The following is a 144179-nucleotide window of genomic DNA, read 5'->3' as shown; positions in this document are numbered from 1 at the left end:
CTTATCTTTTGCTATATATGTTGCATTATTTAAAAGTCCTTGACATATTTACTGCTTTCAGAGAACTAATTCAAAAACAAAATTGCTTTTAACATGCTTTGATTTTTTTTTTTAAGTTCAATTATTTATAGACTAATTTTCAGTTTGCTGTCTCCTGGATGGCAATGTGAAAAGTTCACAAATCTGGCTATATGACACTTCCCTCCTCATACGCTGGGGTATTGACATTTCTTGGTGGACTGACAGTAAATCATAACTCCCTAGGCTGCTTGTTAACTTTTAGAAGTTGATATAGTAACTTATAAGTTTGGTCTCTCTTGGTTGGCAATGAATTCTGTTTATGGATACAACAGTATATAAAGAAAGTACTCAAGACTGTAATAAATATTGCCTCTAAGATTAAAGTTATCCATGGCAAATGTGAACCATAATCACCACAGTGTTGCTATTTTCTTTCCATGTGGCATCCACATGACACTTCAGAGGCTTTAGGGATCAGTGTATATTTCACACCAGATGAATTGTATTTTCATTTCAGGCAATGTCATGATCAGACTTTTGGACAGCCATCTTATGATCTTAAAGTCATGGATCACAGCTGTTAGGATCTTACTAGATTGTGGTAAAGAAAAAACACTGAATTTCTTTGAAGGAGATGACATTTTGCCTGGAGAAAGATAATACAGTAAAGGAAGCTATCAACAATAAATGGACCCAGAATACACTTTTGAAACAAAATCTAATGGAAGAAGAAAGTAAACCTGCAGTAAACAATATAGGGTACTGGGTGCTCTTTCTTATTTATTTAGTGTTTTTTTTTTTCCTTACTTAACACAATTGAAAGCTTTTGGTAAAAACCTAGCGGGATTAAGCCATCTGTTACTTTATCTACTGTTGCTACACAGCAATACCAATATCTTTGAACCATTAGAAATCACAAGCATAATTCACTTATTCTTGCATTTGTTTGTGAATACTTGTATGTGGACAGCTGACTTAATAGCTATAATCTAAAACAGACATTTATCAGTTTTGTATTATTTCATTTGTTGCCTCCATGAAAATACTGTTGTGGTCAAGCAAAAAGTCACCACGGGGGGTGTACTATGAGATTAGTGTTACATATCTTAGTCAAACACTGGTTGGTTGTGTGTACAACGTACAACCCAGAGTAGATTGAATTTGATTAGAGAATGGCTGCTTAGTTTGAAATTTCTCCCCCGTCCCCCCAGATTTAATTGAACAAGCAGTGTGGGGGGAAAGGAGGAGGAGAGGAAGTTAAAGAGGGAAGTGGGTGCAGAAGGGAGAGAAATTATACAGTTTGGTTTTTCATAGTGGAAACATTCTTATGGGACCTAATACAATACAAAGTGAAACCAATGGAAAGTTTTTCCATTGACTTGAATAGGCTTTGTAGCAGGTCCAAAGGAAGGATGAGATAAAAAATAAGGAAAATAATCATCCTTACCGTATAATTTTGACTTTACTGTTTAATTAGTTGATTAGCTTTTTTTTAAGTATTCTAGGTTCCCTGGGCTTAAGCTTCTGTTTTTCCCCTCTTTCATCTCCCTATAATCCCTGCTATTCTTTCAGCTACAATTGTGACCTAACAGCCTCTTTTTGTTCAGTCCTTTCCAGTGGGGGGGGACCCTAAAGTTGGAATGGTAACAATTCCCAAATTAATAACAGAAAGGTGAATTGAAAGTGGCCAGGAAGATCGGGTCACAGGGTAGGAGTAACAAGGGCAGATTCAGGCCTGCTCTAAATACAGTTTTTGTAGTAGTATTACAAGTTCAAGTAGTGATGTGATTACCATTTTTTTTTAACCAAAATAGTTATACCAGTATGACCCTTATTGTGGACACAATTATATTGGCATCAAAGTGCTTACACTGGTAAAACACTTGGGGTGAATGAAGCAAGTAATGCATATGGATATTTACTGATTATTGGCCCCAATCTTATAAGCATGACCAAATGTAATACTTAATGTCATGTGTAATTTCATTTACTTCATTTGTAAGCATTACATTTACAGTATCAGGATCTAAAATGTTATCCTTCCAGTTATAGCTATCCAGTGAATACCGATTACCCATAACCACTTTGAGTCTTGGTTACACTGCAGAATTGTTGCATATTAACTGTTAACCGTAACTCAGGGGTCGGCAACCTTCGGCACGCAGCCCATCAGGGTAATCCACTGGTGGGCTGTGAGACATTTTGTTTAAGTTGACTGTCCGCAGGCACTGTCCCCCGCAGCTTCCAGTGGTCACGGTTCACCGTTCCCGGCCAATGTGAGCTGTGGAAACCAGCAGCCAGCCCGTGCTGCTTCCCACAGCTCACATTGGCCAGGAATGCCTGCAGAGAGTCACTGTAAACAAAATGTCTCGTGGCCAGCCAGTGGATTACCCTGATGGGCCGTGTGCTGAATGTTGCCGATCCCTGCCCTAAATCAAGAAGTGCATACAAACAATCCTCTGGAATCTATTTTGGCTGCCCAAAAGTCTCCCAATTGAGATTTTAAAGTGTTGGTTATGAGCTGTAAACCCTTAAGTGGTTTGGGACCTACCTACCTGAGATTCTGCCTCTCTTCCTATACCATCCTGCCATAGTTCTGGTCAGCAGGGGCAGCAGGATGGACCTCCCTTCATTATAAAAGAGAGGAGCAGCTGGTGGGGCATTCTGAGGATTCTGATATGATAGAACTTCTCCTGCCCCAAGTCTGAAATGTCCAGAAGGTCACCAAATTTGGGTTAACCTGCAAAACACATGGGTTTGATAGGGTGTACAAACACCACACCTGTGATAAAGGGATTAAAGAGCTGCTGTGGGCAAGGCTGGCCCGATCACTACAGCCCCATCAATCATGTCAGGGGTGGAACAAGGATTTAAAAAGCAGGATATTCCAGTAATGTACTAGACTGCTTTGAGAGAGACCAGGCAGCAGCTCCAAGAGAGACTCTTGGAAGGCTTCAGAGAAACTGTCCTGAATAAGGTCATACTGACCCTACAAGGAGAAAATAGACACCAGCATACTGGCTGGGCAGGATTTATTCAGTAAGCCCCAAGACAAACAGCCAAACAGTCGGTACCACTATTCTCAACCCCTCCCGGGATTAGGGAATCTGAGAACTATATTGAAAGGACTAAGGGAGTGGGAGCTAGAGTCCCATCCCTCCATATACGGTCAAGTTATTCAGCTCTGAGATTCCTGTTTATACAGATGGGGGTGTTCTACAGTTTTGCAGTGCCCAAGGAGCAAGAGACACCCACCAGTAATCCAAAAATTGTAACAAATGGTGGTGAACGTGGGCAAGAGATCACCCCTGAAGTTAGGGGAGGTGGTTGTTGTTTTTTTAAAGCTACTTACACCCACGGGCAGCATAAGCAAGATGATCTTGGACAGGCTTCTAAAATGTCTGACAGTCAACAGCAGCAAGCAGTGCAACAGCAGCAGCAACCGCAACAACAACAACCTACACAGCAGCAGCACCAGGTGATGCAGCAATAATCACAGCTGCCCAGGGAAATAACAGGAAGCAGCAGGAACAAATAGTCCAACAAACATCTTTTTTCCAAGCTGGTGAGGATGGCTTGACAAATCCCACAATGAAAGCCCCATCCATACTGGTAAATTGGGTGAAAATGGGCCTGGCTGATGACACTGAGTCATTGCTCAGACTATGTAAGTGAGTGACTGAGCCAGCCCCATGATTGCAGGAACATTGGGCCATCCTGCTGACCTTTTTCTTCAGTGGACCAGCCCAGGCAGTGGACCGAGAACTGGATGAGACAGCTGCACAGAACTACCTGAAAGTCAAGATGGCTCTCCTTGACTATTTAAATGTTACCAAGGAAACCCACAGCCAGCACTTCCAAAAGGAAGGATATCTCCCCTCCCCCCACCCAGTAGCATGACCCAGAGTGCTAGCTTCAGAGATCATTGCTGTAGCTGGTTAAAGCCAGCAGTCAAGGATACAAATAGCTGAACTTGTGGTTGTGGAACAGTTATGCACATCCTGCATGCTGGGGGAAGTGCCTGGGTGTTAAATAATTGCTCAGAGATGGTAGCCGAGGTGGCCCACCTCATGGAAAATTATATGATGATAGCACTGGCAAGCAGTATACCATGAAACAGAGGGCCTGACTGAGCAGAGACTGGGACTGGGAGATTGATCACCTTGGCATGCACCCCTAGAAAGGGTCTGGGGGGTGGCAAGGAACACAAGCAAAGGAGTTGGGTCATGGTCTGGAGTTCCTGGGAAACTCTGGTAATTTAGAGGGGCTCTATCATGCAGACCCAGAGGCCTCTCAGGCACAATGGAACCATGTACTTCCAAAGGACTTCTTCAGCAAGAATTATAAACCCCTAAAACGGAGTCTGGTTCCTCTGTAGCCCCAAAGGTATGCTTTTCATGTGGATAGCCAGGATACTTCCATTCAGACTGCCCCTATGTGGAATGTAATTACGGGCAAGTATGCACAGCTCAAGCTCAGAAGAAGGGGAGGGCCAAACAAATGGTGCCTATATGTGTCAATGGCCTAGTACTTCAGATGTGGGCATACTTGCTACAGGAGTAATTAGTGAGACAAGGTGAGGCTGGAAAGATAGCCATGCCCCAATATATACATGTAGATGTGAAGCCCTACCCAACATGAAATATTCAGCTAACAGTGTCTGTGTGTGGGAGCATACAGCCAATCTTCTCACCTGGTTAGCACCTGACTTGGCATACCCAATTATACTCGGAAAGAGATTGGCAATATTGCCAAGGAACCCTAGCCAACTGGGAGAGAGAGTCCTTAAAGATGGTCACCCCCTGTTGGCAGTTGGAAACAAAGACTGGTCAAGGTGAATTGTTTGAGGTAGGCAAACAACCTGACTGAGGGGAAGGACCCTTAGGTCTTGGGAACCCACTACCCACCTTCCTAGGTCTTGATGGCTGATTAATCCAGCACCGACATCCTCACCTGGAACACTGACTTTGTACGGGAACAGTTGGTGGATCCCAGGCTTAACCAGGTCTTTGATCAGCTTGCCTCATGAACGGCAAACTGCTGGAATCCCAACTACTCAACAGTGGCCTGGTTTTGAACTCCAGAGCAAGTGGGTCTACTGCATTGAGAGAGACAAATAGATGTGCAAAGTCAGGCCCAAATTTCTGGTCTCTACAATATATAGGAAAGAGGTGATGAGATTAGTCCATGAAACACTGTGCACAGGATACTTGGGGAGGAAGTAAATAATCAACTGAGCCATGACCATTTTTATTGGCCTAGCCCTCATAAAGGTTTGAGCTTCTACTGGGGATCTTGCTCAATGTCAGTTGAAGGTCCCAGGGTGATCCCCAAGGCATCCCTCATCTCCCCCCCCCCTTGTGGATGTGCCCTTTGAAAGGACAAGAATAGATTTGGTGGAGCCCCTTGAAAAGAGTGTGCTGGCTTTCATCAGCACATCTTGGTCATTCTAGATTATGAAACTTGGTACCCTGAGACTATTCTGGTATGGTCAACAAATGCAGCTACCCTAGCAACCAAGCTTGTGAAACTGTCTGTCTTCTTACACAGAACTCCTTACAGAAATCCTGACAGATCAAGGCTCTACTTTCATATCCAGTTGATGAAGAAACTCTGCAACCTATTAAATTGGAAGATGTTATGAACATCGGTCTACCATCCACAAGTGGATGGCCTCGTAAATTGGTTTAATAAAATTTTAATAGAAATGTTAGAAAAGTTGTGATTGTAGACTTGAAGCATTGGGATAAACTACTCTTACCTCTACTAGGTGCCATTCAGGAACTCCCCCAGTCTTCCATTAGCATTTCACCTTTCAAGCTTCAATATGGGAAGCAACTCCTTGGCAGCCGAGGCCTGTTGTAAGAGTCCTGGAAAAATGGGGCCCAACGTGATCCTATGTCCTCTAGTTACAGAGATGATTTACAGAAGTGGGGCATTTGCCAGAGAAAACCTCCTGTAGTCCCAACACAAACAAGAAAGTTCCTATAACCATGGAGCTCACTCATGTGAACTTAAGACAGATGATCAGGTACTATTACTGCTACCCTGCTCAGAGTCTAAACTGTTAGCATTCTGGCAAAGGCCCTTTGAAGTGGTTAGAAAAATGGGGCCCGTTTAATTCTGAAATCTAGCACCCAGGCAAAAAAGTAAAGAAACCACATTTCTCATGTAAATCTTCTGAAGATTAGGGAGGGGCTTTTCATTAATCCCTCCCTGTCAAGGCTTGGCCATGCATGGCTTATGCACACCAGTCAGTTACAAAGGTGCAGCTGGGAGATAAGTAACGGAGTCAGGAGCGAGGCAGATCAAGATACCAGGAAGTCAGGGTCAGGTACTGGGTTACAGACAGCAGGAAGTAGCAGAGTCAGGGACAAATTGGGGTCAGAAGCCAGAGTCTAAAGTCCACAGAAAGGCAAGGTGTGGAGCAGAAGCATGCAGTCAGTTTGCAGCATTGCTCAGATAACTCCCTGTGATGGTTTTCTGGTTTATATAGCATCATGAACCAATCAATGGGCAGTGGTGGGCAAGGGCACCACTCAGGTAGAGAATAATTCCTGCAGTTTCTAGCTTCACAGGGTCCGCCAGTGAAAACATGTCCTAAGCTTCCCATGGCAAGGTGAAAGCATCAGTTGCCTAGAACCCCCCTGATTCCAAATTCAAATCCCACAGGATCTTACACTCTTTCCTTTCCCCTGCCTCCCAGAACCTGAATTGGGACTTGAGGCCATGTTGGGAAAACCTGGAGGTTGTAAAGATGTGTGGGAGAACTATACAACCTGATCCACAACAACTCATGGACTTGTTCCCTGTAGCATTCTCATCTGCTTCAGGAAAGATGCACTTGCTCTTCTATCATATTGAAATGGCCGCAGCACAGAATGTGAGGGAAAACCCTCATCCCCTCCCCTGGAAAATGTGGGACTTTGTCTATTAAGAATGTCAAGCGATGTTAGATCTGGGAGTGGTAGAGGTAGCTCAGTGAATGGAGGAGCCCTATTGTCCTGGTCCAGAAGCTGAATGAGACAATGTGTTTCTGTATTGATTTCTGCAAAGTCAACACTGTATCTAAATTCAGTGCCTACCCCATGCCAAGGATGGATGAATTACTAGAATAGTTAGGGGTGGCTGAGTATATATTTACCATCTACTTTACCAAAGGATACTGGTTGATCTCCCTTCCCCAGACTGCAGAGAGAAAATAGCTTTTTCACTCACTCCAGGTTGTACCAATTCTGTACCATGCAATTTGAGCAGCTGTGACCTTCCAGAGACTGGTGGATAAAATTGTGTGACCTCTCCTGGGCATTATGCTGCAGCCTATCTGGATGACATTGTCATCTATAACCAGAGTTTGGTATGTCACCCGAAGCAGGTAGAGGTGGTACTTCAATTGCTCACAAACGCAGAGTTGATGGCCAATCCAGCAAAATTGGGAATTGTGAAGCTACATATTGGGGGAGGGATAGCTCAGTGGTTTGAGCATTGGCCTGCTAAACCCAGGGTTGTGAGTTCAATCCTTGAGGGGGCATTTAGGGATCTGGGGCAAAAACTGGGGATTGGTCCTGCTTTGAGCAGGGGGTTGGACTAGATGACCTCCTGAGGTCCATTTCAATGCTGATACTCTATGATTGTACCTAGGATACACAGTAGGTGGCCAGTTGTGACTTAGTGGACAAAGTCCACACTTTGACTAGCTACCCTACACCTTCAATAAGAAAAACAAGTGTGATGATTCCTGGGATTAACAAGGTACTATGGATATTTTATACCAAGGTTCACCACTATTGCTGTCCCCTTAGCAAACCTCAAAAGATACCTGTCATAGATGGACACCTGTGACAAAGCCTTTAAGACACTCAGAGTATCTATGGAGATAATTCGTCCTTTTTAACCCCAATTTGTGAAGAGTTCCTTTTATAGACTGATGCCTCAAAGGCGGGTCACAGGGTTGTGCTGTCGCAAAAGCTCAAGAGGGAAAAGCATCCAATACTTTATATCAGTAGGAAGCTACTGCTTAGAGAAAGGACACTCAGTCATCGAAAAAGAGGGGTTAGCTGTGATATGGGCTGTGGACTCCCACACCCAACTCTAACACTTGAATGCAATGAAGGAGACCAATGCTGGAATAATGCATTGGTACCTGTCACTACAACCCTATAGGTTCCAAGTCCACCACCAAACCAGAAAAGCTCATACAGATGCTGACTTTTTTGGCCATGATGTGGTAACCCCCCAGGAAACAGATACCACTACTGCAATCCTGAGGGGAACAGTGTGAAATGGGGTGCATAAAGCACACACCAGTGACAAAGGGGTTAAAGATCTGCTGTGGCCCCTCCAGTCCTATCAGTTGTGTCACGGGTGGAACAAGGGTTTAAAAAGCATGACATTTCTCTCAATTGCTGGGCAGCTTCGGGAGAAATCAGACAGCAGCTCTATAGCTCCCAAGAGAAATTCTTGGAATGCATCAGGGAAACTGCCCTCCAGAATGTCATATTGGTCCTACAAAGAAATAGTAGACTCCAGCATACTCAGTGGGCAGGATAGGATTTGCAAGCCCCAAAGTGAGCAGCCAAGAAGTGGTGCCATTATTCTCAACCCCTGCCGAGTTAGGGAATCAGGGAACTGCACTAAAAGGACTAGGGGAATGGGATCCAGAGCCCCATCCCCTTCAAATGCAGCCAAGCTATTCAGCTGTGACACTCCATATTAGTGCAGATGGGGGTTCCCCACAGGTTGTGCAGCACTCAGGCAGCAGGAGGTGCCTGTCAGTAACCAATAGGGACATAGGGATTTTGGAGAGGGGTGAGGGAATGATGCGTCCCTAAATCATGAAAGAGTAGAAAGGAGTGTCTTGCTGCCTGAGTTCCTACAGGCTACAGGCTGGGGACCGACTGGCTAAGCAGCAGTTCTGAAGAAAAGGACCTGGGGATTACAGTGGATGAGAAGCTGGAGATGAGTCAGCAGTGTGCCCTTGTTGTCAAGCAGGCTAACAGCATATTAGGCTGCATTAGTAGGAGCATTGCCAGCAAATCAAGGGAAGTGATTATTCCCCTCTATTCAGCACTGGTGAGGGCACATCTGGAGTATTGCATCCAGTTTTGGGGGCCCCCACTACAGAAAGGATGTGGACAAATTGGAGAGAGTCCAGCGGAGGACAATGAAAATGATCAGGGGGCTGGGGCATATAACTTACGAGGAGAGGCTGAGGGAACTGGGATTATTTAGTCTGCAGAAGAGAAGAGTGAGGGGGGATTTGATAGCAGCCTTCAACTACCTGAAAGGGGGTTCCAAAGAGGATGGAGCTAGGCTGTTCTCAGTGGTGGCAGATGACAGAACGAGGAGCAATGGTCTCAAGTTGCAGTGGGGGAGGTATAGGCTGGATATTAGGAAACACTATTTCACTAGGAGGGTCGTGAAGCACTGGAATGGATTATCTAGGGAGGTGGTGGAATCTCTATCCTTAGAGGTTTTTAAGGACCAGCTTGACAAAGCCCTGGCTGGGATGATTTAGTTGGTGTTGGTCCTGCTTTGAGCAAGGGGTTGGACTAGATGACCTCCTGAGGTCTCTTCCAACCCTAATCTTCTGTGATTCTATTGAAATGATCACTTAATGCTGTTGGGATATTATTTTACTGTGTTAATGATTCTAAGGCACCTACAACCTGGAGTAGGCATTTTTTTAATTTTAAATCCAAATTGAATTAATTAATTGTATTCTTGTTGTTTGTTGTAATAGCCCCATTACTTGAAGAACTTCTGTGAACTTGTCTGAGTCAACAGTGTGCCCTTGTTGCCAAGAAGGCCAATGGCATTTTGGGATGTATAAGTAGGGGCATAGCCAGCAGATCGAGGGATGTGATCGTTCTCCTCTAGTCGACATTGGTGAGGCCTCATCTGGAGTACTGTGTCCAGTTTTGGGCCCCGCACTACAAGAAGGATGTGGATAAATTGGAGAGAGTCCAGCGAAGGGCAACAAAAATGATTAGGGGTCTGGAACACATGACTTATGAGGAGAGGCTGAGGGAACTGGGATTGTTTAGTCTGCAGAAGAGAAGAATGAGGGGGGATTTGATAGCTGCTTTCAACTACCTGAGAGGTGGTTCCAAAGAGGATGGTTCTAGGCTATTCTCAGTGGTAGAAGAGGACAGGACAAGGAGTAATGGTCTCAAGTTGCAGTGGGGGATAGGTTGGATATTAGGAAAAACTTTTTCACTAGGAGGGTGGTGAAACACTGGAATGCGTTACCTAGGGAGGTGGTAGAATCTCCTTCCTTAGAAGTTTTTAAGGTCAGGCTTGACAAAGCCCTGGCTGGGATGATTTAATTGGAGATTGGTCCTGCTTTGAGCAGGGGTTGGACTAGATGACCTCCTGAGGTCCCTTCCAACCCTGATATTCTATGATTCTATGATTTTCTTGTGAAGGAGAAGAAGACTGCTGCTCAGTTACAGCAACAGCAGTGACAGAGTTATATTTGCTTGTAATTTAAAAAAGAGATCTCTTATAATGGTAAGAACAGCAAAATAGCTATACTAATGAGTTGACATTCATCACAAGTTTGCTGCATCTGCCATGGTAGTTGGCAGTCCACTTAAAACAAATCCCAGGTGGCTGGCAGTGCTAGACTCACAAGACAGTTAGTCATGGATATTAAATCATCATGAGAGCTAAAGTACCATATAAATCTGTGGGTCATGATCTGCCATTGTACAGGTGCATGTTGTAGCACCATATATCAGTGGAGTATCATACAGTTACACTTGGTGGTATATTTAGACCTTAAACATTTTTTGCCCATCTTCCTAAACAAACGGATTTATGTTGCTTTTTTAATGACTGTTTTCTGAAAATGAAATGATGTGAGATTCAATCAGCAATTGAAAAAAAAAACAGTTTGGACTTCTTTTGACATTTGTAGGTCACATGTTTACATTAGACCTGTGCATAATTTCAAGTTTTGTTTTGCTTTTTCAGGTTTGCAAGGAGGAAGCAATTAAAAAGGAGAGATAAAATATGCTGTGAAAGTCATTTAGCTAATTCATTCTTCTGCCCCCTCTTATATAAATAAATCAGGCTATTTAAAGAGTATACACAGCATTTTTGCATAAGGCACAATAACATGAACAGATGATAAATGTTCCACTGGTACAAGCCTCAGATGTTATGAGGTATGAAGTTGTTTACAGCAATTGAATATATGTAGTAACGGGCCATTCCCAGGCCACCTGGAAATACTTTAGGGCTGATCATGACCCTTGCTATGTGATTACTCAGTGATGTAAGGAAGTAGAAGATACCACCTTGCAACCCTCCTGGAGCAGCATAGGGAAGAGAGCAGCCACCTTCAGGCCACTAGTCCCATTCCCACACATGTGGGTGGGGGAAGTGGGAAGACTGGTGACTCCTTTCCTCCGACTCAGTGTGTCAGCAGCTGAGCTGGGATAGTGGAGAGACAGAAAGGGTGCACAGCTTGCTTCACCCATGGAGTAAGTAGAAAGCAGGACTAGGGATCAAACCGTGGCTCCCAAATTGTGATGTGTTCTCCCTCAGTCAGTTTCTCTAAGCATCACAGAAAGCAATGGAATGGACCAGAAATGTTGAGATTTCAGGCCCCCCTTTTTGCCCTGGGTCTGTACAAAAAAAGAGGTAGAGTTTTATAGAAGTAGACTGCTGCCCATTTGTGCCAAATTGTGACAGGTCCTAATATAGATGGGCAGGAGTAGAAGGAGTGGGGAGTACGCAAGGAGCCTTCCCTCTCAAGCATGCTACACTGCTTAGGTAAGGATTATACTCCAAGAGGCACAGTCCCTTCCTAAGGTGCCAATGGGACCGTGTAAGTCTTATACCTATATAGACCACTGGCAAATGACAATTTGGCCCTAAGTGCTCTACAAGGCCCAACCCTGGCTTCCTATACCACCTGCAACATCTACCAACAAGCCTGTGGCTCAAGGATCAGACTCCTCAGTCATCAAAGGACCCATAAAAAATAAACACCTGCAAAAGAGATCATCCTTGACCTCAAGGGATTACCAATGAAATGACACAATTTGGCCCTAAGTGCTCTACAGCAGGGTTTTCAAACTTTTTTTCTGGTGACTCAGTTAAAGAAAATTATTGATGCCCATCACCCAAAGGAGCTGGGGATGAGGCGTTTGGAGTGTGGGAAGGGCTCAGGGTTGGGGTGCGGGGTTGAGGGCTGCGGGGTGGGGCTGGGAATGAGCGGTTCAGACTATAGGACCCTGGGCTGGGTCAGGGGTGTGGAGTGTGGGAGGGGGTAAGGGCTCTGGGCTGGGAGTGCAGGCTCTGGGGTGGGGCCAGGGGTGAGGGTTTTGGGGTTCAGGAGGGGGCTTTGGGTTGGGGGGGCTCAGGGCTGGGGAAGGGGGTTGGTGTCAGGACTCAGGGCTGGAGGTACCCGGCCAATGGGAATGCGGTGCCGGTGCTCAGGGCGGGTGCAGCGTGTGGAGCCTAATGCCGCCCCTCACACCACCCTCCCCACCAGGAGTTGGACCTGTTGCTAGCCGCTTCCAGGGCACAGCATAGTGTCAGAACAGGTAGGGACTAGTCTGCCTTAGCCAGGCAGCAATGCTAACAGGACTTCTAATGGCCTGGTTAGTGGTGCTGGCCAGAGCCACCATGACCCAGTGCCTTACATTACGAGACCCAGTATCGCGACCCACAATTTGAAAACCACTGCTCTACAGATTAGAACAAGGATCTTGAAATAGTCTGCCTATTCTACAACTGCTCTGTGTAGACCACAGCTAACTATTGTGATATGGTTTTGTTGGTCTGCCTTAATCAGCAGTGAGATGCGGCATCTTGAAATGGAACAGCTAAAGTTGCCAGGTAGTGTTAATGGTCAGCCCAAAATAGAGTGCACTGCTCTAATGTGCATTGAAAGTGTTCTGTTTGGAGGTGACAAAAGCATGGATCACTGTGTGTGGGTCTGCATCCAAAATGAAAGGGGCAAGTATCCTGGCCGGATGACAATGGAAAAAGCATTTGGCCACCACTGTTGCAAAACCATGAGTAGCAATCTCCAGTAAGACTAAAACTGTATACCACCTTAATGATGAAGGAACCTTCTATAGCAGATGATGAGGTCACGATGTCAGTCATTTTCTCAAAATATTTCCCTCTGCCAATATCCCTTTTGTCTTACCCAGATTTGAGCTATATCAAGCTATTTCTCACCCAGACCATATTTCTATCAGGTATTAGTACAGAAAAAAATTGAACTTTCCATGTTTCATTAATAGAAGGTTTGGTATCATTGATGGCATTGCAGTTAGCAGTGTCATACCTCAGTGGCAACTGATATATGTTAAATCAGAGGGACAAAACAGAGACCTGCAGGATTGTGAGGGACAGCAGCTACCCTCAAACCCTCTGAGATCTGTTTTGTCAGAAAGAAGCCATCTTAACCCAACTCTATCCACATTTCTAAGGAACTATATGCAAATTAGGATTACCTCATGACTTACGGTGTTAAAAACTGCTGATGGTGCAAGTCATATTTACACAGATGCTTGATGTTCATCGTGTCCAAATACTGCCATCAGTATGCTGAATCCAGACTGCAAGAGACCTAAGAAGAAGAAACTAAAGAGAAGTCAGAATATGTAATATTTAATAAAGATAATTTTTCCCATATAGATTACAATTACTTTAAAGATATACTTATCTATCTGTTAGGGAAGATTGAAAATAATTGTCATCAAAACTATTTTTCCATGGAACACTGAGTTTTAATTTTATGAGTTTATTTTTTAGTAAAAAGTGTCCACTTTACACTTATACACACACACACACACACACACTATCAAAATACTTAGGCTGAAACCTTTTAATTCTGTGTCTAAATATTTTAGGTTTTTGCCAAAATATTTGTTTTTTCGCTGAAATATTTGTATTTAGTGATGAAAACTTTTATTTTTGCAGAAAACTCAAAGCTCAAAAATGTAATCAATTAGATTATTGTCCATTTATCATTGTGTTATTAAGTGTTATGGTCAAATCAGATGCTATTTCATATGTAATCAATGTCTGATAAGTAGATCACAAAACTGGGTGACTGGGCAACAAAATGGCAGATGAAATTTAATGTTGATAAATGCAAAGTAATGCACATTGGAAAACATAATCCTAACTATACATATATAATGATTGGATCTAAATTAGCTGTTACCACTCAAGAAAGAGATCTTGGAGTCATTGTGGATAGTTCTCTGAAATCATGCACTCAATGTGCAGTGGCCGTCAAAAAAGAGAACAAAATATTGGGAATCATCAAGAAAGGGATAGATAATAAGACAGAAAATATTATATTGCCTCAATATAAATCCATGGTACGCCTACAACTTGAATACTGTGTGCAGATGTGGTCGCCCCATCTCAAAAAAAGATATATTGGAATTGGAAAAGATTCAAAAAAGGGCAACAAAAATGATTAAGGGTATAGAACAGCATCCGTTTGAGGAGAGGTTAATAAGACTGTGATTTTTTAGCTTGGAAAAGAGGCGACTAAGGGGGGATATGATAGAGGTCTATAAAATCATGAGTGGTATAGAGAAAGTAAATAAGGAAGTGTTATTTACTCCTTTTCATAAAACAAGAACATTTCACCAAATGAAATTAATAGGTAGCAGGTTTAAAACAAACACAAGAAAATATTTTTTCACGCAATGCACTGTCAACCTCTGGAACTCCTTGCCAGAAGGTTTTGTGAAGGTCAATACTATAACGGCATTCAAAAGGGAGCTAGATAGATTCATGGAAGATAGGTCCATCAATGGCTATTAGCCAGGATGGGCAGGAATGGTGTCCCTAGACTCTGTTGCCAGAAGCTCGGATTGGGTGACAGGGCACCGATCACTTGATGATAACCTGTCTGTTCATTCCCTTTGTGGCACCTGCCATTGGCCACTGTCAGAAGACAGGATACTGGGCTTGATGGACCTTTGGTCTGACCCAGTATGGCCATTCTTATGTTCTCATGATTTAAGTGGTAGGATTTTAGAAGTATAAGATTCACAAGTATGGAGTGCTGAGTGAGTAGGTACATAAGTGAAGCATAGCTGGAATGCAAGGCCTACAGGTTGAGACCTGTAAGATTTTAGCTTAGCCAAAATAGGCTGTAGGCTTAAGAAGGCAGGACATGAGTGAGTGACCTAGCAATAACTCTACACCAGTAAGGTTAACTCTACACACAGTAAGATGTGTCAATAGGTGATGTTATGGAAGAGGAGTTTACTTACTAGCTGGAGGTTCTTTGTGTGGTCCCTATCTGTATTCCACATGTGTATGCTCATGCATGCCAAGCTCCTGAGTCTGGAAGTTTTTTCAAGCAGTGTCCATTGACCCAGATATACGCAGTATCTTCCCTCATACTCCCAACTGAGAGTATAAGGGGAGGTGTGAGTCAACACCTCTCCATTCAATAGGGGCCAAAGCAGCGGAGAAGGAAGGCAGGTAGTGGAATACATCTCAAGGAACCTCCAGTTACAGGAAATAACCTCCTCCTCTTCTTCGAGTTCTGGTCCCTATGTGTAGTCTACATGCAGGTGACTTGCAAGCAGTGATCATTGAGGAGGTGGGTGTGAGGAAGCTGGTAGCAGAGCTGCTTGTAATACAGCCATTCCTACTGCTGCATCCGCAGCTGCCACTTGAGTCAGGGCTTAGTGTGCTGTAAATATGTGGACAGATTACCAATCTGTGGCTTTGCAAATGTCCTGCAATGAGATGTCTCATATGGGTGCCATGATGGCTGCTTGTGCTTGCATGGAGTGAGCTATAACACCACCAGGAGAAGGAGGTTTTCTATTTTATAGCATTCTAGTATGCATCCCAAAACCCACTCTGAAATTCTCTGTGAAGTTATGGATTGTCTCCTTGACTTGTCTGCTATGGCTACAAAGACTCTAAGCCATTTCTTAATGGGTTTGGGTCTCTGCAGGTATAACACCAGGGTATTTTTGATATTGAGGGAGTGCACTTTCTTGTACACAGGAGAAGCATAAAGTTTTGGAAAAAATACAAGTAAGTGAATTGATTGATTGATGTGGAATTCAGACACAATCTTGGGGAGAAATTTTGGGTGTAGCCAGAGGGAGACTTTCTCTTTATGGAATAGGGTCTAAGGCAGGTGTGCCATCAAGGCCATGAGTTCACTGACCCCTCTAGCCAAATTGATGGCCCCTAAGAACATCACTTTATGGACAGGTGGGTCATGGCACACATTGCCATGGGCTCAAAGGGTGGGCCTGTGAGTGTTGACCAGATGAAGTTAAGGTCCCACTGGGGCATAGGTTTCATGACCAGTGGGAAGTTCCTAATCAAGCCTGTCCTAAAGCATAGTACAGTCAGGTGTATGAAGATAGATCACTTCACCACTGGAGGAAGAAAGGTTCTAACTGCAGCTAGGAGAACATGAACCCACGTGCGGAATACACACACGGACCAGCACTCAAAGAAGAAAAATACACTGCAATAGACTGCAGTGTATTGTCCAAGATCACAAAAAACTGACTGTAGCATCACGGAATGTCCTGCTCTGACCTCAGGTTACTATGGATATGTTGTCCAAGGATGCTAATGAGAATAAGGGGAACTAAGAAACAACCTATGAAAAACTGGGCACCCCAATATTCATGGGGTGTGGAAGTATAGATAAGGAAAAGAGGGTTGAAACAGCATATTCATAAGGTGTTAAACGTGGACAGAACAACAATTTTAAAAAGGTTTCCTGGTTGGGTAAAAGTGGGAAGACCCCAACGGAAACCTCAGCAGGGACTATTCTCTCTCGATGATTGCTTGTTTGAGAAATCCATTAGACCCTAGAATACCCTTGAGGTATGACTAGAGTCATTGCATGGGCTTTTGTAGGATTTGTATATGGATGAGTAATTGTAACTTTACTTATTGCTTTAATAAAACTTGTAGTACAGAGAAGACTTTGTACTTGTGATTGTTTCTGTGATCAATGTCCTTGGTCTTCACATGTTCCTGGAGACTCCAAATTTGAGAAATGCACCAGAAGGTGATTTTTCACTCTCAGCTTGAAACTGTAGCAACAGGAACTGAACCCTTGGTAGTTTAATACAAAATTGCTAAATTCAATTTAAATTTAAAAAAGGCTACAAAATTCCCATTGAAAATTTAGTTGAAAATGAATTTTTACAGAAACAAAACATTTCAGACCAGTTCTGCTATCTGTATATTGGAGGTACAGCACAGAATCTGACCCAAAATATACAGAATTTCAGCATGCTTAATACCTATTTGACAAATAATATTGTCCTTGTCCAACTAACCTGAAGTTAATTCTAATATAACATATATTATATAATGTATATCATATATACCAAATGAGTTCTAGAAAGACTCTGCCAAAAAACCCTGTTGATTTAACACAGTATTTGAGATGATTTAAGTATTGAAAATTTGCTGGGGCACACCCCTCATCATTCCTTCATAGGAGAAGGTTGAAAAAATGAGATACTTTTGTACCTGTTTACACCCAATGCTTGTTGCATTGCTGATGGCTGATTCTCAAAGAAAAAAAATTCTGCTCATCCTCAGAAAAATTACTTTTGCAAAGGCCACTGATAACTGCTTATTGTAGTGCTGATCGAGGAGAAAGAAGGCCTGGTGGACTAGTAAGAGCTGCAGAAACTATAGTAAAGTGTTTTTATAACACAGTACAGTACAACACATCTCCATTGATATCCAATCAAATTCAATATAATAAGTGGCAGGAATAGAGAAACTAGTATTTTGCCAGCCACACAGGGCTAAAGTTGATATTTGAGAACACTAGCAAGTCTCTCATGGTGTGTGTAATAACATATTTTATAATCTCATACGGGCCTCTGTAAGACTCTATATTGAGAAAGCATTTTGTCAACCATACTAAACAGGATGTTGCCGTTATAGAAGACACAGAAGAACGTGCAATTTTTGTCATGTTACCAATATGTGGCAATCAAATAAAATTAAACAATATGGATCTGGCACAAAAATTTTTGGATGCATGTGATTCACACAAAACAAGGAGTATTCTTGATTTGATCTTAAGGTGCACCTAATGGATACCAGACTGAGCTTCTTTTAAAAGATTAAATACAACTAACTGACAAGAGTGCAGTTCCTTATTATTGTCTCAGTATGCTTCATTGTACTAGTGTAGGCAGGATGGCATTATGAACAAATTCACAGTGGGGTAGTAGTCCTATTCCCTAATAGCTGACTTGAGTATTTGTACCAGAGTTAGAGCTTTCAAAATTTTCACATCAAAAGGAATGAATGGAAAAAATGACATTAAAAAGACAATGGCAAAATATATTTGATCTGTACTTTCACTGATATCCTGCCAGTTAAGTTGATCCACAAAAATGGCTTCAGGATATGCAGTGTTTTGTTCTCTAATTATGATTATGAAGATGATTTTGGAAATCATCTTCATAATCATAATCATAAAAATTATGAAGATGATTTTGGAAATAGCTTTGTCAATCCTGAATTGAGAAGTATCAGAGAGAGTTACATTGGTGATCATTTCAGATTTGAGGGAGGGAAATATTTAGTGACCAGTACCACATAGTAATTGCATCTGCTGACAATCCATTTTTGTGATATCTGGGCCCTACTAAATAAAGTTGATATGTGCTCTGTGGAGCAGAGGTCATGCCTTCCTCTGTGTTTGGAGAGTGATGCCTGTAAGGACACTTAGGGTGCTACTACCTTCTAATTAAATCAGTTAATTACTGCTGACAGTGAGACACCTGCAAATGGCAAATACCAATATATTTGGAGGGTTGCTTATTGAACATCATTCCTAAATCTGAATAACTTGAAAAGCTGTTTCTTCATTTTTTCAACATCATGTTTAATTGTATATCATATTTTAATATATCTGTAGCCTTTTAGGATATCATGGATGTCACAATGCTGCACACCATGACTGTTCAGAAGTTCATGGTAGCAGATCCCAGATTTTCTTGCTCCAGTAGTGTAAATTCCTAACATTTCTGCTAAGGAGAATCTCTATTAGCTATTAGCTGTAAAGTACCTCTGACACGTACATGAACTGTTCTGATCCTAACCAGCAGAAGACAGCAATACATTAGACACGCTAGCTAGTTCGTGGTATAATACTGCAGCAGCACTGAAAACCTCTGGGGGAAAATGATTGCTTTAACTTTGGAAAATTTCCTTTGGATGCCTTCCTTTCTTAGTGATAATAACTGATTTCACCCGCTTTGTCAAAGAGGTGTTCTTAAACTGATAAATTTAATACCACTTTCATTTGGAAAGGAATATGCAGTTAAACTTTTAATGGAGTGTGATGCAACAAGCAAATGCATCTTGTAGTAATTACACACTTTCATTTGGGTCTGTAACAGATGCATCTAAACAATCAAACTGCAAACCTTATAACATTATTTTTACATTAAACAGTAAAAGATTCAACTATAATATGTTAATTTGTTTGTACATTTGTTTTCTTTGGTGCTTGTTTCAGACTAGTCAAAATGCATCATCCTGAAGTTCTGAAGTAGCCAAATAATGTTCTGTTTCCTTGCACTTATATGTGAAGGGTCCTTTATAGATTCAACAAAGTATGTTAAGACTAGAGGTGGACCTTAATCAGAACCCTATATCTGAACACCCTGAAGCTTGTGGTACTTCAATTCCAGATCCAAATCTATGATTGGCTCCTTTCAAACATGGGTCTGAATTTCTACCAATCTGAAAAAAATGTAAATCTGTATCGGTACTTTGCTGCTCAGACCTTTCACTTATTACGATGATCAGGTTTGCTAAATATCCAGTAATATTTAAGGTAGTGTATGTGTGTTACAAAACAGCTCATAAGAAAGGGGAGTGGGTGGTGGTGTAAACTGTTAGTGTGCTTGGTTTCCCAGAATATGGAAACTTCTGGTTGATGGGAAGTACAGTTGATAACCTGGCTAACTTGGCTGGCTAGCTCATCATACTTTTCAGGCTTCACAGTGTGGTATTTGGTAGGTGACTGCTTTTCATTCTAACTGTAGAAAATGTGAATCATGAAGACAGGTTGAGTAGTGATTACATCAGTATACTCAATGTATTTAATTTAATAAAAACTTCATGTTTGTTTTCACTACCTTCTCCCCAAGAAAAACAAATTTATTTTGCTTATGCTTCGTCTGGTAGCAGGTATTCTGGTCCACAAGCCCACAGGTCTCCTAATTTTATTGTTTGAAAATATGGCACTTCTAAGAGTGCAATGACTCTCACCTCAAACTCTCCCAGTATTGCATCCCAGTGTCAGCTTTGGTATGAGTGTTAATAGATTCATCATATAAACATGTAAAAGATATATGTATACATATCACTATAATTAGGCATACATACATATTTCTCAGCAGTCAAAATTCATAATATAAAAAATAAATTGCAGTGATGCTATAATGATCTACACCAGCTGAGAATTGACCTTGAGAAACATAGGGCCTGAATTTCAGGTCCTGACCTGCATGTATGAACATAAAAAATTACACATATACATACCCTCAAGACAATGGATTTTTGTAGACACAGGAAACATCTAATCTACCTGGATTTCAGGAAGGCATGTGATACAATTCCACATGGAAAAGTATTAGTTAAATTGGAGAAAATGGGGTTTAATATGAGAATTGAAAGATGGATCAGAAACTGGTTAAAGAGGACACTATAATGGGTCATACTGAAAGGTGAACTGTCAGGCTAGAGGGAGGTTACTAGTGGAGAACCTCAGGGATTGATCTTAAAACCTATCTTATTAAACATTTTTATCAATGACCTTGGCACAATAATTGGGAGTATGTTAATAAAATTTGCAGATGACACTAAGTTGGGGGGTATTGACAATATGGAGGCGGACAGGAATATCTTACAAGAAGATCTGGATAAACTTGAAAACTGGAGTAATAGAAATGGAATTAAATTTAATAATGCAAAGTGCAAGGCCATGCATTTAGGGACTAACAATATTTTTTTTTATATAAGCGGGGAACTTATCAGTTGAAAGAGCCACAGGAGGAGGAAGACCTAGGTCTATCGGTTGATCACAGCCTGACTATGATCTATCAATATGATATGGCTGTGAAAAAGGCTAATGCAGTCCGAGGATGCATCAGGAAAAATATTTCCAGCAGAGATAGGGAAGTATTACTATGATTATACAAGGCACCCATAAGACCTCATCTGGAATACTGTGTGCAGTTCTGCTATCCCATGTTTAAGAAAGTTGAATTCAAACTGGAACAGGTGAAGAGAAGGGCAACTAGGATGATCAGAGAAATGGAAAACCTACTATGAAGGAAAAATCTCATAGGCCTAAACTAATAGGCCTAAAAACTTTGGTCAAGCTAACTGTGTATATGAAGCATAAGAAGAGAGTGAGGAAAATTCTATTAAGGGGCAATTGCAACAGCACAGCTTAAGAAATGTAACCATAACCGCTAGAAGTTAGAAAAAACCGTTAACCACAAAGGAAACATCTGTCAATAACAGGTAAAGCTTGTTTTGCTAAACTCCAAGTAAGGCAAAGCTACTGTTGAAGCTTGCACTAAATGCCAAATAAGGAAAATGCTAAATAAGGAAAATGCTGTTGAAGGAAGTGGGTTTGACAAATTGTGGTTTTCAGCAATATAAGCTCCTGTATTTCTGTTTATGCCAGAGCAGCTCCAGCTGATTCTCCCTGTATGCACATGCTTGAATAAAGGAGCCTCAGGTTTGTTCTGATCCAAACACAACACGTGGTTAATTTTCCACCACACTACCTTAAGAGAGGATATTCAAAGAGCTTGATTTATTTGTCCTAACCAAAAGTAGGGTGAGGGGAGACATGTTTGTTTTCTATAAATACATCAGATGGATAAATACCAGGGAGGAGGAGGAGTTATTTAAGTTAAATGCTAATATTGACACAAAAACAAATTGACATAAGCTGTCAATCAGTACGTTTAAACTTGAAATTACAGGAGTGAAGTTCTGGAACAGCCTACCAAGGGTAGTAGTGGGAGCAAAAAACCTCACTGGATTCCAGACTGAGCTTGATAAGTTTATGGAAGGGATGGTTTGATGAGACTGCCTACAATGGCATGTGGCAATCTGCAACAGCTAGCAGCAAATATCTCCAAAAGCCGGTTATGGGACACTAGATGAGGAGGGCTCTGAGCTATTACAGAGCATTCCTTTCCAGGTTTTTGGCTGGTGGGTCTTGTCCTCATGCTCAGGGTCTAACTGATCACCAATGTTCCCTCTAGTTTTTGGCAGGCTGTGTGCACATTAATTTCTTCTGTGCAAATTTTTGAAGCAGAGTTCAAATTTGTGCACCATGAGGCAAATGCACCCAAGCAAGTAAAATGCTTATACATTTAAAAAGTTTTAATTTGCAATTTGTGTCAATTTATATGGGTTTTCAGACTGAGACATCATAAGTAAAAGAAGAAAAACAAAAGTTTGTGTTTTACATTTAAAATTTTCCTAAAAAATATCAATAAATGATTATCAGCCAAGAATAAGATATGTAATTACAAATGCATTTTAATTTCCTTATTGGTCAAAATGTCAAAGACTGCTAAACTAAACTTACTGTTTTTCCCTGCAAACTTTTTCATTTGCCCATTCAATATAAACTTTGTCCAGATCTATCAATCCTCCATCCAGCGGGTACTCTTAATATACATCATCATGTCCAAATTATCTACTTGTAAATGATTCCGTAGTTTGTTTTTTAGAGTGTTCATTAAGCTAAAGCCATGCTCACAGTCTGCACTTGATGCAAGGAATGTTCCTTCAATATCCATCAACTTTGCAAGATCCTGAAACTGTTTGTTCTGGTGAGGAAATGTCACCACATCCGGGAAACTTAAAACCAATTGGCTTTTGATTCTTTCGGCTACTGCAAACTTGAAGTCATTGTACTGACTGACTATAACAATCTCTTCAGCAAGAAGGTCTTTGTATTTTGAACATAGGGATTTGACCTGATGAATTCCAAAATTGAAGTCACACTTAACTATTGCTGCACAATCAAAAGCGGACCACTCCTGGACTTCATCCTCTGGAAACCTGTCTGCCAAATGTGCACACAAGATGTTTATGAAAGTTATTATGAAACTGGGATCAATTTCATTATTTTCTTGAGACCTCATATCTAAGAGAGCCTTAACTTTGTCACTCCATAAGACTGAATCTCCAAGGTACTGTCTTCTGATCTTGTTCAGTTTACCTCGCGCAAGGTGAAATGCTTCAAGAGGTGTAAGGCCCCGTTTCTGGAGCAGCGTGAATCGTGAAGCCAGCTCAGACAAAATATCATTCAAAACTTCTAATATTATTTGGTACTCCATGGTATTCAGCTTTTTGTGGCAGTATTTAGAAACTGGATCAGTATCTTTGTCTTGCTCAAAATATTCCAGAAGAGGATTATAGTTGTGAATAATTGCTCGAAGTGCAAAGTGCCTAGATAACCAGCGTGCTTCACTGAGTGGCCTGAAAGCCACTGACTCGCATTCAGAAGCATCCATTATTTCCTGAACATAGCATTTTCTCCTGGATGACCAACAGAACACCATGTAGATAGTTCTCATTAAGGTTTCAATGTCTCTTACCAGCTTGACCTCTTTCCATGCATCGGAAATCCCCAAGTCTTCCCAGTGTGCAATGCAATGTTTCTGGACTAAGCGTGGAATATCACATTTCAGCGGAGCAGCCACATCATTGAGTTTGTCCAACATCATGGAAGCACCATCAGATGTGAACATCACCATTTTCATTAGATCAAGTTGGTGTTTTTTATAAAACTCTTTGATTTCAGACCCTATTGAAGCAGCATCACATTCTTGCAATCGTAATAGTCCACCAAACGAAGTTTTATAGTCTACAGAATTTATGGATCTATATTTAAAGTAGAGTATCAAGTATCTGTTAATGGATATACCAGTGCTTTCATCAACAGCTAGAGTATGAAACATTGCCAATGCTATTTCATGCATGAGGTTATTTTGGACAATGCAGTTGATAATTTCAAGAAATTCAAAAGCATAATATTTACTTCTCCAGCTTGCTGGTATGCGCACATACTTTTCCATATGGTCATTAATATCCTGAACAGAAAGCACTGAGTTGTTCATTTTAATAGCCAACAACACGTTGTCAATAAGTACCTTGATTTCTTCTGAGTTTGAGCTCTTGTGTTCAAGATTAATTTGCCTCCTCTGTTTGTCAGCTGGACTTTCAAGAATCATGCTAAGCAATCCGCTCCGTAAGGAAGGGTTTTTATTTCTAAGTCTTGTTACACCAGCTATATGAGACTTATTTGACAGATGACACTTTAAGAAATCCAACTTCCATACTTGGTTCCATATTCTTCCTGTTGAAAATTATCCCAGAGCTCTGCCATCTTGACAATATACAAAAACCACTCCCTTGTCCTCATCATATGTGAATATTTCACAAAGTTTAACAGGCATTACACTATGTGACTTCAGTGTAACCGTCTCTATAGTCTCATCCAGCCATCCATATTTAAATGAAGTCGCTGTTCTTTTATGCTTTAGACCTCTACACAGTGACATTTTGGGATTGATTTTTTACCAGATTGATTTATTTAAATTAATACTTTTATTATATGGCTACTATTTCAATGTGCTTAACAGCATGACTCGACAAAAGGGCAAATGGGAGCTCAGTCAGATAAGGATATCGGAAGTTTGTACATAGCTCCGATCACGTCCATGTATCTGCGGCAAAAAAACATGGGAAAATGGTAAAACATCACGAGTCAGTGTATGAAGTCCAATGCCTTTGAAAGATTTTAGTCACGAAAACAACACTTAACTTTGTTCATTTCTGGGAAATCTTTGCAGTTCCTTAGCAACTACGGCCAGGCATTTTGACTTATTCGCACATACGTGAGTTTGTACACAGCCAAATGAACAGACTACAAGGAGATGTGTGGGACCCCTACTCCCGACTGTCCCAACATGATCAACGTTCCACTAGGTTTAAACTAGTGTAAATGGTGGATTCCCTGTAACTGGGAAATGGTGGATTCCATGTTCAAAATGCTGGAGGAGAGGGGTATGATTCATTGCCCTCCTTTCCCTTCCCCCCCCCCTGCCAGCTAGTAGAATCTGGCTGTGTTGAAAGATGGTGGGCGAACAATGTCAAAAGTTGCCTGTAAATAGGGTGACCAGTTCACAAGAGTGAAATATCAGGACACGTTGGGTGAGGAGCAGGGGGGCGGGGAAGGGGGGAGGAGAGCCACACAGCTCCCCTGGCCTGCATCCCCTGAACCCACTATGCCCAGAGCCCCCCCCAAACTCCCCACATTTGACACAAATGCACAGTGCTGTGCAAAACCACCACCCCTGCACAGTGCCCCCCCGTCCACAGCCCCACCACAGCTGCCCAGGACCCCACACAGAACCCCCACACTCACTAGTTTCCCAAAACACACACATTTCTCCTCCCTCCCTCCCTCCTTCCCTCCCAGTGCCCTTCCCCAGAGCCCCACCACCACAACTAAACTATGCCCCACACAGACCCCCACTGCTCCGTGCCCTGACACACACACATCTCCCCCACTGCCCAGCACCCCCCAACAGGCCCCCACTGCCTAGCACCCCAAAACACACAAACCTCCCCCACTGCCCAGTGCCCTCCACACCCTCACTGCCCAGCACCCCCCCACACACACACCTCCCAGACACTCACTCCACCACACCCTGCCCATTTCCCTGGCCGCACTCACCAGCCTTGCTGGGAGGTCTCTGGCTCCTAGGGTCAGAGCGGTGAGGGGGGTCTCCACTCTCCATGTGCTGTGCCCGCCACAAGCATGAGCTCTGTGGCTCCCATTGGCCAGGAAAAGTGCCAATGGGAGCTGCCGGAACCATGGAGTGGGGCTTGCAGGTGCCGGTAGCATGCAGAGATCCTAAGAGCCAGCAGGTACCTCTGGCTCTTAGGGTCGGATCTGGTCAGGTCAGGTCAGGTCGGGGGGCACCTGAAAGCCCAGCTCTGCAGCTCTGATTGGGCAGGAGGGAGCCACCTGCACTGCAGGCTCCTGTTGGCGGGTGGGCGCGCCACCGGGAGCTTCCCCAGGAATTGCTGGCACGCCAGCCCCGGAACTTTGGCGGTGATGATGAGCTGGCGTCCAGACCGATGTGTGGTGAGGATGCAAGACAAATGTGCACGCGGTGTTTCCCCGCGTGCGCAGGGTTTAGAATCAGTGTACACGCACACAGCTTAGGGAACAGTGCTGATCACCATATTTGGGGTTTGGGAAGGAATTTTCCCTCAGGTCAGATTGGGAGAGATGCTGTGAGTTTTTTGCCTTCCTCTGCAGCATGAGGCACGGGTCACTTGCAGGTTTAAACTAGTGTAAATGGTGGATTCCCTGTAACTTGCAGTCTTTAAATCATGATTTGAGGAATTCAGTAATTCATCCAGAGATTATGGGTCTGTAAAAGGAGTATGTCAGTGTGCTGGTGACGTTCTATTTCCTGCAAATGTACAGGAGGTCAGACTAGATGATCATGATGGTCCCTTCTGGCCTTAAAGTCTATGACTCTGAGCCAACACTTGCAATTTCAAATACTTACAGGCAATGTTGAATAAGTCTAACACCTGCATGAGCATTTTAATAGTATTGTCTCTTTTCCCAACACCAGTGTTCTATTATCAACCAAGTGTCGCTCCTCTGACAATTGATAGCAGAACTTGATAGTCTTGCAGGTCAGCTTCCTGCGGCAGGAGAAATCAGTCACTACCTGAACACAGGCAATCATCTCTTTCAGAAATGTCAACCCACAAACCAATGTACAGTTCCTATGATGTAACTTTGGATCAAGAACTGAGTCTAGCAGAAAACAAACTTTGTAAATTAAAACAGCTTCTTCTATGTAGAACTTTGCAAACAAAGAAACAATTATTCAGGCATTTCTTCAAAGACTAAAAATTTACTCATATGGAGTTGTTCCTAATTTACTCCACATGTGCTCATTCCTTATTCTGGAATAAGAATGTACACTCAAGGAGTCACTCAGAATAGATATTGCACTTTAAAGTAATTTAATCAGTTACTTTATCAGTAAAGTAAAATAACTTAATCGGGAAAAAAAAACTTTCAGGAATAGACAAACCATAAGAAAAAGAACTTGGAAGACTGTGTAACAGGGCCACCTGGTGATATCGACCATAACAATAGTGTAACTTTGATGTATGTGTAAGTGTTAAAATTTATACTGACAGAACCCATTTCTCCCATTGAGTCTGACAGGTAAAAATTCTAATCCTAGTGGGCACATGCTTGTTAGTGTATTCATAGTACATATGCTTCTGATACCATTTTTCAAGAGTGCATGCACACATTTACACCTGCAATGTGTGTGCCTGTATACATACAGGCACAAACAGTAGCCACTAGACAATAGTAATGATGAAATAGATGGTAGGCTAAAAATTAAACTCAGAATATCTATTCATCTATGATGAAGTTGATCTTATTACTTTATCCTCTATACCAGTTGCTGTCTCTGAGGTAATTAACATATAGTCTCAGGGTCCTCCCATAGATCATCTGGCCAATTAGACTGGCTTTATGTTTTTTCTCTTATTTTAAAATGAAATTCATTCTCCTCCTCAAGGCCTGAATCTTGTCTCTCACCATCATAAAACATTAATAAAATAAAATTATCTTCTCTGCTTATTGAAGGGTATATTATCTGCTTGATTCATGTGCATTATTCCCATTAATGCTAATAGGAGTTATGTGTCCATCTGGGGAAGAGAATATGCCCTTAATCCCTTAAATTAAAAATAAGAGTGTCTGCCAAAGTAAGAAAAGCATTACTTTTTGTGAATGATTCCCTTTTGAATAAAGGATGATAAAAAGGAAATTATAGTGTTTATTCCTGTCTATCATTTTTATTTTAAAAGACAAGAGAAGTCATACAAATTCTGTCAAGTATGTGGGTAGCCAAAGAACTCATAGGGATACATATATGTCTTCTTTTATAGGGTTGCCAGGCTTCCGGTTTTCAACCGGAATGCCCAGTTGAAAAGGAATCCTAGTGGCTCCAGTCAGCAAAGCTGACCAGGCCGCTAAAAGTCTGGTTGGCCTCAGCGCCAGAGGGCAGGGCAGGGCAGACAGGCTCTGTGACAAGCTCTGTGCGGCTCCTGGGAAGTGGCTGGCATGTCCCTCTGGCTCCTAGGTGGAGGGGCAGCCAGGGCGGCTCCGTGCATTGCCCCCACCAGCAGACACCACCCCGAATGCCAGCTCCACAGCTCCCATGGGCTGGAAACCACAGCCAATGGGATCTGTGGGAGCAATACCTGCAGGTGGGGGCAGTGCCAGAGCCCCCCTGGCCACCCCTCCACCTAGGAGCTGGAGGAACATGCTGGCCACTTCCCAGGAGCTGCCTGAGGTCAGCGCCATCTGGAGCCTACACCTCAAACCCCTTCTCACACCCCAACCCCAGCCCCAGCTTGGACCCTCTCCCACACCCAAACTCCCTGACAGAGCCCTCACCCTGCACCTCCTCCTGAACCCCAACTACTGCCCCAGCCCTGCGCCCACTCCTGACTCCAAACCCCTCAGCTCCAGCCCCACCCATGAGCCCCCAGCCTCCTGCCCAAGCCCATAACCCCCTTTCACACTCCGAACCTGTCAATTCTGTCCTCACCCCAGACCCTGCACCCAGAGCCCGTACCCCCATCCCAACCACCTGCCCCAGCCCAGAGCCCCCTCCCACACTCCGAACCCCTTGGCCCCAACCTGGAGCCCCCTCCTATACCCCTCATCCCTGGCCCCTCCCCAGAGTCCACACCCCAGCCCGAGCTCTCACCCCTGCCCCAGCCCAGTGACAATGAATGAGTGAGCACGATGCGGGGGGTGGATGAGTGAGTTGGGGAGTCGGGCCTCAGGGCAGGGGCGAGGCAAGGGTGTTTGGTTTTCTGCAATTAGAATGTTGGCAACTCTATTCTTTTGATGCATGAATTGGAATTCAGCATTCACTGAAATACATGCAGGGATAATTAATTTGAGCAGGATAGGGCCCAGATGATTGACACTCTAGAAATTTTTGTAAAAGAAAGCTGGAAGAGGGGTTGACTTTAAAGATTAAAAGCACATTTTAGGGACTGCTGAGGACACAAAAAGAGCTTCTACTGTCAACTGAATAAACACCACAGTACTAGTGCAACAAATGACACTTTCGTATGTATATTCTGTTACACTCATCTTTTTTCTGGGATCTTGTGTGTTACTTGCTTACATACTGTTATTATGACAGACTGAATGGTTGTTCTGAAAATTTATATAGAGAAACTGAAAAATATTTGGAAAATTCTACTATCTAATGGTACTCATTCTTCAAAACTAGTCAAAAGCTAAAATCAAAATAGTTTTGAATTATGAGTGAAATTGTTAGCAAAACTCTTAGCATCTTTCATTATTTAATATAATCCAGGTTCTATACAAACATGTGGTAAATGCAATTCCTTCCCCAAAATCTCATATTCTAAATGACAAGATATAACAGGTGGCTCAGACAAACAAGCAGGTGAAGTGAGGAATGGGGTAGATGGAGTAACAAAAACTAATGGGAATTATCAATTCCCTTTTCTTGAAGAAAAATCTAAGAGTACAGCAATAGTTACTACTTTTGTATGCTATTGTACAAAGTGCTACCCATTCAACTCATGGCAATGGAGACACAATTAACAGTAACATTTTAATTGGTTTTTAGTGGCTTCAATTCTCCTCTGAAAGATGATGCTTGATATAGCTCAAAGAGGGCTTCTGGAAAATTAACTTCTTCAGTAAATGGTGGTAGTCAACTAGCTTGGAGTACCACACAGAAAAAGCAGATTTTAAACTATTTATTTCACTCTACTTGCCTAATGACCAGAGCTCCAAATAGGAGTCTCTAGTTCAAATCCTTATTGGTTCTTGGAATTAGAGTGTTAAACAAGATACCAAACCAGGATCTTGCTAGGTGGCAAGGATCCCATGGCTTGGTATCAGCAGAGAGAAAAGAATTAGTATGAAACATGGAAAAGTATAGACTCTTCAGAGTGGTATAGAAATGTATATGTTCAAATGTGACCTACAGAACTTGAGTTATTCCTAAGGAAAAGTCATGGGAGATGTAGGGCTGATGTATACAACTAGGGAGCAGTCAGAGATGGATGAAGCCCTCCACTTCTCAGAATCTCTTCAGTGAAAGTGTGAAAATGGGGTCAGGAAGAGTACATAGAATTCTTTAGCTTCTGGAGCAGGAATCGACAACATTTGGGATGCGGCCTGCCAGGGTAAGCCTCCTGGCGGGCCGGGCCAGTTTGTTTACCTGCCACATCCGCAGGTTCGGCCGATCGCAGCTCCCACTGGCCACGGCTCGCTGTTCTAGGCCAATGGGGGCTGCAGGAAGCGGCGGCCAGCACATCCCTCAGCCCGTGCCGCTTCCAGCAGCCCCCATTTGCCTGGAGGTGTGAACTGCGGCCACTGGGAGCTGCGATTGACCGAACCTGTGGACGTGGCAGGTAAACAAACCGGCTCGGTCCACCAGGGGGTTACCCTGGCAGGCTGTGTGCCAAAGGTTGCCAATACCTGGCCTAGATTCTCAAAGGTTTTTAGGTGCTTAACTCTCTTTGAAATCAATGGGAATTAGGCACCTGAATACTTTTGTGGATCAAGGTCCTAGAGATAATTTCTTGCAATCACCAATAATCATATAGTATTTATAGCTCAAATGACACTTAAGTATACTCTAATGTAAGTAGAGCTGAATATTTGGTTCAATGGCAATTCTAAATTGTAAAAAAAAAAAAGGTGTGATACAAACAAACAAACAAACAAACAAACAAACAGGCTTCTTTTGGTGAATCAAAAAAGCCAATAAACATTAAATTTTAGGTCCAATAAAATCTTTTGTTTCTGGACATTTACAACTTAAAATAAAATAAAACAAAAGCAAAGGAATCAAGGGATATATTCACAAAACAAGTGAAGGAGTAGGTTGTGGTGCTGCCGTACCTCCTTATACACGACAGCTAGGACACTCATCTGGGATGTGAGAGACCAAAGTTCAAATCACCAAATCTGGAACATGATTTGAACCCAAATCACCCATTTCCCAAGTGCATGCCCTAATCACCAGGCTATTGTGTATTCTCAATTTTTCCATTTGAAGCTGTTCCACTTTGTAAAACTAATTAAATAATCTCTGAACCAGAGTGTGAAAGTGAGTGAGAATGACTCTATAGTTTGGTGATTTGGACCCTCATCTGGGATGTGGAAGACCCAAATTCAAGTACATGCATTAATAATTATTTAATTAGTTTAAATAATATGAGCAGAAGATTTACTAGGTTTTTTTTTGCTTTTTTTAAAAAATAAATCCTTCTGAAGTCATTTTCTCATCTGTAAAACCAAATTAAAATTATCAGAAGCAAGAAAGAAATCATATATGAACAACAGCAGCTGCTAAATGCTCAGCACTTTTGAAAACCTGGTCAATTTTGCAAGGCAGTAAAAGTTTTCTATTCTCTTAAATGTAACATATCATATTTCAAATTCCAGAAAACAACTTGACCCTTACAGAATCCCACACACAAGTATTTACTGAAACCAAACTTGACAATAAAAGATGGAAGTGCTTATGGACAGATTTAGACCTTAATGCAGCTCCTCTTGAAGTCAGGGAGAGCCTTCCTACTGGTTCCACTAAGAGAAAGATGAGGCTTCCACTATGACTTATCCAATGAGTCACAATTAAGCACAACCATTCAAATTTTGACTATTTACAATAAACTGCAATCAATCCTTGAATTAAAAAAAAAAAAACCAAAATAAACCAAACCAAAACAAAAACATTGTGGGGACAATTAGACTACTTTAAATTACTGAAGAAAACATGATCTTAGATATTCTTCAAGAAGAAAAAAATACTAAATTCATTGGGCCAGATGCTTTGCTGCTGTGAATCAGTGTAACTCCACAGAAGCAAATGGGTGCACATTTAGTAGTGACTGGTATTTTGTACCACCTATATTTAGAAAAAATATATATATAATTGGGAACAGCTGATGTATTATTCAGTGGTTCATATTTCTCAGTGTCTGTCTCTCTCTCTCTGAGAATTTTAAAAAATCTCCAAATGCAGGGAAAATACTAGAGCTGGTTAGTAATTTTCCATCAGAATAATTTTCTGATCAAAAAACAAACAAAAATGTCTTTTCATAAAATCGAAAATTTCCACTGGAAAATTTCTATTTTCCACCAGGAAAACCAGCTCCCTGGCTGCCATTCCTGAAGGTTCTTGTCAATTTAATTTTCTCCCTGCAGAAGAGCTTAGACAAGAGCCTTTCCGCCAGGCTAGGAGGAAGGCTGAGCACCCTGGCTCTCTTCCTGCCCCACAGCTTGTCTGGTGTATGCATTTCCATGTGCACAAGTAAAATACACAAACATACGTCCTCTCTGAGGCCTCCTGGATGAATGGCATTCAGTCAAAAAGCAGCTTTCTAGAGTCTGATGTATGTATACTATGCATCTACTAAAATCAGGGGATACTTTTGAGGGGAAATCAAAAGGTGGGTGTTTTGTTTTGTTTTTCCATAGAAAAAACTTTGCCATAGAAGTTATTTAATGAGCCGTGGGCAGGAGCTTATTGAAACTGCAACCTCTTTAGGTCCTGATCCAGAAGAGTATGTAAATAGTTACACTGTTTAACTGGATCAGTGCCTTAATGAGAGAGATGACAATGGTTGCAGATGACAGAAAAGGAGCAATGGTCTCAAGGTGCAGTGGGGGAGGTCTAGATTGGATATTAGGAAACACTATTTCACTAGGAGGGTGGTGAAACACTGGGATGGGCTACCTAGGGAAGTGGTAGAATCTCCATCCTTAGAGGTTTTTAAGGACCAATTTGACAAAGCCTTGGCTGGGATGATTTAGTGGGTGTTGGTCCTGCCTTGAGCAGGGGGGTGGACTAGATGACCTCCTGAGGCCTCTTCCAACCCTAATCTTCTATGATCATATGATTCTTCTATGCAAGAGGTTGTTAAACTTAGTTTTCCCCTTGTGATGCAAAATGGCAGTTTTGTCCATCTCTAATTCAAACGGAACCAACTATATTTGCAATGTAGAAGGCATGTCTCTTTTAAACCTGTTTTTTTTCTTATAGAATTGTAAATGGTTGACCATAACTAACACTGTCTGGAATCTTCTATATCTGGCTTCCTTAAAAAGGACAGATGTTTCTCCTCCCAAAAGATTTTTGGACAGCTGTTTAATACCTGAATCAAATACCTGACAGAAACAGGGAAACATAGAAGGATATATATATATATATATATATATATATATATATATATATATATATATATATATATATATATATATATCCTATCACTGCTTTTACATTTCATCAGGCTCCCTTACTACACTAACAATTTTTCTGGAAATGTAAAAGAGGAAACTGAAGTTGATGAGTCATTAAAAGCCGTAGGTGACAATCTTAGTATTATACAATTTTCTAGGATGCAGTGAATTGCAATTACCATGGCTACTAATCAAATCTACTTTTTGCTACTCTCACATGTCTATCTAGTCCCCTTTATCTATAGTTATGATGGATTTGTGTTGCCAAACCTGTCCTAAAACATTTAGGATTAAAGTATTAAAGTTTTTAGCAGACATATATAGGCTCAACAGAAAGATTTTGATTTATTATAAAGAATTCTATCAGTTGACAGATGATTGTCACTTAAATGAAATCCTGCTTAATCAGTTTTAGGGGGACTGTCAATAAGTGAAATAAATGATTTATTTCCTGCAGAAATTTTGAAGCACACAACATGGATTTCTACTTCTAAAGTTTCTCTATTGTATCCTGTAACCGTAGTTGGTAACTAGGAAAACACACTGACAGTATGCAATAGTGTGAGTCAACTTGTTAAATAAACCCATCTCCAGGTGAAAAAGATGATTTGTAAATATATTTTCCCATTTTCTAAGCTTTTGCAAGACAGTAAAAGTTTCCTATTATGAAACCAAAAAGTGGGTTTTGTTATCCAAATTTTAAGTTATGGTGACTTACTTTTTTTAAAAAAAATTCTGAGCAAATCATACCACATTGAGTTAAAAGAGATGCACCAGTTACTTTGGGTTTCCATGGAAACTAATGCAGTACTTAGAAAAAATACAGTGCACATTATTTTCTTCATAAAAAAGCCTCTGTTTTGTGCTTAATTGGCTCAACTGCATTGCCCTCTGAAAATGAGCTGGAGAGTTTCTAGCCTCAGGAAATATTCAGGATTAAAACTCTCTGAAACTTCAATCCCAGCACAAATATTCTGAAATTTATTTGGAACTTTTTCATTCTATTGAGCTGCTTCTCACACAAGAAGAATAACCAAGTGAATGACTTAGTCCTGAATCTCCAGAAGAGGAAAGATATATGTTAAAATGGAGCAGAGTTAATAAGGCAGGGAGGGATAGCTCAGTGGTTTGAGCATTGACCTGCTAATAATCCCAGGGTTGTAAATTCAATCCTTGAGGGGGCCATTTGGGATTTGGGGCAAAAATTGAGGATTGGTCCTGCTTTGAGCAGGGGGTTGGACTGGATGACCTCCGGAGGTCCCTTCCAACCCTGGTATTCCAATGAAAGAGAAATGTTTTCAATGAATACAGAATACCTGTTCTGAAAAAGGAATAGTATTTAGGCAGAGAACCTCTGCATCAGTGGAGCTATATCAATTTATAGCAGTTGAGAATCTAGCCCACATCTGGAAATTCCCCTGTGAATTTACTTCCATTAACAAATCCTAAAAGTAATGTTTATATGTTAATTAAATATAAAAATGTGGTTCAAAGTTAATTAGTAAATAAAATTACCTATTAAGGGCCTGAGATCGAAAGCTTATTGAAATGAATGGGTGACTTCCAAATGATTTCAGTAGGCTTTGGATCCGGCCCTAAGGGCTTGTCTTCACTATGGGCTAAATCGGTGCTGCTGCGATCCATGCAGAGGGCATTGATTTAGCGGGTCTGGTGAAGACAGGATAAGTAGATGGGAGAGGGCTCTCCTGTTGACTTCAGTACTCCACCTGAAGGAGAGATAGGAGCTATGTCAACGGGAGATGCTCTCCCGTCGACACAGCACAGTGTAGACACTGCTGTAAGCCAATGTAAGTTACGTCGACTTAAGTTTCATAACTTACATAACTTAACTTACATCGACGTACAGGGTTAGTGTGGACAAGGCCTAAATAGCAGTATTTCACATCTCACATACTGTGAGAGTTTAACAGGCAATGGGCTGCTGAGGCGGAATGTATGTATATTCTGTTACACTCATCTTTTCCCTGCACTTCAATTTACCTCTCTGCTGATGCACAGGCCACAGTTTTGTCTTTCCAGGACTTTTCAAAAAAAACAAAAAATAAAAACAAAAAACAATTCACAGAGTGAAATCTCTGAGCTATGTTATGCAAAAACCTAAATGTAGGTGTTAATCAGCTATCAGTCAGCCTCAAAGAAAGAGAACCATACAATTTCTGAGTGAATAAATGTTTAATACTTCCACACACATGTGCAGACAGATTTGGACTATTTCTGAATAATCAAAACTACTAGGCAGTAAATCTATTGGTGTTCTTTATGCCAATTTCTCAATGTATTGTTGTTACATATATTTTAGTGCATAGTTGCAACACAGCATATGCACTTTTACACATTAGTACACACATAGGCTACATCTATACTGTGAGCTGGCGTGTGAGTCCCCTGCTTGTCTACACTTGTGCTAGCACAGCAGCGTAGCTGGAGGCAAGGCTGAGCTGTGCCAAGTGCAAACCTGCCTGAAACTGATAGATACACACTTGGCACAGTCAGCCATGCCTCTGCTTCCACTCTCCGTGCTACTGCAGCGACACTGCTATTTATATTTGCACTTGCTCAAAGAGAGTTAGCGTTAGTATGTGTACACAAGCAGAGAATCACACTGCTAGCTCATAGTGTAGACATACCACAGACACATTTCCCTCTGATCTTCTCACAGAGATGATTTTTCAGTCATGGTGCACGTGTGTCACCTGGATTTTCCACAGCCTTAGGACAGTGGCGGCCAGAGATGCCCACTTTCTAATGTGCGGGGGGGTGTTCGACCCTGCTCCCACTCCACCCTTTCCCCAAGCTCCCGCCCTGCCCCCCAAACCTCTACCCCATCCTGCTTCTGCCTGCCCCACCCACGCCTCTTCCTGCCCCTGCTCCACCTCAACCCACCCTCATTCCTGCCCCTCCCCTCCAGCTCGTCTGCATACTGTGGAACAGCTGATTGCTGCTGGCGGGAAGTGCCGGGGGGGGAGGGGAGGGGTCTGATTGGCAGGAGCTACCAATGTGTGCTCAGCAACCACCGTTTTTTTCCATAGGTGCTCCAATAGTCAGCACCTATGGTGACAGCCTCTCAGTTCCCCTTGAAACACTCCAGAATCAACTCAGCAAGCAACAGTCCAAAGATCCTTACAGCCAGCAGCAATAACAGTTCCTGATCCAACAGTCAACTGTCTCCTATGTTTTTACTAAGAGTGGGAATCTGCATCCTGTATACAAAGTGGTATAGTTATTGGGATGCAGCCTTCACAGAAGACACATTTCTTGGTCCTGTGTCAACCAGACACTGAGTCAACTGAGCTGTCATCTATCTCCCATACTTATAACCTTTATCCTCTGAACTTCAATTGGCTCAGCTCTTTGATGATGAATATGTGGTATCTGCAAGACCGCCTGTCCTGAGTGGAACTTTGTACAGCTTCAGAAAGAGCTACTGACCTCGTGTAGGACACCACACCCTTCTTCTAGATGTCTCCAGGCCCTTCTAAATTGCCCTGCCCTGCATATGTGTCCAAAGACACAGAGGATTCATCTACATTCCATGTCTCTCCCCACAACTGCTTCTCTCTTTTTTTGGAGTAAAAACCAAACAAACAAATAAACAAGCTGCAGTATAAGTATATGGGTTACAAGCACATGCACAGTCTTACTCTTCTACGAAAATTAATAAACTGTAATGCTGTACCGGTAGTTCTTGTGATATGAGTGCTGTACCATTGTAGTAGGAGTATGTCATCTGTGAAACGTGTGAGAGAACTGTAAATGCCACAACAGCTCAGATTCATTCCTGGTGTAATTCTCCTTTCGGCAGAGCAACACAAAGCATCATTTGACTCAACACGTGAGCCAAATTTTTGCTTCCACTTCCTTTTCAGTATGCAAGCTCAGCTTTGTGAAGATACCATTGTAAGCGGTGAAATCAAAATACGTAGATGGATAGAAAAATTTTTTTTTTCTTTTTCGTCTTTACATAAAGCAAGGGAAGGAAGAATTTGCAAGTTTTGCTTTAAAAGAAAAATTTTCTATTTAATTTCATAACTTTTCTTAACCATTTTCTTGATGCATTATTTAATTCACTTACTGTGAACCAAATTGTATTGTACTCCACAATCAGTCATGTATCTTTAACTTTGTGTGTATGTGAACAATTAATAACGTGGTGGCAGTGGGGGTGTTATTTATTTATCTATTTCTTTGTTTGTTTATTTACTTATTTATTTTTGCAAGTAAAGGACAGCAAGGCAGATGGAAAATAGTTAGAAATATTTTTTAAAAAAATCCTGAAAAAAAAAGATTGATTACAATATGAATATTTGATTACAATATGAATAAATGAATACTTAGAAGTATCTTACCTTAGGGGTTCTCAAACCTTTTTCTTTCTGAGGCCCGCGAAACATGCTATAAAAATTCCACAGCCCACCTATGCCACAACAACTGTTTTTCTACGTATCCAGTACAGTAAAAGCCTTAGGGGGTAGCAAGCAGGGCAATTGCTCAGGGCCCCACATCACAGGGGGCCCCGCAAAGTTAGGTTGCTTGGGTTTCAGCTTTCAGCCCTGGGTGGCAGGGCTCAGGCATTGGCTTTTTGCCCTGGGCCCCAGCGGGTCAAACACCAGCCCTGCTCTCTGGTTTATTTTGGCAGACCCCCCCTAAAATCTGCTCGCAATCTTCCAGGGTGCCTGGATCCCTGGTTGAGAACCGCTGCCTTAAATAAAATACCAGTAACAGCAGTCACACTATTAATAATCCTTTAAAAGTAATTTTAGGGATTTGATTAATATGTGTGGGTTGGGGGGAGAATGATCCTGCAGATTCAGTTATAATTTGTGAACGTAAATAAACATATTCCTAAAAATCACAGAGGTGAAAATTAGCTGACTACCTATTTTATTTGCTATATGAACCAAAATACTGCAGCTGATGTACCACTTACATAAACATAAGGGGCCAGGTTTTCTAAAGAGCTCAGCTCTTTCCACTTTGACACCTACATGAAATGGGTAGACTTCCAAAGTGTTCTGCACCTTTCAACCCTCGTTGTTGTCAGTGTAAACTCCTGAAAGCTGAGCATTTTTTAAAAGGTTTCCATTCCACCTAAGTGGCTGAACGCCATAGAAAATCAAGCCATGGATATTGATGCCTAGCTGAGAGTTGTTTAATCCTGAACTGTTTAGAAAATCAAGTGAAAAAGTTATAGAATAAAAAATTATATTATTTATACATCAAGAAATAATTCAGCATTATTTCCCCCCATTTTCCTTTTAAATTATGGGATCCAGTGAGAGTTATGAGAACCTTGCATCTCTCTCTCTCTCTCTCTCTCTCTTCTATATGAACCAATTCCTGTATAAACAGGGCTGATATCAGTGCCTTACTGTTTTATGCACATAGTGCTCAATGGTACCAGTCTCAAGAAAATCATTCCTCCCCTCAGCCACAGAGTCCAATGTACTTTCACCTGCCATTCTGTTTTCCTAGTGGAGTGGGTATCTGCCAGAATTGATTAGCAGGACACAGTCTGAACATGAACTAATCAGAGGACAATTCAGTGATGGATAGGGGGAGAAGATGCTTTCAGTAGAGATTGCCTATGCTTTATCGGGCATGTTCTTCTTGAAACTCCCTTCCCAGGACCTGACTCTGGAGTTGAAGACGAACCTTAGATAACGGAAGTGACCAATGACTATCAGGGAGCACTCCTAAACTGCATCCTTAAGGAAAGACATTTTCACAGAGAGCAGTAAATTACTATGGAATGATACTTGAGCTCAAGGATCTACCATTTATGTAAAAGTCTTGTAGAAGTTATTAGGGATGAGACCTAAAGATAATTAATGGGGTGCTACAGTAATTTCTATTTTTCTTGTTTGCGGGAAAACTGGGGAATATATTATCAAGAACACTAAGGTCCATATTTTCCCAGATAATGACAAGCCTATAAAAATACTGGTGTCTTTAAAAAGATAAATTTATCAGATTCAGTATGACTGTGCTGTATCCAGCAAAAGTGACAACTGTATGTGAAGGTCTGTACATTCTATTTTATTAATCTGGTAATGCCAGTAGATTCTGACACTACTGGCGTAAAGAATGAACAAGACATGGAAGGATAATATGTTTTATGGGAGTGAACTTTTGTGTAATTCTGTCATTCCTGAATTTTATGGAAAAACCTTAATAGGTGGCTTAGTATAGTTTATTCTCCTTAGTCAATAAATCAAACTAAGATTGATTCCAACATCATATCTTCCCATTCATTTTAATTTCAAATAATCTTTGTCACAATTTGTGGCTTAATCTGTGACTTTACTATGTATTGCTTTTGCTTTGTGTTTGCTTTAGCATTATTAGTAATTAACATAATTACTCAGTTTCCATCAATTACAAAGCTTTTTTATCTTCTTTTTTTGAAATATTCTCTTTCTACCTTCAAGAGGTTTATAGAGACTGTGAGTAAAGTGATTATTAAACTGTGATTTGGGATGAATAAAGATACACAGATAAAATTAAAAAATGACTTCAAACTTTATGTTTTTTTTGCAGGAATGAGAACTCCTAAAACATTTCAGTAAAATCTATGACTTCTGCTTTGGTTAATTCTATAATCTATTTACCCTTTATCACCAGCGGTGCAGTTATGGTTTGTGGGTAAAACATATTTCTAAAAACACAGAACTGAAAATTAGCTGATTACCTATTTCATTTGCTACATCCTGTATGTGTATATGTAGAGATACTGCAGCCAATATGCTACTTATTTGAGGGCCTAGATTTAGGTAAGCCCTATTTGTGTGCTTAAATTTGTTTCATGGCCAGTTCTGATCTAGAGACGTACAAAAACAACACTAAGGTGTCTGGCAAAATAAAGTGGTTTTAATACAGGGATTAATATTTTCAAATGAGGAAAAATCTCCTAAAGAAGTAGAAAAGAATAAATATAATTCTCGAACATGATCAAGCAATTCTTACTTGTGTGTCCATTCCTTACTCATATCCAGAATCAAATTGAAGTCCATGGGACTCACTATGTAATAGAGTAAGGAGTAGGCCCTAATTAGAAATAGATGTTTAGACAGAGAACTCCAGTATTAAATGAAAAGAACTCCAGAAAGAAAACATATTTTTCTTCCATATATGACCAGTTATGGCAGTGCTACTGAGAACTCCATAGCCAAGGTTGACTTCCATTTTAAAATGTGAATTTGACATCTTTGTTATTTATGAAAAAATACAGCATATCCTCCCCAAATTTTCCATGCCCACTCTTTGAATATGGAATGAATTGTCTGAAATATTATAAGTAAATCTGATAATATGAGTTAAAATTAATTAATAACTGGATTCTTGACAAAATTTAGCATCTGTGTCAGTCTTTTCTTTATCCTTAATTATCTTAACAGTGGAATAGTACAGACTTTAAATTTCTATATATCTAATATAAATTGAGGCCTCATGGAAGAAGAAACTAGGTAATATTTAAGTTATTAATGATTATATATATAATTATTACAACTATATAAGCTAAAGATAGGCTGAATTAAACAGCACTGGTAACTATTAAACAATTACCAGTATGATATCAGAAGTAACTCAATCACTGTCATGACTCCACAGGTAATTTGTATGCAATAATTCTATTGGCTGTAGTGACTTAGTGATATGAAGGAGACTGGATATGTGTCAAAATATTCTTACTGCTAAATCACTTAGCCCAACTGTTATTGCTCTTTAACTATTCCATTAGCCACATTCAAGCTTGGACATCAGTGCTTGAAAGGCTGCTCACAGCACTGCTGCCTTGTCTCCAGCACTTACAGAATCACTGCTATGGGAATCAAAACAGGAGTGTAGGAGAAGCCCTTAAACTGCACAGACTTAGGACTCAGGGCTTGTCTACACTACCCATCGGATCAGCGGGCAGCGATCGATCCAGTGGGGGTCAATTTATCGTGTTTATTATAGATGCGATAAATCAACCGCTGAACACTCTCCTGTCTACTCCGGTATTGCACCAGAACGACAAGTGCAAGTGGAGTCAACGCGAGAGTGTCAGCTGTTGACTTACCACAGTGAAGACATCACAGTAAGCAGATCTAAGTACGTCGACTTCAGCTACATTACTCACGTAGTTGAAGTGTTGTATCTTAGATCGACCCCACGCGGTAGTGTAGACAAGCTCTCAGAGACTTAGCTCTCTACACCACCCACTTCTCTCATGTAGCATTGGTCTTATGACATGGTCTTTTAAACCAAAAAGTCAGCTGCCAATTAAGGGCCAGATTCACCAATACACTTAGGCTGCTTTGAACTGTTCTGACAACACAAATCAGCTAAAAGTTGAGCTTAAATGGCCAACACAGTCTTTCTTTGCATGCTGTGGTGTACCAGTGAATCTGCCCCTAAAAGGTTTCAGAGTAGCAGCCATGTTAGTCTGTATTCGCAAAAAGAAAAGGAGTACTAGTGGCACCTTAGGGACTAAGACTCAAATAAATTGGTTAGTCTCTAAGGTGCCACTAGTACTCCTTTTCTTTTTGACCCTAAAAGGTGTTTTTAATTTTTTTTTTACATTTAATAAAAGATTTAAGGTTTATAACAGATCACTGGAAATATCACATGATAACAGTTTCTTTGGGTTTCTTGTTTAGTGAACATGTATGCAACTTTAAGTATTTAAAAAAAAAACTAAAACTAAAACACGCAACTACAATGGCCTTCCCAGGCAAGAAATCCCAAAATATTAAAATGGAGTTAAGGTTGAGAGTATGTGTTAGTAACTTAAGGGTAAAAAAACAATAGAGAGATTTTGTAATTCTCCCTAAACACAGCATTGCAAACCCAGAAAGTTATTGTTATGATTAAGGCTAAGATATTATCTTGCATATTTTTAGTAAAAGTCAGGGATAGGTCATGGGAAATAAAGAAAAATTCATAGAAGCTCTTGACCTATCCATGACTTTTATTAAAAATATTTGTTACAAAATGGGGAGCTGCAGGCTCCCCACACCACCCAGGGGTGCCTGGATTGGAGCTGCAGGGTCTCCACAACACCAGGGGCTCTAAGCTCGGGGCACTCCCACCACCTGCGGTGGCTCTGTCTCAGACCTCCAGGGCACCCCCGCCAGCCACAGTGCTCCGTGGTCCCAGGTATAACAAAGTGGCCTTTGGAGGGACACTACTGAGAGTATCAATTCAGGACAAATTGCTTAGAGCAGGGCAGTCACAGCCGAAGGCTGGGGGTCTTTCACTACTGAGGCACAACAAACCAGCCAAACAGAGAGTACTTCAGTTTTACCCCACTGGCTAACCAGAAGTCATACAAGCAATTCCCTCAGACACTCCAGTTTCCCAGTATGACCACCAGCACCACTTCTTATGGGGATGAATGGTTGTGAAAACCAATACCCCTGTAAAAGAAAAAAGGTTCTCCAGATCCTAAAGGAGCAAGCCCCAGACCCAGGTCAATAAATAAGTTAGATCTTACCCACCAATTACGCTGTTACCAATCCTTTACAATCTAAAATCTAAAGGTTTATTTATAAAAGGAAAGAAATATAGATGAGAGTTAAAACTGGGTAAATGGACTTAATTACATACAGTAATGGCACAGTTCTTGGTTCAGGCTTGTAGCAGTGATGAAATAAACTGGTGGCTTAAGTTAAATCTCTGGAGTACATCCACAGCTTGGATGGGTCATTCAGTCCATTGTTCAGAGCTTCAGTTTGTAGCAAAGTTCCTCCACAGGTAAGAAGCGGGATTGAAGACAAAATTGAGGTGTTTCCAGGGCCTTTTATAATCTCTTGCCATGTGGCCTGTGCTTCCTTTGTCTCAAACACAAGCGGCCCAGCACATGGCTTGGAAGCCTTGGAGTTCTCTCCATGGGCATGTCCCTGCATGCCTTGCTGAGTCATAAGGAGTATCTGCCTTTTCTCAGTGGGTTAATTGTATAGCTGATGGTCCTTAATGGGCCATTAAGCAGGCCAGGCAGTGCTGATGCCAAACTGTTTGGGGTGTCACCCAGAAGCATAGCACAAGTTTGAAATATAGACATAGATACATACATATCTTTAACTCATAATAAAAGGTGATACAAACATATAAAAAAGATTATCATATCTGGAAAATTATAACATCTTTACAGATATACTACATGGCATATCTGGCTAATTACTTTATGGGCGTTACCCCAGGAGCCAACCTTTGAAACAGATATAGAGCCAATACTTATAACTTTAAATACAAAAATGATACATGCATACAGATAGCATAATTATAACCAGCAAATCATAACCTTTTCATAGACTCCTTACTTGACCTCCTTTGTAAAATATTTGGTGCAACTATAGGACCTCAGTTGCAACAATGATCTATATGGTCACAGTTCATGTTAATAACATCACATCAGGCACCCCCGCCAGCTTCAGCAGCTCCATGCTCCGGGGCACCCCTGACAGCCACGGAGGCTGGGAGCTCCCAGGAGCCCTGCTGTCCATGGAAACAGGGATATGTGCAGCGGGCCCACTACCTACAGCGGCAGGGAGCTCCTGGGGCCCTGTTCCCCATGGTGGCGGGAAGCTGCAGACTGGCCCCGTGGTGGCCAGGAACTACGGACTGTCCCTACTGCCTGCGGAGGCTGGGACCTGCGGAGTGACCCCACTACCTGCAGCAGCTGGAAACTGCAGAGTGGCCCTGCTTCCCACAGCAGCCTGGAGCTAGGGCCCCACAGTTTTCTGCCGTCAGGGGTGGAAGGGACCATACAGCTCCCAGCTGCCAGGGGCTCAAGTCATGGAGGTGTCTGGAAGTCACAAATTCCATGACCTCCGTGACAAAGTCGTAACCCTAGTTACGATTACACTTGAAAAAATGCAGACGTGTTAAGGAATGAGAAAGAACAGCTAAGGCACCTAAACAGCCATAACTCTGCCCTGTAGTGACATCATGAAGAGGGGGGAAAAAACTATGTAAAAATATGATTTTTTTTAATAATCAATGTAATCTGATCTGGGAACATAATCTCTAACATGCATTATAGCTTTGCACAACTGGACATGTGTATTTATGGAATATTTCTTTTCTTAAAGCCATGAGCTGTTGACCACTAATAGAATAAAGATACCAGACTTAATGATCTGAACTGATAATGGAAATCCTACAGTCCTAAATTTTTCAGAAAAAAAAAGTATAAACTATGCAAAGATTATCTAAACTTTAGAACGTTTTCCAGTATAGAATTTTAAGGACATTTGTATCAATAAATATTCACCATGCAAATCATGGACAGTCTATGATCTTTATTTTGCTTAGCTTTCCATTTATAATTCACACCCTGAGAGCTTGCTTTTTCCTTAGATGTATATTTTCAATTATCCATTGCTAAATAGTATCCAAACAGTTACAGAAATTGTTCAAGAGTGCAATCTTGCAAATTATTATTGCAGCAAGAATTCAGAAGTGATGTCAAAGTGCCCTTAATTTTCCTTAACAAACTCAGCCTTCTAGTGTCTGTAGTGCAAAAGCATAAAATGAAAGGGAATTTCCTATAGAATTTTAAAGCAATTAAAACATCATGGCTATCTATCTCTCAGTTAAGAGATTGCCTTTTGATCTTTCACAGAAATACCAATTCTTTCCTTTACCGTTATTTGGGTAAAGTGTCCCCATATAATTATCAGCAGAAATAACTACTTGCATGAATCTAAGCATATATAAATAACCCTAAAAGTAGAATTTGTCCTTCTTCTTCAAGAATAAAAGAAAAATAAAACCAACAAAACCAACATTGCTCTTTTGTCACAGAAAAAAAAAAAGAATTTGGAAGATTCCTTCCATCCATGTTAAAAAAAAATATTTTTACTCACTGTTGACTATGTCTTTCTGACAACAAGGCCATTCTCCCACATTCCTTTTCACTTTTTGCATAAGAATTTCTCAATTTTTAACATCGTGCTCTTATCCTGTCCTGTTTACTCTTTCTGGACATGGAACTCTTATTGTCTTCAATGGGAGTTTCCTGAGGGAATGGACTGACAAATATTCATTGTCCGGCTATACAAAAAGAAGGACAGGAGACACTTCATATAGATTTAATTAGGCCACAACTTTATTATTAGATATCTGGGACTACCCGGCAGATAAAAGCGTACAGTGCAGGCAAATACATGTTAATTCAAATAAGTACCCAGGGCTTCCACCAGATCCCCTTCATTTTCCATTCGGATCACCCAGTCATCCTATGGCTGGGACATTATCATCCATCTCTCTCATAAGAGGGTTAAGATGAGCTATAAGAAAGGTGAGTTGTCTCCCTGCCATAACAATCATAAGAGCCCTCCTCCCATTCTCTTCCTTTAACCAGGACCTCCTTTTAAAGTCCTTTATGAGGCAATTTCTTAATGCTTTCACTATAGAGTACCTGCACTGGACATCTAAATATTCATTTGTGTTCAACAAATAATTTATTCCCCAGCATGTTCACAACCCTTTCATGTTTGCTTTCTGTGAGGATTAGAACCCTCAACCTTTATTAGTGCCAAAAGGGAATGGTAGTGCAAATACTTAAATATTTGCTGAATGCAAAACTTGAATTGTAGATTCATTTATAAAATTCCTAATTGCAGTAAAGTGGTTTGTTAAATAGGTTATCTAGTCACAGAATAGAAATACTACCACATGATTTATAGGTTTACCCAACAGAAAACAAAGTGTGAGTATTACAATCAGATATACAATTCAAAATTTGTGCTCAGTTCATACAATTCCCTGACTTGATGATCTATAAAACTACTGAACACAATGAAAACTGTGCATTGTATATTTAGATATAGTATTTGCACTTCAAGTTCATTGTTTAATAAATAATTCAGTCAGGGAACAACACTACATAACTTATGTAATTAAACCAGCTGGAGTAAATTTTGCATTGCAATATTGAATATTTACTATTCTCAAATGATCTGCAAAGCAAGGATAACTTTGGACAACACGTACAATCAATAACTTGACAATCAATAATTGGTGGGCAATTCTCAAAAAGAAATTACTTGCTGTGAATTACTTGTACATCAGAGCTGCTCATCACCCTTTACCTAAGAGTTTTGAGCTCTGAAAACATCTGCTAACCACTGAAGGAGCAATCTACTCTTTGCTTCAAATGTTATATTGTAATGGTTCCAAATAACAGTTCATATATATGGGGTAGTAATCTTATTCCTTCTACTATTTTTGGTTTAATTTAATTTAATTTATTTATTTATTTCCATTTTATTAGAGCTGGGGACCTTTGGGCCACAAGGTGACACACATGGTTTCTAAGTGGAAATCTAATCCATGGACTGACAGTGAGATTTTTCTTGAATGGCCTAGTGAATCACAATTCCAGCTAAGTGGAAAGGATTTAGGGGTCTACTCTGCTGTTCTTGCAGGAACAAGGACACTCTTGAGCTCCTTCATTTTGTGTATTGGTACATAAATTGAATTAATATGTTTAGTCTATTGATGTTTCTCTTGACACTAGTCCTAACCTAATTGATGGAATATGCTGTTTTGCTCCTTATGGATTCTTTTTCCTTTGCGAGGACATATGACTAAGAAATTATAAACCAGTTGGAACTGATATATGGATGAAAGAGAAAGTAAAATATGAATCATGAAATGAAAATATGAGGCAGACACAACCAAACATCTCTTAGCATTGCTTGTGTTTAACTAGCTAGAGATATTACACAGTTAATGACTCAGTCTGTCATTTTTATTTGTAACTTTATGACTCTTTTAATATCAAAGTTTATATTTTGAATGCCAAAGCAGTTCAAACCCATGACTGAATAGAACTCCATTTGCATTGCACACAAATTGTTATTCTGTCAAAGTATTGGCATGGAGATTGATGGGAAATTATTTGTGATTACTTAAAACTGATCATGAAATGGGAAACGACTGCCTAGGAAGGAGTACTGCAGAAAGGGATCTAGGGGTCATAGTGGACCACAAGCTAAATATGAGTCACCAGTGTAACACTGTTGCAAAAAAAGCAAACATCATTCTGGGGTGTATTAGCAGCAGTGTTGTAAGCAAGGCACAAGAAGTAATTCTTCCGCTCTACTCCACGCTGATTAGGCCTCAACTGGAGTATTGTGTCCACTTCTGGGTGCCACATTTCCGGAAAGATGTGGACAAATGAGAGAAAGTCCAGAGAAGAGCAACAAAAATTATAAGCTCTAGAAAACATGACCTGTGAGGGAAGATTGAAAACATTGGGTTTGTTTAGTCTGGAAAAGAGAAGACTGAGAGGGGACATGATAAGAGTTTTCAAGTATATGAAAGGTTGTTACAAGGAGGAGGGAGAAAAATTGTTCTTCTTAACCTCTGAGGATGGGGCAAGAAGCAACAGGCTTAAATTGCAGCAAGGGAGGTTTAGTTTGGACATTAGGAAAAACGTTGTCACTTTCAGAGTGGATAAGCACTGGAATAAATTGCCTAGGGAGGTTGTGGAATCTCCATCACTGGAGATTTTTAAGAGCAGGTTAGACAAACACATGTTATGGATGGTCTCTAGGTAATACTTAGTCCTGCCGTGAGTGCAGGGGACTGGACTAGATGACCTCTCGAGGTCCCTTCCAGTCCTTTGATTCCATGATTCTATGAAATACTTCTCACTAATCTCACTTAAAAAAAACATTAAACATGTCAGAATGAAGAATATGAATCCATGCTAACCATTCTTAACCACTTGACTGTCACTTTTGCAAACACTATAGATGATCTGCAAAATGGCAAGAATTTTATTGTGTTTGATGGTATACAGAACTTTCTGAAAAAGTACAAGACTTTTAAAAAAATAGGGTTTTAAAGTCACATTTGATTTTTATACGAGTAATATCAAATACAAAATATAATGTCTTTTTATAAAAGGGCAACATGCTTTAATGTACAGTCGAAGAGGGAGCAGAGAAAAGAAGAGCTAGAAATCCCATTGGCTAAACCCTTACACCAGATAGTTCTTATATGGATGTAAAATCAGGATTCAGTTCTCTTTTGTAATACCTCATTCATGTTAAAATACAAACAAGGGGAAAAAACCATAAGTAACTGCCAAGTTTAAAACCAACCAAATCTAATGTAAACACTGAAATGACTGAGCAGTGCACAGAATAAACTAATTTATTATATACTACTACTTCTACATATTGAAAATGGTGAATTTGTCAATGTCAAGTTATATTACATTAAGCAATACTGAAAAAAAAATGAGCAAAATAATACTTCACACTTAAAATTATATTTACCATTTTTAGGTACTCAACATGTCAGCATTAGGAAGGATGGTCCAGTGGCTAGGATACTAATCTGGCACTCAGAAGACCTGGGTTTAATTTCTGTTTCACCACCAACTTCCTATCTGATATTGGATGAATCACTTGACGTCTCTGTGCCTCAGTTCTTCATCTGTAAAATGTTTGTTTCAAATACAAGTTCATCACTAGTATTCCAGATCTAAGGAGCATCACCGGTCATTATATGAAAGCCAAGGTACACAAATAAATTATTTATTATTATTATTTTTATAACTGTAGCCTTTCAGCTGAATAGTAACACCATGGAGCCATTGCAGGGCTCAGGGTACAAGGGTAGCTACACCACTTGTTGCCATTCTTTCAGACAATTTGTGATTTCTTATTATTGCATGCAGCTCCCTTTGAAGTCAGAATTTGGGCATGGATGTTAATTACATTCTGGTTTGGGTTCTGCATACTATTTGAAATAGTCAGCAGGGAGAATAGTTAAATCTAAAATAAATTAGTTAAATAAATAGATAAATATAAAATTATATATATATATAATCTTATTTTAGATTTAACTATTCTCCCTGCTGACTCAGAATATATATATATATATATATATATATATATATATATATATATATATATATATATATATAAGCTATGTGCTGTTTAGTTTGATTTTGTTTTTTGTTTTTTAAATTTTTCAAGGGTGTGAGTGAATTATAGCTCTCGGAGACAAATCTTTCCACCCTATGATTAGAAAGCCACTACAGATGAAGTAAATATAAGTGTAAGATGCAGCATACAAGGAGGGAGGCCTTTGCTTAATGCTGATTCAAAATATTTACACCTCCTAAAATAACTTGTGTTTGCATGTGGTATGCTATATTCCCCAGTATCTGTGTCAAAGCAGAAAAGAGTAAACAAACTGTCAAATCTTGTACGTAGTTTCACAATTAGGGTTCTTAGATGCCTTGGGAGAGGTCCACCCTATTAATGTCATGCTGGACACATACCCGATTATAGTTGTTTTTTATAAATGCGTTGTCCCTTTATTGGTGGGATTGTTTATGTCTCTCTAAGGGTAAGTCTATGCAACAGAGACTATACTACCATATCCCCAAAGTGCAGACACAGCCTACACTGACAGAAGGGGGTTTTCCACTGGTGTAGAAACACCACCTCCCCAAACAAAGTTAGCTACGTCAATGGAAGCCTTCTTCCACTGACATAGCTGAGTCTACCCTGGGAGTTATGTTGGCACTGATACACTGGTCAAGAGTGTGGGTTTTTTTCCACACCCATGAGCGATGTAGCTATGCAGATATAACTTTCAAGTATAGACCAAACCTAAGTAAGTGAAAACACCTCATTTTTGTACTCTCACAATCTTGTATGATTTGCTGTAAACTAACCTCCCTCAACCCTCACTCACTCAATCCCCTTCTCCCCCGCAGAAAAGATCCAGCATGTGAAATCTCTTGCATATTATTTTAGTTTGAAGAAAGTTGGAGTAAGAGCACAAATTTAGGTCTATAAAGGGAAATTACCTTCAATCTTAACTAAGGAGGGATTTGTTTCTCTTCATAATAACTATTTAATAATGATACTACTACTATTAATAATAAAATCCAACTGATTCCCCTGCAATGTTATGTGGCTTATATTCATAATGGTTAGGGATACGATAACTGTTTCTTAGGATTAATTTCAAGAAATATTTCCTTGATTCAACTATTGTGAAAATTCTAGCACATCACTAATTTAAAAAAGTATTTGATAAAGGACTAGAATATGTATTCACTGCAACTGAGTGGTGGGTCTTTGTCTAGATGGCAGGAAGAAAAGGTGTCATGGCCCCTTTAATGATCCCCACGCTCCTGGGTTACCAGGGGGAAGCAAAAAGACACAACACCTGAGCAGAGCAAGAGGGAACCAGAACCCCAGTTCCATTAGCGGCTTTGCCCAATAAAGTGCCCTGGGGGGAAGAGTATTTTTACCCTGTGCCCACCAGACAGAATCCTCTTTGACAATGGGGGAGGCAGCCAAGCTAATTGCTGGCATCTCCTTGTGGCAGGTGTGCAGGGTAGGAACTTGTTCCATAGTGCGTCTGGTTCCCTGATAAACCAGAGTTATAAGTGGCTGTAAGGGAAGGCATCCCCTAAGGAAGAGATGGATAATGGGGCTGGGGATCCTAGTATCTATTATATGAGAGAGACACCTTTCCCTTCTGCCAGTGTCCCTTTAATGCTCATATGAAGGGAGGGTGACAAGTTCCCATTTGGGCTGGGACCAGGTTGGGAAGTGGGAGAGCTGATGGAACCCTCCTGAACAGGTGGAAACAATTAAGAAAGGAAGGATGAGCAGTATAATTTATTGACGAGCATTCCCAGGCATGTTAATAAAATGGTGGCCTAATTAAACCACATCCACAACCTCTTGTCTTTGTTCCTGCGTGGCTGAGACAATAAGCGCTAGGGGAGATTTCTCCATGGGCAGAATGATGGATTAGATGACCTAATATTTCTTTTCCATTTCTAGCACACCATATAACATATGGACTGTGATGCCTTCATACGTGATATCTCAAATAAATAAGCCTGACACACTTTACTCTGAATATCCTTGTTTTTCTGGGCTAAAGCAAGGCTTTAAAACCTTTATCTAAACCATTTTGTATATCTTTTGTTTAAGATTTGTTTTAATACAGATTTTTGGGAACAAATCAAATTTTGCACTAATACCTAGAGTCCTTTTCAATTTCACTGTTCCCTCTATGTTTATTTTGTCACTGAAATGTGAGTTTGATGACAGTAAGTGCAAGCCAGAGGCAATGGTGCTTTGATTTATCTCCTAAAACATTATTTCTTAAATAATAGTGTCAAGTCTATGTAAACAATGTTTATAATTGTGCTTAGCTGTTATCGATTAAAGACAAAAATATCAAAGCCACAAAAAACCCCTCTTTTGTATATTTTGTTGACTTATTTCAACTGAATTGTAAATGTGTACTGCTATGTTAGAATTACTGTACTTTTTTAAAGGTGAAATATTCATACACTGTCAAAGTCATGCTGCTTTTTCTATTATAGAAATAGAAGAGAATTAACCCTATAATCACAGATAATGTATGGAAGCTTGCCTCTGGGTTTTCTGAAATGGCTGTTGTGATATTTTTATTTGTTAAAAAGGAGAAAGAATGTACTTGTCAACTGGGATATGAAATCAATAATGTTACTGAAATAAACACCAGAAAAGAAACTACCAGCAAATGGATAAAACAAGAAAAACATTGCAGAGACCTTCCGAATAACTAATAATTCAAAAGCTTAAAGGCAACTAAGCAACAAATAGGTGAGACCCACTAATAAGGAGCTAACAGCTACAATTGAGTTTGTGTTGAAAGGGGGATTGTTAATTTAGCTGGGCTTTCTCTAAAGTTGCAAATACATCCATTTCTATTAGGCCAGGGGGACCCCATGGCCTTGAGTTTGGCAGCTGGGGGAAGAGAGGGAAATAGAGAGAGATACTACTATTTAATTTGTCTGGTTATTGCAAGGTGCTTTGATACTATGGTGCTGAGTCTCGTGTCAGGGATAGGGTGACCAGATGTCTGGATAAAATCTTTTTTTTTGCTTGGGCAACTCCGGCCCCCCTTTTTTTTTTGCTTTCCCCCATGTGTCCTGATATTTTGTCCATTTCCTCTGGTCACCCTAGTCAGGGACTAGGTAGAAAGGTTAAATTTTACCAGTGACCAAAAAGTGGACTTGTCATAACTCTACACTGTGTAGACCAGTGGTTCTCACCCAGGGGTATGTGCACCTCTGGGGGTACGCAGAGGTCTTCCAGGAGGTACATCAACTCATCTAGATACTTGCCTAGTTTTACAACAGGCTACATAAAAAGCACTAGAAAAGTCAGTACAAACTAAAATTTCATACAGACAATGACTTGTTTATACTGCTCTATATATTATACACTGAAATGTAAGTACAATATTTATATTCAATCCATTTATTTTATAATTATATGGCAAAAATGAGAAAGCAAGCAATTTTTCAGTAATAGTGTGCTGTGACACTTTTGTATTTTTAGGTCTGATTTTCTAAGCAAATAGTTTTTAAATGAGGTGAAATGTAGGGTACAAATCAGCCTCCTGAAAGGGGCACAATAGTCTGGAAAGGTTGAGATATATGTCAATAGTGCAAAAACAGGATTAATATACATATATATATTTTGACCTAGCCACAGCTCCAATCAGATAGTTCATGCCAGAGGCAGGTGTAATCTGTACAATATATAAAGCAACTAAACAAGGGGAAGTCCATTGTAAAATTCTCTGGTTACCTGTCCTGATGCCAACTTTGGCGTTACAAAGGATAGCTTAAAAATCTGCAGCAGAAGATATAGCAAAACCTTAGGGCCAGGTACTTAGCTAGTTTAAACTGAGATAATTTTATTACCTTCAAGGGGTTATACTGATTTGCATCAGTGGAGGATGTGGCCCCAAGAGATCTTGGGTGAAATCCTCATCCCATTGAAGTCAATGGAAGTTTTGCCCTTGACTTCAGTGGCTCCAGATTTCACCCATGAACTGTGTAAGGTCTACAGACCCAGAGCACCAGGTAAATAAATGCCAGTGCAAGAATCCACAATCTAATTGTACACAATGGAATAAACTTTTTGGGAGGTATTCCATAACAATAAAAAGAAACGGATAGTAAAACAACTGAATGATGCATGGTGATGACAGGTGTATGATGCATGTGAAGATTGATACTCACAGCGTGCCAGACTATGAAATGCATACTCCAGCAGAGGGCTTTAAAGAAACAGCAGGAATTCAGCGAACACCCACACATCAGATAACAGCTAGACTGTTCTCTTCTCTCCAGATGTGCATCTGTTCACTTGGACAGTGCTGATGCTGCCATTTGTCTTATGTTTTAAAAGTGCTTGAGAGACAAGGTTGGAAGAAACATTTGTGGCACACAAGTTCACTCTCTTATGCTGTATAAAATTCAGATCCAGGTCTGAGAGACTGCAAGGATCTTCACATTTGTGAGAGGCGTTATCACCCTGCTTTCAACAACTTTTTTAAATGCTTTAAATAGCAAATGCAACATCTGAGGATAGTTACTGCAAAACCAATATAATTGCCATGTCCTGCTACAAGTAAAGTAAAGGCAATACAGTCTTTTCTGGGCCAACCGTACTGCATTTTGATACGATTTCACTGTTGCCATTTTTGTCTTATTCTCTGTTTTAACTCTGAATATGAAGTGTATGATACTGTAGATAGTTAATGGATAGATTTCATCCATGTTAGAGACTCTGATCATATCTTACATTAACATGAGTGTTTACTGAAATGTATACTAAGTGCTGGCAATGTGTTCTGCTTTGTAAAAGAAAAAAAGGGTCTGAACCTGCAAACCCTTACTCACCCGTCCTTGGGAATATTCATATGAGTAAGAGTTAGCAGGATCAGAACCAAAATGAAGACAATTCCTGCTTAAAATGATAGGGCAGATTGGAAGAATTCAGAAAGAATAAATTGGAGGATTAGTTTGTTGTTAATTATTAATTATATTATTATTATTATTTTATTTATTGCCACACCTTCCCTAGGGGTAACCTGGGAAAAGGAAGTATTTCTTGAGATTTAAATGAGAATAGAGTGGTGGCTTTGGTTTAGGATTGTTACTTTCTCCAGCTAAATATTCCAAAAGCAAATTTATTTACCATATTCAGAACTAAGGCACAGGTAGTTTTCTATGCAGTAAAATTGCTAGAGTTGGAAAATCCTATTGAAGTCAATGGGAGTTTCAATACAGACTACTTTTAGAACACCTGCAAATGATACTTTTGTTACCAAAAACTTTCCTGGTAAATTTTGTGAAACATTTTCCCCACTGCTTTTCACCCCAGATAATTTAATCCATGCATGACATGTCTAAATTGTGCATAATTCTCCAAGGTTTAAACAACAAATTTCACATGACAGAAATCAGTTTTGCCTTAAAAACTATTTAAAAAATGAGCTTGATTATTAAAAGTAAGTGAAGCAAATCAAAAATGGAAGAATTTATGTCTTTTGGTGTAGGTGCTTTTCTCAGATCCTTTCAGCCTGTTAAAGTAAGATCAAATTCTGTGCCCACTGCTTTTTCAGTTGTGTGTCAGGTAAAAGATAGCAGGGGGTGAAATAAATTCATCTTTCTGTCTTCAACTAAAGTAAAAACAATTTTAGTCTTCCCATGTGGTCACTTGAGGTGCTTGTCATGTACAAGCTAATGATATCAGGCACCCTCAGGTTGTTTAAGTATTCATGAAGTAATTAAATTCTCATTAACATATAAATAAAAGAAAACTGAAAACAAGTTTAGCAGGCACCTAACATCTGTTCTAATGCTTTTAAGTATTAAAATGTGCCACGTACATAAGGAAAAGTGCATTCTGTTCAGAGAAGTATTTGCATGTATTATTTATAGAAATTGTAATTAAACTGATTTGGCTTATTAAGCAAAGTTAACAGCAAAACATTATTTAGGTAGTTTGTAAGTCTCTGGCTCCTAAATAAAGAACTAAAAGTAGGAAAGGGAGAAGTAAAATTAATTTTTGTTTGTTTTGAGATTCAGATAGAATTAGAAGAATAATTGAAAAAACAGTCCTTCCAGAATTAGGAGGCAAAAAATCTGCCACTGTAGGCAGTTTTTCAACTTTTCAAGTGAAATAACTTGATTTTTGAATGATAAAATATTGATAATGCTTGGGGGGGGGGGAATTCCACACCGCCCTATACATTAACCCCACCCACGTTTCAAAATAGTTTTGTCACAGCCCTACAGACTCAAATGTCCTTATGTCCTTCTGATATTAATCTTCCCATTCCATTGTTGTCCAACCTTTAAGCTATATAAATACCTGTTATCATGCATTGTTCATTTGCTATAATTACTAGCATAAATACATTTCCTTTATCAGTGATATGCACTTCGATTGTTCCCTAACATATTAATGGAGAGTTCTGTAAAATAGAAGTAGCCAAATACAATTTAGTAATCTTGTATTGGTGGGTTGAGATTGATAGGTTTGCAGATAGAGAAATCCTCAGAATAAGTTAAAACATTCATTTTATCAAATGGTGACAGTAAAAGTAGAGTGTATTTATGACAGGTAACCCCTTTAAATTATAGCTTACTGATGCAATACACGTAATCATTTAGATTACTTTTTTTCTGAATAGCAATCTTCCTAATCTATATGAAAATCTACTATACTTGAATTACTGCCTTCTTCATTCTAAAAGGCACACTGTACTCTTGAAATGCATTTACTTTTTAATTACTCTTAATGGGAGAAGCATGTGCACCTTGAGAAGTGTGAATATTCCTTAAGGTCTAAGATTTTAATTTAATTTTAAAAGTAGTACTGCATGACCCATCCAAATTCTGCATGGTTGATATATTTCTTCTACAACTTGGTTCATAACTAGGGGAATTTATGCCAGTTACATGATGTGATGGGTGCATGCTCCAAAGAGTGTATTGTGAAAAGACAGAAGATATACATGTCAGAAAGCACAAGCTATACATATTCATCTCTTTAACTTTGAAAACAGTTGGAAGACACTAGTCATGTCAATTAAAGCTACCTGTGGTCAGGTGTCATTTACACATACAGTGGTCCATTTGCCCCTTTCATCAGAGTGCAAACTCTCACCATTGCAAACAGATATTCTGTATATGCGGGGGGTGGGGGTGGGAAATAGGTTCATGACTTTTTGGACAACTCAGATAATATAATTTTAAATGCCCCTTTGTACCACTGTAAATCTCAAAAGAAACAAGGGTGCTAACACATAATGCAAAACATTTGCACATTCCTTTTTGGCCCTGACCTGTACTGATGGTCATGAGTAAACTAGGTTTCAAAATGACTCTTCTTATGAGACAAGATTCACGAGAATGATAACATATCAGTTCATCTGGAGCGATGTTCAGTTGGACATAGGATGCTGGCCTGCAGATATAGGGGTCCCACTTCTCCCCTCCCAACTCTTTCATCCAGGGAGCATAAAGGGGAAATGCCTAATAGCCAATAGAATGTTTCAGGTAATGGGAGGGGCAAGGAGGGAGCAAGAGGCTGGTCTAACACATCATTCATAACAATTTAGGGGAAGTAGTGAGCAGAGCTAAGTATGAAGTGCTGGTGTCTTTCTGCTGCCTCTTTTCATTCCCCACTTGTGAAAATGGCCTGGTTTTACTTCATTCCCCATGTCACAGACTTTTTTTTTTTATTATTAAGACTCCTATTTTGGCATGGAGCTCATCATGTTCACAGTAATAGTGTATTTGAATAAAGGACATGACCATTAAAGCAGTGGTTCCTTTCCCCTCTGGGTATTGCATCCTGGTCCATGTGGTTGCAGTGCCCTGGCCCCTCTGTGGATGGAGGGGCTGACATGGCAAACCTGAGTGATGTTGTGACCCCGTGCCCTAGGTCACAATACCAATTAAAATTACCCTTCTGTCTCCCTCTATGGAGGGGCATAAATGCCAAACCTGAGTGGTGCTGTGACCGTGTGGGCCAGGTAACAGCGCCCAGAGTGGGGAGCTGGGCCCAGCCCTCCAAGACAGGGTGAGTGCAGGGTGGGCATTCTGTCCAACCCTCCCTTCCCAGGGGTGCCCGCTTCACCTCTTTCTATGACATATCCTTGTTTTCACATACTCTTGCCATGAAACCTTTTAATTTTTTTCTGTGAAAAAAGAACCTAGCCTTATTTATTATTTTATTACTTGCATTCCCACAGCATTCATTATTATAGTAATTGGGCACCCTGCCACACACATTTTAATGAACAGGGAAAGCCCTAGAGCTGGCAAAACTCTACACTTTCTTGTCTTCCTTCACAAACTTTCTCATTCATAGAAGAATCAAAGACGAGCCTGAATGAACACACTCCTCTCTTTGTAAAACATTTGCATGGCACCATGTGAAGCAAGTATCAAGACTCAGCTTCCACCTGCTCTCCAGAGCAAGCAAGTTTAACTATTGAAAGCCTCTGTCCCTTGACACTCTTAGATGTGCCTTGGTCTTTGTCTGCCTAGGTATCACTTCAGATCTGAGCTTCCCTGCTAGAGCACAAAGAAAGAGGGATGGTTTTTATGATAGATGGCCTGTAAAAAAAAAAAAAGAGGTAGATAAATTCATGGAAGATAGATCCATCAATAGCTATTAACCAGTATGGGGAGGGATGGTGTCCCTATGTCTGTTTGCCAGAATCTGGGAATGGGTGATAGGGATGGATCACTTGATGATTACCTGTTCTGTTCATTCCCTCTGGGCACCTAGCATTGGCCACTGTCAGAAGACATGATACTGGGCTAAATGGACCTTTGGTCTGACCCAGGATGGTGGTTCTTATGGGTGTAACTACTTTAGGGATTTGGAAATAAAGATGAGGACTTTGAATGGTACTCACCCCAGATGACCAACTACTGTGTAAATCATAAATCACAAGCATTGATTGAATGTGCTCTTGCTGGTCTACCCCATATAGAAAGCAGGCTGCTGCATACTGTACCACCTGTAACTTCCATGTTACTTTGATGCTAACACAGGTATAAGTATGTTTCAATAGTCTCCAGCTTCAATAATAAAGGTCTGAATCAACATGGCTATGTTCTTACCTGATAGGAAATTGGGTCAGTCTGCTGGCCAGACTGTAGAGGGAAAGAAATTATTTTGACCATCACTGCTATCTGGGATTCCAGGAAAATAGATAAGTCTAGCAGATTATAGACCAATTTATCAATTAGGGATATATGCCCTTAGTGAGGTTGTGATCAGAAATGACCAATACTTTAAAGTATTTCCCTCTGCCTTCACTTTTCCCTGGACTGAGCTAGGATCCTACTTCACTCAGAGTGTGACTTCAGAACTGTCTGCATCCAACTGTCTGCATTCAATAAGCACAATCCTGATACTCATTTCTGCAGCTGAAAATTATCTACATATTTAAATAGTGTACAATTGTGAAAACGATGTGTTTTTGCTGGTAATAGAAGAATACTAAATAAGAGATGGATCATCACACAGAGCATTGTGCTGTTGCTCAGATTAAATAAATTATCCTGTTAGAGATAGGCAAAAATTTCATTCCAAACCTGAAACTTGTGTTTGTTGTGCCAAGGTTTGCAAATCCTCAGCAAACCTGGGCTAAGTTTCAAGCAAGCTTGTGCACAATTTTGAGGCAACTTAGTTTTAAATAAACCTGGACCAATTTATTGTTTAGGTAGAAAACATACAAACCTCAATCATTTTGGCTGAAGTTTTCTTTGAGTTTGGATGTTTGTGCTAACCTCAGCCACAAGGCCATACCTCATAGGGTATGAACTCACATGCACTGAAGCGTAAAAATACAAAGTTTGCATAAAAGCTTGAAAACCAAAACCACTTGATTCCATATGGCATTAGTGAATATTTGCTGTTATTTCAGTAACAGTAAAGGAAGGGGTCATGATCCCAATGGTTATTGAGACCACCCTCCCTTTTTATATGTAGATGTGAGGAGGGTCCCAAAATTCTTTTTTGCTCTTGTATTGTAGAGTCACAACATGACTTAGAGAGCCAAGAAAGAACATCTAGGGACCACTGCCTAGGAATTATGATCAAGTACTGTGTCCAATGGTACTGTCTAGGAAAAATAACATTTTATATTTTTCATATCATTCCAACTGGCCACCTGGAGAAAAGAACTAGCCAAAGTAATCAAAATAACTCTTCTCAGTAGTAATAATCATATTTCCAAAGGATAACAGGGAATATGAAACAAACTGAGCTTGTTTACTTTATTCTCCAAGCACCTTTCTGATTATCCAGATGCCATGGTAGAATTTATTCAGTTTGCAAATATTACACAACAGCAACAGTAATTTAAGGAAGGATTCTGAACCATTGAGGTTTTCTCCCATGGACTGGGAGTGAACAACTGTATTCCTCTTCCTTGTGGCAACCACCAGATAATGGGCAGGTATATTGGCACAGGTAGCATTTCTACAATATGAACACTAGCTATGAGAGTTATGGCAGTCATTTCACTCTTCCACTCCTGCGGATTCATGACACAGTTCCTTTTCAGTGCTTTAGTTACATAGGAGCCTGTGGTGCTTGCCTATAAACCAGCATTTCAATTTAAACTTCTGCGTTTGGAGACTAGGATTACTTCTCTGATTTACAGAATGTCCTCAGTTTGTCCTGAAATCTGCATAGACATGAAAAGCATGAAAGACAAAAACACTCCTTTCACAGAAAATGAAAAATAAAGCAGCAGAACTGATTTCTGTAGCTGCTGATTTTTTTTTTAAGTTGCACCACAATGTGCCTATTCTCCTCTCCAAACTGTATTGTGGTTACAGCCAGAGACCTGGATGCAATCCTTGGTTTTGTCACTGTCTTCCTTTGTGAACATGGACCAAAATTTTCAAACTTAGGTTCCTAAATCCATACTTAAACACCTAACAAAATGAGCTAATTTCAGAGATACTGAACACTTTTTGGTCTAACTTAGCCCCAAAGTTCGGAAATGTTTGCCATAACATCTTTGTGACTCAGTTTTCCTATTTATACGAGGGAGATAATTACTTACTTTATTGAAAGGGGCTGTGATGGGGCAGAGAAGCTCCACCCCAGCAACAAGAGTGTGAGGGCTTGTTGACCCAAGTGGTCCCTCACAGTGACACTTGTGGAAAATCTCAAGCAAGAAAAGGGGAATTAAAAGGAGGAGACCCAGCCCAGTTCACAGCTACCCAAGGAGAAAAAAAGCTCTGCTTCCAATGTGAGAAAAGCTTGGTTGCGACCCAGACACTGAATTAGTTTGTCAGTCAGTTAAGCTCCTGCTAGAAGGGATGACAAACCCTGGGGAACCAGCTGACGTATAGATTGTTTGAAGACAAGCCATGAATAGAATGGTGGGGTCACACTGAAGTTTCATCTGATGACCCAATTCTGAGTTGTGATTTTCTGGATCCCAATTTCTGTTCTGTGTGGACCTTCACACATTGGGAGGGGTAGGTCCAAGGCATGCCTTGACAAGAGGGCTAAAGCACAGCTACCATGGATTTTGCTGAGACAGTGACCTATCAGCAGAGACATGTAGCTGGGTGAGTTGTGCCCTAACTAGCCATGAGGCACAAATTTGGTGGAGAACATGGGCACCTTTTCCTTTGTGGAAGGGAGCAGGTCAGAACTCTAACACACACACACAAACAAAACACAGTATCTGTAAGAAAGCTGCTCCCTCGCAGTACAGAAATAGAACAATTACTGAAATGGATGATGGAGCAGGATGCCCAACATGAACAGCAGTTCCTACAGCCACTCCACAGAAGCAGCTGATTTGAGACTCAGCAACAACAGCTGGTACAACAAGTTGTGATTCTCTGGCAGCCTCCTTTAAAGGGTTGGCCCTCTAATACAGGATCTTTTGATGCCCATGGTTCCAGCCTGACTGAAGGTGGTAGGGTAAAGATGGCTCAGAAGCATTTTTTTGAAACTTTTGAAAGGGTGACAGATGAAGTATTGTAGCTGCTGGAGCAATCGGCGATCTTATTTGCCCTATGCTTGACTGGGATGGCACAAGCCACCTACTGTGGGCTGAACCCAGTGATAACACAGGATTATGACCAAGTCAAGGCAGCCATTTCAGATTCTTTGAATATCTCAGAGGAAACACTCCACCAGCAATTTTGGGAGGAATAATATTCCCCAGGGGCATGGCCCTACATGATGGCACTGTGGGACTTGTGCTACTGGTGGTTAAAACCCTGAGACAAGAACAGAAGTCCAAGTAGCTGAAAAGGTTTGGCTTGAAAACGTTACTCAGACTTGTTACCCTGTCAAAGAAAGCTATTAGATTGGATTGAGATGATTTGTTCTTCACTAATACATGTTGTTACTTATCACCTTATTATCTTTTACGAGTTTGTAAATTGATTGCTTAATTATTTGCTCCATTATCTTTCCAGGTACTGAAGTTAAACTGACTGGTCTGTAATACCCCAGGTAGTCTTTATTTCCCTTTTTATAGATTGGCACTATATTCACCCTTTTCCAATCCTTTGGAATCTCTCATTTCTTCCATGGAAAAGATAATCACTAATAACTCAGATACCTCCCCAGTCATCTCTTTGAATATTCTACAGTGCATTTTATCAGGCCCTGGTGACTTGAAGACATATAACTTGTCCATGTAATTTTTAACTTGTTCTTTCCCTATTTTAGCCTCGGATCCTACTTCATTTTCATGATCATCCACTATATTAGATATCCAATTACTACTAACCTTTTTGGTGAAAACTGAAACAGATAAGGTCCCTTGCAGATGGTGTCCAGGCCTTGCACAGGTCCATGCACAAAAAAAAAAAAAAACAGGTTCATCAGTTTTGCAGGCTGGTGGGACATTACCACTGGTTTGAACCTAGTTTCTCAGCTATTGATGGTCCTCTCACTCATCTGCTCAAGACCAGCAGCCCAAGAAATGTCTATTGACTGAACCCTGTGAGATCCTAAAGGCTGACCTCTGTAGGAAGCCCATTTTATATAGCCCGGACTTCATGAAGGAAATCCTCCTACAAATTGATGACCCTGAAATTGGGCAGGTACTGTCTTGTCCTTGGTGGCTGAAGGCAAGGAGCATTCTGTTCTCTACCTGAGCCACAATCTGTTTCCAAAAGAGAAGGCCTACTCTACTACAGAAAAAGAAAAGGCTTATCTGTAAAACATACCATGAAGACACTCTGATATTACCTTCTCAAGAACATATTTACCCTGGTCACTGATCATGTCCCTCTACAATGACAAGAAAGTCACCAACCCCCAACACATGTAATAGTACCTGTCCCTTCACAGTCTGTCCCCCATATAGGGCTCGGAGTGCTCACCGAAATGCAAACATTTTCTCTTGATATGGAGGTGAGCTGGTGGGAAGAATGGTGTTGAAAGTAAGGTTCTGAGAAGGAGAACGTTTGAGGGGACAGATAGGCCCTTCACTGGCAACAAGAGAATTAATGAAAGCCTGTGGACCCATTTGCCCCCCACCCCAGTACACTTACAGTAGACATGGACAGGGGAGTGAAGAGGAGGCAACCTAGCTCAGTTTGGCACTGTTCAGCAGGGAGAGAAGCATTTCATTTCAATCTCTGGATGCAGCACACAGACTAATCTAATTTGTCTGTCAGAAAAGCCTCTTGCTAGAAAGGGTGACCAGACCCTAGAGGACCAGTTTGTTTACAGGATCAGACCCTGAACTTTAGTCATCAATGTTAGTCATGGGGTTACAATATACCCATTCCTTTTCCATCCAAAATGGAAAAACTAAAGTGCCCCAAGGATAGTCCACTCTTTGGAGTCTTTCCTTTTTCTAAGGGAATCTTTCTCTGTTCCTAAAGTCGTTAGAAATGGTGGCTTATTACATTAGCATTAAATATTAATAAAAACATAGATGCACTAAAATGTTATTACATTTTTACTATTTTTGTTGCAGGTCTCCTGCCTTTGACTTTTTTTTTTTTTAGTAGTAGTAAATCACTAAAATTATAACATTTTTGTATTAACGAATAGACAATTTGCATCTGTTTACGCAGAGGGAATTTTTTATTAATCCCAATAAGATCATGAACAATGAAAAATGTCTTCATATAATCTTTGGGCTAAATTTACCTGGACATTTACAAGCCTGTGAAAATTAAATAAACTTGTGTTTCGTAGAGCCATTACCTGTCCAGATTCTCAGCTAGTGCAATTTGGTGTAGCGACTTTTAGACTAGCTGCGGGGATGGCTAGACATTTATTTTACTTATCCAACTTTTAACAGAAGTCAGGTAGTTTTAGCAGTTACACATTTAGAATTTCCATGACAGCATAAATAGTCAGGTCCATAATCCTCCTCCAATCTGTGCTTCAAAGGGGGAAACATAGCAGAAATAGTAGCTAGAGAGTAGCAGAAATGTGGAGTGGTGGCTCCACCACATGCCTCTGCAGCCTGCAAAATATTCCATATGAACAATGTGTATAGCTGGGGGTTAGAAGACATGTATCAGGGTAGAGATGCAGAACCAGGGACTTGCTACTCTATGGGCTTGTCTACATGGTAAAGTTATACCAGTATAAGCTAATGTGTGAATTTCATAGAATCATAGAAGATTAGGGTTGGAAGAGACCTCAGGAGGTCATCTAGTCCAGAGGTTCTCAAAGCCGGTCCGCCGCTTGTTCAGGGAAAACCCCTGGTGGGCCAGACTGGTTTGTTTACCTGCCGCGTCTGCAGGTTCGGCCGATCGCGGCTCCCACTGGCCGCGGTTCACCGCTCCAGGCCAATGGGGGCTGTGGGAAGCAGCCACAGTTCGCCGATCCAGGCCAATGGATCTGCGGGAAGCAGCGCAGGCCAAGGGATGTGTTATATAACTCCCCACTATGGACATATTTTAAGAGGGCTATTTTTTCAATGTATCTTTAGTCAATTCACAAGGGGTTTAAGCTACACCAAAAAAGCCACTCATACCAAAATAAGAGTGTTCACATAGGAGTTAATACCAGGGTTTTTTTATGCTGGTATAACTGGTAAAACTCTCCCATGTAGATAAGCCATTAGTGCCACAGTCTTCTCCAAACCGAGAAGAGTTCTATTCAGGATCTAATGCAGCTTGGACCATCTTTAACTTTAATATGATGCCTCTATCTCCCTCTGGGGTAGACCACAGGCACTGGGAAGGTAGGCAATTGCTCCTAAAGATTGGTCTCCTAGAGGAGCCAGGCTATCAGAAGAATAATGTTGTGGGATTAGATGTCCTTGCAGTGGCCCAAGGATCTGCAAAGTGGCCTTCCCCCTGACAGCATGTCTTAGAAACCTTATATGTTCAGCCTCATGGAATTTTTTGATCACAATTTCTCCTCCAGTGCTTTTGTTTGTTTGTTTTTCTGAGTAGGGAAACTTTTGCTTACATGACACAGGGTGTCTGACTGAAGAAGATTACATAATAAATCATAGAACAGTTTTGCAGACGAATTTTAACAAGGACATTCACAGGAAAAAAAGTAAAATCCTTTGCACAGAGTGAATTAGAATATGGGATATTATTGCACAGTATGGGGAAAATGAGTCAATCACCATCCAATGGTAACTGCTGGACAAAAAATTATGGTTGGGGCAGTCAAATAGATACCACCACAATAAAACCCCTCTGCTTCTTCCCCTCTTTAATTCCCCTTCACTCATTTTGGATATCCCAAATAAAATCAATCAACTAAATTGTTTGGGAGCTCTTCTGCCTCCCCAAATAAATAAATTTTCCCCATTGTCCAATAGCTCCTCTGTTGTAACTCTCACCATTTTCTCTTGCTCATTGTGACAATGACCAAACAGCTCCTTCCATTCTGCTTTTCCCCACTTGGCAAAGACACAAGGAGCAGGTACTCCCCTTTTGAACCACTTCAGCAGGACACAGGCTGCCTTGCACCCTCTTTTCCTCCCTGTTAAAGGCCTGCTTAACCCCTTGATGTCACACACCTGCCAGCTTTTTCATTTCCCCTACCTCAGCTTTCCTCCACTTGGGCTCATGAGTTTGGGATGGAGTTCTGCACTAAGGCTGCTCAGGCTAAAGCAACCAGCACTGTTCTATAGTTCCAATAGAGGGAGTGTTGTCTTAAGGGCTAGACCTTCAGCAGCCCCTCCAACCCTGATTGCACTCCATATTACTGTTGTACTGAAGGGACTGATCACTGCTATATCCCATCTGCACCCTGTAGTGCTTCACTGACGAGCTTTGAATTTGCTATCTTCTTCCCAGCTTCACCTGCTTCTGCTCTCTGCACTGGGCTCCCAAAGAGAAGGCAGAAAAGAAAGGCATCTGCCAAAGGGTGGGTGAGGTAATATCTTTTACTAGATCAACTTCTGTTGGTGAAAATTACAAACTTTCAAGTTTACACAGAGTTCTTCTTCAGGTCTGTTTAAAGAAAGGATGGAGAGAGGATTTAACAGGATTGACCAAGCCCCTTTAGTCCCTCATGTAATACAGTGTGGACTGTCTCTTGTTTTGCAGCACTTCTGACTAGACACTAGCAAACAATGTTTCTGCAGTAAGTCATTTGAATTCTGAATGGCAGTTTGGTTTAGCTATGTTCATGCTACTTTTTATTTTCTATTCACAAACATTTGTGTGAATGCCTTTTTTGAAAAAAATGTTTGGAGGATGTCTATTCTTTAATGTCTTAACGGGTTATTAATGCTTAAATAAGAGGTATCTATTTATTATTTACTATTCATTATTTTTCTTTATTAAATGTTTCAGTCATCCAATGAGGGAGCAAAATCATTATTATGTAACCTAACTAATGAGTCAAATCACATACATAACAAAATAGCTAAAAAGTACAGTAAAAATTTGTAAACAAACCATTGGCTGAAATTTGAAAAAAAATATTAAAACCTGTTATTATTACAAAAGGCCTCTTCCTGGAATAATTTCTGGGCAAATGCACCACAAAACCAATGTGATACATTGATGATATATTCATAATCTGGACAGACAACCTAAACTGCCTCAGATTTCCACAACTTCAGCAACCACCACCTATCCGTCAAATTCTCTCTAGTACACTCCCACACCAGAGGTAGGGGAAACTTCCTGGGCACCATAATCAGCTTGAATAGAGAACCCTACATATGCAAGAAACCCACGTATCACCACACCTACTGTGACACACTGTACCTCGGGGGAACACCCTACACCCCCACGTTCATCTTTATAAAATGATTGTGTGGTATCCAATGCAAAGTCTGTCATGTTGGGTGTCTACAGAAGGCTCATGATGCACTGAGCATTATTGTTATAGTGATGTTATTGTAATCATTGTTATAGTAATTTTATAGGTTATAATTTCATGTTTATAGGTATGAGGCTGAAAATGTGTCTTCACGGCTTAAAATAAGCCCAGGCAAAAACTCTCCAAGAGCAGAGAGGCAGTTCACACCTCATCAGGGCATGTATGGGACAAACCCAGCCCAGCCTCACAGGAACAAAGGACACTGGCCTAGGTAACAACAAAGGATCTGTTGGACTCGAGTGAGTCACCCCCCTTCCTTTGGTCAGTTTGGGACTGTGATGAGGTAATGCTCACCTGACTCTGAAGGGGGGAGGGGGGTGCAAAGCCAACAGGGAAGAAAGGACATGATAAAAGGGAGAGACATTTGTCATGCTCTTCCTCTCTCTTCCACCTACATCTACATAGTCATAGAATCATAGAATATCAGGGTTGGAAGGAACATCAGGAGGTCATCTATTCCCACACCCTGCTCAAAGCAGAACCAATCCCCAACTAAATCATCCCAGCTAGGGCTTTGTCAAGCCTGACCTTAAAAACCTCTAAGGAAGGAGATTCTACCACCTCCCTATGTAACCCATTCCACCACACCAACGACTGAAGCGCTGATCAAAGGGGAGAGCCTGACTCCAGGGCTAGCAGCCAGCCTGCGGTGAGAAGCATCAAAGTTTGTAAGGGCATTGAAAGTGTTAAGATCAGCTTAGAATGTGTTTTGCTTTTATTTCATTTGACCAAATCTGACTTGTTATACTTTGACTTATAATCACTTAAAATTTATCTCTGTAGTTAATAAATCTCTTTGTTTATTCTACCTGAAGCAGTACGTTTGGTTTGAAACATGTCAGAGACTCCCCTTGGGATAACAAGACTGGTACATATCAATTTCTTTGTTAAATTTATGAACTCATATAAGTTTGCAGTGTCCAGCAGGCATAACTGGACACTGCAAGATGGATGTTCCTAGGGTTGTGTCTGGGACCGGAGGTATTGGCTAGTGTCATTCGGTTGCACAATCCAAGGAGCAGCTTACGTGCCAGAGGCTGTGTGTGAACAGCCCAGGAGTGTGGTTCTTACAGCAGAGCAGGATAAGGCTGGCTCCCAAAGTCAAGGATTGGAGTGACCTAGCATATCACCAGTCCAGATAACACCAGAGGGGAACATCACACCTACCTTCATGGTTCCAGTAACCATCCCAAACACACCAAAATATCTGTTATCTACAGCTGAGCACTCAGATACCACAGAATATGCTCCAAAGATAAAGTCCAGGATACACACCTTAACATACTTAAAACTGCCTTCACCAAACAAGGACACTTCACGAGAGGAGTAGATAACATCATGGAATAGGCCACTCAAATACCCTGAGAGAACCTGTTTCAATATGGGTGAGGGGGAAATCCTTACCACACACCCCTAGTTGTCACCCACCACTCCTTACTGGAACCCATCCAGGGTATCATTAAACAAATACAACCCATATTCTATGGTGACCACATTCTGAAGAAAATCTTTCAAATAACTCTCCAACCTCATCATCAGAGGCAGCTACCAACAGACGAGGACACACCAATTCATCTGATCCTGCAAGAAGAACAAATGAAAAACTTTCAGACCTCTCTCCACTCTGCCCCCCACCCCAGCACACTTCTCAAGATCCATGGGTCTTACACATGCATATCAAATGTGGTATATCTGTATCCAGGGCACTAAATGCCCCAATAATGACTGTATGAGTGAAACCAGATCATCACCATGCTCACAAATGAACACACAGAAAAATTATAAAAGATAAAATCATCTTATCACCCATAGGCAAATGTTTTCAGAAAACAATCTCCCCTTCCAGGCTCCATATCCGACCCCTTATGACCCTGGGAGCATAAATTCATAACTTTATTAGAAACTAAACATCATGGACTTTAAAAAATTGGATTTATGGCTCATTACAACAATCTATAATCCTCTAACCCTCCATTGTCTAATAACTGCAGAGGCATTAACTGCACACTGCACTTTGAATGGTCTCTCATAACATGTTAACTCCTTACGCTAAGCGATCTGTTCCACCTTGTATTTAGCTGGGGCACTCTGAGTGCCTTTCTCAGATCTGAAAAAAAAGCTCTCTGTAAGCTTGAAAGCTTGTCTCTTTCACCGACAGAAGTTGATCCAATAAAAGATATTTCCTCACCCAACTTGTCTCTCAAATAGTGAATACATTTTCAGAACTGACAAGGGAAATGTGGATTGTCCATCGGTTGAAGTCTTCAAACCAACATTATATGCCTTTCTGCAAGAGACGCTTTAGTCATACAAAGTTACTGGGCCCAATACAAGAATAACTAAATTAAATTTAATGTAATGTAATACAGAAGGCTTCACTAGATAATTTAATGGACCTTTATGGCCTTAAAAGCTATTCATCTAGGAACATTTGGAAAAAAACGGTGTCTCTTCATAAATGATTGACAAATTTTTAAAATGGCTAAGTACATCAAATAATTAAAACACAACAAGTAAGTTGATCAGGTCTCCTTTGCAATCTCTGAAGTAAAAGATTTAGAGTGAGATTTCCTCCCAGCCTCAAATATGCTTGTGTTTCTCTTCCTGCTCATAAAAGAAAGTTGATATGTTCAGTATTTTTTTTAAAATAGTCCACCACAAGAAAGATCATTCCTTTGCTTTGAATATTCCCACCACCATATTAACAAGTTTGCAAAGAATAAAAGAGGACTGATTGTTTAAGAATTGTTTGCCTTCATGTAAGCCTGTTTAATTTACCCTTGTTTTTCCTAAGTAGTAGTCCTTATTAGAGGATCTTAGCATTCGGAGAGTTATTGTCAATTAAGGGACACTGGGAAATTTTAAAGGCAAGGGAAACCATGGCACATGGAACAAAAACTGAGATAAATATTATTATAAAATTATTTAAAATCTAATGAATTATTAGAATTATTACAATACAATTGTGTTTGGATGGATTTCTTTTAAATACTTTTTTTTCTGTTTTATTAAAAGAGGGAAAAGATGAGAGTGTAGAATTGGAACAGGCAGAAAATATATTTTTTATTTACAATATTGATTTATATCTTGGAAGAGCTTCTAAAGACATGTATAACAACAAAATCTAAGCAGAAGGAGATCACTTTGAGAAAGACAGTAACTCTATTAAACAGATAATTAAGATGAGAAATCTATTATCAAAGAAGCCCCAAATGTAAGAAACTGCTCAGGAAGCAGGGAGTTAGTAAGTCTAAATTTAATACTGCAGCCAAAAAAGCTATATTTATCTGTGGGGTTTTTTTTAAGTGCCCACTGCCATGGTAAGTACAGTAAATGTGATTTTTCACATTTTAAAGGAAAATAAGTTACATCAAACCACAATCTTTTTTGCCAGGAACCACGAAAAGTAGGCCAGATAAGAACAGTTTACAACATTTTCTGAAGCTCATTATAAAGCACTGTTTCAGCAATAACAGCAATATCCCCTTTTTCATTGTTGCTTCTGGCTACCCAGCAGAAGGAAACCATGATTCCTCTGGACATAAATCTGGGGCTTAGGTCACTATGAAGTCTCTCTTTGCCTCTGATATGAAGAACACATGTGTTTCTTAGAAGAGTGATGGGAAAATCTCAAAAGGTTCAGAAGCTTTGAGTCCTGTTCCCTACTAGGCTCTGCTATGACTGTGTTCAATAAAACTCTGACACAGAAGGGCCTATGACACGTGAGTCTTGCTTTGTCAACCAGGTCTCCTTCAGAGGGTGTGACTATGTGACCCACTTCCCTCATCAACATTCTCCTCTTCAGGAAAAGGATGGGCAAACATCATCCTCTGGGTAAAATACCCTCTTTACTGACCAGCTAGAGAATCTGTCTTTCCTTACTAGGGAAAGACTTCTTCCAGAGATCAGGTTACTGTCCCTTTTATTCAGCAAGTAGCTGTCTGTAGGCCCAACTAATGCCTCTAGTGACCAATTATTGCAAAACAGTATTTTTCTTTCTTATGTTATAGAAATGTAAGCATTGATGCATTAAATAAATGATTTTACTGTGACATGATAAATGCCAAACACAACAGTATAAAATCAGCAACTGAATCTTCATGTGCCTATGATATTCATCTGCAAGTGAGAAATTATTGCTACTTAGGAAGCATCATTACAGAAAGTGAAACATTGGATACTGAAGTCAGTGCCAAAATAGCAAGAGTGAAAAACATTCTGGAAGAATCAACTGTGATAGAAGGGACATAAATCTGAAGACTAAAATCCAACTCTTAAAATTTTGCAGTTGGTTCTGTGTTAAATTATGTCTGGGAAATATGGACATTCAAACAATCGATAATAAAACTACAGTTCTTCAAATTATGGTGTTATAGAAGAATTCTGAAAATATCATGCATAAAACTGCATAACCAATTAAAAGGCATTGCAGGTTACTCAAACTCAGCAAAAGCTAGCTGGAGATTTTATGAAAAGACAGAATTGATTTCCAGGGCACGTTAAAAGGTTCAGCAGGCAATGCATGTTTATAGACACTGGAGAAAAAGTTGATGGCAGAAGAACCCAATACAGAAAAAGAAGACCTTTGGTGGATGATGTGGTATCCCAGCTAATTTTTCGTTCGATAAACAGAATGAGTTACCATGGTTGCAGACCTCCACTAATGGACATGCCCCATAAGAAGAAGAGGTAGTCTAACATTTTTGTGACTGAGGTGCGCTATTTCCTAACTGTATTTAATGTGAACTCCATAGAAACTTTTTATTGCTTCAGTCTTTGACAAGCCCAAAGCAGGTTTTCAGCTACTTCTATCTCAGGGTTTTGTTCTTGCAGTAACTCTGTTTCCCATCCTTAAAATTCCTCATGTAGGTTGGATTCTCTAATTGCCCAGGTAATCAATCAGCAACACCTATACAGATTACAATTTTACCAGAGTTTATTTGTAGAAGACAACAGTTAGTTCCCATACTGATTGCCTTTATCCTTCTTTTTACTCTGACTGTGTCTCCTTTAGCCACTTTGTATATAAGACTTGTATATAAGACTTTTGTATCTCAGATTTTCTGGATTAGAGTTCTATCACATTCTCTTATTTATTCTGTTATTTTTGAGATTTATTTGATCATTTGGTCTGAGCCTGCATCCCCTCAGCTTTGGATGCATATCTGAATTGGGAACTGAAGTCCATGGCTTCATCCTATGTCTAAATTTTTGCAAGACTAAAACATAATTTGATTTTGACTTGGAAACCGTTAGTCGTAGGGAATGACTATAGTTCAATGGCAAACATTTTTATTTTGCTCCTAAAGCTTCTTGCTTCTTGATAGTTCCTTGTCTTTGGCAAAATGGAGCATGAATACCTCAGAATATTATACATGAACTTCAAAACGACCCTCAGCGTGTGCATGGAAGCACAGTTTTTAATCAAGCAATTTGATTAAGGTACTGAATATTTCTGGGATGTTGTCACTAAAAATAAGGCTGGTCAAAATTAATGACTTTTTAAATTGACTTCTTCACAAAATTTACACAAATTAATTTCATTTATGTGGTATAAACAACACTTACACATTTTTCTCTCCAGCAGAAGCAACCCTCACTTTATGTTTGTTTGAAGCACAGCCAAAGAAAGCCTAACAAGACTTCTTCTCCCCTACCTTTAAAAGGGTAGTTTCTTGGTTTATTTACTTTATGATAGAACATAAGCCAGGTGTTCAGACTCTGTTCATGCATGACAATCCTTGCTTGATCAATCCTACTGAGTTCAGCCTAGCACAGTGTACCCCACACATTGCTGATCTTTAAGACTTATAACAACATACCTATCAGGGGGAAGTGTTCTTGAAAAATAAAATAAAAATGAAAATCTCAGTATTAAGATAGCTATACAACATGTGAAAGTAAGTACTTTGTAAACCAGCCATACTATAGCCCAACTATATGCAACAGAGTGCTGGAAACCAGAATCATTATAGCCAAAGTACATGTAAAACTAACTGTGGACTAGAATGTAGTGAAAGGGGTGCATCAGAAAGACTGTACAAAGTATGGCAATTTAGAGCTGAAAGTGTTAGAATGCATTCTGAAAAATCAGCTGCACAAGTTGTATTGTTGCCTTGAGGTAGGATCAGATTTGTCAGGGCACAACATTTAAGCAGCCAGAGCCACAATGACCTTTCCAGCCTTATAGGGATAATATTCTCATTTAACTGACACGCTTGAACTATTTTCTCAATGTATTATAGGCACAGATATTTTCCTTGAACATCAGATATACCCAAAAAGAAGATTGTTTATAATTCTTCCTTGTTTTCTCAATATCTGAGTCCATCAGATGAAACAAATCCGCTAAAAACTGACAGAGTAGTTCTGGGGTTTTTCATTAATCTTTGCATTTCAGGTGATTCCACTAGGGATTAATGTTCCACGATATAACATACATATATAAACTTTGGCATGTGGCCTCTTGGATGGCTGTTACAGCACATTGAGCTGCTTTTGTTTATTATGGTATTAAAGCAGTGGTTCCCAAACTTGTTCCGCCAGTTGTGCAGGGAAAGCCCCTGGCGGGCCGGGCCGGTTTGTTTACCTGCTGCATCCGCAGGTTCAGCCGATCACGGCTCCCAATGGCCGCAGTTCGCCACTCCAGGGCAATGGGAGCTGCTGGAAGCAGCGGCCAGTACGACCCTCAACCCACACTGCTTCCAGCAGCTCCCATTGGCCTGGAGCGGCGAACCGTGGCCAGTGGGAGCCGTGATCAGCTGAACCTGCGGATGCAGCAGGTAAACAAACCGGCCCGGCCGGCCAGGAGCTTTCCCTGCACAAGTGGTGGAACAAGTTTGGGAACCACTGTCTTAAAGGAATTAACGGCTGATTTTGAGATACTTTAAATTATACTGACCTGGGTTGCCTTCACATTTTCATTTGGCTGCTTAGTTAAACAGCGTGTGCAATGGGATATATTATATATTCATATAGTTTAACAGCATGTGCCACTAAGTCATGCAAATACTACATTCCATAGCAGGAAGTGTATTTTACATCTAGCACATGTTTCAGCCACACTACTGGCCAAAATGTTAGGAATACTTTATTTCATTGGCAGAAACACTCACATAAAACCCCAGAAACCTAGTGCTCTTATTATGCCTGATTCTAAAGTTTATATTTTAAGCTTCAGAAATTGTGTGCTGGGTCTTCTGCCACACAGAGAAAATCTTCAGTTAAAAAAAAATGCCTCTATGTTAACAGCCACACAAATAACTGAGACAATTACCTTACCCCAGCTATGGGCACCCGCATGGCCCCACAATATGCCAACATATTTATGGCTGACCTGGAACAATGCTTCCTCAGCTCTCGTCCACTCATGCCCCTTCTCTACCTATGTTACATTGATGACATCTTCATCATCTGGACCCATGGGAAGGAAACCCTGGAAGAATTCCACCACGATTTTAACAGCTTCCACCCCACCATCAACCTCAGCCTGGACCAATCTACATGGGAGGTCCACTTCCTAGACACCAAAGTGCAAATAAGTGATGGTCACGTTAACACCATCCTATACTGAAAACCCACCGACCACTATACCTACCTTCGTGCCTCCAGCTTCCATCCCGGACACACCGCATGATCCATTGTCTACAGCCAACTGCTGAGGTACAACTGCATTTGCTCCAACCCCTCAGACAGAGACCAACACCTACAAGATCTTCACCAAGCATTCTCAAAACTACGATACCCACACGAGGAAATAAGGAAACATATCAAGAGAGCCAGACGTGTACCCAGAAGGCTCCTGCTGCAAGACAAGCCCAAGAAAGAAACCAACAGAACTCCACTGGCCATCACATACAGTCCTCAGCTAAAACCTCTCCAATGCATCATCAGTGATCTACAACCCATCATGGACAATGATCCCTCACTTTCACAGGCCTTGGGACGCAAGCCAGTCCTCGCCCACAGACAACTTGGCAACCTGAAGCATATTCTCACCAGCAACAACACACCACAACATAGTAACTCTAACTCAGGAACCAATCCATGCAACAAACCTCGATGTCAACTCTGCCCACATATCTACACCAGTGACACCATCACAGGACCTAACCAGATCAGCCACACCATCACCGGGTTCATTCACCTGCATGTCCACCAATGTAATATATGCCATCATGTGCCAGCAATGCCCCTCTGCTATGTACATTGGCCAAACTGGACAGTCCCTACGTAAAAGGATAAAGGGACACAAATCAGATATTAGGAATGGCAATGTACAAAAACCTGTAGGAGAACACTTCAACCTCCCTGGACACACAAAAGCAGATTTAAAGGTAGCCATCCTACAGCAAAAAAACTTCAGGACCAGACTTCAAAGAGAAACTGCTGAGTTTCAGTTAATTTGCAAATTTGATACCATCAGCTCAGGATTAAACAAAGACTGCGAATGGCTAGCCACCTACAGAAGCAGTTTCTCCTCCCTTGGTGTTCACACCTCCATTGCTAGAAGAGGGCCTCATTCTCCCTAATTGAACTAACCTCGTTATCCCTAGCCTGATTCTTGCTTGCATATTTATACCTGCCTCCGGGAATTTCCACTAAATGCATCTGACGAAGTGGGTATTCACCCACGAAAGCTTATGCTCCAATATGTATGTTAGTCTATAAGGTGCCACAGGACTCTTCGCTGCTTTTACAGATCCAGACTAACATGGCTATCCCTCTGATACCCCAGCTGTAACAAAGGAACAAATTTGGATTGTTTTTCTACCCTGTTAGAGAATGCATTTCAATTTCACTGTAAACCCTCTCCATACATGTACAGAAGGGAAAATGTTTGAATAATATGCAACCACTAACTATGGTTACTGTTCACCAGGAAAGGGGGGAAAAGCAGACCAGAAACAAAGATCTACGTGACTGAAAATCAGGGTATCTTTCAAATGTATCTTTACTAATATCAGGGGTGCTGGAACAATTTGTATAATGTGGGGGTGCTAAGAGCCATTGAACCAAACTATATACTCCGTATACGATAGAAACCACTTCAAGCCAGGGGATGCAGCAGCACCCCCAGTTCCAGCAGCTATGACTAACATGTCATCTGCAAAAAGACATGTACTAAGAGCTGTAGCTGCAGTCATAGCTGAAGTATTTAGGCATTTGTCAATGAATAAGCTCCTTCTCTGTCCCCAGGAGAGTACCCAGAGCCTAAGCTAGTGTCCAAACTCACCCCTTTCCTAGAGTTTAGCTTTAGTAGTCACTTATAAACAACATAACCATTCACTTTCTCCTCAGGTTTGACTGTTTTCCATCACCCACCTTCCTCAGCCAGTTCTATTCTAACAGCCAGAGTTTTGTCTACTCCCTTTATATCCTGGGTGTAGTTAATTGAACCCTCCTGTAAGAATGAACTCAGCAATAATTCATCTGCTTCTTAACACAGAGCTTTAGCAATTTATGTTTGGTTGCCAAGGTTTTGGCTTCACTTGTTCAACCATTTTTATCGAACATGTATTAAAAAGAAAAAAAAAACCTAACAGTTGAGTTTTCAGTGTAAGAGCCTATCTTACACCCTTCCTCTAATTTTATGGAATTCTAAAGGGAAAAATTTGATTCCTAAGCTACTATGAAATGTCCTTGCTGGAAAAAAAGGGAAAGTTCATTTTAGATTGTACCTTTCAATTTTTATTGTTCAAGTCAGACCCTGTATCTTTTTTTAATACAAACACATATAGAATGGAAAGAAGGGGGCGGGGGGAAGAAACAGCACAAGATAGAAAATGCAGTTTCTATCTACAATACTTGCAGTTATGGGAACACCACAGGGTACAGCAAACAGCATTGCTTTTATCTTGCTAGACTGGTCACAATAATAATGTTTCAAGGTAAAATCTGCCCTGGTTGGCCATGCAAGTCTCTTATTAATCAGAAGGAGAAATATATATACACTTGAGTTATATATGTGTGTGTATATACAGTATATATATATGAGCAACAGAAGCCTGGATTATCACTTATGTGCGTGTGTGTGTGTATACACCAGGACAAATTTTACCTTGAAACACTTTTGTGGGTGTGCGTATATATATATATCTAAAATGCACACACAGAAAGGTGAAGGTAGGCAAGTGTGTGTGTTGTACTGGCAGACTTTGTGTTGAGTTTGAGTGGGTGGTGAATAAGGGGTGTGAGCTGTGGTGAGGGGCTATGTGTGTTTAGGGTTATTGTATGTGCTGGTTGTGGTCTTGTAATGAGAGATTCATGTTGGTTTCTGTCTTGGGGGTTATACTGGTAAATGTGTTGATTTCTGCAATTGGTGAATACTCTGTTGAGGGGCTATGTTTATTTGTGGTTGTTGTGTGTGCTGGTTGTGTTGTTTTGAGGGTGGTTGTGTTGATTTTTGTGTTGAGGGGTTGTATTTGGGTATTTGGTGTTATGAGGGGGTTGTGCTGGGAGATTTGTGAAGGTAATTAAGGTTTATGTGTTGCCATAAGGGTCATATGTTTTTGGGGTTATTGCTTGTGCTGGTTGAGTTGTTGTCTGGGTGGTTTTGAAGAACTGTGACAGTTGGGCCAAATAATCCACCCTCTGTGCAGTCTCCCTCATACAACTACTTTAATTGGCTGTAGAGTAAGGGTGGTGATTGACTGAGTTACCTCTGATATCACAATGGTCTAGGGCTCTTGGCATAGCATAGATACAGGCCTTGCTGTCACATTTGTGTAATTTGTAAAGTCAAAATGGGTGAGATACTTAAAAAAAATGGATGATAACTGACTGCAAATCCCAGTGATGATTGATCATGGCGATACTCTGAACAAAAGGAGCTGTAAGTCATGCTTGTAACTGTTTCCATTGTTTCACATTGACTCAGACATTCTAGGCTTCAGAGTAACACACAAGTGACACTACTGGAATCTTTCTTGTGTATACCTCTCTGTCTCTCTCCAAATGTGACAGAGGGAGGAGGACCAATGTGGGCAAAAATTGACACAAAAGGCTGCACGTATTGGGAGCCTTAGGTTCATACCTTAGGAGTTGTTCAGCAGGAGAAGTCCTAGCTGCCACAAACAAACAAAACAAACAAACAAATAAAAAGCAAACCAAAAACCAATAAACATATAGCACCACTGGAAGAAAGCACCCACGGTGACTTCTCTGCTCACTCAGCCCTAGAAATGGCCCTTTTGCTCAGGACATTGCCATGGAGATGGCAATGTCTTCTGACTCTTCATTTGCTCCAGTGAGAATGTCTGGATCAGGAGCAAGGAGTGCCACTATTGTGTAAGGAGAGTAAATCTCTTCTTACCAGTGTGCAGTGGTGCAGGCAGCAGTAGGCATTATAGATATTTTGATGCTATCTGATGCAGTGATGATGGATGTGGATCCTTGACTTCCCATGCCATCCTCCAAAGCTACTGCCAAATATCTAAAAGGGGGGGGCAGCCTTGTCTCATTGGACATAACCAACAAAACATATTTCTCGTGGCCCATGTATGTACATTTCTTCTTGTCTTAAAAACATTTTGGCTTGTTGCTATGACAACTCTAACCTCACAAAGAGTTCTAATTCACATCACTATTTTGACTTCATTCTGTCCATTCTTTCAATAGCAATTTTACATACTATATCAGTAGGATAAGATTACATTCCTACCATCTTTCATAAGGATGGACAATTTAAGATTTTGGCTTATTACAGGGTTCAAGATCTTTGCCACCCTATCCCCAACTGGCACCATGAAAACCCTTTATTTTGGGATTCAAATAATGGGAAGGAAGTGTGTGTGGAATTTGATTTCCACAGACCAACAGCCATCTGCACACTCTCCCTCTCTTTCTCCCCTGTGTCAATGAAAAACATGTATTTAATTTGGAGTGTAACCAAATATTTATGGTATATATGCTACATTATTGAAATGGCTTTCCCTTCCCCTCTAACTGTGATGCAAGTGGGTGTGATTTGAGAGAGAAACTGGAGGAATGGAAATTAAAACAAAGTATTCTTTTGGTGGGCAGTGCTACTATTTTCCAGTTTTATAGAAGGCTGCCATTGTTGTGTGAGGGCTCATGCTGTGTTAAAGTTTGTTGGATTTTTAGAACATCTAGTCTTGGCTTATTCCTTCAGATAACCCAATGCTATAATTTGTTTAGTTAGGTGTACTGCAATTCTGGATTTCCTACAAGACTATGCAAACAACATAGGGGGAAATTTTCAAAAACACCAACATGACTTAGGAGCCTAAGTCACATTATTAAAAGTTTATAGATTGACAAAGGTATTTAGGTGCTTGAAAAATGCAGATAGGCACCTAGTAAGATTTTGAAAATGGGAGTTAGGAGCCTAACCAGTTTAGGTACTTTTGTAAAATCCCACTGAAGCCCAGATCTTCAAAAGGTATTTAGGTGCCTAACTCCCATTAATGTCAATGGTAATTAGGTGCCAAAATACCTTTGCAGACTGGACCTAAATGTCTATATCGCTCTTTAAAGAATTAAATAACTTTGCCAGCCTTAAACACTTGGGATGCAAGGCCCCATTGATTTACAGTGAGATTTAGGGTGAAATTTTCAAAAGTTCCTAAGTGCTTGCTAGATCCACAAAGCAGATCTACCTTTAGGTGCCTAACCTCCCAAAGGAATTCACATCCTTGAGTTAGGTGCCCAGGGTCCCTATACATTGCATGGGGAGAGATAGGAGCCTAAAAAAGGGGATCACAGAAACCAACATGCTGAGAAATGAAACCAACATTCCCTGCTTTGAATGGGAATCTGAACCAGCATCTCACACATCCCAAGTGACTATGCTTAACATTGAGCTATTAGATATAAGGGAGAGCACCTATTTATCAGCTGGGTCCTGTGTGGGTTCAGCATGTCCTGAAAATACCAATCAGATTGTGCCCCCCAGGTGAGATAGGAAGGGACAGTGGCAGTTAGAGGTGCTTAGTAATGACCTATGCACTGAGCTGTTCAGTAGTGTCAGGACTGGGCATCTGTTTGCATCTCTACAGGCAGAAACTGAAGATCCTAGGGATGTTACATGCCTACAGGGTCAGGCAGAAGCTGAGCAGGGGGTTTGAAGATAAAAATGTTGGACTCGGTCACCTAAAGTGCCCAATTTGGGGTGAGATCCACAAAGGGATTTAGGGATCTAAGTCACTTTTGAAAGTGGAACTTTAGCTTCTGCTCACATGGTGCCCCTGAGTGCTGGATCAGAGGGACTGGCGAGCCTAGATGGACTTCCTCTCTTACTTATCCCTCCTCCCCCACAAGTTGGGGAGTTGCTGCCGCATATGGTGCCACTGGATAGGGAAGGGGTGCTGCGGCTATGTATGAGGTCTGAGGTGGGTGTGAAGGGTTTTTCAGGAAAAGCCAACCTGGCTTTCTCCTCCTGTTATAGACACTCAAAGAGTTCCCTGATGTTCCCCATAGAGTTCATGCTGCTGCTGCTGTTGCTATGATGGGAGCAGAACCAGATCCTTTTGAATGTTCCATGGTTTTGGAAGGCTACAGATGTTTCCCTGACTAGCCTGTGTCAGGCTTGGTGTACACACAGATTTTATCTGGTTTAACTATTTCAGTTAGGGTTGTGATTTTTTTTGTACAAAAATATTCAAATTGACCACCAATTGACCCATTGATAAAGGTGCTTTATGACAGTATAGTTTCTTGGTGTTTTTTTAACACTTTTTAACTTGGTAGAATCGGATTGGTATTTCAAAGGACATGGAGCCTGAGGGACTTCTCCCTGTGGAATATCAAAGACCCAGTGCAAACTTTGCAGGTTTTAATGCTCCTCAAAGAAAAGGTCACAAGAATCCTTTGTAATCATAAGTGTTAGGCAACTTTAACACAATAGTTTCTACCAGTTCATCCTATAGTAGGACTATTTTCGTGTGTGGAAAACAATAAGAGTTCCACCATAACTACATTTTCTGAGATGTTTAATAAAGTAAACATAAAATCCAGACTGTATAGGAGATCTTAAGCTCACATTTTGTTCAGTTATGAATATAACACTCTTAAAACTGATTTTTCCTATCCAATGATGGAAAAAGTAAAGCCATCAAAACATACTGTGACAGTCTGTACCCCTATGTTCACCCCTTGTTCAAGACTATGATAAATTTTATACAAAGTATGCCTTGTGAGAAATCATTTGAAAACTCATACTTTGCTGATCATTATTGTCCTGGTAAAATATGTGGTGCAACATTGCATATCAAGTTATAAAATTCCTCTGTATGGTATTACTAAGATAAATTCCAAGTCTGGGGAGCAGCCACAAACCAGTTCCTCAGAGACAAAAGGAAGCTTACACCTCAGCCAGGCATCAACAAAAACAAATGGACCATCACCAAGTGGCCACTCTTTGGCAGGAAAGAGGGTGTGGGATGAAAATCTACATCTTGGTAAAGAAATAGCTTGGGGTTCTCATCCACATAGACTTTCTGTCTCCTGAACCTCAGGTGGAGATGATTCTTGAAGAAGAGAAAGAACTATAAGAACGGAGAGCAGATGTCCCAAAATATTCCTCCCTTTCTCTCTATCCACAACACCCGAAGAACAAAGGAAACAGCTTTGGACTGGGGGAGGGATCCTGACTGAAAGAAATTCAGTCAGTTAGGATGTCTACACTGGCAGAGTTACAGCACTGCTCAGAGAGCATTGAAGGGAAACTGCGACTGTGTGTTCACACTGTCAATAGCGTATTCATACTTGTGGCCCTTGCACCAGTATTCAGAGCGATGCACTCTGGGCAGCTATCCCACAGACGATCGCTTCCTCTTCTGCCACTAAGAGTTGTGGGAAAGTGAAGGGGGTATGGGGCATCCTGGGTCCTGTCCCAATGCCCCATGATACATTGCTTTGCATCCCAGCAATCCCTGTGCTTCCGTATGAATTTGGTGCCATCTTTCAACGGTTTGTATACTGTGTGCTCTGCCCCTTTGGTCTGCAGGAATGGATCCCACACTATTGACCAATATGCTGCTTGCTATGACTAACACATCACAAGTAACAGTGGAGTTATTCCTTAAACTACAAAGGCAAGAGGAGTCTGACATTGATCTCGCCACGCGTAGTAGCTACAACACGAGATTGCTTGTGGCATTCATGGAGGTGCTGACTACAGTGGAATGACACTTTGGGGCTTGGGAAACAAGCATTCAGTGGTGGGATCGCATTGTCATGCGTGTCTGGGATGATGAGCAGTGGCTGAAGAACTTTTGGATGAGGAAAGCCACATTCATGGGACTGTGTGATGAGCTCGCCCCAGTCCTGAAGCTCAAGGACACGAGAATGAGAGCTGCCCTGTCATTGGAAAAGTGTGTGGTGATTGCACTGTGGAAGCTGGCTACTCCAGACTGCTACCGATCAGTCGCTAACCAGTTTGGAGTGGGAAAGTCAACCGTTGGACTCATGTTGATGGAAGTGTTCAGGGGCATTAATTGCATCCTGCTCTGAAAGACTGTGACTCTGGGCAACATGCTTGACATTGTGGATGGGTGTCAGACACCAGACTTTTAATAACTTTTGCTGCTCTCCTCTGGTCTTTCTCCAATTTGTACACATCTTTCCCAAAGTGTGGTGCCCAGAATTAGACAAAATACTCCAACTGAAGCCTTATCAGTGCTGAGTAGACTAGAAGAATTACTTCTTGTGTCTTGCTTTCAGCACTCCTGCTAATAAATCCCAGAATGATGTTTCCTTTTTTGCAACAGTATTACACTGTTGACTCATATTTAGTTTGTGATCCACTATAACCCTCAGATCCTTTTTGTAGTACTCCTTCCTAGGCAGTCATATACCATTTTGTATTTGTGCAATTGATTATTCCTTCCTAAGTCTATTACTTTGCATTTGTCCTTATTGACTTTCATCCTATTAACTTCATATCATGTCTCCAGTTTGTCAAGATGATAGTGAATTCTAATCCTGTTCTCCAAAGCACTTGCAATCCCTCCCAGCTTGGTATCATCAGCAAACTTAATAAGAGTATACTCTCTGCCATTATCCAAACCATTTATGAAGATATTGAATAGAAAGAGACCCAGGAAAGATCCTTGTTATGCCCTTCCAGCTTAATTTTGAACCTTTTATAACTACTTTCTGAGTATGGTTTTCCAATCTGTTGTGTACCCATCTTCTAGCACGTTTGTCTAAGCTATGTTTCTATAGTTTTTTTTTTTTATGATAAGGTCATGTGAGACAGTGTCAAAAGCCTTTCTAAAGTTGATATATATGACATGTGCTACTTCCCCCATCCACAAGGCTTGTTACCCTGTCAAAGGTTGGTTTGACGTGATTTGTTCTTGACAGATCCATGTTGACTGTTACTTATTTTCTATATGTTTACAAACTTATTTTTTGATTATTTGCTCCATTATCTTTTCAGATACCGAAATCAAGCTGAATGGTCTATAATCCCCTGCATTGTCTTTATTTCCCTTTCTATAGGTAGGTACTATATTTGCCTTTTTTCAGTCCTCAGCTATCTCTCCTGTCCTCCACAAATTCTCAAAGATAATGGCAAATGGCTCAGAGATCTCCTTAGCCAGTGTCTTAAGTATTCTAGGATGTGTTTCATCAGACCCTGCCAATTTGAAGATTTCTAACTTGTCTAAGTAATTTTTAACTTGTTCTTTTCCTATTTTAGCATCAGATCCTTCCCCATTTACACTGATGGTCAGTATGTTAGTTGTCCAATCAGTGCTAATGGTTTTGGTAAAAGAGAAGAATGAGGGGGGATTTGATAGCTGCTTTCAACTACCTGAAAGGGGGTTCCAAAGAGGATGGCTCTAGACTGTTCTCAATGGTAGCAGATGACAGAACGAGGAGTAATGGTCTCAAGTTGCAATGGGGGAGGTTTAGATTGGATATTAGGAAAAACTTTTTCACTAAGAGGGTGGTGAAACACTGGAATGCGTTACCTAGGGAGGTGGTAGAATCTCCTTCCTTAGAGGTTTTTAAGGTCAGGCTTGACAAAGCCCTGGCTGGGATGATTTAACTGGGAATTGGTCCTGCTTCGAGCAGGGGGTTGGACTAGATGACCTTCTGGGGTCCCTTCCAACCCTGATATTCTATGATTCTATGATTCTATGAGGAAAACTGGCTGCTGGTTACTTTGACAGCAGGCAGTGCTCCATCCCTGCTGCCAAGCCCCTGTCCATATAGTTAATAAAACAGTATGCTGCCCCGGCAACAAGGGATGATGAATCTCCCCCAAAGGTGGTGGAGCAGAAACTATTTACCCCAATGCTGAGAGGATTTCAGCCACCACTTCTAAGAGGAAATGAAGGATGGTGACTCCCTTCTAAGGGAGATGGAAAAATTCATCTGCCAGCCTGATCTCTAACCGCGGAAAATATGCCACGTGCTAGGGGCCCATATCTGTACCATTATGCAAGGAATGCCAAGGATCATCATCCATCTGACTACTATCCCATGCTGCTAATGATACTGCAAGGTATACATTCTTCAGATCAGAGGTGATGACAGGGCACTGGGAGTGAGGGTGAAGGAGTTGGGAGCACAAGTGGTGGTCTCATCAAACCTTCTTGTCAAGGATAGGGGCCCTGGCAGAGACAGACACATCCTGGAGGTGAATTCATGGCTGCATGGATCGTGTTGCCAGGAGGGCTTTGGCTTCCTCAGCTAGGGGATCCTTTTCCAAGAAGAAGTACTTCTGAGCAGAGATGTGGTCCACCTATCAAGGAAAGGGAATAGTGTTTTGTGTACCGACTTGTTAACCTAGTGAGGCAGGCCTTAAACTGGGTTCAATGGGGGCAGGAGACAAAAGCCCACAGGTAAGTCTAAAACATGGAGACTGGGTTGAAGGGTCAGAATCTCAGGGGAACATAGGCAATAACAACAGGGACAAAGGAGAGATGAGGTACTATAGAGGGGACATGTAATAAACATCTTAGATATCTGTATATTAATGCAAGATGAATGGGGAATAGCAGGAAGAACTATCAATCACAATTATGACATAATTGGAATCACTAAGTGGGATAATTCACATGACTGAAATATTGGTATAAAAGGGTACTGCTTATTCATGAAGGACAAACAGGAAAAAAGGGAGGAGGTGTTGCCGTCTATATCAAAGATGTGGGTTTGGGGGGGGGGAGAAAACCTGGATTTGTGCTGGAAATGGCCCAACTTGATTATCATACACAATGTAAGGAGAGTGATCACTTTAGATAAGCTATTACCAGCAGGAGAGTGGGGTGGGGAGAGAGAAAACCTTTTGTAGTGGTAAACACCCATTTTTTCATTGTTTGTATGTATAAGAACATCTTCTGTATTTTCCACAGTATGCATCCAATGAAGTGAGCTGTAGCTCACGAAAGCTTATGCTCAAATAAATTGGTTAGTCTCTAAGGTGCCACAAGTACTCCTTTTCTTTTTACATTTGCACGATGGAAGTGGAAGCAGACCTGTTGAAAGTCTCTGAGAAAGGATAAAAGCGGTAAAAAGAAGGGTGATATCATAGTAAATGTCTACTACAGACCACCTAGCTGGGAAGAAGAGGTGGATCAGGCTCTTTTTAAACAACTAACAAAATCCTCCAAAACAGTAGTGATGGGGGATTACAGCTACCAGAAATCTGTTGGGAAAATAATGTAGCAGGACAGAGATTATACAAGTTTTTGGAGTGCATTGGAGACTACTTTTTTATAACAGAAGGTGGAGAAAGCAACTAATGGAGAGGCTACTCTAGATTTGATTCTGACAAATAGGGAGAAACTAGTTGACAATTTGATAGTGGAAGGCAGCTTGGGTGAAAGTGATCATGAAATAGAGTTCATGATTCTAAGAGATGATAGGAGGGAAAACAGCAGAATAAAGACAATGGAGTTTAAGAAGGAAGACTATAGACACTCAGAGAATTGGTAGATAAGATCCCATGGGAAGCAAGTATGAGGGAAAATGATTTCTGGAGTGTGGGTAGTTCTTTAAAGAAACATTATTAAGGGCACAGGAGCAAACTATCCCAACACATAGGAAAGATAGGAAGTATGGTAAGAGACGATGCTGGCTTAAGCAGGAAACATTCAGCAACCTGGAACACAAGGAAGAGTCATAAAAAATTGGAAACTAGGTAAAATTACAAGGAATGACTATTAAAAAACAAACACAATTGTGCAGGGAGAAAACTGGAAAGGCCAAGGGAAAAAAATAGATTAAAGTAGCTAGGGGTGTATAGAGTAACAAATACATTTTACAAATACATGAGAAGCAAGATGACAGGGTAGGCCCATTATTCAATGGTGGGGGAAAGACAATAACAGAAAATACAGAAGTGGCCTATGGGTTAAATGCCTTTTTTGTTTCATTTTTACCAAAACCATTAGCACTGATTGGACAACTAACATACTGACCATCAGTGTAAATGGGGAAGGATCTGATGCTAAAATAGGAAAAGAACAAGTTAAAAATTACTTAGACAAGTTAGAAATCTTCAAATTGGCAGGGTCTGATGAAACACATCCTAGAATACTTAAGACACTGGCTAAGGAGATCTCTGAGCCATTTGCCATTATCTTTGAGAATTTGTGGAGGACAGGAGAGATAGCTGAGGACTGAAAAAAGGCAAATATAGTACCTACCTATAGAAAGGGAAATAAAGACAATGCAGGGGATTATAGACCATTCAGCTTGATTTCGGTATCTGAAAAGATAATGGAGCAAATAATCAAAAAATAAGTTTGTAAACATATAGAAAATAAGTAACAGTCAACATGGATCTGTCAAGAACAAATCACGTCAAACCAACCTTTGACAGGGTAACAAGCCTTGTGGATGGGGGAAGTAGCACATGTCATATATATCAACTTTAGAAAGGCTTTTGACACTGTCTCACATGACCTTATCATAAAAAAAAAAACTATAGAAACATAGCTTAGACAAACGTGCTAGAAGATGGGTACACAACAGATTGGAAAACCATACTCAGAAAGTAGTTATAAAAGGTTCAAAATTAAGCTGGAAGGGCATAACAAGGATCTTTCCTGGGTCTCTTTCTATTCAATATCTTCATAAATGGTTTGGATAATGGCAGAGAGTATACTTATTAAGTTTGCTGATGATACCAAGCTGGGAGGGATTGCAAGTGCTTTGGAGAACAGGATTAGAATTCACTATCATCTTGACAAACTGGAGACATGATATGAAGTTAATAGGATGAAAGTCAATAAGGACAAATGCAAAGTAATAGACTTAGGAAGGAATAATCAATTGCACAAATACAAAATGGTATATGACTGCCTAGGAAGGAGTACTACAAAAAGGATCTGAGGGTTATAGTGGATCACAAACTAAATATGAGTCAACAGTGTAATACTGTTGCAAAAAAGGAAACATCATTCTGGGATTTATTAGCAGGAGTGCTGAAAGCAAGACACAAGAAGTAATTCTTCTAGTCTACTCAGCACTGATAAGGCTTCAGTTGGAGTATTTTGTCTAATTCTGGGCACCACACTTTGGGAAAGATGTGTACAAATTGGAGAAAGACCAGAGGAGAGCAGCAAAAGTTATTAAAAGTCTGGAAAACATGACCGATGAAGAAAGATTGAAAAAAAATGGGTTTGTTTAGTCTGGAGAATAGACTGAAGGGTGACAGGACAACCGTCTTCAAATACATGAAAAGATGTTACAAAGAAGAGGGTGATAAATTGTTCTACTTAAACACTAAGGACAGGACAAGAAATAAAGGGCTTAAATTGCAGCAAGGGATATTTAGGTTAGACATTAGGAAAAACTTACTAATGGTAAGAGCACTTAAGCACTGGAACAAATTATCTAAGGAGGTTGTGGAGTCCCTGTCATTGGAAGTTTTTAAAGAACAGGATAGACAAATACCTGTCTTAGTTACTGGACTAGATGACCTATCAAGGTCTCCTCCAGACCTATATTTTCTATGATTCTCTCTGACTCAAAGTATTTGTTGATGCCTGGCTGAGGTGTAAGCTTCCTTTTGTCTCTGAGGAACTGGTTTGTGGCTGCTCCCCAGACTTGGAATTTATCTTAGTAATACCATACAGAGGAATTTTATAACTTGATATGCAATGTTGCACCACATATTTTACCAGGACAATAATGATCAGCAAAGTATGAGTTTTCAAATGATTTCTCACAAGGCATACTTTGTATAAAATTTATCATAGTCTTGAACAAGGGGTGAACATAGGGGTACAGACTGTCACAGTATGTTTTGATGGCTTTACTTTTTCCATCATTGGATAGGAAAAATCAGTTTTAAGAGTGTTATATTCATAACTGAACAAAATGTGAGCTTAAGATCTCCTATACAGTCTGGATTTTATGTTTACTTTATTAAACATCTCAGAAAATGTAGTTATGGTGGAACTCTTATTGTTTTCCACACACGAAAATAGTCCTACTATAGGATGAACTGGTAGAAACTATTGTGTTAAAGTTGCCTAACACTTATGATTACAAAGGATTCTTGTGACCTTTTCTTTGAGGAGCATTAAAACCTGCAAAGTTTGCACTGGGTCTTTGATATTCCACAGGGAGAAGTCCCTCAGGCTCCATGTCCTTTGAAATACCAATCCGATTCTACCAAGTTAAAAAGTGTTAAAAAAACACCAAGAAACTATACTGTCATAAAGCACCTTTATCAATGGGTCAATTGGTGGTCAATTTGAATATTTTTGTACAAAAAAAATCACAACCCTAACTGAAATAGTTAAACCAGATAAAATCTGTGTGTACACCAAGCCTGACACAGGCTAGTCAGGGAAACATCTGTAGCCTTCCAAAACCATGGAACATTCAAAAGGATCTGGTTCTGCTCCCATCATAGCAACAGCAGCAGCAGCATGAACTCTATGGGGAACATCAGGGAACTCTTTGAGTGTCTATAACAGGAGGAGAAAGCCAGGTTGGCTTTTCCTGAAAAACCCTTCACACCCACCTCAGACCTCATACATAGCCGCAGCACCCCTTCCCTATCCAGTGGCACCATATGCGGCAGCAACTCCCCAACTTGTGGGGGAGGAGGGATAAGTAAGAGAGGAAGTCCATCTAGGCTCGCCAGTCCCTCTGATCCAGCACTCAGGGGCACCATGTGAGCAGAAGCTAAAGTTCCACTTTCAAAAGTGACTTAGATCCCTAAATCCCTTTGTGGATCTCACCCCAAATTGGGCACTTTAGGTGACCGAGTCCAACATTTTTATCTTCAAACCCCCTGCTCAGCTTCTGCCTGACCCTGTAGGCATGTAACATCCCTAGGATCTTCAGTTTCTGCCTGTAGAGATGCAAACAGATGCCCAGTCCTGACACTACTGAACAGCTCAGTGCATAGGTCATTACTAAGCACCTCTAACTGCCACTGTCCCTTCCTATCTCACCTGGGGGGCACAATTAATTGTTTCAAATTTCTTTTTTTAAATGAATAACACTCCAATGATAAACCATGACAGTACAGCAGTTAAAACACACCATCGCTAGACTAACATCACTAACTAGAGATTTGTAATCTCCTTTAAAATGAAATATTAACACAGGGCCTAAACCCTAATATATATAAAACTTACAAAATAAATACAGGGATTGGGAGTTCTGACAATCAGATATCTTCTGCTTTCATTATTGCTCACCCTGTATATCAGTAGTGGGCAACTGGCACAACAGGGAAATCTGTTGGCGGGCCGCCAGACAGTTTCTTTACATTTCCACAGCCGCCCGCAGCTCCCAGTGGCTGCAGTTCGCCGTTCCCGGCCAATGGGAGCTGCTGGAAGCGCCACGGGCTGCAGGGACGTGCTGGCCGCTGCTTCCTGCAGCTCCCATTGTCCAGGAACGGCAAATCGTAGCCACTGGGAGCTGTGGGCAGACATGCAAATGTAAACAAACTGTCTGGTGGCCCTCCAGTGGACTACCTTGATTGGCCGCGTGCTGCCCGCATGCCACAGGTTGCCCACCAGTGCTTTATATCATATTGATAATTAGATAAATCATTTAGTTGCACCACATAACCAATTGTTTCAGCAGCTACACTATTGAGCACAGACACAATTTCAAATGAGAAAAACTGACCATTACTGAAGCTGCTAGACTCACAGGTCTTTGTTTCAATGATGTAATACAAATGACAAAGACATTTGGCCTCCTGGTTATGATTCCTCATTTATGATGTTTTCCCCTCTCAAACCCACTGATTTCTGTAAAATTACAGAGATCCTTCCCACATGTTCAGGCTGGGTTATCCCTGGCAGCTCTTTTCCCTGCAGGGCTGGGCTGAATCTGACTGGTGCTGAACACAGCTGCCAGTTTTGTACCCGTGACAGCACTCAATACTGATTGGCCAGGAGCTTCCAGCTTCTAATTAAGGGGATATGTGTGTATGTGCAGGAATGTCTGCCCTTATTAAAGCCTTCCACAGTCGCTTCAGAACAGCTACTGAGCATGGTTAACAACTTCCTGCACTGCTGCTAATGTACTGAAATAGCAACTACTTGTCTCAGTCACTCAAGTCGATATACTGCCATCTTGCCTGGGAATATTTCCATGTCAATTCAGAGCAAATAGAAACAGTAGCTGTAATTACAGCAGTAAGGTTTTTGGCTGAACACCAGGAAATAAGAAAATGGAAAGGGGGTTACATTTGCTCAATGTATCAGACAAGGAACCTTATAATGGCACAGTCAAAGAGACAAATTCCCCTCTCATCATTATTATATGGTGGGAAATACTAACCCTTAATAGACACAACAGTTTGTATCTAATAATTACTAAACTAGTATCATAATCTTAACTTCTTATTTTCTCTTCAGTGATTTTTTTGGCATCAGTTTACTCCTTTTGTTTTCTGCAGATAAAATCTGTAAAATCTTTGCCTTATAATTCTTAATTGGGATTATCTAATATTAGAAGAATAAGGCACCTTCCCGTGCTGTGAAATACTTACCCTAACTAAATATTGTTTAGCATGGGTTTTCTTGAAATTTTCACGTAATGAATCAATTTTTATTGGAAGGTGGGAAAGAGAAAATAAAAGAAACATGTGAAGTTAGAAAGTTTGACTTCTTTCTTGGCCTTTAAAGTTCTTGAAATGAATGAGAAAGGTAGAGAAAGAGAATATATAACAATTGCAGTACTGGATCAGACGCGACATCCATCTAGCTCAGTATCCTATTTCCAACAGTAGAGAGTACTATGGAAAGGTGAAAGAAACAACCCTGAAATAGGCAGGTATGGAATAATCTGCCCATATACTCTGCAGCATGAGAATTTACATCTCTTCCAAGATTTTTTTTTTAAATTAATCCTTACTTCTGTAACTCTGTAAATTCTTGTTATTCCCATAAATGGACAGAGCCAGATGTTAACCCTTTTCCCAGTTCCAGTTTAAAGATAATCAATAACTGATTTTTAATATGCTGAATACCTTTTCCATTTTTGTGAAAACTTTTTTTTACCTCTGGGAAATGTCCCAGAACCTGTGAGCAGAATCCTAAATTTTGATTTACAGACTGCAGCACAGTCCTAAAATTGACTCCCAACACAACGCATTGCTATTTTTAATATCTTTTAGAAAGTTTTAGACATTCATTGTTAAAAATATAACCCTCCATTTATTTCCATTCATTTTCACTTGACACTGTGACACATTATTCATGGCTTAAAAATGAAAGCTAAATAGAGCTAGCAAGCCAAATACACAAGGGCCAAGGAATCACTTCCCTGGCAAGAAGAAAAGGAGTACTTGTGGCACCTTAGAGACTAACCAATTTATTTGAGCATAAGCTTTCGTGAGCTACAGCTCACTCCCTGGCAAGGGGGATCATGCAAGAGTATTTGGAACAGATCTTTCTTCCTGCTCATGTTTCTTTTCATTGTTTAACGGTTTTCTAGTGAAAGATTTGAATGCTCAGTAGCTGGCTTGAATTTTAATAAGAGCTGAATGGTAGCAACACTGAAAGCTTCATTGATTCTGTGGCAGTAATCACCCAAAGCCCCTTATTGTTTGGATTGTCATAGAAATAATTATTGCTTCAGTAAAAAACAAAACCAAAAACAAAACCCTTTAACATTAAGTACACATTTTAAAAGGAAAATTGTCTGAGTAAAAATGTTCTGGACTGGAGACATATTTTTTATTCTTTGTCAGTGAAGCAAAATTTCAGGTTGAACAGGGTTCTGCATACTTCCAGGTATGCAGCTCTATCTATCTGGGTTTGTATGTGGTCCCATCACCACAATGTCTGGGCACCTCATAATATGGTGCCATAAATACACACTCTACTTTGTCCTTGAATTCAGGCCACTTATTCATGACTCTGATCCTGGCTGCCCTTAAAATCAGAGTTCAGTTTGTTCCTGAAGCATCCTTTGGTGATGTTTGGTATTCTGTCTGCTATGCTAGAATAATAATGGTCAGTTTTGAAATGAGTAATTTTCTTTTATCTTCCCATAATTTCAGCATGTTATAAATCCAAGGATTATTTCCTGTGCATTTTTAGGGACAGATTGTGATGTCATTGGTACTATATAAGTGAGTAATTCCTCACCAGAGTGAGTGAGGGGTTCAAAGTTTGTCCCTTATTGAGTAGGTTAATCAATATGTAGTAGGTTTCTCTAGTCTCTTAGCCAGCATACTCATCTAGTCTCTGCTGATAGAAATGAAATTAATTTGTCACCACAGTATCAGATATCTTTACAATGTATTCAATGCAATAGTGTCTTTGCATTTAATTAACTTTTGCAGATAGATTGCTGTAGGATAAAACAGTGGATACACTGGCTATTTACACAGATGTAGTCTGAAAGAGACTGTTGGATATGTAATGGAAGCTTGTTCATTTGTTAGGTATAAAAATGTGCAATGTAAGACTATCAATAAGCATGACGTTAAAAATGGTTTGCTAATGAATAACCCTGAGAAGAAGCTAATATTCCTCTGTTGTTGCTGTCTTTTTTTTCCCAAAATCAATAAAGGTTCCACTAAAAGTAATGTTTAATGTATTTTATAATATAATATCTTAGTAGAATACTTAATGCTTAAGTAACACCTGGTGCATATTTGGGCATTAAGTGATCAATTATAAACTGTCACTCAAGATATTTAAAGCATTTTACAAACAATGTGTAATGTTTAATTAAACCAGAAAACCACTCTCTTAACTAGAGCTCAGTAAGCATTATTACATTTGTTTTATTGACAGGAAACATGAGCTACAGGAAAGTTAGATGGCTTGCCAAATTCCTTCCCCCAAAAAATAGATCCTGCAAATGGATCAACCTTGGCACACCTATTTGCAGTAGTGAGCTCCAAGTCAGTGGAGAAGCCTGGAATAGAACCCAAGAATCCCATTTACTAGTTTCTACCTTTAACCACAATACATACTGTATTCTCATAGATCAGATACAGATCAAAATATTAATTCTTAATATTTATGGGTCTGACTCTGCCACCCTTACTAACACTAACTCTCAAGGAGTCCAACTGGAATGACTTTTAATAAATCTGTAAACTCAGGGGTTGTACTGTATGATTGGAGAATTGCTAACATAGTTCCTATTTTTAAGAAAGGGAAAAAAAAGTGATCCGGGTGACTACAGGCCTGTTAGTTTGACATCTGTAGTATGCAAGGTCTTGGAAAAAAAATTGAAGGAGAAAGTAGTTAAGGACATTGAGGTCAATGGTAATTGGGACAAAATACAACATGGTTTTACAAAAGGTAGATCATGTCAAACCAACCTGATCTCCTTCCTTGAGATGGTAACAGATTTTTTAGACAAAGGAAATGCAATGGATCTAATTTACCTCAATTTTAGTAAGGCATTTGATACAGTTCCACATGGAGAAAAGGAGTACTTGTGGCACCTTAGAGACTAACAAATTTATTTGAGCATAAGCTTTCGTGAGCTACAGCTCACTTCATCGACTAACACGGCTGCTACTCTGAGTTCCACATGGGGAATTATTAGCTAAATTGGAAAAGATGGGGATCAATATGAAAATATAAAGGTGCATACGGAATTGGTTAAAGGGGAGACTACAGTGTGTCACACTGAAAGGTGAACTGTCAGGCTAGAAGGAGGTTACTAGTGGAGTTCCTCAGAGATTGGTTTGGGGACCAATCTTATTTAAACTTTTTATTACTGACCTTGGCACAAAAAGCTGGAATGTGCTAATAAATTTGAGGATGACACAAAGCTGGGAGGTATTGTCAATACAGAGAAGGACCGGGATATCATACAGGAAGATCTGGAGGACCTTGTAAACTGGAGTAATAGTAATAGGATGAAATTTAATAGTGAAAAGTGCAAGGTCATGCATTTAGGGATTAATAACAAGAATTTTTGTTATAAACTGGGGATGCATCACTTGGAAGTAACGGAGGAGGAGAAGGACCTCGGAGTATTGGTTGATCACAGGATGACTATGAGCCACCAATGTGATATGGCCACGAAAAAAGCTAATGTGGTCTTGGGATGCATCAGGCGAGGTATTTCCAGTAGAGATAAGGAGGTGTTAGTACCATTATACAAGGCACTGGTGAGACCTCATCTGGAATATTTTGTGCAATTTTGGTCTCCCATGTTTAAGAAAGATGAACTCGAACAGGAACAGGTACAGAGAAGGGCTACTAGGATGATCTGAGGAATGGAAAACCTGTCTTATGAAAGCACACTCAAAGAGCTTGGCTTGTTTAGCCTAACCAAAAGAAGGCTGAGAGGAGATATGATTGCTCTCCATAAATATATCAGAGTGATAAATACCACGGAGGGCGAAGAATTATTTAATCTCAGTACCAATGTGGACACAAGAACAAATGGATATAAACTGGCCATCAGGAAGTTTAGACTTGAAATTAGACAAAGGTTTCTAACCATCAGAGGAGTGAAGTTCTGGAACAGCCTTCCAAGGGAAGCAGTGGGGGCAAAAGATTTATCTGGCTTCAAGACTAAGCTTGATAAGTTTATGGAGGGGACGATATGATGGGATAGCCTAATTTTGGCAATTAATTGATCTTTGAGTATAGAGGTAAATAGGCCCAATAGCATGTGATGGGATGTTAGATGGGGTGGGATCTGAGTTACTATAGAGAATTCTTTCCTGGGTGTCTGGCTGGTGAGTCTTGCCCCCATTCTCAGGGTTTAGCTGATCGCCATATTTGGGGTCGGGAAGGAACTTTCCTCCAGGGCAGATTGGCAGAGGCCATGGGGGTTTTTATCCTTCCTCTGCAGCATGGGGCACGGGTCACTTGCTGGAGGATTCTCTGCACCTTGAAGTCTTTAAACCACGATTTGAGGACTTCAGTAGCTCAGACATAGGTTAGGGGTTTGTTACAGGAGTGGGTGTTAGGGGGCTTATTCCTTCACCCACTTACTTATTCCTTCACCCACTTACTTCCCTGGTCCTTCTCGCATGAACAGAGAGCAACAATACCCGAAGTCCAAAGGTGCAAACAATTCGATGTTTATTGGGGTGAACTTCCAGCAAGCATAATTCTAGTTTCCTTCCTTAGTGTCCCCCTTCCCAGCTCTGACACCACAGAGCCTTACACCTGTGTCCCTGTTCCCATTCCTGCCCTTAGCCAAACATGATTCCAATTTCCTTACCCCCATTCCCTGTTCCCATCTCCCCCACCCACACACACACACCCCACACTCCCACTTCCTGATTGACTGCAGACAATATAGTAAAACTTGAGTTCTGCTTACTATACCTTAACCAATCATTTTCCTGAAATTTAACTAACCAATCCTAACATATTGTAACATGATTATGTAACCAATTATGTCCCACCACCTTAATTAGATTACACCCAGCAAAATTAATTATACAGCAGACAGAAACAATCACAGAACCAGACAGAGATTATACAGACAAACAATAGCAAGTGGGAACTATAATGACAAAACAATACAGAAGTGAGGATTTCACATCCCAGCTATTGATAAGTGAGTTCTTGCCAGATAGGATGCTATCAAACTAAGTTTCCTTTTACATCTTCTAGGCACTTCCCTTTCTCTGGAGGCGATGGGCATTATCAGGACAGGATTGTATTCCTAACAGCCCAATAGCACCTTCTTTCAATGTGACTAGTTTGGAATGTGAGGAGGTGACCGGTCGCTTCCCAGCTTATGGCTGCCTCTGCTGCTTAGCCAAAGGCCTTAGCCTAAGCACAGGGCCTCAGACTGTCACAGTAAGAGAAGGACCTTACACTGGCAGACAGTGATTTTGATTCTTTCTTTTAGACCTCTATAACTAGCCAAGTGATAAGAATACACCTAAATTCTTAGAGTATCGGCCTTTACAGACAGGCCTGAATATCTATATCCTAACAGTGGGTTGGTGAGATTTTGTGGCCTGCGTTGTGCAGGAGGTCAGACTAGACGATCATAATGGTCTCTTCTGACCTTAAAGTCTATGATTCTATGATTGCCATAAAGTATATGTTTAAATGAAATTTTATGTTTATAATGGATGTATAATGATATATAGTATATATAAAACACTATAGAATGGAAATGCTAAGTGTTACTATTTTGATGATCTGTTCTTTATAAAGCATATGGCAGCAATTACTCACGTGTGTAATGGTTTAATATTTTCTGTGTTTTTCTGCACATAATAGAAACTTGCTTAATGTGGCATGACAGTTGAACTTTCCCCGCAAGGGTATGTTTTGAAGAATAAGATATGCTGTCCGCTTCTTTGACCCTCACTTTGAATGGATCCCAACTTCAACTGATCTACAGGCATGAGGAATAATGACTATAGTGGTATGTTTTCAGTTTCCTGAGCAGCTGTCTTACTCTTAAAATATCCCAAAGGCATAGACCTCTTCCAGATCCTGTATAATTTCCCATATTCCTGGCAGTATCTCCTTTTAAATTTAGTCCCTAAACATTACTTGGTAATGTTTCATGAGTTTTTCATTCACTTTTTGGCATGTGAAGACCTTAATTATAGCCCTCTGAACTTTTGGGCTAGGGCCAGATAATGAGAAAGGTGCACTTAAATAACATCTGCAAATCAGCAGCAGCAGCAGAAGGAGAATTAGGCTTTAGGAAGCCCTGCTAAGGTGAATTCTGCTCTCATTTATGGTGGTGTAACCCCACAGAGAAGTGAATTTGGCCTAGTATGACTTGTATCAGAAATCGGTTATTTACAGGCTTTTAAACACATGTATAAATAATAAGAAAGTAATAATTAGGTAAAATATGTAATGGAGAAATAGAAATGTGCTTGTGCACGAGTCTGACAATGCACATATTCTCCACATGCATCCTAAAAGGACACAGTTTGGTTGGCTTCTGTGTGTGTGTGTGTGTGTGTGTGTGTGAGAGAGAGAGAGAGAACAGGTACAGAGAAGGTCTATTAGGATGATCCGAGGAATGGAAAACCTGTCTTATGAAAGGAGACTCAAGGAGTTTGGCTTGTTTAGCCTCACTAAAGAAGGTTGAGGGGAGATATGATTGCTCTCTATAAATATATCAGAGGGATAAATACTGGAGAGGGAGATTAATTATTTAAGCTCAGTACCAATGTGGACACAAGAACAAATGGATATAAACTGGTCATTCGGAAGTTTAGACTTGAAATTAGATGAAGGTTTCTAACCATCAGAGGAGTAAAGTTCTGGAACAGCCTTCCAAGGGAAGCAGTGGGGGCAAAAGACTTATCTGGCTTTAAAATTAAACTCAATAAGTTTATGGAGGAGATGGTATTATGGGATAACATGATTTTGGTAATTAATTGATCTTTAAATATTCACGCTAAATAGGCCCAATGACCTGTGATGGGATGTTAGATGGGGTGGGATCTGAGTTACTACAGAAAATTCTTTCCTGGGTATCTGGCTGGTGAATCTTGCCCATTTGCTCAGGGTTTAGCTGATCACCATATTTGGGGTCGGGAAGGAATTTTCCTCCAGGACAGATTGGAGGAGGCCCTGAAGGTTTTTTGCCTTCCTCTGCAGCATGGGGCACGGGTCACTTGCTGGAGGACTCTCTGCTCCTTGAAGTCTTTAAACCACTATTTGAGGACTTCAATAGCTCAGACATAGGTGAGAGGTTTTTTGCAGGAGTGGGTGGGTGAGATTCTGTGGTCTGCATTGTGCAGGAGGTCGGACTAGATGATCATAATGGTCCCTTCTGACCTTCGTATCTATGAATCTATGAGAGAGAATGCACATGCAGCTGGGGAAAAATGGAAGGAGCTTGTGTCAGTAAGCAGATACGGGGGAACTGCTATGAACAGGTTGTTTCTTTTCCCCTGACCAGACAGGGAGCTACTGATGGGTAGTGTCCTTATGGATGTTAGACTCTTCAGAAAAGGAAGGGATAGGAAGATATGAGACCATGGCTTCTCTCCACCTTCTTACTGGCCAGTGGAGCTGCTACCTTTGAATGGAGAACATGCTGCAGACTCCTCAGTGGCACAGTGCCTTCCGGAGTGACCCCCTTTAGTATGCCTTTGAATCTATTTTTGGTTATGCCTTATTAACGCAACCTATTCTGTATGATAGTACTTGAAAACTGCTGTATATAGTGATTCAGAAAAAAATAATTGCATACACTACTTGAAGGCTCTGTGCTTTTTTAATGAGTTGCAAGTGGAGTATACACTGGAATCCTTATTAGCCATCAACTGAAAGCTGTGACAGGTCTGCAATTTTTGTAACAGAAAACTGAACTCCTAATCTTCCTTCCCAAACATTTTCCATTACCTCTGTTCTCCATCACTGTCAACATCACCATAATTCTTCTTGTTGTTTATCCAGCAATCTGGGGATTACTTCTGATAACTTACTCTTCCCTGTGCTACACCTCCAGGCTATATACAAATCCAACCACTTCTTCCTGCTCACCATCACAAGATGTGTCCTTTTCTTTCCATCCTCAAAGCAAAATCTCTTATTTAGGTCCCCACTTTATTGTTCCTTGACTACTGCAACGTCCTCCTCACTGGCCTCTCCAACACATCACACCTCTCCAGAACATAGAAAATACAGTCAATAATATAATCTTCGTTGCCTGACAATTTGATTATATCACTCCACTTTTTGGATCTCTCTATTGCCTCATCATCACATCAGATTTAAACAACTGTTCACCTCCTACAATGTTCTACATAAAACTGCCCATTCTTGCTTATCTTCCATTGTCAAGCTTCATATCAATTCCCACCCACTCTGATTGTCAATAGTCCTATCCTTCATTATCCATCTCCAAGTCTCTCAGACAGTCTGTGCTTTTTTTCACTTGGCTCTTATGCATGATTCAGCTTCTCTGAATTCATTGGCAAAGCCCCTACTCTGTCCACTATGAAATCCCCTTAAAATAAAACAACACTTCTGTCATGCTTTCTTTAGGGAATCCTGTTGATATCTATATACAATCCATTTTGCTATTGCTCGACCCTGACATTTGTTGACCTACCTGTCTGTCTTTTCACTCTCAGGTTCTCATGTCTTTAACATTATTTTCAGTCTCAGGTCTAGCAGAATGTGGTAACATCAATATGAAATAAACTGGTAACAAAGCACAAAATTATTAGTGACTTGCTCTCAGTTCTTTATGGAACTACAGAAACCAGATAGACGTGATATATGCCATCATGTGCCAGCAATGCCCCTCTGCCATGTACATTGGTCAAACTGGACAGTCTCTACGTAAAAGAATAAATAGACACAAATCAGATGTCAAGAATTATAACATTCAAAAACCAGTTGGAGAACACTTCAATCTCTCTGGTCACTCGATTACAGACCTAAAAGTGGCAATACTTCAACAAAAAAAACTTCAGAAACAGACTCCAATGAGAGACTGCTGAATTGGAATTAATTTGCAAACTGGATACAATTAACTTAGGCTTGAATAGAGACTGGGAGTGGAAGGGTCATTACACAAAGTAAAACTATTTCCCCATGTTTATGCTCCCCCCATCCCCCACTGTTCCTCAGATGTTCTTGTCAACTGCTGGAAATGGCATACCTTGATTATCACTACAAAAGGTTCCCCCCTCTTGCCCCCCCCTCCCCCCCGCTCTCCTGCTGGTAATAACTCACCTTAAGTGATCACTCTGGTTACAGTGTGTATGGTAACACCCATTGTTTCATGTTCTCTATGTATATAAATCACTGTATTTTCCACTGAATGCATCCAATGAAGTGAGCTGTAGCTCACGAAAGCTTATGCTCAAATAAATTTGTTACTCTCTAAGGTGCCACAAGTACTCCTTTTCTTTTTGCAAATAGACATTAGTTCTCTAATACTCCAATCCATCAAAGGCTTACTCATAAGCCTTGATTTCAACAGGACTACTGTAATTTCAGGGCCTAAGAGTGTGAACAACAAGAACACAAATTTAAATTTAGAATACTCACTCACCCCTTTCCCTTCTTGCAACCATAAATCTGGCTTACTTGCAAGTTTCATGTAAAGTTTCAGTATTTCCCATGTTTTGAAAGCCTCTTTCATGGTATTTCAAATTGCTGTAAGAACTAGAAATGGGCCAAAACCAAAATCTTAGATTCATGTCATAGGTCTGAGTTACAATTCAAAGTCTCAGCTCAAACTTACCACTATAATGGTCTGAATTTGAGCACCCTGTTATTTCAGAAAGTTCAAATTCAGGTCTGAGTTGGGATTCACAATTTTAGTTTAAAACTATCCCAGATTTAGAAACATCCCAGGAAGCATGAAAGCAGAGACTAATTTTTCCTTTAAGTCACCATATTTTTTCCTAATGGTTTGAGGGATTTGTGATAATTTTTATTGATTCCTATTTTATCTTTTAGACCCAAACCTTCAGGTGCTTATAAATGTCAGGGGTGAGATAAATTGCTAAAGGGCATATTTTGATTGCTATAACATGTTTACTTAAACTGGTTCAATACCCATTTGGATATCATCACACACACAAAGTCTTACAACAAGGAAAATGTGGGGTGGGAGGGTGCTCATGTATGCATATTATAAAATCCCTAGTCTCTCTACAGACATGAAGGAAAGCTTAGAGTTATAGATGTTAATATTATAAAGACACTTAAGACTACAAGAGGTAGAATCGCCCTTGGTCACTGCTTCTTGTTTGAGCAGGTGCAAGGAAAAGCTGTCTTGATTCTGCAACTTTGAAAAGAAATGAGAGATTTAATGAGCAGATAAGGAGACCACAGATGCATGCATAACCAGCAGTTTTTCCACATTTTAGTATTTGCATCAAAAATCATGGAAACATGCCCAGGGTCTTATGTTTTGAATATTTCCATAATTTAATTTTCCATGGTTTCGTAGGGAAACACAAAACTGGCCCTGATTAGCTTGAACAATTTGTTTTGTGTGTGTATGTTTGTGTTACATCTGGGGACTTTTTATCATCCCTCTCACCAAGCCTGCCTATGACTCTAGCTACCCACCTAAGTACCAACCAACCAACTCTGTGCTTCATGGATTTTCTCCCCAACTAACTTTTCCCAATTTCAGTTTGCAGGACACAGGGCTATTGTTTTAAACATCAGGGAGTGTTACACAGTTAATAAGATCAGGAAACAGTGGCAAAGTGTGTAGAACTGGACCTATCCAGAAATAGTTCTCTGCTATTTATGGGCAGGCTATCTGTAAGATAATTCTTGAAGATACAGACTGATGCTGAATAGCTATACAATGAAATCATATTCCTTTAGAGAAGATTTGCCCTTTTTTATCCTTTATACCGCCTCTTCCCATTCTGAGTCTTATAAGGTATGGAAACTAATAAGAGATAATTACACCATAAGAGGGCTTCCTTTGAAAGACAGTAGGAATGATAGAAAGCCAAAAGGAAGAGATGGGGTGGGATGAGGAATACATATACATTATGGAAGGCTAGATTAACTATATTGCATTATCATAGAATCACAGAACTATAGGGTTAGAAGAGATTGCAAGGGTCATCTAATTTAACCCCTGCCAAGATGAAGAATGTGTTGTGTCTAAACCATCCAAGACAGATGGCTATCCAGCCTCTTTTTGAAAATCTCCAGTGCAGGAGATTCCAGGAGTTTCTGAGGAAGTTTGTTCCATTGTCCTACTGTTCTTACAGTTAGCAAGTTCTTCCTGAGATTTAATCTAAATGTGCTCCGCTGTAGTTTGAACTCTTTGCCTCTTGTCCTGCTCTCTGTGGCGAGAAAGAACAACTTTTCTCCGTCTTTTTTATGGCAGCCTTTCAAGTATGTGAAGACTGCTATCATGTACCCCTTAATTTCCTCTTTTCCAAACTAAACATAACCAGTCCGTTGCCAACTGTGCCCACATATCTATTCAGAGAACACCATCACAGGGCCTAACAACATCAGCCACACTATCAGAGGCTCGTTCACCTGCACATCCACCAATGTGATATATGCCATCATGTGCCAGCAATGCCCCTCTGCCATGTACATTGGTCAAACTGGACAGTCTCTACGTAAAAGAATAAATGGACACAAATCAGATGTTAAGAATTATAACATTCATAAACCAGTCGGAGAACACTTCAATCTCTCTGGTCACGCAATCACAGACATGAGGGTCGCTATCTTACAGCAAAAAAACTTCAAATCCAGACTCCAGCAAGAAACTGCTGAATTGGAATTCATTTGCAAATTGGATACTATTAATTTGGGCTTGAATAGAGACTGGGAGTGGCTAAGTCATTATGCAAGGTAGCCTATCTCCCCTTGTTTTTTTCCTACAAACCCTCCCCCCCCCCAAGACGTTCTGGTTAAACTTGGATTATTGCTGTGCACATTGTAAGATGAGCTATTGCCAGCAGGAGAGTGAGTTTGTGTGTGTGGTTTTTGGAGGGTGTGTGTGTGGGGGGGGGGGTGAGAAAACCTGGATTAGTGCTGGAAATGACCCACCTTGATTATCATGCGCATTATAAAGAGAGGTTTCAAAGAGGGATGGGCTATTACCAGCAGGAGAGTGAGTTTGTATGTGTGTCTGTGTGTGTGTGTGTGGGGGGGGGAAGAGTGAGAAAACCTTGATTTGTGCTGGAAATGGCCTTCCTTGATGATCACTTGATGATCACTTTAGATAAGCTGTTAGCAGCAGGACAGTGGGGTGGGAGGAAGTTTTGTTTCATGGTCTCTGTGTGTATATAATGTCTTCTGCAGTTTCCACGATATGCTATGCATCCGATGAAGTGAGCTGTAGCTCACGAAAGCTCATGCTCAAATAAACTGGTTAGTCTCTAAGGTGCCACAAGTACTCCTTTTCTTTTTTCTTTTTACGAATACAGACTAACACGGCTGTTACTCTGAAACCAGTTCCTTTAGTCTCTGCTCATATGTCTCTTGTATTCAATCACCTTCATCATCTGTGTCACTCTCCTCTGGATACTTCCCAGTTTCTCTACATCCTTTCTGTACAGCAGCGACCAAAACTCAACACAGTACTCCAGCTGAGGCCTAACTAGCACCGAGTAGAGCAGTACTATCACCTCCCATGGCTTGCATGTTATGCCTCTGTCAATGCAACCCAAAAATTCATTTGCTTGTTTTCCAACTGCATCTCATTGTTGATTCATGTTTAGGTTGTGATCCACTACAACTCCCAGAGCCTTCTCAGCAATGCTGCTGCCAGACCAGTTATCCCTCATTCTGTATTTATACATTTGTTTTTTCTTCCCTACGTGTAGCACCTTACATTTGACTTATGGAACCATAAGTTTTAGTTTCTGGACATGGGGAGAGGGAGTTGTGGGAGACAGACATGATCTCAAATACACAAGAGTCTGGGTCAAGATTTCTGGTTTGAATGTAGTGTACTGCACCAATAACAATGGTAGAGTGCAGATTGTCCTGATAGTCATGTAAAAATGAGCATTAGCTATATTCTCCAATCTCATTGGTTGACATCAGCTGTAACTCAGTCAAAGTCAATGGAGTTACAGGTGATGTAAATGAGGAGAGAGTCACGTCTGTATGTCATTATGTCTTCCTGTTTCTCATGTATGTCTATTCTGGAGGAAGTTAATTTTAAATTAGCCTTTGTGATCAATTTCCATGAACTCCTTCAATAAAGCCCAGAAGGATATTTAAACTTGCCATACATCCTGTGGACACTATGCAATACAACATTGTACATTGGATTCATACAAATTCTCTCTCTTTCTATCTCTTACACACATGCAAACTAGCTGCAGGCATTGAGGCAGTCAGTGCAGCCAGGCCTAATGCTTGAGTAGGAAGCAGTGATGTATTCATTTCTTATTTCAGAGGGGTAGCTGTGTTAGTTTGTATCAGCAAAAAAACAAACAAACAAGGAGTACTTGTGGCGCCTTAGAGACCTTAGAAATCTCTAAGGTGCCACAAGTACTCCTCGTTGTTGTTGCTGTTTTTCATTTCTTATTGTTATTTAAATACACACATTATTTTGAAATCAGCTTCAGTCCTCATTGTAATAGCAGAAAAATCAAACCACAATAGATATCATATTTTCATTTTGTGTGTGTGGGGGGGGTGTTACTGACTATCATCTCCATTAGTAATCATATGACTATATCAAATTAAAATATTTTAGCATATTTATATGAACAATTGACCTAAATGAAACCATACAAAGAGTCAGAACAAAGCAATTCTGAGCATCTGTGTAATGCAAACAAAAATACACATATTAGTAAAAGCAATCACAAAATCCAAGGCTCTATAATACTTCAATGCTCAACTTACACAATGATATTCATCTAACACATAATACCAGCTAACAAATGTTTTATGTTTCACACGAGTGCTATTTCTAGTGCAAGTAATACAGCATTTACTTCAGGGAACTCTCCTAAAACAGTCTAAAATCCAGTGCATACAGTAAAATCTAGTCATACTAACATCACTGAACATTAATTCACTGACTCTTGAACTTTCCAGACAACTGTACCCCTTTCAGGAGTCTGATTTGTCTTTTCTATCCTTAAGTTTCACCTCACTTAAAAACTACTTGCTTACAAAATCAGACTTAAAAATACAAAAGTGTCACAACTCACTACTACTGAAAAATTGCTTCCTTTCTCATTGTTACCATAACATTATAAAATAAATTAATTGGAATATAAATATTGTACTCACATTTCAGTGTATAGTATATAGAGCAGTATAAACAAGTCGTTTTGTGTATGAAATTTTAGTTTGTATGATTTCACTAGTGCTTTCTATGTACCCTGTTGTAAAACTAGCAAAACATCTAGACCTCTGAGTACCTCCAGGCTTTGTAGATCCCATTGTTGTTCCAGTGATTTTCTAGGTGGCTAAAAGTTAGATGTTCCAATGCCTAGATCCCCTTTGGATCAGTACCCAGAAACCCATAAAAGCCAGCAAATTGGCCAGATGAGCTAAAAGTTGCAATGACTAGTGCAGCAGGTCTTCCTGCAGAAAACTTTAGGGCAGGGAAAGAAAAGTAGGGCAAGATTAATAAGTTTTGTAATTCTAAATCTGGAGATTAGAACACTCTCCCAGGATATGCGCAACTGGGATTCAAATTCCCCCATCTGACTGATTCAGAGCAGCAACTTGAACCCTGATCTCATATTGCCCAGATGGGTGGCCTACTAGCCAGTCTAGTAGGTGTGTTCAGGAGCTGTCTGAGGGGACCAACACAATTATGTTGTCTGGGAGGCCTGATTCAGTAAGTGTACTCTGAGGTTTGACTTCATTAGGTTTAGGTTACACTCCAGATGAGTATAGCCCTTATGTTTTGGATGGTAATACTTGATGTTATTAATTCAAAATTCACTCGATGAATATTCTCCAATATTTGATTGAAACATGCTTTTTTTGCAAGCATTCCTGAGTAAACTTGCACTAGAATAATTACTAGAAAGAAATCCCACAAGGCCCTGAATACAGGGGAAGTAACTGAAAAAAAAATCAAATTAATGTTCAGATACATCATTTTGTTTTATTCACCCATCTCTAGGGCCTGATCCAGAGTAAATTGAAGTCAATAGAAAGATTCCAAATGACTTAGTGAACTTTGGATCAGGCTCTGTATGCTTTAAATATTCATATTACACATGACTTCAGTGCTAAAAAATATTCAGACAGAAAACAGGGATAGGAATACAGCAGTCTTTTGTCTACAAATGCTGTTATAATGAGTTTGCTATCAGCAAATAAAAACTAAGAACTGAATGAAACAATGTGTGGGACTGAGTAACATCCAATGTGGTAAAAGTATTAGTGTTATAAACCGGAGATGTCATAGGAGGCTTTTGCTTTACTGTGAATTGTCTATTAGAATCTGGAAAGTGCCAAAGGATTTGAAAGGAAAAGTTCATACTTAATTGCAGGCATCTATACTTTGACTCAGAAAAGTGTTATATTTATTTCTTGAAGATTTCCTTCTTAAATACATGTGATAATGTGCTCCTAAAACCAACAAGTAGGGAGAAGTATTAGAATCTCTGCTTAGAGTTGAATTTGGGGGGGGGGGGGCTGAGTTAAAAGGCACTCTCCAAAGAAAAGATTAAGGGTGTGATATTATGTCCGCTGAAGTCACTGGACAGACTTCTATTGACTTCAGTAAATTTTGAATCTGGCCCCAAATCCTGGTCTTATTGAAATAAATGAGAAAAATTCCATAGGGGGTCTGGTTCCATGATAACCTAGAACTGGACACAGATGAGGAGAATACATCTCCTAAAGAGGGTGGGGAATGGAGTTGGAGCACCTAACGTCTATTACAGCAAGCAGACAACCCCCTTGTCCTACTCCTTAATCCTAATATGAGGAGAGGTTGGTGGAATTCCAGCAGTGATTTTGGGAACAGATTACTGGTGTGTGTATTGGAGGAATGGGCTGATGACATCTCTCCACCAGGTGATACAAATTACAAAGGAAGGGTGACCTGCACTGGACAAATCATTATTGGATAATTCCCATATTTATTACTTAACAAAGTTGTGCCCTGGTTAAAACACATTCCTGATGTCTTGACTGTCTTTCTGCAGTGTCTGGAACAAAGAAAATGGACACATTGCCAGCCAAGTATGCAAAAAATACATATGAAATGTATATATATATGAAAATATGTAATACTTCATAATGCATTAAATTGTTACTCTATATTAAAGAAAAAAATCAATGAATTATTCTGTGACACATAATAATGTTACAATACTAAGGCCCTGATCCTGCAAACACTTATGCACATGAGTAACTTTATGCATTTAGTAGCCTGACATAGTTACTTACGTGTATAAGTTTTTGCAAGATCAGGGCCTTAGTTTTCATCCTAGAATGTGTTACGCCATTATAAATGTGCATTCCTGTCTCTGAAGCTACTCATCAATAGATAAGGCAAATCTCTACTGACTTTGGTACCAATCCATTTCTACTGAAAAAGAGTAGCTGCTACTTACTAAAAAGGCCCTGCATACTTTTCTCTTCAATGGCTGACAATCTGTTGTTTTGTTTTTCCGGTTGAAAATACATAGCTATTAAAAATCATACTTTGCATATTCATTTATGGGCCCATAAATATGGCAATTCAACATGACTGAAGGTAAGCAAAAACAAAATTTGCTAAACATGTTGAAAGAACCAGATCCTTAGCTGGTGTAAATCAGCATTAGTGACATTAAAGGAGCTTTGCCATTTTACAGCTACCAACAAATTGGCCTGACATTTCCCCCCCAAAATGTGGGTTGCTTTCCATAGTACTTATTTGTTATTCCTACTAAATACAGCACAGAAATAACTTTCTCATGAGTATAATCATATGACAACACATGCTTTTTTGGCCTATAGCAAAACTAGAGGGAATTTTTCTACAATCATTTGTTTCATTCTAGTAGTTTTGTCTTACATAGGATTTTCTGTCAGTCTATATTAAAATTATCTATACTGCTCCTTTCAATAAAGGTACATATAGCACCATCTAGGGATACAAAAATATTGTTGTCAAATGAAAAACTATAAAGCAACTAGTCTACAAGATGACTGCAATTTAGAATTAATGTGCAAATTATATTTTCAAATGATAGGCTGTATGAAAATCACACATGCCTAATTGAAAGCAAATACTTGTTTAATGTTGATTCTCTGCTTGACTTTTCCAAAAATACACTGATTGAGCAGCTTCTGACTATAATTTGCATTACATGGCAAATTATTAAGATAATGAATACATTACTCAGTATTTAATGATATTCTTAAAAGCCTCTTATGTTGAGTAGACATTTTAAATAGCCCCTAAATAATACGTAGGTAAACACAGAAATTCAGACTGGTAAAACTAATATGTAGGTTATTTCCCTTAAGAAGACACTGATTTTGGCATTGGCATAGGGATCTATAAATGTGCAGAAAGGTACAGTGAAAGAGTGGGTCTCTCAGGCTTCTAGAAAATTTTTCTACTTCTACTTCTATGTGGTGGAAGACATGATTAGAAACTACCTAATTTGCATTGCAGGGAAGACATACAGCCCTCTGGTTTTCTTAGTAGAGGAATCAATTGCTTTTCTGATTGTAAATCAGTGATGAAGCTAGTGTACAGTTATAATAGCTTTGACTATACAAGAAGACTGTTTGGTTGATCTTTCCACTAAAGTCAATGAGTGATAGAAAAGGAAAGGGTACGAATATGGATTTTAAGTTGACAGCAAAGGAGTGAGCCCAGGGGAAAGCTCTGGTGACATTCTTTTCCTGCCCTTGACCACTATGCTTCTGAAATCATCACAGAGCCATTCAGTCAGGTCATTTCAGAGCAATCTATTGGCCTGAAAGGTGAGGAAGACAGCCCATGGGGGCTATTGAGAAAGGATAAAAAACTATATTGATCAAACCTTACTTTTTGGACAAAAGAGGTAGGTTTAATCTTCCATTATTGTGTCCTGATATTATCGAGCACTGTTAAATTAGAAGTTAGTTAAGTTAAAATCTAGTTTTAAAGCTCATACTCCAAAGACTTAAGAATCCCTTCACACTGGGATAAATCAGGAGTATTTGCAATGAAGTTAGTGGAGTTACTCTGGTGTAGAATGGGCTTATTGAAAGGAGAATCTGGCCCTAATCATTTACAGTAAATAAATTAGTTTTAATAACTTTAATTATTATTAGAAATGTGAAACAGTCTAAGGTACTATAAGAATTATTTCAAGCAGCTGGGGATATGCAGTTAATGATGTCTTTTGTCCAATACTACAGTATATGTCTTGTAAGCCATAGATTAAAAAAAAATAATTCTGCCAAAAGTGTTGAAAAATGAGAGCTTTGAAGCACAGCTGAAGTTCTGATACAGATTATTGCCTTTTTAAAATTAATTACTTCAAAGCTCATACTTATCCCACACAATGTGCTCAGTAATAGTCATACTTGTATAATATTAACACAATATGATACAAGATAGCATTATGGATCAGTGAAACAATGAATTTGTATTAGAATGAAAGCTACCTTTCACATTATTTGATGATACATGACTTGAAGCGAATATATCTATGAATTTAAAAACCATTTACAACCAAATATTTAAACGGTGTAATCCCAGTTTTAGGAATCATTGCTGAAATAGCTTCAACCTTGATTTCATGTCTGGTCAGTAACATTGTCTGAGATCAACATTAGGAAAGGCTGTAAAATAATCAAGATGAGATTTTATTTATCAAGGGCTAGAGACCCCTACCTTTACTCACACTGAGCAGTGCACAGCTGCAAGTAGCTCCATTGAAACCACTGTGAGTAAAGGTGGCAGAATCAGGCATAAAGAGATTTATGATTTAGCATTATGGTATTACTGTTCAGCAGGTCACCCGATCGTAAAAGTATACTAGGTTGGCTTTTCACTAGATTTAATGAAAACTGTCTAACATCTGCATTGTAGAAACATATAGAATCCCAGAAAAATATGCATTGTTGCCCTGGAGCAGAAATCAAGTAAGAATGTTAATTATATCTCTAATAGCTGAAAGCTAACAAAAGGAATGTACTAAAATTCACTGAAGTGACTAAAAGACATGCACAGGAAAAGCATTTTTGGTTTCATTTCTTAGGTACACTTTAACTAGAATGCTGTGAAATATGAGGGAATAATAGTTTTTGCTGTAAAAAAAAGCAGATTAGAGCACACTGCAGATAGTTCTGTTTTTTCAGCTCTGTGATTCGATCGCATACAAAAAACCCACATATCTAATTAAAAGGTTCAAAAAGTGTTTTCTCTAATAATCTGTTTTATCATTTTCAAGGATCAAATACAACAAAGAAGATAAATAAAAGATACTCTTTGACCTCCCTTTGGAACACCAAAGTGTTGTGAACAGAACATATCTGTACGCAGCCACAGCAGACCTCATTAGTTTGCCATCTGCCATGGTGGATAGATGCTAAAATGTTGTTATTGCAAGGTTCATTGAGAAGTAAATTATAATATTTTAAAAATATATATATTAAGTAAAAATCCCTTGAAAGAAACCAGTTGCCAAATGATGAGTGAGGCTATGATCCCATTGAAAAGAAAAGACACCAAACAAATAAAACAAAATTTAGAAATAGTTATATCAGCCTCCTCTATCCCCTAGCTCCAATAAGAATGCTAAATGGCTTTAGAGATGAATGGGTAACCTTTTCAAAAGGGTGAAATTTTCTACAAGCCAATATTTAAATGACACAGAAGATAGTATGCTTTATCCTAGTTATTTCTGTTCTAGCACATCTTTGTTTGTTGTGTGGTAAATGATTGGAACTGTCAAAAAAGTTGTGTGCTGTTTCATTACAGAAACTTTTCTGGACTATTTCTATTCATCATCAGTCCCAGGAATTTCTACATGAAGAAAGGAAAATTAATAGCTCCAGAAAGTCTTGTTAGTTGGCACAGTCATCTGTGAAAGTGCAAAGATAGCTTTGGAAACATTTTTTTTTTCAATTTATAAAATGCACCTATTGAGACTTCTAGATGCATGTACTGTACAAACATATAAATCACATCTGTTACTGACAATACATATTTGAATACAGGTGTAAATCACCTGGATGGTCTAGATAATACTTAGCCCTGTCTTGAGTGCAGGGGACTGGACTAGAAGACCTCGAGGTCCCTTCCAGTCCTATGGTTCTATACCCATATCTTGTTGGACCCATACCTCCACCAGGCTGAAGCTAAAACATCTCCTGGTGGCAAAAAGAGGTTCAAACTACAAAACAGGGTCTTCTTGATTTTTTACAGATGAACAAGTTTTATACTATGACCACTTATGTTCATCACTATTGGTACAGCACCAAAGCACCCCAACTATTACACCATCACCAAAGATCACCCTGTGGTTCAAGTGGCAGAAAAAAACAGTGAAGGATAGGGTCTCAGATGATGCTGGTGAAAGCAGACCTGGATAGGTTGTATCACAGCGACTTTGTAAGATCTGCACCAAGTACATGGAAGTGACAGAGTATACCTTTTTTTTTGCCATAGCAACTGCAAAGTGATGCCCAGAAAAGCTATTTTGGATAATCAATTGATATCAACCTGGACTAGATGCACTCTTGTCTGTGCTACTAACCTCTGCAATGAACAATCAGCCTATTTTCTGGAAAAGATCATCTGAGTCAAGGATGGTCAACTTGGAGCCGAGACAAAAAAAGCAGCATACAGTATCATTACAATGTCACTTTTGCTTCACTTTGAATACCAACTATATCATCCTCTGCCTGTCACAGTGACCAAGAAAAATCAGTACCTGAGTGAATAGCAGCTGTTAAAAGTTGAACATAGCACAGATGGAGGTGAAACTGGGTCATAGGAGAAAACATTGAGACGAGCTTGTAAACAACACATCATCCTTAGGAAAGCATGTGGTCACTGATGGAATGCAAGCTTCAGCCCTCAACATTCCAGGCTGGTCTCTGCTACTGGACACATGAGTAGATACAGTGGTCAGAAACACTTCCTACTACCTTTTAGATAGCCAAGAGACTTGGCCTCTATCCTGATCAATGGGATTTGCAACAGTGATCCACATGATATCCCTGTTTGACTACTTTAATATACTCTTCTTACTTTAGTGCACACTATTTGGAAATGAAGGCTGCAGTCCTGAAGAAACATGCAGCATCATACCTAATAGCTTACACTTCCGTACAAACATGTCAATGCAGTGCTCTTGTCTCCTCACTGACTTCCCATAGAATTCTCAGTTTGAATCAATTTAAAAGTCGTAATCTTGATCTTCAAAGCTCTTAATGGGATGAGTACAGGCTCATGCCCCTTCATCATCAGTTGGGGATAGATGGACAGCCACACCCATGTTAGGTTTCCATCTCTTTCTTCAGGGCTCTCTTTATTGTCCTCCTCCAAAAAGCAAGAAAAGTATACAAAAACAACACTAACAACAATCTGGTCGGGGGTTTTAACTGGGGTCATCTTGTCTCTGGTCGCTACCAGGTAGGGCTCTTCCCAACCCCAGGGGAAGGTGTTACACAGCAGGCAGTCCTGTCTGCAGTCTCTTGCTCTGTTTCCCAGAGAGTATCCTTTCACCTGACTTTCCCTCCCAGCTTCATGCCTTAGCTCTCCTTTAAATTCCAGGTGAGAGTGTGGGCCAGTCATGAGGGGCTGCTCAGCTGTGTCAACTGATTCCTAGCACCTGACTGCTGTGCTTCCTTGTGGAGTAGGGTCAGTTGCTCCTTGTCAGCCCTCCTCCCAAGGCCATTAGAGGGGCAGATCATGCTGTGACAATGGGTCTGAGGTATTTCAAGAACTTTCCCTTCCTGACCAGGACTTTACCATGGCATGTGCACTCATCCAATAGAATAGAACTACTTATCACAAGAACAAAATTTGGTTCTATTTTTCATCTGCTCCATGATAAAACTGGTGTGGAAATGTATTTTCCCATTGAAAAAATGACCAATCTTTTTCTACAAAAGTTTTGAGGATTACACCAGAAAACAAAAATGTTTTTAAAGAAAATTTTGAACAAAAATAGTTCAGTGCTTTCTTTCAGCATAAGACAAGTGAACAAACTCACCTTTCCCAATATTAAAACCTTTTTAGACAGTTTCAGTTAAAATATGTGAGGAAAGGAAGTTAGCTGGCTAATTGTCCTCAATGAGGAATAAACACTCTTGTGTAGACCATTTCAATTTGGTTTTGATTTGACCGAGTTCTTTTAACAGTCATCTCTTTTTACAGGTGCACTACAATTGGTAGAATCCTTAGCATTATTCAGAGTGAAGGTAGGCTGCATTGCTGGTGTGCTTAATTTAACATCAACTCTTTAGTCCTCTGAATTGGAACAAATGGGCCACTTCCAAGTATTTCTGGAAAAAGCTAGTTATGACAAAGTCGTCTTCTTAATCTGTTCCCAACAAAATGCCTCTAAGAGTGAAAGTCTATAAATGATTAACTGAATGGTACCTCAAAAGACTTGGTATAGAAGCAAAGAAGTTTCCAAGTAAACGTAGTAGGACCATAAAACATGTTAGAAGTACTATGGTTAGATGACAGTAGTCTGGAGGTGCAGTGGATTAATAGGTAGGGTGATTTCAGCAATAGAAACCAGGGTGAGGAAATCCAAATTGCCTTTTAGAATAAAAGAATAATCTTACATACTGTACCTATGTTTTTTTTCTTCAAGACTAACACACTTAACTACGTAGGCTACATTGTGTTTTTAAGGAACAGGTCTTTATTTAGGCTTTGTGGAATGGGTCACATTGCAGTGGGTGCCCAGATAGGTATTCTAAATGTTTCTGTATGTATAATCAATACTATTTTCACTGGGAGGTCAGTAATGTGATGACCGGTGGCCAGCTGATGACATTGCTATGAATGGTATGAGGGAATATGAAAGGATCATAAGAACATAACATAAGAACATAAGAACAATCATACTGGGTCAGACCAAAGGTCCATCTAGCCCAGTATCCTGTCTTTCAAAGAGGCTAATGCCAGATGCTTTAGAGGGAACAAACAGAACAGGTAATCATCAAATGATACATCCCCTGTCACCCAGGAGCAGCAACCCAGATAAAGCCACTGTGTTGCTTGAGTCCTTGCATTCGGTATACCTGGAAAGGTGGAAAGAGTGTTGAAAGCCTTGATTTCACCCATTCAACCATTAAAGCATGGGCTCTATTGTGGCAACTTGGAGGATATTAGCTAGTTATGCATAGCCCGGCAAAGGTGACCACAAATGCTGTCACCTCTCATCTTCTTTCTAACAGCAAGATGCCAACAGACAAGATTACATACCAGGAGGGTCCAGCTGAAATTCCACAGAAACCATCACCAATACACTGAGTAATCTCCATTCTCCTCTCCATACTTTGTTGAGGAGATCAATGTTGTGCTGTTGGAAACCAAAAGATGGAAAGCTGTAGGGGCTGATAGCATTCCTCCAGTGTTTCTGAAGACCTGGGGAGACAGGAACAGGAATGGCTAGCAGCACTTTTTACCAGTGTGCATAGAACTGCAGAAGCACCAACAAGCTGGCAAGAGTGGTTGCCCTACCGAAGCTCAAGGGCCTCAAGGGGTCAGATGGTCCCAGAGCTTGGGCTCCAGCCCAAGCCTGGAAATGTACACAGCAATGAAACAATCCTGCAGCCAGAGCCTTGCGAGCCCGAGACAGCTGGCTCGGGCCAGCTGCAGGTTTTTCTTTGCTATGTAGACATACTCAAACACACGATCTCCAAGAGATCACACTGTAAACTTTAAGCTAAAAGAAAAACCAAACAGACAAGCAAGCTTACCCACTCACCTCAAGTATTACTGTTTGCTTTTTCCTCAGCAGGAGATCTCACTCTCAAGCTCCCCAGTTTGCTACCGTCTGCTCACTAGCTCTTCAGAAATCAGGGGGTCTGATTATAGTCACACTTTTTATTAAAATTTAGTAGTTGCATTTAACAGGAGATGACCTTTATTATTAAGTTCTGTAGTCATCCCTCAAATGGGCAACACATAGAGGATGTGGGTCTTCTGGAGCCAAAGCCAAAAAAGGCTGCATCAAAATGAGTTCAATAAGATCAGCTATCTAAAAGGTAAAATGAAGTGCAGATTAACTAATGTACAAATTTAGTAATGTGTCAGTAGGTTTTGTTTAGCTGAATAGAATAGAATAGAATAGAATTTCTTGGGGGATGGATGTAAATAAGATGGTCTATAAACTGATTGAGAAAACAAACATTGAGCACAGGTGAAATCCTGGACCCACTGAAGTCAATAAAAATTTCTCTGTTAACTTTAATGTGACCAATATTTCATCCCAGATACTGTACATTAACTGAGCAGGTGAATAATATTTCTACAAAGACACTCATCATTGTCCACTGAACGAGATGGCTTGGAGTTACTTGTGAAATTCATCAACATTATGAAAGAAATTGAGCATGAATCTGGTATATATTATGGGTTTATGCATGTTTGATCTTGTAGATAACCTCTGTATCATGTGCATCATCTAGCATTGGGTAAAGAAATAGGTTTTATGATGGACTATATGGAACACACTAATTATAGTTTAGTGTGACAAACATTATTAGCCAGATTGTCAAAAGATAATGTAATCTTAATACCCTACATTACATGAGTTACCATGAAGAGGTGTGATTATTTACACTAGAAATAGTAACATGAGGTACTTAAACCCATCATAAGCTCTTATGGGAAATGGTATGAGAGGTTTTAAAATTGGAATAAATAATAACCTATGTCAAACTGTACCTTGTAATTTCTATAAGTATGAAGAAATTGTGAGTACAGCTACATTTTAGTGACAGTCATATATAAGATAAAGATTAAGTGAATTTTACATCAGTCTACAATATGTCATTTTAATGCAAACAGCTGTGCTGTAAAATATAATGCTCATCACTCATCAATTAGGTTATTGATCAAAAATCATATACTATCATTAATGTAGAGTGGTGCCTGAGATTAACAGTTATAATTAATAACATTATTTATTATCTGAATTGTGGTAGTCCCAAAGGTCGCAGATAGGAGCAGGACACTATTGTGCTCTACAAGGTACAAATACAAAAGAAATTATTATACCTGCATCAAAAAGCTTACATTTCAATTTGAAATGAACTTCAACAAATGAATTTAACAAAAAGTAGAAGGGTAGTGTAAAAGGAAAGATGAGTAGAATTAATAAAATCATGTGGTCCTTACTCTTGCTCAGCCTAGAATCATAGAATCATAGAATATCAGGGTTGGAAGGGAACTCAGGAGGTAATCTAGTCCAAACCCCTCCTCAAAGCAGGACCAATCCCCAATTAAATCATCCCAGCCAGTGCTTTGTCAAGCCTGACCTTAAAAACTTCTAAGGAAGGAGATTTCACCACCTTCCTAGGTAACGCATTCCAGTGTTTCACCACCCTCCTAGGGAAAAAGTTTTTCCTAATATCCAACCTAAATCTCCCCCACTGCAACTTGAAACCATTACTCCTTGTTCTGTCATCTGCTACCACTGAGAACAGTCTAGAGCCATCCTCTTTGGAACCCCCTTTCAGGTAGTTGAAAGCAGCTATCAAATCCCCCTTCCTTCTTCTCTTCCGTAGACTAAACATCCCCAGTTCCCTCAGCGTCTCCTCATAAGTCATGTACTCCAGTCCCCTAATCATTTTTGTTGCCCTCCGCTGGACTCTTTCCAATTTTTCCACATCCTTCTTGTAGTGTGGGGCCCAAAACTGGACACAGTGCTCCAGATGAGGCCTCACCAGTGTTGAATAGAGGGGAACGATCACGTCCCTCGATCTGCTGGCAATGCCCCTACTTATACAGCCCAAAATGCCATTGGCCTTCTTGGCAACAAGGGCACACTGTTGACTCATATCCAGCTTCTCGTCCACTGTAACCCCTAGGTCCTTTTCTGCAGAACTGCTGCCTAGCTATTCGGTCCCTAGTCTGTAGCAGTGCATGGGATTCTTCCGTCCTAAGTGCAGGACTCTGCACTTGTCCTTACTGAACCTCATCAGATTTATTTTGGCCCAATCCTCCAATTTGTCTAGGTCCCTCTGTATCCTATCCCTGCCCTCCAGCGTATCTACCTCTCCTCCCAGTTGTCATCTGCGAACTTGCTGAGGGTGCAATCCACACCATCCTCCAGATCATTTATGAAGATATTGAACAAAACCGGCCCCAGGACCGACCCTTGGGGCACTCCACTTGATACCGGCTGCCAACTAGACATGGAGCCATTGATCACTACCCGTTGAGCCCGACAATCTAGCCAGCTTTCTATCCACCTTATAGTCCATTCATCCAGCCCATACTTCTTTAACTTGCTGGCAAGAATACTATGGGAGACCGTGTCAAAAGCTTTGCTAAAGTCAAGGAACAACACGTCCACTGCTTTCCCTTCATCCACAGAACCAGTTATCTCATCATAGAAGGCAATTAGATTAGTCAGGCATGACTTGCCCTTGGTGAATCCATGATGACTGTTCCTGATCACTTTCCTCTCCTCTAAGTGCTTCAGAATTGATTCCTTGAGGATCTGCTCCATGATTTTTCCAGGGACTGAGGTGAGGCTGACTGGCCTGTAGTTCCCAGGATCCTCCATCTTCTGTTTTTTAAAGATGGGCACTACATTAGCCTTTTTCCAGTCATCCGGGACTTCCCCCAATCACCATGAGTTTTCAAAGATAATGGCCAATGGCTCTGCAATCACATCCGCCAACTCCTTTAGCACTCTCGGATGCAACGCATCCGGCCCCATGGACTTGTGCACGTCCAGCTTTTCTAAATAGTCCTGAACCACTTCTTTCTCCACAGAGGGCTGGTCACCTCCTCCCCATGCTGTGCTGCCCAGTGCAGTAGTTTAGTAGCTGACCTTCTTCGTGAAGACAGAGCAAAAAAAGCATTGAGTACATTAGCTTTTTCCACATCCTCTGTCACTAGGTTGCCTCCCTCATTAAGTAAGGGGCCCACACTTTCCTTGACTTTCTTCTTGTTGCTAACATACCTGAAGAAACCCTTCTTGTTCCTTTTAACATCTCTTGCTAGCTGCAACTCCAGGCGTGATTTGGCCTTCCTGATTTCACTCCTGCATGCCCGAGCAATATTTTTATACTCATCCCTGGTCATTTGTCCAATCTTCCACTTCTTGCAAGCTTCTCTTTTGTATTTAAGATCAGCAAAGATTTCACTGTTAAGCCAAGCTGGTCGCCTGCCATATTTACTATTCTTTCTACACATTGGGATAGTTTGTCCCTGTAACCTCAATAAGGATTCTTTAAAATACTGCCAGCTCTCCTGGACTCCTTTCCCCCTCATGTTATTCTCCCAGGGGATCTTGCCCATCAGTTCCCTGAGGGAGTCAAAGTCTGCTTTTCTGAAGTCCAGGGTCCGTATTCTGCTGTTTTCCTTTCTTCCTTGTGTCAGGATCCTGAACTTGACCATCTCATGATCACTGCCTCCCAAGTTCCCATCCACTTTAGCTTCCCCTACTAATTCTTCCCGGTTTGTGAGCAGCAGCTCTGCCCCTAGTTGGTTCCTCCAGCACTTGCACCAGGAAATTTTCCCCTACATTTTCCAAAAACTTCCTGGATTGTCTGTGCACTGCTGTATTGCTCTCCCAGCAGATATCAGGGTGATTGAAGTCTCCCATGAGAACCAGGGTGTTTATAGCCTAGCTATCATTTGCATGATTCCCCGTGTATTTAGAATACGAGATATGTGCAATAAGAGTGTGGTAACTATCAAGACTGCATGCAGGTTTTTCATTATCATCTATTCTCAATATATTGCAGGGTAAACTTATTTCATCATCGTGTTGAAATTTTGTTGCCAGAACCTTGCTATGCTTGGCTAGTACAGCACAGGATGGGTATGACTAACCAAGGTTATGAAGTGAGCTGTAGCTCACGAAAGCTTATGCTCAAATAAATTGGTTAGTCTCTAAGGTGCCACAAGTACTCCTTTTCTTTTTGCGAATACAGACTAACACGGCTGTTACTCTGAAACCAAGGTTAATGAGGTATTGCACAACTCTGATCCACGGATCTTACCATTCAGTTTGAGCCTAAAAAGACTTATCTTTCTCTGAGGTTCAGTTTTTTGAAACTGGATTTGAAGTTACTGTCTAGCAAACGGTGTGCGTGTGTGAAAATATATATATATATATATATATATAGCCAAGCTACTAAAAGATTATTTGTCCATTTCAGTATAACAATTGCCACACACACACTCACACACACACACACACACACACACACTAGGACTGTCAAGAGATTTAAAAAAAAATTGCGATTCATCACACTGTTAAACAATAATAGAATACCATTTATTTAAATATTTGTGTATGTTTTCTACATTTTCAAATACATTGATTTCAATTACAATTAATTGCAATTATTTTTTTAAATCACAGTTATTTTGAGTTAATCACGAGTTAACTGTGATTAATTGACAGCCGTTTTATATATATAAGTATTAACTCCTCTCTTAAAAGATCAAAGATAGTAGATAAAGTAGTTGTCTAACCATGTAATACTGAATGAAACCAGACAACAATTTGATGTGATTACAACAAATGCTAGATACTCAGGTAATAGTTCCCAAACTGAAAAAAATGCTAGAGCTGACAAATAGTATTTCTGTACTGGTAGCTTGATTATGACGGTGGCTAATGTTGAATGTAGGACATAAGCTAATGTTCACAGTAGGACATAAGTCACCCATCCACAAATAATTTCCCATAACATGACATTCTTCTCAGAATCCCAGCTGCTGATAGGTTTATGCCCTGAAGCATGACTGATAGCCTTTGTAATTTTATCTTATCTCATCCTCTTTTAATACCTACACATACAGTATGGTGTCACCAGCTGCTTTTTTCCTCTTTAATTTGTCAATCATATAGCAGCTGTTCAATGGGAACGAGTTTAAAGAAAATATGGGGCACTTTTGGGAAGATCTGCACAATCCAATGGCAAGCTGAAATTCTAACGTAATCCTCTGAATAAATGCTTTGTCCAAGTACGGATTTTGTGAGACAAAATATGGAGTCAAAGGCAGGTGCCAAAGGCTATATAAGTGAGTTTGAGAGCCAGAGAGAACAATAAGGAATCCGGTTTCAGCAGCTTGTGTTGCGGATAACCATTACATACATTACAGTGGAATTTTGTCTTTTCTCCATTGTGGGAAAATTCAACAGGTATGCTTTTCAATTGCTACTTTTGTATTATATATATTGTATACAGTAACTATAGAAATATACAGCCTGCATCACACCACATTAATTTTATCTTTCATATTGGCGGGACAGAGGAACATCTGATAAATACAGTAAGTACACTTTTATTTAGTTGGTAGTAATTATGAGGTGAATGGTCTGGGAGTCAGGTAACTTGGGTTCTGGTCCATACTCTTGAGGCTGACTTGATGTGTGACCTTAGGCAAGTTTTCCTCAGTTTTCTGATCTGTATATTTTAAATGTTGTTATTTTGAGTAAATCTGCATGGGGTTATTAGTTGTTGTATAAATGTGATATGAGAGGCAGAGTGGGAGGTGTCCGGGTCTGGTTGTTGAGGATCTTGGGATGCAGACTGGGTAATATGAAGTTGTAGTTTATGAATGACTGGGACTGGGGGGAAAAGTCAGAGGCATGATAAATGAGGCCATATTGAAAACGGCCATCACCATCTATTGGCAGACATGTTAAGTATATATTATTTCTAAATACATTTCAGTTCAATTTCTATTAAAATTGCCTGACTCTTGTAGAAATTCATTTTATCTGAAGAATCATCTTACATATTGTAACAAAACCCCCCAGCATAATATATCACACTGTAGAACAAATTGCCAAAAATTATATGAACACAGACAGTACACAGAAACACAAAGGAATAACATCGTCTGACTAAAAAGCAGCAGCAAATGCAAATATGAAATTATCATATACATAGATCACATTGGATACCACCTAAATTAACTACTACAGGAAAAACCAATGAATGCTGAAAAACACAAAATACAATCAAGGGTTACTTACATATATTTTGTGCATATTAGTAAACAAAATAATTTGGGTTAATAAAATTTGAAATTAAAATTAATAATACAGTGAGCTCTAAAATGATGTTCTTCTGCCAGGCCATTGTGCATAGGAGGTAAGGGGAAAAGTAGAAGAATAATGAAAGAATATAGAAAATGGATGCATACACAGTGGTCTAGTATCCAGGATGGAATACTTAGATACCGTAAAACTGCGTATCTGGTTCTGGAAGATTCAGTCTACTCCTTCTGTGATAGATGAATGAAAAACAAACAAAAAGAAATCCCTCTGATTACATTGATATGGCAGATGTCAGTAAGCGGTACAGTTACAGTGTTCCAGGTTGTGTTCGTTAATCTGCAAGACATTTTTTAGTCTAGGAAGAAAGACTGTATTGTTGATTTTTTTTTCCATTGTGTAATATTCTGTGTAGAGGAAGCTGTTGTAAGCAGAAAGATGATGTGCTCTCTTGGCTAGAATGGGTTCTTGGTGCAGAATTACTTCCTGGGAACCAGACTTTAGTAAGTGAGCTGAGATTTCTGAAGGTAGATTTGCCTGTACGCTGTTTGCGACTGCCTCTGTTCCAGGACTGGTGTACATATGTAATATATCCACACTCCATATCACTGATTTATACTCCACCAGGAAACTCACCTGCAGCCACTTTGGAAGACAGATGATGCTGGTGTCAGAAATAAGACACTAGTTTTAGAAGGAGGGGCAACAATGTAGTCACCCAGATACACATTTTAAAATTAAAAGTTTATGTATGGGCCAGATCTTCACTATACAGATAAATGTAAATCTACTGAACACACTAGTTTACACCAGCTGAGGTAAACCAGAGGGAGGGGAGGGATAGCTCAGTGGTTTGAGTATTGGCCTGCTAAACCCAGGGTTGTGAGTTCAATCCTTGAGGGGACCGTTTGGGATCTGGGGCAAAAATTGGGGACTGGTCCTGCTTTGAGCAGGGGGTTGGACTAGATGACCTCCTGAGGTCCGTTCCAACCCTGATATTCTATGATCTAGCCCCTATATTTATATATTAATATGCAAACCAATTCATTCAGTTTTATAAGATGCTGTAAGCGGGTACACACCTTTTAAAATATTATAAGCCATGTGGGGAATGTAAATAAAAGTTAAAAAGGGGCATGTAGACCTCACTCTTGCAATATAAACTAATGACCATGTTACTCCAGTTTAAAGCCAGTATGACTATTTAAATTAATGATGTTATGCCAACACAAAACTGAACCAGCTTCATAGTTGATTGGGCACATATTTATAACATGTCAAGGAATCATCTTAACCTTTATAGAAACTCTGCTTAGATTACATCTCCTTGCCTTGGAAGCATGATGTTATGGAAAATCTGTAAGATTAACATGTCTTTCTGACTCATGAGCTGTAGAAATTCTCCTTTTATGCCTCAGTAGTTTTTAATTTCACTATTTCAGTTTACTAAATTATATTTTATTTAGAAATGCCCCATATTGTTTACTGTGCATATGTCCTCTGTTAGCTTTTCAATTTAGTAATCTGTTCTTGGTTTTTGCAGTTCCCATTTGGCTTGTCTCAACCTTGAAGAAGGCACAGCCCTTCCTGGAGCTGTATCACAGTGCCAATCAAAGTTGAGTGGCCACTATTCCTGTCATTATAGCCTTTGACATGAAGAACTAATATGTCAATCACCTGGAGTTCAGTGTTTAAATTATTCATATGTGCATCTACTATATTTACACACTTTTTGTTTATTTTTAAACCTACTTCCTTGTACGCAATATGAAGTAATGTGGATGAAGTGATGTCCTCTAAGAAACTAGGTGTTTCCAGCTGGTGGCTTTTTTTTTTTATACTTATAAATTAGTTTATATTACGTATTCATCATAGGCTTGGTGAGGATTTAGCTAAAAGGCTCTTATCAAAGACATTATGCCCAGTCTTCCCTCCTCCTTTATATATCATAATAAGTTCATTTGTGCAAGTGTTGGAAATTCAGATAGTGTAGCTTCTTTTTGTTGGTTTGTTTTGAAAGAGCTAGATAATTTTGTGATCACTAATAACATGCATGCCCATAACAGTAACTGAATACCATGTAACTGATGGCAGATTTTTGGATTCAAAGGTGGAGGTTTTTCCTCTGGTGGGCACAGTTCAATAGCAGAGAGCTGCTGCAAATACTGAAAAATTATTATAGGCACTAGGCCATATTTATCCTCATGCAACTCCCTTGCAGTCATTTAAGTCTTAAATATCTTGATGTATGTTTCCAATAAACTGTTCTGTTTACAAACAGAAACATGGTATTAAAAAGAAAAAACATTCTTCCTTCCCCACAATCTTTACGAAGCAAAATATATCCATGGTGAGAGCCTTTGATTAAAAATTCTAATCAAGAATAAAAATATTTAACATTTAACTTTAGTCATCTACAAGGAGACATGAATAATCTAAATATTCAAATTAGATGAGCACATATGATTCATGGCAAGTAACTCCATTAATGTAATGTTAAAATTTTAGTCCAATCTTACAGAAAGCCAGCATATAGTTAAATACCCCCCTCCCCCGCAACATTGATACATGATGCTACATAGCACTGTGAAAACAATGGGCCAAACTGTAAATATTTGACAAATCACGAATATGTTGAAGAATGGAAAAGCTGTAGTTAAAAAACAGTCATTATTGCACTCTCTTTTTCTATGGTATCATGTGCGATAATAAGGGCAAGTCCATATTACAAATTTACATCAGTGCAGTTGCACTGATGTAGCTGCACCTCTGTAGCACATCTGTTGAAGACACTCTGAGCCAATGTGGGAGAGAGAGTCTCCCCTGTTGTCTTAAATCCACCTCCTTAAGACATGTAGCAATGTTGGTCAGAGAAGCTGTAGAGCTTCTGCCATAGGGCCGTCTAAATGGTGGGTTACAGTTGGCATAACTATGTCATTCAGGGGTGTGGATTTTTCACAGCCCGAGCACCGCAGTCTATTTAAGTATGTAATGTAGACCAGCGGTTCTCAAAACTATGGCCACTGCTTGTTCAGGGAAAGACCCTGGCGGCCCTGGCCAGTTTGTTTACCTGGCGCATGCACAGGTTTGGCCGATTGCGGCTCCCACTGGCCGTGGTTCGCCACTCGAGGCCAATGGGGGCTGCAGGAAGGGTGGCCAGCACATCCCTCGGCCCGTGCCGCTTCCCGAAGCCCCCATTGGCCTGGAGCGGCGAACCGTGGACAGTAGCAGCTGTGATTGGCCGAACCTGTGGATGCGGCAGGTAAACAAATCGGCCCGGCCCGGCCCACCAGGGGCTTTCCCTGAACAAGCATCGGCCCTAGTTTGAGAACCACTGGTGTAGACCAATCCTGAGAATGAGGGGAAAAAACAAAAACAAAAACCCCACACCCCTCATATGCCACAGTAAATTTAACAACTTGTGGTGTGAAGGGTGGCATTCACAAAAGCACTCTAAGCATTTTATGTCCCATTGAAATCAATGGAAGTTAGGCACATAAATACCACTGTGACTCTCACCCCAAAACATGCAGTTTTTAACGCTCCCCCACTATGCAGTGAGAAATAAACCCAATATTATTCATGTTTGCATAATGTAGGGTAAGGCATCAGGTTATAACAGCAAATTCATACTTTTGCCTTTTAACTATAAGCAAAAATAGCCATACGTTTGCAGGAGGAGGAAGTCAAAAGTAAACAAAGTCCAAAAGTTAAGATTTCTCTGGTAATGTTACTCCATGAGGTTGAATTTATTTTCCAAGCACACATTATTTGTTTTCAAACTCTGATCCAAAAGTTAGCCACAAAGAAACCCCCTGTACTTAGGCACAGGAATAAGCCTGATTTTCAGAGTTACTGAGCTCTGGTAGCTCCCACTGACTTCAGTGGGAGTTCTAGGTATTCAGTCACTGTGAAAGTCTGGCCATTTATTCTGGTGCCTAACTTATAGCACAGAATTTGAAAATATTGGCATGGTTGCTACTTTTGAAACAGAGTTTTGGGTTCAGGTCCTAAGAGGAAATAATTTTTCAAAATATCTAACATTTTGGAGAGGGCTATTTTCTTATGCAACCAAAGAACTCAATCATTTGGATTTTTGCCTGATCTCATTCTTTTCCATGCTAAATTCAGAATGCTCTTGTAAGGCATGAGAAAGGTAAGAAGCAAGAACAGAACCTAATCTACAGATTTGCTCTCTGCTGAGAGGGAGTACAAAAGCAAGCATAAAAAAAAAAAAAAAACACCTTACTGGGTTGGTAGAATTTTACACCTACTTTGACTCATTTTATACAGATGTAAAGGCAGTAGCGAATTGGGCCCTGAATTTTTGACCATGCAAAAAATACATTCTTGAATATAAGATCATCCCAGCTAACTGAATTATAGAGCCTTCCTGGAGTTTGAGACCCAAGTCAGTCATCCTTTTTAAAAAAATAAATAAATAAATAAATAATAACATTCTAGATTTTGGCTTATTTCAGATGCTGGTTTCCTAATGTTTGGTTTCATGTTATAGTGAGCAATAAAGAATCAGTGGATGAGCCAGGAGCATCACCTTTCATGATCTCAAATAAAAATAAGGGATGACAAATCCAGCATTGTCTACATAATCTGTCATTTAATAGAGAAAAGGCTGCACTACATGTCCATATTAAATAGTGGCTTAAATCAAGCTTGACTAAATATTATTTGCTAGTATATAAACACAAATCTGTAGCGTCTTTGTTGCATTCTGTATACAAACACAAACTAAAAAATGGTAGTAAAAAAATTAAGAAGCAGATAGAAACCAAAGTTAGTTACACAGAAGTTCAAATCCAGAAACAAAACTTGAGAATTGCCAACAGTATTAATCTAAATACTACATAGTTGTTTTAATAATAGTCGGTGATCAGCAAAATACCAGTTACTGAAATAAACACTTGCAGAAATCTCAACTACCTAAAGTAGATTTGTGAATCAAATGCAAACATAGGCCTGACTCCTTCATCTGCTCCATGTGGTGGTTTCCTGCAGCTGTGAGGAGTCCTACTGGTTTTCTTGTAGTTCCATGAAAATGTGGACCACCTGTGTGGAGCAGTTTGTAGGCTGAGGGCTAACAAAAGGCACCCAACAAACACAAGGTAGGTGAGGTAATATCTTTTAATGAACCAACTGCCATTGGTTAAAGAAACAAATTTTAAAGCTACACCAAGCTTTTCTTCAGGTCTGGGAAAGATACTTTGACCTTATATTTAGCTGTGACGCTCCAAGAGATTGTTTAGCATAAGTAGTCATCCAAGATACTTCCATCTTCTGTTCTCTACTTCCACCCCCACATACTTAAATTTGCCAGCTGTGGAGCTCCTAAATTTCACAAGGAAGGTCTTTGAGAGAGCCCCTCATGCAGGGCTGTCCCTAGCTATTCTGGGGCCCTACGCAGCCCCCACGGCGGTGTGTGTATGTGGGGGTGGCAGGGCTCTGCGGGAGGGAGGCTGGCTTGGAAAGTAGGGGGGGAACCACCCCCCAGCACTTAATGGTGGCACGGCTGGGGCGCGGTTGCTGCACTTCCCGCTGCCGGTGAGTGCAGGCCTGGCCCTGCTTCAGTCCTCAGGGGAACGGGGGCTGAGGCAGAGCAGGGGCGGGAAGAGGCAGGGCTGCGGCGGAGGCCATGGGGAAGAGGTGGGGCAGGGGCTGGAGCAACCCACAGCTGTTCAGGGCACCAGGAAATTTGGGGCACCAAATTTCCTGGTGCCCTACGCAGCTGCGTGCTTTGCATATGGGTAGGGATGGCCCTGCTTCCATGGGACAGTGACGAAAACTATTCTCTAGGCACATTACAAAGTTCAATATTTCTAGATTAGGACATTATAGAAATCATGGGCAATTTTTTGCAAGCAAATAGAGTTTTGAAATTTTCTAGAATTAAGACACTGCATGTTACTCTATTTTCAGTAGTTAAAAATAAAATTCTGGAGAAATTCTATAGAAAAAGACAAAAAAAAGCCCGAAACACCCTACCCTATGATCTTGGCCTCCCCATCGTTTAACCAACAGAAAGAGGTGAAGGTTGAGAAATTTTTCAGTTTTTTTCTTGTGTAGAATGTTCCAGACTTGTACCTTTGGAGAGGAGCAAGAATTTGCTCCTTGCACCTCATGGAGTAGGCTATGAGATATGTCCAGAGGCATCACCAATCCCATGTGAGAAGTAACTCTTACATACAATACTGTCTGTGTGTAACGTTATGTTTTTTCTAAGAATCACAGAAGCAATAAATGTAATATCCAACAATATTTATAAAGCAGTTTGCAGATGAAATGTTCTACCATATATTAATATATAGGGAATATAAACATTAATGAAGTATTATTTAATTATAAAGAGGATATAACTTTAGAAATAACAAACATCACTTGCTGGTGGGGTCTATTTTTCCTCCTCTGCTCCACTGAATATTCCCATGGTTTTTCCAGTTGCAATATCACTTAGTATCAAAAAAGAATGATCCACATAGAGAGCAATTGATGAAAGAAAGTCTCAAATAAAGGTTTATGCTTCATTTTAATTCACAAAACTGGCCGTTTCCCATTGGTTGGCCTACCTTCTACTGTCCTCTTGATTCAAAGACATTTACAAAAAACAATTTTCCGAATGAATCAGTGACTCTGCATAATATGTTGATTGGAATTAGGTCACAACATTGTTTAGTCCTTTTATCTGCAAAATACCCAGCATACAGCTGTGCTCTTGAGTAAATTCTAGTATAAACTAGCACTCTGTTTATTTGATTGATTGTAATTAAACTGCAGTGACACTTCATCAGAAGAGCTCTATCATTTAGTGTTTCAATGTTTCACTCTTCTGTTCTTGTAGACCAATTTATTTAGCAAACAAACCAGGCTGTTCTTGAATAATACTTTCTTTCCTTCTATAGGCTGAAGAGTAATATTCCCTCTGCCCTGATTACTAGGTGTATTTTTGCAACTGGCAAACAGTTACACAACTGAAAAATGCCATTCAGCTTAAAAATGCTTGTCTGCTTTACTATTGTGCTTTTAGAAGTGTGGGGTTTTTTTTTCTACTGTAAATACTCATTCTTACATAGGCTGTTAGAATAGCGAGGTTCTTGAATTAAAGAGATGAGAATGAAAGTACTTACACAACACAATGTGCTTACACATGCTTTGCTAGATGAGAGTGTTCAAGCACCTTCACTGGAGAATAGACATTCCTGTAGTAGAGTTTCAGGATCACTCTCTGCTCTGATGCTGGTAGTCTTAGCTGCATGAGCAGGCCAAAAGGCATGTTTTGTTTTATTGTTAAATGAAAAATAGCTTGATAATGAGGGAAAAGTTGTTTTTTGAGGTCTCATCCTATTGAATCTTAACCCTCTTCCAAAAGATTACCACCTGCAGATGCCTCAGACTTGAAATACTAATCATTCATAATTCCCCTTTTCAACGTGCTCACTATTTCTATAAATTCAGGAAGCATCAGCACTACTGTAGTTTTACACATACTGTATTTCATGTACCACGAGAACAGAACTCCATTTTCCTAAAACTAAACTAGCTCTTTATTAAAACAGCATTTAAGCCAGAGTGTCTTCCTGGTTGCTCCTACAAACTCTTCCCTTCCACAACCTGTACTCTTAAATTCCATGCAGGTTGCTACACAGCAGACCCTTAATTTTATATTAAAAACCATAAAAAGGAAAAATGTGTAAAGAAAATACAGTGGGCCTATTTCAGCACTCAAACAAGCACCATATCCCACTGATATCAGTGGCAATGCTGCTTATATTTCTAAGGGCAAATTTCAGTCTGGTATGTTAATGTCTATAAAATAAAATGGAGAGGTGCTTATTAGCATGAATATGTTGCTACTAGAGTACAGATCGTAAGTGTCTGATCCAAAGCCCATTGACATGAATGGGAAGATGCTCATTGGTTTAAATGTGTTTTGAATCAGGCCCCAAGTCTCTCATCCAGCAAAGTAATAAGGAATGAATCAAAAGGAGTTAGACTCTGAAATGCCACTGAAATCAATAGAAGTTAGGAACCTAAACAGAAATCAGAAGCCTAATGCCTGTTAGCCTCTTCAGGCATGTAAAGAGTGTCATGGAACTCATTCATCACCTCTTAAATTTGAAAATCCACCACAAGTCTAGTTACCCTGTTTCAATGGTTCATTTATCCTCACTGTTAAAATATGCATCACTACTATTTTGAATTTGTCTAGCTTTAGCTTCCAGCCACTTAGGTCTATTACCAGAGAAAACTTTCCAGTCTCTACTTTGCATTTCTGATCTCTATTCTGAATAAGCAAAAATAATTTTACTCTGAGGTGGATTCTGAGAACCCGAGCATGCTCAGTGAGAATTTAGGATTTCTAAAGGGAAGAGAAAAAAAGTGCCCTGGGAAAGAACCAAGTGTATGTGAATGTGGCTCAGGTGAACCAAAGCTCTGAAGTAAAGGACATCAGTGAGCTTATGAAAGATTGGCAATTATTGAGCATGAGTAAAGCATGCCTAGGTAAAGATCAGATATGCCCAGGCAAAGATCTGACAGTCACCCTAGTACTATTGAGCATGTGCATAAAGGGAGGGGTGACAGGAGTCAGTCAAATAAGCCTATAGTCGGTCAGAACCCACTCAACTTGTTTTAAAGTTCAGTCCAGTCAATCAGAATTCTGAAATAATGGTCAGGACTGAGCATGTGTGAATGAGGTAAGCGATGTAAGAGAGCTACAATGTAGCATAAAAGGCCAGCTGCCAGCAGCATTTTTGGTAGGGTGAAGGCTGCATCTGAGAAGGTAGGAGCTGTGCAGGAAGAACCAGAAAATCAGCAAGAGAAGCTAAAAACAAATGACTGCAGAGAGAGAAAAGGAAGGTAGAGAGGAGCAGAACTGACTGACCAGGAGCCAAACAGTGGCAGTGATTTGATTTTTTGAAGAAAGCAGCAGTGGATTCCCAGAGTAATCCTAACATTCTTTAGAGTTTAGTATAAGTGTGGTTTAGGATAGGTTTTACAATATTTAATGTGTATGCTTGAAATGTGTGTTTTAATTGTATTTTATCTATGTGAACTTTAAAGTAATTTAAGAAATGCTGTTGGCAATTTGTTGCAAACTGGCCACTTCCCAAAAAAAAAAAAAAAAGTTTCACAAACTGGTTCTGGTTCTTCCTGCACAGTTCCTACCTTAACATATAGTTCAGATAATACTGAGAAGTGTGCTTTAACTTGCAATAAGGGATGTGTGTCTCAGGGATTCTTGTGCTTTATTTAGGATTTTTAAGATACTGTATTGGGATTGTTATTTTAATAAAAAGACACTTTGTTTTCATAAGATCACTGCCTGTTTCAACTACTTTATTGGAAGGTTATATCCATGTCCTTTAAATGTTTCTTTAGCAACCCTGAGAACATTTACCTTGGGAAGAACAGATTATGGGGGCAATAGGCAGGTTAGTGTAGCAGCACCCCAAAACTCATTTTTGGGGTAACAGATCCTATTAGAACTTTGTCTGCAAGCTTAAAGAACCCTCTGCTACCAGAAGCTATAATGTCCATATCATTTACAGCAGGGAAATTGGCAACCTTTGGCACATGGCCTATCAGGGAAATCTGCTGGCAGGCCGGGCTGTTTTTTTTTTTTTTAAATTAAACCAGCAGCATCTGCAGGTTCAGCCTATTGCAGGTCCCACTGGCTGCGGTTCACCGTTCCAGGCCAATGGGGGCTGGGGGAAGCAGCAGCCAGCACATCCCTTGGCCCACGCCACTTCCTGCAGCGCCCATTGGCCTGGAATGGCAAACCGCAGCCAGTGGGACCTGCAATAGGCTGAACCTGCAGATGCTGCTGGTAAACAAACTGGCCTGGCCCGCCAGCGCATGATGGAAGTTCCACACATTTCACATGTGGAATGAGCAATGTATCTGCTCTACAGATAGAAAATTCACTGTAAGGGTTGGAGAGAAAACAAAATGGCTTAAGACACTACATACCACAGGACAATGTATTGCAGTGAGGATAGAGAAATAAGGAGTTTAGGAGTAAAATTTCATAAGAAAAAGCACGTAATTACTTAAATGATATTAAAGGGAAAAACAGGTAGGAAGAAAAGGGAAGGGAAAAGATAGGACTAATTAACAGTGAGCAAATAAATTGAGAGCAGTAAAGGAGTGAATTGTTAATAACTATTTTGCTTTGGTCTTTAGTAAAAAAGCCTCAAGTGAGGAGTGATTAATTATTTTAAGGAGCAAATGAAGAAATACCACGACTAAATTAATATTTTTAAAATCAGTCTGGCCAGATTTGGCCCTTTCAGGTGAATTTATGGTATTTGCCACCAGATTCTTAGAACAATTAGCAACAATTTTGGAGAACTCCTGGGAGACCCCAGAACAGCAGACCTAACATCTGAACATGCACTTCCAGGAAAAACAGAGCAGCTAATCAGAGAGTCAACATGTGACTATTAAGTGTCACAGGGTGTCTAGCTCTTTAAAGGAAGATAGGCTATGTCCCAGGTGGATTGGGGCCTACTTGCCTCCCTAGATGGAGGAAATGAATTGAATCACAAGTCAGTCATGTGACTAACATCAGGCTCTGGGGGGTGAGAAAGAGACCTGTGAACAGCTGGAACAGATAGTAAGAGTGTAGACCCTTCAAGTCTCATATCTAAATTGGGAGATTAATGAATTCAAAAGCTGTAAAGGTATTGGGGTTCATTAAATAAACCAGTGAATGAGAAAGGGTTAAAACAAACTGGAGAGTGTGTCTTTGGTGAACTACTGCTGCTAGCCATGTAGGGTTGCCCATTTTCTAATCGCACAAAATGGAACACCCTTGTCTCACCCCATGCTCTGAAGCCTTTCCTTCGCTCAATCCATTCCCCCTCCCTCTGTCACTCACTCTCCCACACCCTCACTCACATGGGGCTGGGAGGGGCCAGAAATGAGGTGTTAAGGGTGTTGAAGGGGGCTCTAGGCTAAGGTGCAGGAGCAGGTTCAGGGACAGGGCAGGATGTTTGGACATTGGAAGGGGTAAGGAGTATGGGCACTAGGAGTGTGTTATGGTTCAGGAGGGGGTTCCAGCTCTGGCTGGGCAGTCCTTACCTCATGTAACTACTAGAAGCAGCCAGTATGTCCCTAAAGCCCCTAGGCAGAGGCACAGCCAGAGGGGCTCTGTGCAACTGGTGCTTGGGGCAAGGACAGTGTGTGGAGCCCCCCCACAGCAGTGCCTAGGGACTGCAGGAACATGCTCGCTGTTTCCAGGAGCCATGAAGAGCCTATCTTAGCCCTGCTGCACCGCTGACCAGACTTTTAGTGGCCTGGTCAGTGGTGCTGACTGGAGCCACCAGGGTGCCTTTTTGAATGGGTGTTCCAGTTGAAAAATCAGACACATGGCAACCCTAAGCCATGTGGAGTTCCTAACCTGCCAGCTTCAGGGCACCTCTCCAAAATCCTATGTTCATATTATTGTCTCTTATGAGGGAGTCTCTCTAAATTGTAATCTTCTACAAAACCTGTCTCAGATACTCACACTTACCTCATGAAATCTCATAGCACAGAGCCCAGAACTAGGAGCAGAAGCTCATGTGCCATCTCACAGTGCCAGTCAAATTTCCATCTATCCAGCATGCCTGAAAGTAAGGAGCTTTTCTGTTATACCATCCAGCTCTGGTTACTTCCTCCCCATTGGTGGGGGTATGTCCTGCCCACTGCTGGGTTGGGGGAATACACCAGAACCTGGACTGCTTGGGAGCTGACAGCTAATTAGACAGTGGGAAGACAATTGGATCTGGGTGGTATGGGGCAGAGTCCAAACCTGTGATGATGAGAAACAGAACTGATTGGAGCAGGAAGAGGTAGCAGCAGCTGTGCTGATTGAGGGGAGGCAGTCAATCTCTAAAACTAAATTTTTATGGGTCTGCAACACCATCTTTGTGAAAGACCATTTGGAAAGGAGGATTTGGACCAGTTGGAAACCGGTGTTAAGATGCTGCAGGGAGTAACAAGACTCCTTCAGGGACCCTGGGAAATCAGGAGGAGGCTAGGGAAGTCAGAGGGGTTTTGCCTCCTGACCTCTTTGAGTCAGTGCAAGTTTGACAAGTCAGGCAGAGACCTGTGGAAGGACTATAGCTGGGAAAAGCCTAGTAGATGCTTGAATTATTCTGGGACTGAGAATGGTTTGAATTTTGAACTTCATTTTAATAAACCAGGCCCCAGAATGGCTGTTGATCACCTCATGAAAGCCTGTGGTGAGCAAATGATTCAAAGCAGGGAAACCGAGGCAAGGCTGTGCAGAGCCACCCATGGTCACAAAGAGTATTCAGGAGGCAGCCAACCCTGTTACACTGAGGAAGTAACCATAGGTTGCCAAGTCATGGAGTATATCAAGTGTCCTTTGATAAGACAACTTGTTTCCTAGAAGTTACAGTCCCTGGCTAAGATGCCTTTGAGATCCTTTTCCAGTCCCCTACCTACCCAATTATACCCTTTTCAAATGGCCAGCCCATGCCACCACTTCTTTATGGGATGGGATCCTATGATCCAGCCACTTGCCAACTGGGTCTCTGGCTTACGATCCCCTAGTTGGGCCTGCTAGGTACCAGTTAGCAATAAGCTTGGCACCTGCAACAATTTACCTTAGGAGCCTGTTGACAACAACAGCATGCAGTGACACAGAAGCACCTTCTTCAAAACAAAAGTATGGTTTATTTACCAAAGGTATACAACACTCAGAAATGGACTTAAAGCAAAGAGCTCTATACACATACTGTCTTACATACGCTTGGCATTCCCCTCCAGCCGCTAAGGAGACCGGATTTATCTTGGGTGACCATTTTTTTGTGGGCCTAACTTACAGCCTACTTGCTAGAGACCATGGACTCTGTCAGCATGAAGTAGTTAATATGGAACTTCAGACTTGGAGAAACAGCAATTTGACTAGGGTTGTGGCCCAGTAGTCATCTCTTAATAGGTGTTAACTTGGCTACTCTGTTTAGGCGATAGTGTTGGCTTTGCTGCTTGGTTTCCTTGACAGTCCTGTTTACTTTAACTCTATAGCAGGTAACCCATTTTCAAATATACCAAGGCAGGCACATATCCATAAAAAAAAAAAAAATATTTCCCAGTTCCCCACACTAAACACAGGAAATGTAAGTATGGCAAAACATATGAAAAATATTACAAGTGAAGAGCCACAGTCTGAAACAAATCCATGGTTGCTGATATTAGCCAAAGAACTATGCCCATGACTCATGAAGTCAGTCAATGTTCCCTATCTCGGGGGGGGGGGGGGGGGGGAGGAGGAGGAGAAGATGGAGAAACACCACGCAATAATTTGCACAATTTTCAAGGAGTCAACATTAAACTATGAGGACTTCAACTACTGTCCTGCCTCTAGCCTCCTATTCCACAGACATTGGCAAGATCTTCAAGCTCATACTGCTGGACATCTGCTGCCTTTGGTGCAATGAACTACAAGAGGCTACTAACACGCCTACATGACATAGCAGGAGTAGGTGGCCCAGCACTACAGTGGCTTCAATTGTTCCTCTCAGGGAGTGGTGACATAACTGTTCCTCCATTCCAAAGGCCCTCACCTGTGGGATCCTGCAGGGATTCATACACTTTTTAATATACATACGTGACCACTGGGAAAGGTATTGAGATGTCATTGGATTAGCTTCTAACATTTTTGAAGTGTCAGTGTACTGTCAGAATGCCTACAGGAAATTAGCTTTTATATGAGGAGCCATTCAAGCGAAATCCAGGCATAACCAAAGTGATGTGGTAGGAAAAAGGAAACTGAAGAACTGGCAGAGATGTTGTCTCCATTTTTCATTTAACATAGACCCCATCATGAAGGTGGTACAAAGCCTCAGGATTTTGTTAGAGTCTTCACTAAGCTTGGATGACCAAATTGCATCAATTTCCAAAAAAAGTGTCTTCGTTCACCTTCTGCTGCCAGGAAAGCGTTGTTTTTATCCCAAATGAAGGCCTACTCACAATAACCCATGTATTTGTCAGCTGCAGGCTAGATTACTGTAAGGCACTTTATCTGAAGTGAATGGAAGACAATACACAGGCTCCAGCTGGTATAGAATGCTGCTACCTACCTTATCCATGTCTCAGGCTACTGTGAGCACATCAGGCCTCTGCTCAAGTCTGTATCGACTCACACTCTGCTACTTCCAATAGCAGTTTAAGACCTTGGTCCTAATTTTCATGGCACTTAATAGATCAAGCTCCAGTGCTCCTCCATGACAACATTGATCACAAACCAGGATGAAGCATGTATGAGCAAAGGACAAAAAACTTTGTTAAAAGGGTGCAGCTAGGTAATGAGCTTCTAGAAGAGACTACATAAATCCAGACTGACCATCTTTAGGACACATTGAGGGAACAACAAAAAAAAAAAAAAAAACAACAAAAAAAACAAAAACACATACCCTTCCTCTTAAAAGAAAAATCCTTTCCCTCATAAGAGTGATACTTACAACACTTCCACCTGTTCTGCCTCTAAACCTGCCCCCACCCTAAAAAAAGTCAATCAGTATTCATATGGGGAGAAGATTTCCAGAGGAGGGCTCTTTACTCTAGCAGACAAATGCTGAACAAGATACAATGGCTGGAATTAGAAGCTAGAAAACACTGCCCCCTTTAAAAACAAACACACCACCCCTCCACACGGGGAAGTTAAATACTGAAACAGCTTAAAGTTTCAACTCAATTGAATTTTACCTAATTATACCAGGTAAATTTAGCAGCTCCTTTTACTTAATTGGGAGTTATTTGGGGCTTATTACTTTTGAAAATCAGGCCACATTTTAGGTCCCTAAATATAGACCTTTGTACAGCACTCAATTCTGAACTATTTGTATATCAATGGATTGAAATTAATAGAAAAAAAAGCTGTAGATCTAAGCAAACAGCTAGTCAGTAAGAAAAAAACAAAATCTCCTAATACCTTGAATTCCCAAATGAAACCAGAGATCAAAGGCTTAAAGTATGCTCATCCAGGCATGGGACAAACACATGCTCTCTCTTTACTAAGCCCCTTATGTTAACTCATAATATAGAGCTGAATTAAATCACATGCTAATTCTCAGTACAATATATATCTTTTCCACAGTCTAGGTCTTGATTCGTAGACTCCAAGGCCAGAAGGGACCACTGTGATAATCTAGTGTGACCTCCTGTATAACAGACCAGTGTTTCTCAAACTGGGGTCTGAGCCCCTGGGGGTCCCAAGGGTACTCCAGGGGGTCCACAGGCCCCCTTGATCAACTCCTTCTTTCACTCCCAAGTGGGGGAGGTGCTGGGAGTAGGGTTGCCAACTTTGTTTGGATGAATTCCTGGGGATATCACATGACAATCGTTAATTAAATATCAATCATTAATTCCTGGAGACTTGGCAAGCCTATTGGAGAGGGAAGAATCATGTCTGGGGCACCGGCCCCTCTGATCAACTAAGGTTGCCAAGCCTCTGTTTTGTCAGGAGTCTCCCAGAATCAGGCTCTCTCCTGGTGGCTACTGAAGCCAAACCAGGAGATTTTAGGTGCTAAAAATCTGGTGGCACAGCAGGGCTAAGGCAAGTTCCCCGCCTGACCTGATTCTGTGCCACTCCCGGAAGCAGCCTGCACATCCCTGCGGGGAGGTCAGGGAGTCTCTGCCTGCTGCCCTCGCTCAGAGAGCCAACTCCACAGCTACCATTGGCCGGGATCTGTGGCCAATGGGAGCTGCGGGGGGTGGTGCCAGCAGGCAGGGGCAGAGTGCAGAGACACCCTGTCCCCTCCCCACCTCAGAGCCACTACCAGAGGGATGTGCCAGTCGCTTTCAGGAGCCGCCCAAGGCAACCACTGCCTGGCCAGAGCTTGCCCTCCTGCACCCAAACTCCTTCCCAGAACCCATATCCCAAATCCCTGCCCCAGCCTGGTGAAAGTGAGGGAGGGTGAAGAGAATGAGTGATGTGGGCGGGGGAGGGGGAAAGAAGAAGAAATGGAGTGATGGCAGGGCCTGGAGCTCCCCCCAAATTTTAAACCAAAGGGGGATCCTGAGGTGGCTAATGTTTGAGTACCACTGACAGACAATATTTTGGAAAGTTCTATGGCCTATAGAATAGCTTTTAGAAAAATATCCAATCTTCAGCGATTGAGAATCCACTGTGACCCTTGGCAAGTTATTCCAGAGGTTAATTACTCTCATTGTTTAAAAGAGTGCATGCCTTATATTTCTAGTCTGAATTTGTCTAGCTTCAAATTCTAGCCATTGGTTCATGTTATACTTTGATCTGCTACATTGAAGAGCCCATTATTATAAATTTGTTCCCAAGGTAGATATTTATAGACTAATCGAGTCACCCCTTTACCTTCTTTAAGAAACTAGATTCAGCTGGTTGAGTGTATCACTAAAGCATGTTTTCTAATCCTTTAATAATTCTTGGGCTCTTCTCTGAACCCTCTCCAGTTGATCAATATTTTTCTTGAATTGTTGACACAAGAACTGGACACTTTATTCCAGCAGTGGTTGCACCAGTGCCAAATACAGAAATAAAATAAGCTCCCTACTCCACCTTGAGATTCCCCTGTTTATGCATCCCAGGATCAGATTATCTCTTTTGGCCATAGCATCACACTGAGGGTGCATGTTAAGCTGATTATCCACTATGATTTCCATATCTTTTGAGGGCATCACTACTTCCCAGAATAGAGCCCACATCCTGTACATATGTCCCACATTCTTTGTCCTTATCAAGAACAAAAAAAATCCATACACATATTTGCATTACCCTCTTTTAAATGCTTTGTTAATCAATTCCTGTATCAGCTTCTCCATTATCATGTCCAGGATCCATATCATCTAATGGACCTTTTAAGAACTAGCATAGCATTAGCTTTCTTCCACTCTTCTGGAACTACCAGAGTGCTCCACATCAGCACCCAGTAAGCTTCTTAGCCAGCTTTAAGCAAAAACAAAAAAAAAAACCACCACACACAAACACACACCAAACAACCCTCACATGTGGGTTATCTGGACCTGCTGATTGGGGGAAAAAAAGTCTAACTTTAGTAGCTTCTGTTTAAGAAGCTCCAGGGATACTAGTGAAATGGAAAGATCATCATCTGATGAGACTAATCTTTCTCCAAATATTCATGTTCTTAATTATTAATGTATCAAACACTTTGCCTTTTCTGCATGGTTATTGTTAATTCTACTATTTTCATCTGTTAGTGGACCAATACTACTGTCAAATCTTTTATTTATAATATATTTTAAAAATCTCATTGTACGTAACTCTGCTGGCCAGAGATTTCTCTTGTCCCACTTTGGAATTGTGGGAAAATTGATGAGAAACAAACTTCCGATTTATATTCCCTATCAAATTCCTTGTGTCCATTTGTTAACTATTGTAGAACTGTCCCATTAAACCAGGTCAGCTTTCTAAACCAATACAGCCTTCTTCCTTGATTGTGGCTTTTTGGCTACATAGTAAGGTATAGTCTTAAGTGATTCCTAATCACTTGCATTTTTTGGATTAAATTTTTCATCTCAGATGATTTGGCTTATTTTTTCCAATTTGTGAAACTGGCCTTCTATAAAAATTGGTGTTTTAATAACTGGTCTGGACTTGCATATTAGAAACATGATCACGTCAGTCACTTGTACTTGAGCTATCATTTTTCTTCAGTTCTCTTATATGTTCCTCCTTTCTGTTAAGACCGTAATAAATTACTCTGTGTTGGCCGCAATACTTCAGGAAATTAGCATTTCTAAACATTATAGATGACAAATATGGTTTAGCAGTGGCAGCATGAGCCCTCCTGCATGTCACTCAAATTTAAATAAATTTATCTTACAATCTGATCTGTACAGGCAGTGTCCTGTGCCCACACTGACCTGGGCTACTTCAGTGGGACTCCATGTGGGTTGACAGATCAGAATGTTGGAGGAGGGCTTTTAAAGGTTCAGAGCCCAAAAAGATTGGTCAGAGTCTTATTGACTTGACATAGGCCATAGATCCAGGGGGTGGGGGCAACCTTTTACCCATTTATGTTTTGGCTGGGCCAAACCAGAGTGGCAGCATGACCCATGCACCAGCTCTCAATGCAACTCATTCAAATTCAGAGCACATAGGTATAGGGGCTCATGGGCTAGGGGAAGGAATCAGGCTGCTGGTACAGGGCTGTCCGAGATAGGAAGGGGGGGATCCAGGTGGAGGAGGGAAATCTGTGCCCCCTGTAAGACAGCACACTCACCATCTGTAGTGTGACCTTGTGTCAGAGTGTGATGCCGCAAAGGGTCTCTCTCTCTCTCTCCATGCCTCCTGCCGACTACCTGCCTCATACCAGGTCTTCAGTGACTCACATGAAGTTCACTCACTTTCCTAGGTAACAAAAATGTCCAAATGAAAGTCCAAACACAAAGTAGCCTTAAGGTTTTGCTCCTTCAGGCACACTGCTGTTTCCCTGGGCCACTTCTCATCTCCAACCCCACTTGGGTGTTTACATTCACCACACTGAGACCATTGCTTCTTGTTCCGTCATCTGCCACCATTGAGAACAGCCTAGCTCCATCCTCTTTGGAAACCACCTTCAGGTAGTTGAAGGGCTGCTATCAAATCCCCCCTCTCTTCTCCAGAAGACAGACAAATTCCCTCAGTCTGTCCTCATAAGTCATGTGCCCCAGCGCCCTGATTATTTCAGTTGCCCTTCACTGGACTCTCTCCAATTTGTCCATATCCTCTCTGTAGTGGGGGACCCAGAACTAGATACACTACTCCAGATATAGTGCCAGATAGAGGGAAATAATCACTTCCTTCTCGATCTGCTGACAATGATCCTACTAATGCAGCCCAATATGCTGTTAGCTTTCCTGGCACCAAGGGCACACTGTTGACTCATATCTAGCTTATCGTCCACTGTAATCGCCAGGTCCTTTTCTGCAGAATTGCTGCTTAGCCAATTGGTCACCAGTCTGTAGCAGTACATGGGATTCTTCCAGCTTAAGTGCAGGACTCTGCACTTGACCTTGTTGAACCTCAGATTTCCTTTGGCCCAATCCTCCAATTTGTCTAGGTCATTCTGGACCCTACCTACCTCTCCCCCCCCAACTTCGTGTCAGCCATGAACTTGCTGCAGGTGCAAACCATCCCATCATACAGATCCTTAATGAGGCTGTTGAATGAAACCAGCCTCGGAGTGACCCCTTAGAAGGGAGTCCCCAACCACCATCACCCATCTTCTCCTCCTGGAAGTGGTGGGCATGGAACCCCAAACCATAGAACAATGCATCCCATGCCTTCTGGTCAATGGCGTCTGAACCCTTCCCTCAGATGACTCTTCCAAACCATTCTATGCCATAGTACTTGTGCAGAGGGTCTGAAAACAATTTATTACCTGTCTGCATTGAGGGGGTACATGGGTTCTCCTTTTTCTTCTGGAGGTCACATGCTGCCAATTTTCTTCCCCATCTTGCACTGTCCTCTGATTTTCCCCACCATGCTGTGCCTGCAGTACCAAAACACTGACTTCTATCCAAAAGGTCTTCATTTTCTCTGATGCAATGCAGGGTTGATACTTGGGTCTTCTCTTCCAATATGGAGAACAGCTTGCACTTCATACAAGCAAAGTTGTATGTAAGCCTCTGGGCATAGGCGTGGACTTTTGGTTTTGCTGGTGGTTATTTTCCCTGAGGCCCCACCTCCTTCCAAGACCCCACCTCTTCCCCTGCCTGCTGCTCGCTCCTCTTACCCTCCCCCCAAAATGGGGGGAGGGTGGTGGATTTTCAGCCTATTTATACACTTTTCATATTCTAGTAATTTGATCATTGGTATTGTAACAATCATTAAAATAGTAATGAACTACATAATTACATCATGAATTACAGTACATTAAAATCATTGCACTCACAAGCTGTCTTTAAACTGGGATGTTAGGGAAGACATTACATCTCACTGTGGCTTTCTGGATGAAACTGTCGATTTACATCTAGTTCACTGGTACAGTCTTGATGCATGTTAAGGACAGCTACATTATTCAGTCACATCTGTCTCATGGATGTCCAGAGATAATTCTTAACTCTGAGGCTGGAGAATGAGTGTTCCGCCGTACAGGATGATACAGGCACAGCGAGAAGCGTTCTTATACATTTGCAGTACTCTGGAAGCATAGTGGAGAGCTTCTCATAAAAGGAATCAACTCATGCATTAGAGATAAGGAGTTCCAAACAGGCTGGATTTGTTGCATCACATCTTGCACAACCAGATTTGATGTGTGCCATACAGTGTACATACACAACTCTTGGTTCTTCATGCTTGACCCTAGCTTGTCCACCAGACAGTACACCAGTGACATTCGTGGCCCCATCGTAACACTGACCTTGACAATTTCTAATGTCAAAACTGAACTGGAGCAGTGCATCCTTCACTATAGTAAAGAGCGTATTAGCATTGGTCAGAAGCACCTTGTAAAATCTAAAAGAATAGAAAAACAATTTTGAAACAGATTGATACTTGTTCTTTAACAGAACTGTCTGCTGTTTAGTCAATAAGTTCATAGTAAAGACTCTCGTAGAAATGTGTATAGCTTTTGCAGCACATCATTTGCCATCAGGGCAAGTATTTCGTTGAGGACTTCCATGAGACATCCATTTATAAGACTAGCCATCTCTTAAGCTTGGGTATATCCTCTGTGCGCATACGTAGCGGTTTAACAAAATTCAAATTTTCATCTGTGTGTCCATGAAAGGCCACTCCCTGTGCTGCTAAAAACTGCAATGAAGTTATAATTTTCAGCAATGAAATCCTTGCATGCTGCATATCATGTTCTTTGCCTGCCAATGTAAGGCTACCTACATGTTCTCCTTTTTCAAATGCAGAGACACTCTGATAGGCAGCTCAGTGTACAGAAGACTTTTCATGTGATGAAAACCTTTCTAATGCTTTGTTCCATGAGCAAAACCAATTACTCACAAAAGCTAACGATTTTGTCGCTACTTGTAGGTTGGATGGGATGTCCAGCCACAGCTGCTTTGCAACATACATAACAGAAAACACAATCCTTTGCATTACTATATTCTATCCATTTATACTGCACTCCCCAGCTCTCTTGAAAAGATCTCCCTTTGCCTCGTTTTTCTATTTTGTTTTGTTTGGTATCAAAACTACTGGTAGCTAATTTCATGGTCTGATTGTCCACTGTTACAGCAGATTCAGCTGTATTTGCTGAAGCACTTCGGGTTCTTGAAAGTTTCCCACTGTTGATTTTCAACAGAAATTTATCCATCTTTCAGCCTGGCCCTATAATTATAGTACGACCAAAAAAAAAAAAAAAACAAACAAACAAACAACAAAAAACACACCCACACTTTAGTCCCTTCTGCAGTCTTGCACTCCAGGCCTGCCTTGCTGCTTACCTCTTGACCACAGCACCCTCCTGTAAGACCAGCCCTGCATTCACCTTATTTACAAACTACACTGCCTTCATGGATCGGCATGTGTACCCATGCCAAAATTAAAACTCCCAGGCTCAGGGTGGAGTAAGATCTAAACAGCAAGCTACTAGCATCAAGATTTACACTCCACCTCTAGTGGCCAAGAGGCACACTCTATATTCATGCATTCTTTATTCATTCAATCACACAAATAGGGGGATGACTACCAAGGTAGCCCAGGAGGGGTGGTGGAGGAGGGAAGGAAAATGCCACACAGCACTTTTAAAGTTTACAACTTTAAAATTTATTGAATACCAGCCTTCTGTTTTTTGGGCAATCCTCTGTGGTGGAGTGGCTGGTTGGCCGGTGGCCCCCCCACCGCGTTCTTGGGCATCTGGGTGTGGAGGCTATGGAACTTGGGGAGGAGGGCAGTTGGTTACACAGGGGCTGTAGTGGCAGTCTGTGCTCCAGCTGCCTTTGCTGCAGCTCAACCATACACTGGAGCATACTGGTTTGGTCCTCCAGCAGCCTCAGCATTGAATCCTGCCTCCTCTCATCACGCTGCCGCCACATTTGAGCTTCAGCCCGCCACCTCTCCTCCTGGTCATTTTGTGCTTTCCTGCAGTCTGACATTATTTGCCTCCATGCATTCATCTGTGCTCTGTCAGTGTGGGAGGACAGCATGAGCTCAGAGAACATTTCATCACGAGTGCGGTTCCCCCCCCCCCTTTCTAATCTTCACTAGCCTCTGGGAAGGAGAAGATCCTGTGATCATTGAAACACATGCAGCTGGTGGAGGAAAAAAAAGGGACAGCGGTATTTAAAAAGACATTTTATAAAACAGTGGCTACACTCTTTCAGGGTAAACCTTGCTGTTAACATTACATACATAGCACATGTGCTTTCGTTACAAGGTCGCATTTTGCCTCCCCCCACCGCGTGGCTACCCCCTCAACCCTCCCCGTGGCTAACAGCAGGGAACATTTCTGTTCAGCCACAGGTAAACAGCCCAGCAGGACTGGGCTCCTCTGAGTGTCCCCTGAAGAAAAGCACCCTATTTCAACCAGGTGACCATGAATGATCTCTCACTCTCCTGAGGATAACACAGAGAGATAAAGAACGGCTGTTGTTTGAACACCAGCAAACACACTGCAATGCTTTGTTGTACAATGATTCCCGAGTGTGTGTTACTGGCCTGGAGTGGTAAAGTGTCCTACCATGGAGGACGCAATAAGGCTGCCCTCCCCAGAAACCTTTTGCAAAGGGTTTGGGAGTACATCCAGGAGAGCCGCGAATGCCAGGGCAAATTAATCCTTTCACATGCTTGCTTTTAAACCATGTATAGTATTTTAAAAGGTACACTCACCAGAGGTCCCTTCTCCGCCTGCCAGGTCCAGGAAGCAGCCTTGGGTGGGTTCGGGGGGTACTGGCTCCAGGTCCAGGGTGAGAAACAGTTCCTGGCTGTCAGGAAAACCAGTTTCTCCGCTTGCTTGCTGTGAGCTATCTTCTTCGTCCCCAAAACCTGCTTCTGTGTTGCCTCTATCTCCATTGAAGGAGTCAAACAACACGGCTGGGGTACTGGTGGCTGAACCCCCTAAAATGGCATGCAGCTCATCATAGAAGTGGCATGTTTGGGGCTCTGACCTGGAGCAGCCGTTCGTCTCTCTGGTTTTCTGGTAGGCTTGCCTCAGCTCCTTAAGTTTCATGCGGCACTGCTTCGGGTCCCTGTTATGGCCTCTGTCCTTCATGCCCTGGGAGATTTTGACAAAGGTTTTGGCATTTCGAAAACTGGAACGGAGTTCTGATAGCACGGATTCCTCTCCCCATACAGCGATCAGATCCCGTACCTCCCGTTCGGTCCATGCTGGAGCTCTTTTGCGATTCTGAGACTCCATCATGGTCACCTCTGCTGATGACCTCTGCATGGTCACCTGCAGCTTGCTACGCTGGCCAAACAGGAAATGAGATTCAAAAGTTCACAGTTCTTTTCCTGTCTACCTGGCCAGTGCATCTGAGTTGAGAGTGCTGTCCAGAGCAGTCACAATGGAGCACTCTGGGATAGCTCCCGGAGGCCAATACCGTCGAATTGTGTCCACAGTACCCCAAATTCGACCCGGCAAAGCCGATTTAAGCGCTAATCCACTTGTCAGGGGTGGAGTAAGGAAATCGATTTTAA

At 40.6% G+C, this 144179-nt stretch overlaps 1 pseudogene; it reads right to left on the bottom strand.

The window, feature by feature from the left end:
• Positions 1 to 22647: 22647 nt before the first annotated feature.
• Positions 22648 to 141855, bottom strand: LOC141994679 (E3 SUMO-protein ligase KIAA1586-like; annotated as a pseudogene).
• Between the last annotated feature and the right edge of the window lie 2324 nt (positions 141856 to 144179).

Source organism: Natator depressus, chromosome 1 (assembly GCF_965152275.1).
Source record: "Natator depressus isolate rNatDep1 chromosome 1, rNatDep2.hap1, whole genome shotgun sequence".
NCBI lineage: Eukaryota > Metazoa > Chordata > Testudines > Cheloniidae > Natator > Natator depressus.
Note: the sequence above shows the minus strand (reverse complement) of the source record. Positions and strands in the feature narration are given on the sequence as shown.